Source organism: Stegostoma tigrinum, chromosome 30 (genome assembly GCF_030684315.1).
Source record: "Stegostoma tigrinum isolate sSteTig4 chromosome 30, sSteTig4.hap1, whole genome shotgun sequence".
Lineage (NCBI taxonomy): Eukaryota > Metazoa > Chordata > Chondrichthyes > Orectolobiformes > Stegostomatidae > Stegostoma > Stegostoma tigrinum.
Genome location: NC_081383.1, coordinates 24,664,047 through 24,808,225, shown reverse-complemented (window position 1 = coordinate 24,808,225; position 144,179 = coordinate 24,664,047). Strand labels below are relative to the sequence as shown.

At 40.5% G+C, this 144,179-nt stretch overlaps 2 protein-coding genes across 4 annotated transcripts in view; one reads left to right on the top strand and one right to left on the bottom strand.

Annotated features, from left to right (window-relative positions):
• The window catches only part of adamts10 (ADAM metallopeptidase with thrombospondin type 1 motif, 10), a 171,252-nt gene extending 165,807 nt beyond the window's left edge, over positions 1-5,445 (bottom strand). The window contains exon 1 of the mRNA XM_048559937.1: positions 5,379-5,445. The gene's annotated coding sequence lies outside the window, so the exon portion shown is untranslated. The remainder of the gene's footprint in view (positions 1-5,378) is intronic.
• Positions 5,446-32,599: 27,154 nt separating this feature from the next.
• LOC125465952 (tyrosine-protein kinase ZAP-70) lies at positions 32,600-133,064 on the top strand. Of its 3 annotated transcripts, XM_048559984.2 has the most exons (14): positions 48,387-48,591; positions 77,041-77,087; positions 78,962-79,420; positions 97,917-98,077; positions 102,335-102,473; positions 103,888-103,969; positions 107,555-107,586; positions 108,597-108,657; positions 116,587-116,764; positions 117,190-117,396; positions 120,551-120,743; positions 121,885-122,025; positions 124,513-124,625; positions 132,692-133,064. In XM_048559984.2, exons 3-14 carry the CDS (start codon positions 79,019-79,021, stop codon positions 132,789-132,791), a joined length of 1,809 nt encoding a protein of 602 aa, XP_048415941.1. In that variant the 5' UTR covers positions 48,387-48,591; positions 77,041-77,087; positions 78,962-79,018; the 3' UTR covers positions 132,792-133,064. The 3 variants fall into 3 exon arrangements, with proteins under 3 accessions (XP_048415943.1, XP_048415941.1, XP_048415942.1); XM_048559986.2 differs by lacking the exons at positions 48,387-48,591; positions 77,041-77,087 and adding an exon at positions 32,600-32,682; XM_048559985.2 differs by lacking the exon at positions 77,041-77,087.
• Positions 133,065-144,179: the final 11,115 nt, after the last annotated feature.

The following is a 144,179-nucleotide window of genomic DNA, read 5'->3' as shown; positions in this document are numbered from 1 at the left end:
TTTTATATCTCTGGAGTGTAATGGGAAATGCTGAGAAAGTTAGGAAAATACCTTAAAAATGAAAAAAAACCTAGAATTTGGATGCTGTGGGAAGAAAAACACTAAGTTTTCTCTAAATGGTGACTTCAGAGTATTGCTATTGGATGGCAACTACCTTATTTCTATGCATTTGTTTCTCATTAAGCCCTGAACTCACTGAATTTCGACATCACTTCCAATTCCCCTCACCTTCACTGAGAAACCAGACAGCGCAAATTCTCAGACTTGTGAATCAGAGTGGGTTCTTGGTGGTTGCAGCTTGCTGAGTGCTTGCTCCAACATTCATCAAACTCTGTATTCACTACCATGTCCATGCGTGCTCCATGGACATCACTCTTCCCCACTTTTCATCCATGCAAGGCAGCATGGCCAAATCACCCATCATGCTTCTCTCAGTCATACTCAAATAGTCCTTCAGACATCAATTTGGAGCTCAGGGGCATCTAGGACTTCCATGCTTCTGCCACATCAATCAACACAGGGACAGACACATGTCTGATGCATCTACACACTGCAGCCTATGGTTCTTAGCTTGATTTCTTAGTGTTCACTGGCTTAGTGCTTACTTGGAAGATTGTTGTCTCCCTGGGTTGCAATGTATTTTAAAAGAGCGATAAAAGCAGGTAGCCAGTCACAATGCGTGTGTGGGGTGGAGGGAGGTGGTAAACATGGCACTGTGTTACATCAATATCATGCATACACTGCATGAGCCAGCAGCTTATGCAGCAAACGCACTGCTTGTGATTCAAGCAAATCCTTATTTGTTAAAGTCAAAAGGAAGTAATACTTAGTGGGTCCCAAGTCAACAGCTACTTGTCTGACATTAAGGTAGGTCAGTTGGGGCGTTATGGAGAAATCAGTTTGAGAGCTGGGCCATTTCTTTCCCCACAGTATGTTGCAGGAGGGGACTGGGTATGCTGGAAGTAGATGGAGGAGTAGTTAGTGGTGATTCAAGAGGGGGAGACGTGGTGAGATATCCCCCAAGGAGAGCACACAGCTCAGCAAGGCTAGTCGTTTGGAAGGATGAGGTGGATAGACCCATGGGGTACCATGTGAGAATTGTGGTACAAGCCTGAGTGTTCAGTGGCAGGGTGGCAGTGAGTGGTAACCCTGAGTGTATGAGGGAGCAGAGAGAAAATGGTGGTACTTAGCTATCCTTCCAGGGCACAGAATATCATTAACATTCTTCCTGCTCTGCTGTTTGTTTTAATCAGAGTCACAGCACTGACCTGGACTACTATCTGGGTCAAGGTTGGTTTGGTCTGGGGCATAGACTCTTTTGGTAATTTTCTGGAAAAAGAACTGTCCTCTACACCACCCTGTCCATTAGCACCTGCAGGTACCATCCATAAAGTGAAATTTGCTTTCTGTGCCATGTCCTCAGTGATAAAGGTTGAACGCTACAGTGCGAAGATCAGCCCATGACTTGCAGTGTTTGAAGTCAACTAATGGTTGGGCTTCATACATGGTGACAGCAGTGTGAATGCTGGAAGTTCCAGCAGTGGTGAACAATTCTGTCAGTTAGTCTGCCCACTTTCACAAGGCAGGTGCCAAAGAGTTGAGATGAGCAGAAGATTACAGGGAAATGTTGTTGGGAGCCATGGTGAACTGGGCACCATGAATCTCACTCCATAAAACACTTAGTGAAAATGGGAAAATTCAGCCTATTGGTTCAGAACAACAGAGAAAGAAATGGACTAACAAGGTCTACAAGGAATGACATGGTTCATTGAAAAAAATCCAAATGATAGAAGACCCTCCAGTGAAGAAGTGATCCACTGATCAAAACAAAGCCAAGAATCCACAAGCAAAAGATCCATTCTTCCAACTTTGAGTACATTGCATGCTGGGAAAATTGTGAAATGTCCAGTCCATCTGCATTTGAGAAGTCAGCGTTTTGGGCTGTTAGTAGTGAGGGCGATATACTTATGTGAAATCCTAGAGAAGAGAGGGATGATTTTTTTTCCATTATGGGCCAATTTCATTTTTAGGGGACTTAACTCCTCACACATATCCAGGCCTGGTTCTTGCCACCTTTAAAAATGAGCTGGGAGCACTGGTGAGTAATTATAAGTGGTGGTAGTTAATGTTGGACTCGGTGGAACACACCAGACATTATGTGCAAGCTATTAAAGCATAAGTATTGTATTGATGTAGTGTTTCGTTTTCTGTTCATCACGGAAGGGCAATGGTCAGGGTCATATAGAAGAGTTTAATACCCAGATTTAAGTTGTCACCCTCGTGTGTGAAGTCAAGAATAATGTGTCTACATTGTTGTCTAGCACTGAAAAAGTAGCAATATCCCTGCTATGACCTGCAGTGAAGGGTTTGGATATGCGCAGTACAGGCATAATGGTAGCATTGCTTACAAATGGTTTAGCTGCGAGGATGATAAACAAAAAAAACAAAATTCTGGTTCATTTAATCTGTTTGGAGAATATTTAAGGGAAACTATGAAGGTAAGTTCCTGAAACCCAACAGATTCCCACCACACTAAGATCACAAGGAGCTCAAAAGGATGTCCTCCTACATTGAGCATGTGCCTTGGGCCATTGAGGCTGCTAACTGGAACTCATGTTAACAGTAGCTCGGTTCTAACACGTAGCACTTGTCTTGAGCCTACAATGACTGTACATGGAAAAACAGATCACTGACATATATTTCAAGGTGTGTTAGAGATATAATGCTACCTATTTTTTCAATTAACTCTGTGCGACTACTGTAATTGGGGGTGTATTTTACACCAAGTAAATAAGTAAACAAAACAATAACAGCACACGAGACGCATGTTAAATATATAGATCCTACGGCTAATAACTAAATAAAGCTAATTCACTTAAAATTCATTCATTCTCTATTAGGCAAAGTTGACCCGAGTGTAACACTGTGATGGTTCCTGGAAAACTGGGTGACATTAGCATTAACTTCATAAGCAAAACATTATAGATTGCTGACAAATTGGTACATTTCAGTCATATGGAGCTGGTTCAAGGGACTGAATTATCCACTCCTGCACTTAGTTCTTATGTGTGCTTTTGCAAGACTGAGCCTTAGCCTCATGCACTACTATGTGATCCTGATATGCTAATCTTCTATTTAGCGCTATTCCTGTTGAAAGTCCTCTTCCTTTGCTTTCCCAGGTCATTGCGTCCTTCCACTCCACTTGAAGTTAAGTACAAAGGCCGCTGCACTCATGGCTTCTGCCAAAACAAAATTCCTTCCGGTCACTTATGTTACTGCTGTACTATTGCTGGAAATTGTATTTCCTTGCTGCATTCATTAATTACAACTCTGATGTGGCATTTCTCTATGTTTTAGCTGCTGTTTTCAAAACACTCTGTTTGAAGTCATAATTCTCCATCCAATGGACAATGATCAGTTCTGGCTCTCACTTTTGATTTGCTAATATGCATTAGGACAATTTTGAAGGTGTAGGAAATCCCAGAGCAGCACCAAACCAGGAAAGTAATTCATTAGGTTTTCTTTCCTCCAATTCACGTTATTTTCCTCATGTCTTCTTTCATAAAATTAATAAACTATAGCACATGTTCTCTTAAACTGGATTTAATTACTTCTGGGGAAAGCTAATTACCTTACATTTATACAATATTGGAATTTAGCATAGACATAAAATCAGTTTTTCATCCAAGGACTCTGGCATATAGATCTAACTGATAGAAATTAAGTATTTTACAATTAAGTTTAATCTGTGTGCTATATACATTCTAAAACACACCACTGAAGATTATTTTAAAAACTGCAATTATGAAGTAGGGATCATTCATTGTTGCTAAGTATGCACTTAAAAGACATATCTTTATGGTGGTGATGATGATTTGACCACAAATTAAAAGAGTAATTTAATTTGGCCGAAGCTAATTGAATATCCCTTTTCTTGAGTGGAGTTGTGAATATACTGTAATGTATGTAGCCTTGGCTGCATTCAAAGGCTGACACCTTGAATAACCTTTTGTTATGAGCCTTTTGCCACAGAGTCAGATGCAGAGACCCCCCTAGACATCTCCTTTCCAGAAATGCTGGTAAGTGTTACAGGCAGTCAGAGATGAACTTGCCATTACTTTTGCATCTCGTCTTCATAAAAACAAGATTTAGAAAAACCTAGTCAAGCATATTTCTGAATTATATTTAGAAATCATGTTTATATAACTAAAACAGAAAAAGCAGACACTGAAAAGACCTGAAGAAAAATTATCATAATGGTAAATAACTTGGAACAACACATTTACAGACAAAACTGTGTTAAGTCCCAGCTGGTGGCTGGCAGCCAGCTGTATCTGAAGGTAATGGGGAGCAGATGGAGAAATAATTTGTCTGAAAAGGCAAGTTCCAAGAGGCCTCCTAGAAAATGAAGTGGAAATTGAGAAATTTCTTTTTAGTATTTTTATAAAGATGTGCAATGATTTTTACATTTAATAATTTGCTTTAACATTTACTTTAGGACCTAAACATAATGCTGCAAAACCCAACCAAAAATATTTATTTGTGGAACCAGTACTTTAAAAAATGTATTTTAGCTTTGCAATTTTACATTTATTAGAAACTTACATACACATTTGAAAGTTTTAGATCGAGAAAATATTAAATACCTGAAACATTGCTATTTTATACATTCAGGTACACTTTCAATAGTCACATCAATGTTCTGGTTATTTTCAACATATATTGAAGAATTACCTTCCAGGTCTACATGTCTAGAGTTAAATTGTGTGAATAGCTCATTGGGGATATTTCAGTAGTAGTTTCATGTTATAATATATAAAATTTAAAACAAAACCTCTTCGACCTATTCCCAGACAGGACTATGAAGCGTTTGGCACAAGTCAAACGTGACCCAGACTACCTGGCTTTCTGCCACTGAAGTGCTTGCCGGTTGCCTGAATGCATTTGCAGAATTACAAAAAAAGTGAATACTGGTCTATTTAGTTTTTTTTACTCTTTTTTCAACAGCTAACGAGCTCCGATTGACTTTGAGAATTCATGAAAAGGGCTATTGTAGCACAATGCTGGCCCTAGCCTAGGTACAAACAGCAGGACAGGCAGATGTGCCGCAAACCTCCATTCTTAAAAGGCACCTGAATTCCAACGGTGAAAGTGAAGAGTGTTAATTCTCTATTCATCTGACAGCCTCTCACTTTCATAGAAAGAAAGTAACGAAAGGCGAGTTTGGAAAAAAAATACAATTTAGTTAAGTGTTGACACGCCAACTTTCAGAGAAATAGCAAGTTACCTTTTGCAAACTGCAGTTATGAACTGATACTGTAATATTCTGACATGAATAAATATTAAGAGATTTAATTGGATCGCACGACACACTCCACCTTTCTGGCGTCTCTTGTTTCTTCCAGTCCAAGTATTTGTTTGAAGCTTCTCTTCAGGTTTGTCAAGTTTCAGACGTTTGAACTGCTCTCACCGCTAGCCCACACACTGAAGGTTTAGCAGAGACTCGCTCCCATAGCACACACCAGCTGAAGCAGTGATGGAGGGGTCCGCCTAGTGTGGAAACCGTTCGTTCACATCCTTAATCCCTGACAACTTCTTTAAATCAACCACATTTAACGTCATGACGTCATGAGACCAACACATTAAAAAAAACCTTCACTTTTTATCCCATTTGCAGATGACACATCCACTGGGTAACAGTTTGCGAATTACTTCAATGTCATTCTTAGCCTACACCCTTTCACTGAGGGATACCTGACATGAGCAGGTTTCAGGAAATCTCAGCATGTCCCTTCACAGCCAATGAAGAAAGCGTGGCCGAGGGAACCGACTGCGGGAGCTGTGACCAGGCTCCTTTTGGAGGCTCGGGTTCAAGCCCCACCTGCTCCACCCATTTGGAATGTAATATCTGTGATCAGGTCGATTAGGTGAAAATTGTAGATGTGGCCACCGATATGCACGCATCAGGATTCCCAAACGAGCAACACAGAGCGTGACTTGATAATCCGATTTAGCTACCTTACTTAAGGAACAGTTCACAGCCCACTTTTGCCTCCCCTGGGATTTTGCATATGCATGGAGAGCAACAAATGGAATCGATTAGTAACGCTAATGGAAGCCCGTATTTTCCAGTTTCATGAGGCTATGTCAGGAGTTGCCCGTTGATTATACCTTTGATAAATAATATTCTGAATTAAGAATGAGCATATATTTATGTGTTTATTCATTGTGTCCTGCAGTTCTGCTGTGAACAATTCTTAAAGAACCCCTGATTAATCCGTTATAATAAACATGCTTGCTCAATTAAAATCATTCAATGTTTGCCATTTTAAGTTACAATGTTGACGTCTGTTATTTGTTGTTTTCCTGTAGTGCCTGTAGATGGTGACCTGATAAAACTGCTGATCAATAATTCTGTAATAGCACCACATACTACTGTGTCATCCAAGATAATAAAATGTGAGGCTGGATGAACACAGCAGGCCAAGCAGCATCTCAGGAGCACAAAAGCTGACGTTTCGGGCCTAGACCCTTCACCAGAGAGAGGGATGGGGAGAGGGAACTGGAATAAATAGGGAGAGAGGGGGAGGCGGACCGAAGATGGAGAGTAAAGAAGATAGGTGGAGAGAGTATAGGTGGGGACGTAGGGAGGGGATAGGTCAGTCCAGGGAAGACGGACAGGTCAAGGAGGTGGGATGAGGTTAGTAGGTAGATGGGGGTGCGGCTTGGGGTGGGAGGAAGGGATGGGTGAGAGGAAGAACAGGTTAGGGAGGCAGAGACAGGTTGGACTGGTTTTGGGATGCAGTGGGTGGGGGGGAAGAGCTGGGCTGGTTGTGTGGTGCAGTGGGGGGAGGGGACGAACTGGGCTGGTTTTGGGATGCAGTAGGGGAAGGGGAGATTTTGAAACTGGTGAAGTCCACATTGATACCATATGGCTGCAGGGTTCCCAGGCGGAATATGAGTTGCTGTTCCTGCAACCTTCGGGTGGCATCATTGTGGCAGTTCAGGAGGCCCATGATGGACATGTCATCTAAAGAATGAGAGGGGGAGTGGAAATGGTTTGCGACTGGGAGGTGCAGTTGTTTGTTGCGAACTGAGCGGACGTGTTCTGCAAAGTGGTCCCCAAGCCTCCACTTGGTTTCCCCAATGTAGAGGAAGCCACATCGGGTACAGTGGATGCAGTATACCACATTGGCAGATGTGCAGGTGAACATCTGCTTAATGTGGAATGTCATCTTGGGGCCTGGGATAGGGGTGAGGGAGGAGGTGTGGGGACAAGTGTAGCATTTCCTGCGGTTGCAGGGGAAGGTGCCGGGTGTGGTGTGGTTGGAGGGCAGTGTGGAGTGAACAAGGGAGTCATGGAGAGAGTGGTCTCTCCGGAAAGCAGACAAGGGTGGGGATGGAAAAATGTCTTGGGTGGTGGGGTTGGATTGTAAATGGCGGAAGTGTCGGAGGATGATGCGTTGTATCCGGAGGTTGGTGGGGTGGTGTGTGAGAACGAAGGGGATCCTCTTTGGGCGGTTGTGGCGGGAGCGGGGTGTGAGGGATGTGTTGCGGGAAATACGGGAGACGCGGTCAAGGACGTTCTCGATCACTGTGGGGGGAAAGTTGCGGTCCTTAAAGAAGTTGGACATCTGGGATGTGCGGGAGTGGAATGTCTTATCGTGGGAGTGTGTCATCACCGTTTGATTTACCTATGCTTCCTCTGCCACTGTTCTCAATAACTGAAATTGCTAATCTCCAAAGTATAATGTTGATCAAAATTAGAAATTCTCATCGTTCACTGTAACAAGATTTCAGTGTATAACTTGTGTCATTTAATGCTTTCCTTCAAATCTCAGCCATTCCCAAATAATGGATTTTTTTTGCATCAGAGAAGAATTGAGGAACTTTTTGTAAAAGTTGAGCCTGTACAGTTTGCAGATCTCCCTGTTTGCACAATAAGTTGCTGAGCAGAGAAAAGACGTGAACTGTTTCATTCCAAAAGCATTTCACCCCAAAAAAACAAACTAGGGCTTGGATTTTCAATGGTTTATATTAGTTGAAACTTACCACTCAAATATTAATAACTGCACCTATTCTATTGTGAACTGCCCATTTAGGCTATCTTTGATAGTATTTACAGTTGTTTTGTTAGAATAGAACATTAATAATGACTTGTGTTCTGATCCCATCTGATGTTATTACTTGACAAGTCAGATCCCAGACTGAAATGTGACTAGATGGATCATATGTTGTTAATAGTTAACATGGTGGTCATTCATTGATACACAAGAACAAAATGTTGCAGATTTGATTTCAACAATGAAATGGACATTTATTACACAAATAAAATGAAGATAAAACAGAATAAATGAAACTATTTACATAAGACACAAGTTAAACTATTTTGAACATAGTGAAATACAATATTCTATTTATCCCAACACTATCAATTTATTGCACTCAAATATTAGAGATGATTCCCCATCAGACGCATTGATTTGATGTACTCCTTCCAATTACCAGCATTAAAGCTTGATAGCGACATCCTTGATTATTTATACAACTGAGGTTAGATTTTCCCAGCTCCAAATAACCCTTTCAGGATTCTGACCAAACACTTCTTGTCTGGCCTATCAAACTAAAAACCTTTATACTGAAGAAACATATTTCCTAACTGTTCTGGACTAAATCCTTTCTCCAGTAGAAATTATTTCTTGCAACCAACTTCAATAAGGATTTATGTGATCTGACCAAGAACTTTCAAGGATATGGAAGTTTCCCTTAAGTAAAAGAAGGAAAACAATTCCCAATGCTTCTAAGCAGAACACATGCTGATGGTTTTCCAAATTTACTCTGTTTGATTATAAAACTGTCACAATGCAAGCAATTCTGTGCATCATTTCAGGGACTTCGCCTATCATACTGGTTTTAAACAAATTAAGGTTCAGGAAATAATGACAAGTTAATCATTACACCCCTTATTACACACAGACCAAAACCCACAAGCCACTAGTTCAAAATCAAAAATCTAAAATAAGTTATATTACTAGATATATATTCCACATCACATTACTAGTATTAACGGCTTGATATTCGGTATACAATGAGTTGCATTGCAACCATATTTTACTTAAGTCAATGGACACAACGTCACTCAGTCTCCTTCATATATTTTCTTATTAAAGCATCTGGTAAAACATTTTCTTTTCCAGGTACATAAATGATTTTCCAATTATACAGTTGGAGAATCAAGTTCCTCTGACATAATGATAAGTTGTTGCCTTAAACATTTTCCAAAAAAATCAAAAGATTGTCATCCATATAAATCGCAGTTTCTTCCATGCTGTTGGCTATATATCTGTACCTGACCCAATGTCTCCTTCTCAAATGTTGAATATTCTTGCTGACATATGTTTAATTCCCTTTGAAAAATAACTGACACACCATTCAATGCTCTTCTTGTCAAATAGCTGCCCCCACACACCAATGTCACTGGCATTAACAGCTAAAACTACCATGGCTAAAAACAATGTGGTTGTCAACCTTATTTTCAGGTTTTCAAAGTTACTCTGACGTTCATGCATCCATTCAAATTTTCTGCCTTCCTTCAATTGTCCAATGACAGTGCTAAAGTTCAAGATAAGTTTGCAATAAAGTACACAATGAAAAATTTCACACTTTGTCCTAGGAAAATCCAAAATAGATTTTACCTTCACTTCACTATGTGCTATTTGACATTGTCTCATACAGTAGCCCAAATAAATCACTTTTGCTTTGGCAAATTCAATTTGAACCAGGCCTATAACCAAATTGGCTTTTTGTATATAATCAGACAGCTCACTCAAACGGTATACATGTTCTCCCCAGGTTTGGCTAAAACCTAAAAGAATTATTGGTATATGCTGGTGAATTTTCTGTTGTAAATGGCATGACTTTGCATTAATAGAGTCCACCCAGTCTTAAAACAGTATTTATTTGTCTCTATCAGTGTCATGTATGTCCAATTTGTTCAATGAGGTACTCAAAATCATGGATCGTGTATGAGTCTGCTTTTATTACCATGTTGCCATTGTGATAATTAATACAGAATTTTGAACGCTTGAGTATCATCATGAAAGGAGTGGACCAATTAATGTGATTCAGTGCAATAATGTCATTGTTCATTACGGACATAATCTCTTCCCTCACTTGAGATAATCTGTCTGGATTGAGTCCATAAGGATGTTGTTTTGCAGCCAATACAGCTCCTATATTAATATAATAAACTGCAAAAAAATCCCAGTTTATCCACACAAATAAATTGATGCTTCTGTAATTCCTTCATAAGTCACTTTGATAGTTTTTACAATGATTAAACATGATCCTATGTCATCCTTTAAGCAGTTCCCTATTGTCCAATATGATTGCTGTAGGGTCACAATTTGAATTTTCAGTTTCTGATTCCTCCTCTGATTGTTCTGATATTTCTATTTCACTCTCTACTTTTTTTCACTACTCGTAAGTACACTTTTTGCCTGATCATCATCCCTGTCATCATATTTCTTTAACATGTCAACATTCCATACTCACTGATTCTTTCTCCTGTCTGGAGTACCCACTATAGAATCTAAATCATCGGGATTTCTTTTTATTTGATTAGAGGTGGCAAGCCTTGCTTTAACGGGTTCCCCACAGACAGGTAACAACACTAATTCCTTGTGTCTGGCAAAAAAAATTTTGGACTTTGGCCTATTTATTATCTCTGTTTTTCATGTTTGTTGAGCACCCTACAAATACTTTTTAGCCAGCTCACAGTCAGTCAGTTTCTCTCTGAAGTTTGAAATATTGGCTCAAATCATAATCTTTGAACATTGCATTTAGCAATCTTTCTTTAATTAATTCAATTTAAATTATTCTCTCACCTCTTGGTCAGATTTTGGGTCAAAAGGAATAAAACCAGTGGACTAATCCAGAACATTGAATAAATTCAAGGAGGTAGATGGACTTTTGATGAATAATGGGTTAAAGGTTTATGGGGAGCACAAGTTCCATCTGAGTATTGTAATGAAATTTTACAAGTGTCTCATGAAATTCCAATGGCAGGTCACAGGTATTAGTAAAACAGACTGAAATATTAAAAAAAAAGTTTTATTGGTCAGGATTGGATAAAGATGTGTGTGGTAATGGGGAAACCTAACCCTCAATTAAAACTCTAATTCCAATACCAGCTTTTGAAGAACCATTTAGCAGGAACTTAGTCGACGGTGTAGGACCTTACCTAAAGCCAAGAAAGATAATCAGTATATTTTAATGATTATGGATGTTTTCACAAGATTTCCTGAAGTAGTGAAACTAAAAGCAGTCAGTAAAAATGGAATTCTCTTCTTACTGTCGTTAGGACGTTTTGGCAATAAACTCCAATCACAGTCTTCAAAGTTTGATGCCATTTTTCCAATGCCCCTTGAGACTGAGGGTGATGTACAAAGATGTAAATTGTTTTATCTCTAAACTAGTCATTATTTCTTTGAATGTTTGAAGCTTAAAATTTGAACTATGGTTTATTGCATTTCTGTAGGTAATCCATATTTTGTAAACTAACTTTTCCACTACCATTTTTGCAGTAACTTTTCATAAAGTTTCACTACGTCAGGAAATCTTGTGAAAACATCCATAATCATTAAAATATACTGATTATCTTTCTTGGCTTTAGGTAAGGTCCGACACCATCGACTAAGTTCCTGCTAAGTGGTTCTTCAAAAGCTGGTATTGGAATTAGAGTTTTAATTGAGGGTTAGGTTTCCCCATTACCACACACATCTTTATCCAATCCTGACCAATAAAACATTTTAAAAAATATTTCAGTCTGTTTTACTAATACCTGTGACCTGCCATTGGAATTTCATGAGACACTTGTAAAATTTCATTACAATGCTCCCATAAACCTTTAACCCATTATTCATTAAAAGTCCATCTACCTCCTTGAATTTATTCAATGTTCTGACATACACTGCACTCTGGGGTAGTGAATTACACAGAATTACAACCCTTAGAGAGAAGTAATTTCTCCTCATCTGCTTTAAATCTACCACCTCCTTGCCTTAAACTATGACTTCCCCTTCTAGAAGTTAATATTCTTGAACCTGCCAGACCACTTCCCACAGTAAAATCAATTTCTCCATAGGAATTAGTTTCCCTACTCCAACTATTCCAAGTCATTCCTTCATGCAGCTCTGCATAATGAAACTGGTTTGTAATCTCCATGTACACCTCCAATTAATACTTTCTTTTTAATGAACCCTCTGGAAGATGAATTATATCATCACCTATCTTCAGTGACTGACCTGCTCTAAGGAGTCTCAATATCTTTATTGCGTTACTTTCTAGTTATGAAGTATAAGAGAATACCTGGCTTTTGAGGCAAACTATTCAGAACCTCCAGCAGTCTGATTGTCCTTTTCGATGTTTGAAAATAAAATTCATCATGACTGGCCTGAGCCATCTCTCCCTCCTTAGTACATTCGAAGTAAACATGTTCTAGAACATAGAACATAGAACATAGAACAGTACAGCACAGAACAGGCCCTTCAGCCCACGATGTTGTGCCGACCATTGATCCTCATGTATGCACCCTCAAATTTCTGTGACCATGTGCATGTCCAGCAGTCTCTTAAATGACCCCAATAAGCTTGCTTCCACAACTGCTGCTGGCAACGCATTCCATGCTCTCACAACTCTCTGTGTAAAGAACCCGCCTCTGCCATTCCCTCTATACTTTCCTCCAACCAGCTTAAAACTATGACCCCTCGTGCTAGCCATTTCTGCCCTGGGAAATAGTCTCTGGCTATCAACTCTATCTATGCCTCTCATTATCTTGTATACCTCAATTAGGTCCCCTCTCCTCCTCCTTTTCTCCAATGAAAAGAGACCGAGCTCAGTCAACCTCTCTTCATAAGATAAGCCCTCCAGTCCAGGCAGCGAACTGGTAAACCTCCTCTGAACCCTCTCCAAAGCATCCACATCTTTCCTATAATAGGGTGCCCAGAACTGGACGCAGTATTCCAAGTGCGGTCTAACCAAAGTTTTATAGAGCTGCAACAAGATCTCACGACTCTTAAACTCAATCCCCCTGTTAATGAAAGCCAAAACACCATATGCTTTCTTAACAACCCTGACCACTTGGGTGGCCATTTTAAGGGATCTATGTATCTGCACACCAAGATCCCTCTGTTCCTCCACACTGCCAAGAATCCTATCCTTAATCCTGTACTCAGCTTTCAAATTCGACCTTCCAAATGCATCACCTCACATTTATCCAGGTTGAACTCCATCTGCCACCTCTCAGCCCATCTCTGCATCCTGTCAATGTCCCGCTGCAGCCTACAACAGCCCTCTATACTGTCAACGACCCCTCCGACCTTTGTGTCATCTGCAAACTTGCTGACCCATCCTTCAATCCCCTCAATCCAAGTCATTAATAAAAATTGCAAACAGTAGAGGCCCAAGGACAGAGCCCTGTGGAACCCCACTCACCACTGACTTCCAGGCAGAAAATTTTCCTTCTACTACCACTCGCTGTCTTCTGTTGGCCAGCCAATTCTGTATCCAGGCAACTAAGTTCCCCTGTATCCCATTCCTCCTGACCTTCTGAATGAGCCTTCCATGGGGAACCTTATCAAATGCCTTACTGAAGTCCATATACACCACATCCACAGCTCGACCCTCATCAACTTTTCTAGTCACATCCTCAAAAAACTCGATAAGGTTTGTGAGGCATGACCTACCCCTCACAAAGCCATGTTGACTGTATTTGATCAAGCCATGCACTTCCAGATGGTCATAAATCCTATCCCTCAGAATCCTTTCTAACACCTTGCAGACGACAGACGTGAGACTTACTGGTCTATAACTGCCGGGGATTTCCCTATTTCCTTTCTTGAAGAGAGGAATTACATTTGCCTCTCTCCAGTCCTCAGGTACGACTCCAGTGGAGAGCGAGGATGCAAAGATCTTCGCAAGTGGCGAAGCAATTGCATTTCTCACTTCCCAAAGCAGCCGAGGACAAATCTGGTCCGGGCCTGGTGACTTGTCAATCTTAATGTTTGACAAAATTTTCAGCACATCAGCTTCCTCTATCTCTATCCATTCCAGCATGCACACCTGCTCTTCAAAGGTTTCATTCACTACAAAGTTCGTTTCTTTCGTAAAGACAGAAGCAAAAAACTCATTTAGGGCTTCCCCTACCTCCTCAGGCTCCACACACAAGTTCCCTATGCTATCCCTGATCGGCCCTACTCTTTCTTTGACCATTCTCTTATTCCTCACATAAGTGTAAAATGCCTTTGTGTTTTCCCTGATTCGTTCCGCCAAGCCTTTCTCGTGCCCCCTCCTGGCTCTCCTCAGGCCATTTTTGAGCTCCTTCCTTGCCTGCGTGTAATCCTCTCTAGCTGAACTTGACCCTAGCTTCCTCCACCTTATGTAAGCTACCTTCTTCCTTTTGACGAGAAGCTCCACCGCTCTCGTCATCCAAGGTTCCTTTATCTTACCCCTTCCTGCCTGTCTCAGAGGGACATATTTACTCATCACTCGCAACAACTGTTCCTTAAACAATCTCCACATGTCTATAGTTCCCTTACCATGGAACAATTGCTCCCAGTCCATCCTTCCTAACTCATGTCTAATCGCGTCATAGTTTCCACTTCCCCAATAAAATATCCTCCCATTTTGCCTAATCCTCTCCTTCTCCATAGCTATGTAGAATGTGAGGCAGTTATGGTCACTATCACCAAAATGCTCTCCCACCACAAGATCTGATACCTGCCCCGGCTCATTTCCGAGCACCAAGTCTAGAATGGCCTCTCCCCTCGTCGGCCTGTCAACGTACTGCGTTAGGAAACCCTCCTGAACACACCTTACAAAAACAGCTCCATTCAAATCTTCTGCTCGAAGGACGTTCCAATCAATATTAGGAAAGTTAAAGTCACCCATTACAACAACCCTACTGCGTCCACACTTTTCCAAAATCTGTCGACCTATGCTTTGTTCAATCTCCCTGCTGCTATTGGGGGGCCTGTAGTAAACCCCTAACAAGGTGACAACTCCCTTGCTGTTCCTAATTTCCACCCATACTGACTCAGTAGGCAGATCTTCCTCGACAATGGAAGCTTCTGTAGCTGTGATACCCTCTCTGATTAGTAGTGCTACACCCCCTCCTCTTTTTCCCCCCCTCCCTATTCTTTTTAAATGTTCTAAACCCTGGAACATCCAGCAACCATTCCTGCCCATGAGAAACCCATGTCTCTGTTATGGCCACAACATCATAGCACCAGGTACTGATCCATGCTCTAAGTTCATCACTTTTATTCCTGATACTCCTTGCATTAAACCAAACACACTTTAACCGATCCCTTGGTTCCTTCCCAGGAAAATCCTTCCCACTAGCTGGTCTACCTCTTGCTACTGCCTCACCTGCATCAACTCTCACCTCCTGTATACAGCTCAGGTTCCCACCCCCTTGCCATACTAGTTTAAACCCTCTCGAACTACTCGAGCAAACCTTCCACCCAGGACATTGGTCCCCTTCCAGTTCAGATGCAACCCGTCCTTCTTGTACAGGTCCCACCTTCCCCAGAAGGCATCCCAATTATCTACATATCTGAAGCCCTCCCTCCTACACCAGCTGCATAGCCACGTGTTAAGCTGCGCCCGCTCCCTGTTCCTCGCCTCGCTATCTCGTGGCACTGGTAGTAAACCAGAGAACACTACTCTGTTCATCCTGCTCTGCAGCTTCCATCCTAACTCCCTGAAATTACTTTTTATATCCTCAATCCTATTTCTAGCTATATCATTAGCGCCAATATGTAACACGATTTCTGGCTGTTCGCCCTCTCCTTTTAGAACCTTATACACCCGATTGGAGACGTCCCGGACCCTGGCACCAGGGAGGCAACATACCTTCCAGGAATCCCGATCCTGACCACAAAATCTCCTGTCAATTCCCCTAACTATCGAGTCCCCTACCACGAGTACTTTTCTATTCTGCCCCCTTCCCTTCTTTGCCACAGTGTCAGGCTCAGTGCCAGAGAACTGACTACTTTGTGCTACAGCTAAAGTTTAAATAACTATTTCCTTCGCCGGTGCTCCTTTTTCTGATGATTCTTTAGACATTTCAGCTACTGCAATTGGCCTCCCATTTAATTTCAGCAATTCCTTTGAAATGCCCAGACTTATTACAATGGAAGTATATTTATTTCTTTCTATTGCTTTTTGGTTCTAATCTTTCATTTTTTATCTTGACATTTTTCTACCTGTTCTCAAAAACCAATATCTCTACTTTCCACAGATTTCCTAAATTTCCTGTGAATTTCAATATAACCATTTCTTTGTCTGTAATTGTCTGTATGAGATAGAGTAGGTATCTGCCACATACCTGATGCCCTTCTAGATAAGTTCTCAATTTGGCAGGAATGTGTTTTCAGGATTCTTCCACATACATTCTCATTTTCTTTTTCTAGCTTGAGCGATCTAAAGCACTGATTTCAAAGCATTTCTTTCTGCCTTGCAAATTCCCCAATCATCTGATGAGGTTTCAAACTTCTGGTCCTAAAGTTTAATTGATAGCCTTCAGACACAAACTCTCCAAAACTTGATATTTGCCTTTGACAACTTCATACTCTGAAGTCCAAACACCTTTTAGCCTATTCATCTGCACAACTACCTTATTAATTGAAGTAAAATATCTTTTCACTAAATCCCTAGTAAATTTAGGCACTAAACATAAATTGTTAATCAAATCTATCATTGAAATCAGAATCATCTTCTTAACTATTGCCCCTTCTTCTTTCTTTACTATTTGACCAACTCACATTGTCCAAGTTCTTTCTTTGAAATTAATTTTTAAAAAATCCATCTGCCTCTGTTGGTCTTTTTCTCCCATTCCCTTTCAAATTCTCTTAACTATATGTCCCTTTCCATAACTCCCTCCTTTATTTTTCCGCATTTCCTTCTTTTTTAAATCTCTCCTCACTTGACATCTTTCTTTATTTTTCTTCAAACTCAAGTCTTTTTATTGTCTTTCTCTAAGCCAAGCATTTTATTTTAATGTCTAACTTTATCATAGCCAATTCTAGCTGTGAAACCACAATTTCATGGCTTCCCTTCTTCCAACAATAAACGTTACGTAATCACTTGAGGCATCTAATCTTTTTAATATCCGATTTTTTCTTCTACCTTCAATTCATCAGCTGGTTTTTCCTGGCCATGTTCGAGCCATTGCAAGTTTGTCCAAATGGCAGATGGAGGGAACAATACAGTCTTCCACTGTGAATGCTGTGCTCTCCATTTTTGAGGAAAGTATGAGGAATGGTGGTGAATATTGCAGCTGAGTTCTCAACCAAGGCAACATATTCAATTCCTTAATAATCTGGAATTAAAAAGAATATTAGAATCAATGTCAGTGACCTTGGAGCTACCAGATAGTTGTAAAATATGTGACAGTCTAATATCAATTTAGAAAGGCATTTTGCTGTTCATATTGGCCAATATGTTACTGCCAACTTTTGAAATGTGGTTGACTCTTAACTAGCTTCTGAACTGATCAAACAAGGTAATAATAGAGAGTGTAACTTGCCTTTAAAAGTGTTCACCTTCAAGGACTCATTGTGCTATGTGCATACAACATTGTGCGACACTAGCATGCATCCCCTGCTGGAAACTGAAATTGCAAAACGCATCAGTGAAAATTGCTAGAATGATCTCCCAATATTTGAAGATTGATCCAAAAAATTCACACTGGAGCAAGCAAGAAAATGAGGCATTGCAGATTTCAAAGCTAGCCTTGTAGCAGGTTTATGAAGACAAACCATTTTGAACTGTGACAGAAAACTAAGATTTCCCAATAATGTTGAATTGGGGGTTGTGGATAGCTGGGATAAAAGCAAAAAGGAGATTGCCATCAAATAATTCCAGACATGTAGGATTTTCAATGGTTTTGATTGCACAGAAAGTGATTATTTTTAGAACAAGGTGGCCCATGACATAATGAATCCTGAAGAAGGTAATGTCAATGATTCATGTGATGATGCCATTAGAGAAGCAGATTGAGAGCAATCATTTGGCTCTGTCACGAAACAGAATGTGATTTAGCTAGATTCAGCACCTCATATTCATCATTTTGGAAAGTCAAATCAAAATAGGAGTTTCATGGTGAATGATAAGGTCTTAAGGAGTGTAGTTTTGGAACAGAGGGACCTTGGAATTCAAGTGCAAGGTTCTCTAAAATGGAGTTAAATGTAGACAGGGCAGTGAAGAAAGCTTTTGGCACACTGATCTTCATGGGTCAGGGGATTTAATTCGTAAGTTGGGAAGATATGTTGCAGCTGTACAAGATGTTGATGAGGCTGCACTTGGACTATTGTGTTCAGCTTTGGTTACTTGCTACAGGAAGGATGCTATTAAACTGGAAAGAGCACAGAAGAAATTTACAAGAATTTTGCCAGGACCCAAGGGACTGAGTTATAGGGAGAGTTTGGACAGACTAGGACTTTTTCCCTTCAAGTGCAGGAGACTGAGGGGGGATTTTAAAGAAGTGTATAAATTATGAGAGGCATTGATAGGGTGAATGCACTTTTTCCCAGGGTTGGCAAATTGAGGACTGGAGGGCATCAGTTTAGGGTAAGAGGGGAAAGAATACATGGGAACCTGAGAGACAAAACCTTTTTACACAGAGGGTGGTACACATATGGAATGAGATGCCAGCAGAAGTGGTTGAGGTGGGTACATTAGCCACATTTAAAAGGCATTTGGACAAAACATGGATAGGAAACGCTTAGAAGGATATGGGCTATGTGCAGGGAAATGGGGTTAGAATGGATGAAAACTTTGGTCAGTATGGACCAGTTTGGGCCAAAGGGCCTATTTCAGTACTGTAGAACTCTATGACTATATGTCTATGACTCTATCCAGTACATGCTGCATTGCCGAGCATTATTTTATGCACTGTTACTACTGATTGGGATTATACAAATTTTTAAACATAGACTTTATTTAAGATTAATTTGATAAATTTAATATATTTAGTGTGTATATCATTGCGTCCTTTCATGCAACTTTGTCTGGCAACTTTTGCTGGAACAGTCTCTAATGTTTTTCTGAGATAGCAGGAACTGCAGATGCTGGAGAATCTGAGATAACAAGGTGTAGAGCTGGATGAACACAGCAGGCCCAGCAGCATCAGAGGAGCAGGAAGGCTGATGTTTTGGGCCTAGACCTGATGTGTTCATCCAGCTCTACGCCTTGTTATCTCTAATATTTTCCTCCTTGGATTGAAATTGCGCATAGTTTTGTGCAGAGATGGCTGAGTTGCTTGTCTCATAGTAAGAGCCCAGGGTTCAGTATTTCTGCTAACTCGATATATTCCCTCTTTCTCAGGAGTGTGTGTGTGTGTGTGTGTGTGTGTGTGTGTGTGTGTGTGTGTGTGTGAGGGAGTGTGTGTGTGTGTGTGTGTGCGTGTGTGTGTGTGTGTGTGTGTGTGTGTGTGTGTGTGTGTGTGTGTATGTGTGTGAGAGAGTGTGTGTGTGTGTGTGTGTGTGTGTGTGTGAGAGAGAGTGTGTGTGTGTGTGTGTGTGTGTGTGTGTGTGTGTGTGAGTGAGAGAGTGTGTGTGTGTGTGTGTGTGTGTGTGTGTGTGTGTGTGTGTGTGTGTGTGTGTGTGTGTGTGTGTGTGTGTGATGCTGTTAATTTGTATGGAAGTTGAGATAATTGAGATTTTGGGGATTGAGGGTACAACCATAAAGGTCCATGTCAGGGACAATGGTGTAGCTGGCTTTGTCTTCTTTTTTAACCTCATTGGATGACACTGTTCCAACTTCTCTCATTCACTTTGATGCCCAAAAGCGTTCCCTCCGATTTTTCTTTTGCTGCACTGCACAAGTTGTTTAAGATTGCTGTAAGGCAATTACTTTAACATCTTAAGGGAACGTTGTTTCTATGCAGCCTGTTTGTTTCCTGTGTGATACATGTTGTGTTGCTGCTGGACTGCACACCTGCATAGTTTAGACGGAACACTGTTTCTCACTCACTGACTCACTTATTCATTTCCATTTTATTGCATTGCTGAAGTAAGTGCACAGAGGCTGGTGACAAGCCAGCTTAAAGCAAGGCTGAGGAGACCCTCTGAATTTCCTGTTTGGGTCTGTCAGCCAGGGCTCCTTGATTGGCTCAGGTTAACAGCCCGAATCAAGGATCTCATTGACAGTGTGATCCATCTGCTCTCATTCCAGTCAGTGAAATTGTCTTTCCAAATTCTGCTTTCATTGTTGTTCTAATACAAGGCTTTTTTTTTGTTGCTCACACTGATCCTTTGGACTTGGTGCTTGTTGAGTAACTACAGTGACATTGAACGCTTTTGGTATCCTTGGGAAGTTACTTGATACTATTGATTGAAGCTGCTGGGAGTATCTTGACCAATTTTCTGCCTTTCCACAATGTTGTCATTTAATCACAAGAAGTGACAATAGGAAATATCTTGCAAGAGGGTTGAGTAGGATTCAATCATAAGGGAGTCAGCTGCATCAGGTTGAAAATGTGTTGGCCATATATTGTGTTTGGAATTTTGGTCTGACAGGAGAGGGAAATAGAGATACAATTAACCTTGAGATGCAGATATCATTCGGAATATGACCATCTCTTTCAGCTGGACATTAGGGACAAATAAGGATTTAGGGCTCATTTGAGACTATGAGTCAGATTACAGGGTCCCAGAAGTAGCGAGAAGTATTGGGGGGGTGTGGGGAGGTGGGGTAGTGGGTATACTCAGTCAGGCAAAAGGCAAAAAAATCGGATTCACACCATCGAGACTTAGTTCAGCTATTAAATTTTCCAAGCTGACAGAAGGTTAGCCTCTCACCAACTAATGTTGAGAAGCCTCAGTCAGAAGAAAGGTGAGGCTTGGCAGGGGCATAAGGATCCGGATAGTGAGGGGATATGGTTGTAAATTGAGAACATCAATGATGACATTGAAGAGGTTGCAAAAATAGGTGTAGAATAGAGGGTCACAAGGCAATAAAAGTAATAAAGCTGTGAGGCAGCAATAGAATGGGTTTAAGATTTGGTGGGTGATTGAGGAGGTTGCTAATGTAAACATCTGATGCAACTAGTGCATGCTACTTTTATTTTTAAATAACATGGAATTCTCATTCAATTTCGAAAGGGCATACACCTAAATTGGAAGGGGAGCTCATGTAGATTTTCCAGCTGACTGAAGGGACAGTCCATTAACCTTGAGTCCAGTGGGTTACGGATCATAATCAGCCTCTTTCAATCCCTACATAAGCAGCATAACAGTACACCACATTCCAACAAGCTCTCACGAAGTATTAGAACCAGGAAGTTTGTTATAGCCTGGTTGCCAACTCTTGCTGTCTCAAGTATATGTTGAGAAATATAGCAAAGAAGGCAAATGCAATCAATAAGCTGCCCCACTGGCACAAGTCAACTGAGGTCATGAAGCTCTAACATGCCAGCTGTAGCCTTCTACCACACAAGTGGTGGGAGAGGTCTGGGCATTTTTGGCAGCCCCACCATATCAGAAGGACAAAGTGAGCTTAGAAAGGGAAGTTTGTGAATGTTTATAGGGCAACATAATTTAGAGGGAGCAGATTATTAGAGATCTGGTATTGCATGACAAAATTAATGACCTCCACATGAAGGCAACCCTTGGTAGCAGCAGTCATGATTAAATTTTACCATTACTTTGATGGAGAGAGGAATGGGTCCAAGACTAGTATGTTCAACGTAAATAGGGGCAATTATAAGGACACGAAAGCTGAGATAATTAAAGTAATCTGAGAAGTTAGTTAAGGGATAGGTTAATAGAGAGGCAGTGGCAAACATTTCAGGGGATATTTTAAATAACACTTTTCAAAGAGAAAGAAATATTCCAAGGAGAAAACTTACCACCTGTGGTTAACGAAAATAGTTAAACATAGAGGCCAACTTAAAGATAAGGCAGAATATTTTAAAAAGCTGAATAAATATTAATAGAATCTTGAAAATTAGAGGACAAGAGAAAGCCAGGTGGCAACGTAAAATATAAAGTTTCTGCAGGTATGTATGAAGGAAAACAGTCAACAAAGAGAGTGTTGGTTCAATAAAAGTGAGTCCATTGAATTCATAATGGAAAATAAATAGAAGGCAGTTGAATTGGATAAGTGCTTTGCATGAATCTTCACCGCAGAGGATGCAAGTAACATCCTAGAAATAGGTGTAAATGAGGACCTGGAAGACAGGGAGGAACGGAAGAAAATTGTGAGTACCAAGAAAATATTCCTGAGAAAACTATTGGAACTGTTGGGTGACATGTCTCTGGGTTCTGATTAACTTTATCCTCGGGTCTTTAAAGGGGTAGCTAATGAGATAAGTGATGCCTTGAATTTAATTGCCAAAATTCCCTCGATTCAGGGAAGGCACAAATTATCGGATTAACAAGTAAAATGAAAATAGTTGATGAACTCTTTTATTCCAAGAGGGTGGGAGATGGAAAACAGGAAACTACAGATCAGTTCATTTCAAATCTGTCATAGAGGACACTTGGCATGGTGGCTCAGTGGTTAGCACTGCTGCCTCATAGCACTAGGGACCCAGGTTTGATTTTGCTCTCAGGCAACTGTCTGTGTGGAGTTTGCACATTCTACCCCGTGTCTATGTGGGTTTCCTTCGGGCGCTCCAGTTTCCTCCCACAGTCCAAAGGTATGCTGGCTAGGTGGATTGGCTGTGCTCAATTGCCTGTAGTGTCCAGGGAGGTGTAGATTAGGTAGGTTATAAGGGCACGTGTCTGGGTGGGATGCTCCAAGGGTTGGTGTGGACTTGTTGGGGCAAAGGGCCAGTTTCCACTCTGTGGGGATTCTGTTGTTACACATATTATAGCTGGGCACTTAGAAAAGTTTAAGTTAATCAAGCAGAGTCAACATGGTTTTGTAAAAGAGAAATTATTTTTAAACTATTTATTTAATTTATTTGAGGATGTAATGTGTGGTGTGGCTAGAGGGGAATCAATGGAAGTAGTGGACTTCGATTTCCCCAAGGCATTTGATAAGATGCCACATCAAAGATTCTGGCTGAAAACAAAAATTCATGGTTGTAATGGGTAATACATTAGCACAGATAGAAGATTACTAACCAACAGAAAATAGGCATAATCAATTATTTTCTGGTTGGGAAATGGTATGCCATAGGAATAAGTGCTGGGCCTCAACTTTTTTACAATTTATATAAAATGACTTGGATGAAGGGACTGTTGATATGGGTGCCAAATTTATGGGATAGTAAGTTGTAAATCAGAGAAAAAGAAGGTGCAAGAGGATACAAATAGATTAGGTAAGTTGACAATGATCTGTCAAATGATGTATAATGTGGGAAAGTATGAAACTGTCTACGTTGGCAATAGCAATGAAAGAAAACATATCATCTTAGTGGTGAGAGGGTGCACAGATCTGAAACGCAGAGGTGAGATTTCCTAGCGCATAAATCACAAAAGGTTGCAATAGGGAAGTTAATGTTGATGTTTACTGTGAGGAAAATTGAATACATTGTTCATACCTCCACCAGGGCCATAGTTGAACAGAATGTAGGCCTACTTAAGCTCCAGCTAATTGGAGAATTTTTCCTTCATATAGAGTGAGAGTCTTATGTCCACCACTCTGCCATGATTGTTGTGGGATAATGTTTCATGTCTTGACACAAGAGGACAGATTGATTATGATGCAAATGGCTGGAAGATGTTAGTGATGATACAGGATCAGGATAGGTAGTGACATGTCCCCACTGAGGAAATGCGGAGAGCAGAAAAGGCTAGCTGCTTGGGAATGCGAGGCTGATCAGAGCTGATGAGAGGACATGCTGTGCGCAATAATGAGAGCCATAGCCCATGAGCCTTGGTGAGAGTTGTTTGCAGAGGCAGGAGTCACCGTGAGTGGCGAAACTGTGACTGTAGTAGGGGTGGTGGAGAGAAACTCGTGCCACCCAGCCTTGTTGCATGCCAAAACTCATTGACTTTCTTTCTGCATTGCTAGGCATTGCCTTTCATCCATAGCTGTACACTGGCCCAGGCAGTTACTTCAGTCCAGATTGGTTGAGTCTGGTGGCTTGGCATTGTGTTACAGTGCTTTCCTCTCCACTGTACATTCCACCAGCACCTCCAAATCCCCGCTGTCCCTGGTTCCCAGGCCCCCTTTCTGGACCATGTTGTCGGTTATAATTGTAAGGATCAGTGTCTGGATTGCTGTGTCTGAAATAGTGGGCAGCTGGATGGCCCTGACTGTGATGAGCACCTCCTGTTTTCCTGCCATGTGATCCCGCAAGAAGGGTGTCATTAAGCCTGGATGCATAGTTAATGAATCTCATTCCATAAAACATCAGAACTGAAAATGGGAAAGCTCAACTCCTAACTCTCTCCCTGTGTGTGTGTGTGTGTGTGTGTGTGTGTGTGTGTGTGTGTGTGTGTGTGGACAGGCCAAGCCTAGGACTCATATCAGAGATCACTTTCATTGCCGAATTATCATAGGGAAATCTGAAAACTAGGCTAGGAACTTTCCTGTTAAAAGCTTTCCCAACATAATTGCATGGATGTCATATTAAACTGAAGTATCAAATTCAGTTTAACTCCAGCATCCATTGTATTACAGGTATAATATATTTTATATTTAGGCAGTCCCTGCATTGTGAATGGATTCCATACTTGAGTAAGTTTGCAAGTTGATTTGGACGCAAGTCAGAACACAATGTAGGACAATTCATAAGTGCAGGAAATGTTCATATGTCAGATCTTAAAATTATATTACTGTGAAATATTGCAATAATATGTCTGAGCATTCATAAGTCAGACATTTGTAAATCAGGTACATCCTGCATATCCATTTCAAGATTGAATGTTCAATCACTGGCTTCTCAAGCTGGTCAGTTCATGGAGATTTGCATGTAGCCATTTCCCATCCCTGTTAAAATTGAGCTTAAATTTCTAATGAGCATAAATATCAATAATCATTGTAACCTCAAAAGTCCTCTGTTTGTACCTTCTATGCAGACACCCATTTTATATTGAAGCCTTTCTTAGAGCTCAAAAATGGTTCAGGATAATTTACTTCTAACTTTATGGCTACATTAAACAAAAGGTTGGATTGACTAAATAGCATCAATTTATCATAAATAAGCCTTATTTTATTTTCCCACAGTTGGCACTGGCCCCAATGATATCCACTGTTCCTATTGTTGGTCATATTGAAGTAGTTGCTATTACATGTAAGGGTTTTTATAAAGGTTGTGACAAAGTAGCATAAAGATAATAAAGTGTGAAGCTGGATGAACACAGCAGGCCAAACAGCATCTCAGGAGCATTTGTGCCTGGCCTGCTGTGTTCATCCAGCTTCACACTTTGTTATCTTGGATTCTCCAGCAACTGCAGTTCCCATTATCTCTGAGCATAAAGAGAATAACTTTTTAAAAAACAGATATCTTCCATCTCTTGGCAGCTTTAAGACTTGTAAACTATTTTTTGAAAAGTTTGGAAATAAAATGAGGAGGCTCTCAAATTCTCACAGGATGAAGCGACACACCCTGCTCTCTTTCAACCCCTCTTGATGACCAGGTGCGCACAGCCAAATTTTGTCAACACCACACGCTCAGATTGTGCAGATATGATCACTATGTGTCTCTGAATTCTTTGAGCAAAAAGCTGAGGCTCAGGCTTTTAAGACAGCTTGCAATCTCACAGTCAAAAACTTGTGGATTGAAAGATACAAAATGTAGTCTGATGGGCAAATAATCTCAGTTTTGTGAAGCTTCGAAATCCCTTGTTTACATACTTAATTTGGACAATTCTGTCGCTGGGAAAATATTGTGATGTAAAATATTTAAAATCATTTAGACCAATTAGCAGAAAAATATGCAATGTTTAGAAGAGCATGAAGACATACAAATTGGCTTTTCATTATCCTTTATGACAGATAGAACATGGCACATTTCTTGAAATCACAGTGGAAAAACTTTTGAATGCCATCTGCTGGCAGCAAAAGGAATGGTTACAGTTATGAGCAGGGCACAGTGGCTGGCATTTTCAATGCATTGGAATGTTTATACCTATGACTGTTTATTGAAAGGCATAATTAGGGTGCTGGCTTTGATAAGATGTGGATCATAATAAAACATTTTAGACACTGAAGCTTAGAAAAATGATAGCATTACTCTTATTCATGGCTGCCGAATAGGTAGGTAAGCCTCCAATGAGGCAGATAAGAAATATATGTGAATTCCAAACCATACTGCCTGCCATATTGATGTAGACCAAAAGAAATCCTTTGATTGAGACAACCCTTTGTATACACAAAGTAGGGGTTTAAAGGTGATTTGGAACGATGAACTTTTCGTCTGATACAGCCAGGATTTTCACCAGACTTATACATGAAAACATTAGACCTTACTGTTCCAAGGAATGCAGGTTGCCATTATAAAGATGCATTTGTGAAAAAAATCCCCGAATGCTAATATGGATCAAATGTCAGATAAATACTTTATCAGGTTTCAGGCCTCATGGACTTCACTCCAATAGGCTATCTGACCTGAGCCCTGCACCATTCTTACTGGGAAGGTGAGTTGAGATTGAATCATGTGCAAGAGTACATGAAAATATCAAGTTCATTAGTGTAAGAGGACCTTGAAACTTATTTTCATGCCGTAAATGAAATTTTCGGTTTTGCTACAAACAATTTCAAACAGTTTTCACCTCTTCGTGTTGTCACGCCATCCCTTCAGCCTCACAATGCCTTCTCCCCCAAACCTTCAAAATTACCTCAGAGATAGTAGGAACTGCCGTTATCTTCAAAATTAACTCTGTCCAACTCTGGTCACTTAATACATACGCTTAGACATATCAATCTACATGTTCTGAAATTCCCTCACGTGAATATTTTCCTCCGAGATCCTTTTTAAACCTAATGGCTAAAGCAAATTTTTCTTGCCAATGTTTTTATAATTAAAAGTTAAACACAAAATTAAATCTGCTATATCTGATTCTGCTATTCACTCAACGTTGTAATTAACAAAAGTCGGGCCATTCTGTGATTTCATCTTGCACCCATGTTCTAAACATGAGCAAGATTAAAGTCTCACATTTAAAAAAAAACTGGAACATTAAATTATCATAACAGACTCAGCAGTTAACTGTTTGCTTCAAAAATTGTCTTTTTACACTGTAAGTGCCATTTACTTTGCAGTATTTTTATAAATTTAGCAAGAATAAAATCTACTGGGTTTCCATTTTTGGAGCATCCTCATTAGTGAGGTTTGAATAATTTTAGTTAATTAAAACAGTTCTATGGAAAATGACAAATAATTTCATACTGGATACTAATGATAAGCACCATAGCTTGAATGTAACCGAGGGTGGTTTTACTGTACAGCTCGATGACACGGTCAAAGAAAACAACATAAAGTGATTTAAAATTGTTTACTTCAGTTCATATTCTTATGTAATTTTAAACTTCTTAACTGCTTTATATAAGTAGAAAACTTTAGCATCATAGATGCCAGGAGGTTTAAGGAAATAAAATTTTCGATGTAAGAGTCAAAGTTTATTCACAAATTTAGCTTGCAAAAGAGACTATTTGAATACTTAATGTCCTTGAGCAATGTTCTGTTTGATAACGCTATGCAAGGATTTCTACTTTGACTTATTTTCATACTGAAATTTGATGACACATTAGGAAAATCTTTTGATGAAATTTATATTTTTGGGCTATTGAAGATCATGTTACCCTTTTGAATAATTAAATGTGAGAGAGGGATAAAATCTCAAACTCCTGAAGAATTCTTCAGGAGTCGGAATAAATAATTTCTTGACAAAATGTTTCCTCTTGTACATTAAGTTCCAAATTATTGGGATGAAGATTAATTGTTGACTAGGGTCAATGCAAAAGATGCCAACCAACATTGATTGCCTCATGCTTATAATCATATCACTGGCATTAAAGAAATTTTTACAGGATTTCTATGAATTCAATAATTTTATGTGCTAGATTTGTACAGTTTTTATAAGTTAATGTTTCCAAGCTGACATTTTTCTTTGCGTAATGCTTTAACAGCAAAACAACATGGATATTCTAATTTCATTGTTGCTTGAAGGTAAAATATAAAACACTGTATGGCATAAAACAGTTGTAATTAGAAAATATTAAAAAATCATTTTTTATTCTACATTTGAAAAATCCATTAAAAAGATTGGAACAGAATTCAACTGCACCATTTCCACCCTATTCTACTGATCCTAAAGTTTACTTTCAATAAAGATATCAGCTTGATGCCAAATTCAAATGGAACTTCGACACTTGTCAGACACACGCTTCTGTACAATTTAAAAATTCAATTCCGCTTTGGTATCTTATAAAGGGCATGATAATGAAGTCAGTGAAGTACCAAAGGAATAGAAGTAACAATAAACACACATACTTCTAACCCCTAATCTAATGAGAGTCTCCCCAACACGTTTAGCACTAAACAAATAGCGGACAATAAATGAATTAATGAGAAAAGCTGAAGAAATGTAACCATTATGGCAACTTCAAGCATATAATTACATACAGGCTAATATTTGAAATAAATGAAAATCCAGTCAGAATTTTACTGTTGTCAAGATATTTATATGAAAACATTGCTCTTTTTACAATATTGTTGAAGTTTTCTTTTGTTAATGTTATCAATGCCAACAGTTCATTATTTTTAAATAGCTGTCACGAGAATGTGAGAATTCTGTTCAAATAAATACTATGCGTAAATAATCAACACCATACAATAAAAACTAAGCAAGATTAAATTCCGATGATGTTAATCACTATTTATAATGCTAATCCTGTGCGTATCTTGTCATGTTGTTGCGTATATTTTAACCACATGTTATAACACCATATTAACGCTGTAAGACTGTTAAATTGTGAAACTTTCTAGCCAGACTGCATTAATAAGTAATTATTCATTCAAACTTAAAGAAAATTGGTGAAATGAAATTTCACTTGCGGCTTTGCAGCTCTTGTACGGTAGACAACATTACTTCTCGATTTCCGCTTTGGATGCTTGTAACTCACATCATTTTCAAGATGACATCCACTGATCGCCGTCTTTTTATACATATTTGGACATTTTATTTATGCCACAGTTGCTCTGAAGTTCCGTTTGAATTAAAAAACCACACGTAGCGCATACATTACGATAAAAATGGTGGGATGTGATTTCTGGGTTAGGCAGCCACTTAATGTCAGAAAATCTTACTGTGTAAAGTGTAAACTCTATATTGCCATTTCAGTGATACTGTTTTGCAAAATCAGATCCAAAATCAGTTTCTTTTAACCTATGCAGCCCACCCCACATATACAGCTGTAAGTGCAGCTTTATCAAGTGACATCAAACTTTTTGCACTGTAGTTTCAACATTTTCAACAGCTGGAATAATGAGCTTGGAATCAAGTTAAGAATGTGAAATGTAAAAGTTGTTTCTAGGAGAGTGTGTGGCGGGTGGGTGAAAAGAACATGCTAACTACAAGATTTTCCAGCTATTAAAGCATTTTACTTTACACTATCAACACCCTTTCCCCAACTACACTCCACCACACCCCATTGTTGCATGAATGCAGCACCCTACACACCTCACGTCAGCTCTGTTGAAGAGCGATCTAGACTTGAAACATCAGCTTGCTCTCTCTCTGTGAATGCTGCCTGACCCACTGTGATTCCCAGCACAGCACAGGTTGCAGTATTTGCAGTAATTTGCCCCTAAAGCATTTTATTTGGCAACAGAACATCGGAGTGCACGACGTAGACCATTTTTCTTCTAATACAAATTCATCGGAAAAATCATCTTAACAAACATGATTTTTTTCTAATTATTTTTGTGTTTCATTATTTAAAGTAATGAAATTGAAATCAAAATCAGTGTTGGACTATTCAAAGGAACGTCTTTCAGTGGAAAAATGTGGATTCTGTCATGTCATTAATTCATTTGAGACTGGAATATTTGAAATCCTTTGCAAATTCTAACTTTTTTGATCTTTTTAACTTTGAATTAAAAATGTGGCAGTGCCATTGCCTGTTGTGAGATCTTTAAAAGGATAGCAAATTGTTGGCTGGGTTCTGAAAGAAGTTAAACATTTCCCCGTTACTAATGAGTTATGTTGTTTTAAACGTACCTTCATTTTCCTGTAATGCGCAGTTCGGAATGTTAATCAAATATTTTATCTGTACCAAAAAAAACACCTACTCTATGAAAAACTAAATTTTTCCATTAACTCAGAAACAAAACCATAACAGGAACTATCAGTCATAAATTAATGGTTTCTTATTCATCTTTAAGAAATATATTTTTTTAACAGATTAATATAAACTGAAAATGAGTGCACTCTACTTCATTGAAGGGAATGAAGATTATATTGAGCTGCTACAAAATCCACTCACAATGTAGATTTTCAACTAGGCTTGAACGAAGAAAGTTTTCGGATCTACAGCATTTCTATCACACCTAATTGAGCACATTCAATACTTCTACATCAGCAAAAGTTGTCAAATCCTATGTATGGAGATGCCGGTGTTGGGCTGGAGTGGACAAGGTCAGAAGTCACATGACACCCAGGTTAGAGACAAACAGGTTTATTTGAAATCACAAGCTTTCAGAGTGCTGTCCCTTGGTGAGGTGAAGTTCTGTTGGACAATAACCTGGTGTTGTGTGGCTTCTGAAGTTCAATGTAAATGTTGAAAGACAGAATGAAAATGTTCTTAAATTTTGAAGAATGACCTCAACTGAAAATGTTTAACAATGTTTACTATTCAGCGTGTATTTCAGCAACTGACAGTTTTATATGTCAAAGATTGAATTGGTTATCTTGAATAGAAGCAGGTTTTTTTCCTACAGTAACTTATAAAACAATAGGTTGTCAAATAATAATTGAAGTGAAATTGATTGTGTTTAAACATCTATTCATTTACCATTCTAAAATATTATATAAAATTGCAAAGACACTACATAGCATGGAAAATTATTCATCATTTTCATTGAGAAATATTTAGCCTGAATTTGTCAATAGGTCAATAAAAAATCCTATGCAGCTGTTCATGCTTCAGTGATGAATTTATTTATGCTTGGGATTTATGAATCCTCAGGATACATTTTACTATTTACAGAAAAAGTTAATTGATCGAGATAATCAATGGAAGTTAATGAAAGACTGTTTTGTCTATCCAGCCTGGCAATCACATTGTGATGGCTTATGCACTACACTCTGCAAACATGACTCCCAGAGCCATGCCTTGGCATGGTGGCTCAGTGAAAAGCCCTGCTGCCTCACAGAGCAAGGGACCCGGGTTCTATTCCAGCCTCTGGCAACTGTCTGAGTGGAGTTTGCACATTCTACCCGTATCTGCATGGATTTCCTCTTGGTGCTCTGGTTTCCTTCCACAGCCTAAAGATGTGCAGGTTAGGTGGATTGGACGTACTAAATTGCCCAGAGATGTGCAGGAAATTTAGATTACCTATGGGAAATGCAGAATTACAGGGATAGGATAAGGGTTGGGTCAACTTGGACTTGATGGGCTGTCTGGTCTGCTTCTGTGCTGCAGGGATTCTATGATTTTATGTAACGTCCCGGGAGATTTGAAAATCCTTATAAATACCCAAAAGATTTGGAACAAAGGGCAGGCTATTATATGTCACATGACTTCAGATGATCAAAACTAGTCCATGAGACCATAATGTCGCTAATGACATGATCTGATACTTGCTTTTTGTGCAGAATTATCACACCTCAGCCAGTTCACAACTGAAGGTATTCAGTGAATTATACTTGATCTGCACACGATTCAATTGAAGTTAGGTGATGTTTGGTCTTTGGCTATGGCCGTTATTGATGCCTGAAGTGAGGCTTGGCAGGTCGTCATCTGCGGCTATGCCCAATAGGTCTTTGGTTGCAGTGGGTGTGATGCCTGGAGGAAGACCTCCTGGCCGCAGTTGTGCCTGAAACATGGACTCGTGGCACTGTCATTGTTACTGTACCCAGAACAGGGACTCCTTGGTGCCCAGGGCACCTTGCAGATGCCCTGGAGCTGTGTTTGAAGGCCCCGTTAGTCAGAAGATGAACTTGATTTACACAATTTTTTTTTGTTCTTTTTGTAATTCAAAATGGTGCCGGATTGTGTTGACAAAACACTTTTCACTGTATCTTTCTAGATCTGTGTGACAATAAATAACTCATGGTGTACCTTGGCAAAGCTGTGTGTTCAGACTCCATTTGCGCAAAATGCAGAAAATGAATATATATATGCGCGAGTTTATTTGCTGAATTTTGGATCGTTCTTTTCGAAACATTTCATGTATTTTTAAAGTGATGTTTAAACAATTGCAATTTTTTAAAAAATTGACTGCTGATTGCAGCCTATGAAATTAGATACCAAAACTTCAAACCTGTTATGCACATGTAATGAGGATGTGTTCCAGGGTTCAGCTCATGTGTCACACATGTCAATCGTCTCATAAACAGTGTTGCTGGTGAGTGCCTCACATTTCTGACTGTCTGCAAATTGCAGATGTGGCGTTCTAACTGCATATAATGAATGATATATATATAAAAGTGCCAGTTGGCTAATATGTGTAACTTGCTAGAAACTGATATGGTGAGATTCTAGGCCAAATCAAGAAGGGTAAGTACAAAATGCTTTGAAAGATGCACTTCTTGGGGCTGTTTAATTAGTTCACTCTGGATAACTAAATACTTCATGTTGGTGTTTAATGTCAACCACAGATCAAAGAATCTCCGAAGATTGAAATATTCTGGCTTCTGCAAAAATTATGTTTTCCTCACTCAATTAATTTTTGAAAAAATAGAACATTACGTGTGCAACAAGAATCATAAGAAATGCTCAAGTGTTTGTGGCCAAATTTAAGATCATAGCTGAATAGTTTATCTTTGTAGTTGCACTAAATTTGCAGTATAATTCCAGATTTAGGTCCTGGCCTGATTATGGAGAGGATCAATGAGAGATCCACTTGACATGTCAGGGTCACATCATCAGGTTTGGATGCATCTGAAGTGGAATTACTGCACAATATCAAATTTGGTTGCAAAGTGCTAAAGGGATCCAGTGTAATTCGCGAACTCATATAGGGCCGATTGAAGCAAAAGCAAAATATATATTGTGATCACTGGAATTTTAAGCAAAGAAGTAAACATTCTAGAAATATTTAGCAGATAAGGAAACACCTGTGAAGTGAAAAACAATGTTAATGTTTCAGGTTGATGGCCCTTTTTCAGAGCTCTAAACTATGCGTGGAGAAGAAATATGATGTCCATGCGTATAAACGCTCTCGTAATTCTGATACAAAAGCAAAAATTGCACAGCCTGGAAATCTGAAAAAATAAAAAATTCTGCAAATTCTCAGCAGGACATGACATAACTCTGGGGAGAAATTTAACACTTCAGGCTAATGATTTTTATCCAAAGAAATCAGGAATTTGATATTGCAGACAAACAGAAGAGTCAAGATATTTTGGACGCAGAATACTGACAACATTTTTTAAGAGATTGCCAGTGGTGGATAATTGTTTATCTAATTTCAAATTCAGCTCATAGAATAGTCACAGGAAAATTTTGGTCTGTTGCTGGACTGAGCTGTAAGTTTGGATTTCTATCAAATTGTCTATTTTCAAAAGTTGTGAATCATAAAATTACCTTCAGTCCAAATACCAATTTCTCATAGAACATAGAACGTAGAACATAGAACATAGAACAGTACAGCACAGAACAGGCCCTTCAGCCCACGATGTTGTGCTGACCATTGATCCTCATGTATGCACCTCAAATTTCTGTGACCATATGCATGTCCAGCAGTCTCTTAAATGTCCCCAATGACCTTGCTTCCACAACTGCTGCTGGCAATGCATTCCATGTTCTCACAACTCTCTGTGTAAAGAACCCACCTCTGACATCCCCTCTATACTTTCCTCCAACCAGCTTAAAACTATGACCCCTCGTGTTAGCCATTTCTGCCCTGGGAAATAGTCTCTGGCTATCAACTCTGTCTATGCCTCTCATTATCTTGTATACCTCAATTAGGTCCCCTCTCCTCCTCCTTTTCTCCAAAGAAAAAAGTCCGAGCTCAGTCAACCTCTCTTCATAAGATAAGCCCTCCAGTCCAGGCAGCACCCTGGTAAGCCTCCTCTGAATTTCCGTAAGAATTTTACGTTTCATTAAGAACACCAATCATTCCTCAATATTTCAATGTAGTTAAGAAGGCCCAATGTAGTTAAGAAGGTTTATAAGACAGCCCCTCTATCCCTGGTATCAGCCTTGCAAACTTACGTGGCCTCAAATGGCATTTTATCTTCCTTGGGTAATGGGCCCCATATGAGGGGGGGTCAGAATTGATGGTTACATTGGTAGGTTTAGATATTTTATATTTTCTGAGAAAATGGATAAGAGCACAAGAAACAATGAAAAAGTCAAGTTTATTGGTAATCAGTCAATAACAACTTAACATAACAACTGAAGAATGATTTTACATTAGAATGAGTATCTATCGGTTTAACAAAATTGACTAGTACATGGGCATTGGGGAATAGTTGTCTTCTTGTGAACACTCTAGTGTTCAGTTTAACATTTAGACAAAGACCACTAACTTTGAGCTCTAGGATGCACTTAGTGGAGAATTTTGAAGTAAATCAGATTTTGTAAATTAGAAACAGAAACAGAAATTGCTTATAAAGCTCAGCAGGTCTGGCAGCATCTGTGGAGACAAATCAGAGTTGACTCTTCAGATTGAGTGACCCTTCCCAAACATTAAAACTGGCTGCAATAATACCACAAATATGTAAAGTACTTGGAATCAGAGTGCTTACATTATGAACTTACATCTGCATTTATTTTTGTACTTTTGAGTAAGTGGATGATGATCCAACATATTTTCACTAATATTAAGAAGCAACTAGATGAGGAGAAGAAAACTGAGTCAATTTCAACAGACTGCTGTGTTAGTGAGCTCAATACAAGACCCAGGCACCAATCAAAGTTGCTTGCTGTACTGTTCAGTTATTTTGTCAGTTAATGACTATAGTATAATAGTGTCCTAAAGCATGTGGATAGCAAACATATGACTATGGAAGCATGGGGAGAAATGCTGCAAGGTCAAGGGGACAATAGTGGAGACTTATGGAGCTCAAAGCTAAAATAAAAGCCGCACTGATATATTCAAATATACCAGTAAGAAACTAACCAATAGATAACTCAAAGGGATGCAAAACAGCAAGATTGAAAGCATTTTCAGAGAAAAAATAACAAATGTTTGCAGATTACAGTGAAGAATCCAGATCTTTTGGGGGCTATATATGTAGGTAAAACAATATTTAAGAGGTGATTGAAACAGAAATGATACAGCGGAGAGAAACGAGAAGCAGAGTTATTAATTATTCTTCATTTTACAGCTCTACTTTAATTTACATTCAGCAATATTTTGATACCTCAAAGATACACTATATAAATTAAGGCCATGCTTTTAAATTAAATTTCTTCAAAGCTTTTGCTGCAAAGCCACGTTGGTAATGCTACCTAAATTTGTAACTTATAGCACAGCTGAAATATTGTTGAAATAAATGCAGCAAAGAAATTAAACGGAGGGTGGTTGTCTTAGGACATGATTTGGGATTGTAGCAATGAATTTGCAAAGTGCCTCAGTAACCACTGTGGATGTTATTAATGTTAATGTATGTCAGTCATTTGCTCATGGGGAAGAAACAAATAACAGCAAAATTGAGGGACTGCAAACAACAGAGTACAGGTTGATCAGACACATAGGACATGGATAAACTGTAAAACTAATACAACTTTGTATTTTCCACTCTAAGTCAGGAAATCATAATGTCAAAATATGTTTGTCATGACCATGTCAGATTGTGTTGGATTCGTGTATCAACTGATTAGGTCATATATTACATTAATAATTCTGTTGTAGCTCCCCTTTTAGCTTGAATATTTCAATTTAAAATAAATAGCAGCATTATTTTATTCTTTAAACAAGTTAAAATGTTAATTTATTGCTATTTATTGCTGGAGTTCTTTGAGCAAAGGTGATAGACTTTATAAAAAATTAAAAGTAGCTAAGATTGTTGCAGACCTGTTACATTTTGCAACTTCTGTTTCTGAAGTGAAGGAGTTGAAATTTGAAGTCAGGCTCACATGTGCAATGGCTTTGGAGTCAAAATAGTCAATATTGCTCATACATGTGGACTTAGCAGGACAGTGGTATATTAGAGAAAGAGGGAGAGAGGGATAGAGAGAGGGATTTATTGTCCCTTATTATTCTGCAGTTATGGCACTTGCAAGGTGTCTTGACACATTCAGCAGAACAGTAGTTGATTTAATATATAGAGATAACAAGGTGTAGAGCTGGATGAACACAGCAGGCCAAGCACCATCAGAGCAGCAGGAAAGTTGACGTTGCCGGTCTGGACCCTTCTTCAGAAATGATTTCATATGCCTTCCTTGCTGTGCTCCTTTTGACTGAGAACCTTATCTCTGATAATGTCTCTCAGAATTTTTGCTGGGGCTTCTGCACAAAGAGTTGCTTGCATCTAGTCATAAATACCTCTCTCTATCTCTCTCTCCCTCTCCCTCTCTCTCTAATATCCCACTGTCCTGCTAAGATCAAATTTAAAATGGCTGTTATCCCAAAAATGTAAAGCCATGCTTCCATGTTAGGTATTAGGTCAACCCACAGCTGGGCCATAAATCCATCCTTTGTCTTTCAGTAAAAATAAGTAACTTTATAACTATCTCAACTATTATCTTCTATGGCTCTCATCTGTCTGGTTTAAGAATGAAGTAGGATAAAACTATTCACAGTGAAAGGGAACTGTTGTCAGGGAGTTCATGTTTGCACTTGGACATTTTATTGATGTTTAAAAATTATGTGGCACTTTCTTGAGAAAGATGAAGTCTGTTCTTTATGCCAGCTGAATCAATAGGAGTAGGCAGGTGACATATGGGAAACATTTTGTAAATTTCTGCATACCCATTTTAAAGACAAGATTATTTTCTTTACTGAAATTATAATATTACAATTATACACTGTGACAAAGTAAATTAAATTTTCAATAGGCCATAATAAATGAGAGAGGTATAAGAGTATTGACCTATAGATCATTGAAAACATAATGTATGGCAGCTGAAAAAGTGCCAATGGAATGAAGGACAAAAGTGAAAGAGTTGGGAACTTACAAGGGAATGGAGAGGGTTTCTCAAGGATGGATAGTGAAAAAGGTCAAATTGTAAATGGGTGGTAGTGTGCAGTCTGAAACAGGAAAGTGATGAGATTTTGCTTTATCTGTGATTGAGACTTTATGTACAGAATGGCCACAAAAGAAGAAAGATTAGGAAGTAGATCCTTACTTTTGTATTTGGGTCTAATCTTATTTCTGGGATTATGGTGAATTCCCACTGAACCTATTGTGAGTATATTCCAGAATAACATTCTAATCATATGGCTTAATGGAATAAGACAGGATGTAGTAAAACAAACTTTATGATGGTGTGAAATATATACCAATAAAAAAAAAGTACCAGTTACATAGTGTTTCTAATGTGAAAACATCTCACATCTGTGATGCTAATGGAAAATAGCCAGAAATAAAGAAGAGATTTTGAAGAAGTGAGCAAGAGACTGGTCACCGAGTTGAATTTTGAGAAGGAATTCATAGACTCAGAGAAAGGTGGAGGCAAGGGAAGTTAGAAAGGCAATACCAGAAATTAGGACAGAGACAGCATAAGGTTTAACCATAAATGATAAAATTTAAACGTAATGCATTGACGGGTGGGGAGTCAATCTAGTTCCCTGAGAAGTATTTAGATGTATGCACATTTATGATGCCAAGACATAGACCCCCTTGGGACTGGTGTTGAAAAATAGGATTAGAATGGTTAGGTAGTGGCTTTTGAGTGCCACAGATTTGATGAGCCAAATGCTCTTTTTCTGCACAATAGACCACTATGACTCAATGAGAACCGACCGAAAAGGAGAATTGGACCTAATGTCTGATTGTACATCAGGTGTTGGGACAATCTTTTGTTAACAAATGGTTTAGAGGCCAGTAAGGAGATAGTTGTCATAGCTGACTCTGAAATTGATCATGACCTGAAAGCATTTCCTCAACTGGAGCTTTTGGTGGTGGAAAAGTGTTGAGATATTTTGTGGAGATTAGTAATGACGTTTTTGTAGACAACGTTGAGGAAATGGAAAATATTGTATGACTGAGAAAGTCTGGAGGGGTGAACAATTAGTTAAAAATATAGAGGTGACATCAAATTTGGTGAAAAAGTTATTGGCCACAAGCGTCGATATTTAAACAGTAATTACAGAGAAGGAAAATTATATTGTGCCATTCCAGCTAGCGGAGTGTGCCTGGCCAAGCTGTTGACTTCTGATATGATATCTCAACCTCTATATCAGAGTCATTTCAGTTGTGTTCTTATGACCACAGAACATAATAACTATCCTGGCCATGTTTATCTTGTTTTATCATCCTTAATGAAAATCCATACACTGTCTGATGATAAAAATCAGAAAATACTGGAAACACTCAACTGATTTGGTAGCATCAGTGGAAAGAGTCAATGTTTCAAGTCAAAGAACTATCTTCAGAATTGAATGTAGAAAGAAATGTAATCAGATTTACAGCATAGATATTTTCCAGTCAATCTGTTCAGAGACTGCATACAGTATCTAGACTGTCTGTTTTTTGACTGCATATTCAATCAAGTTGTCATTTGTTGCCTTTCGAATACATCAAAAAGAAAGAGAGACTCATTCACAGGTTAAGGTTAATTTGATCAATGTCAATTTTTTTTAGATTTACTTTTCTGTGGTTAGGGTAATCACAGACGTCAGCACATCATTATCGAATGATGACCCCATGATTTGATTAATCTTGGACTAGGACGCAACTCTTATAATTTTTATTACATACTGCGGATGCTGGAAACTAGGATTAAAAATAGGAAATGCTGGAAATATTCAGTGGGTCTGATATGATCAATGGAAAGAAAAACAGAGTTAACGTTTCATTGATGATCCTCATCACAGACCTGGCATTTTAACTGTCCTTCTCCACAGATGTTGCTTGACATGCTGAGTATTTGCTTTTTATTCCAGTTGTATGTGTTCTATTTTAACACTTCACCAGTTGTTTTTAGGTTTAAATTTTGTTAATTTAACCGTGGACAGTATGATGATATCAGTGATACGAAGAAGCAGCTGAAAGCACTAGACACAGTAAAGACTGTCTGCCCTGAATACATCTCAGTCGTAGCATTGAAGACTTGTGTTCCAGGGCTAGCCATGTTAGTCAAACTGTTCAAGTACATTGACAACATACATCACCTATCATCTCAACCATGTGCAAAATTTTCTAGGTTTGTCCTGTCCACAAAAAGAAGAAATCCAACTTGCTCAATTATTTTACCATGCGTCTTTTCTCAATCTCAAAGTGGTAAAAGGTGCCATTCAATTGTGTTATCTAGCGGTATTTACTCAGCACCAAATATTTGGCTTCATATCTCAATATAGCTTTGAGCTGGAAAAGAAGAGCTGACTTCCAGAGATGAGGTGGCAGTGATTGCCCTTGACATTAAGGCAGTTTTTGAGTGAATGTAACACAAAAGAGTCCTGGAAAAATTGGAGTCAATGGAAATCAGGAGGAAAGCTCTTCACTGGCTAAAATCATACTGAGCACAAAGGGAGATGGTTGTGGTTGTTGGAGGTCAATCCCCTCGGACACAGCATCACTGAGGCATACTTAAGGGTTGTGCCAGAGGCCCAACCATTTTCACTGCTTCATCAATGACCATCCCTCCAACATGAGCTCGGAAGTGAGGATATTTGTTGATGATTGTCGATGATTGCTTAGAGTTCAGTATCATTTACAAATCCTTATGTGTTGAAACAGTCCATTCCTCATGCAGCAAGACTAGGACAAACATCCATCTTGAGCTGCTAAGTGGCAAATAACATTTGCACAACACAAGTGACATGTTTTACAACCAGTTGAGAAAGTATGAAATGGTTCTCCTCTTTATAGTCTCCTTATTTGGCCACCACAAAGATTTTTAATTCTTCTTAGTATATGTCCACATCACACTTCAATTAAAGTGTGTATTAGTCAAAATTAAGGAGTCAATTGCAATCTTCTCTTGAGTTAAAATAAAGAGTTTTGTTACTTACTAACTCTAAAAAAAGTAACATCAAACACACAGAAAAGAATAGAAACATTTTTAAAAAAACAATTGAGAATATGCAGTTTAAAAAGTGCTCAAAGTTAATTTTAACTTAGACAATTAATGCCTTGTATCTTTCACTGGTGAAATTTGCAGATAAAGTATGAGTTCTTGCTAAATGGATCTTTCTTAAATTTGCTTTTCGCTGAGCACTGTTTTTGAGGAGCTGATAGAAGATGCAGGAAGTGACAGAACAAGCCTACAGTTCCGCTTTTACAAATCTAACATTCTTCTTTCTCTACTCTAACCAAAACACATTGACGAGTAAATGGCTTCTCATCTTGATTTTCCAAAATCTATCGACCATTAGAAGCTTCATTCAGGAATGTGATGGAATACCTACCATTTACTTTGATGAATCAAGCTCGAGAAGGACAGATGAAGTTTAAGAACATGTTAGCACCAACTGTGCTAGCCACTTAGACCACACTTAAACCCTCCCATTCTCTTATTACGAGAGAAAACATCCCTTTAGAAGGCAGAAAGAGCCAGGTTGAGTGCTGAAATGTTGAGCGTCCAGCTCCTTGTCCATTTGAAGAGAGAATTCTGGCCTTTACAGGAGAAGACGGGGACTGTTTCTGGAGGCATGCTGAAATTCCCATGTCCCACCAACTGGGTAAGGACCTGTTTTCATTCCTTTGCAACTCTCAAGTTATACCTGCTGCCCATGTCATTTATTGCATGCCACTTTCAACCATTGGCCGTGAAGCCTTCTCTCTTGTGATGTGTAGGTTTTAGCAGATGCGCCATTGCTTCGACAGAGAAACAGCCTAATCTGCCAGAAAGAACCTTCTCAACTTATGAGGAAGAGAGTTCTGAGGCCTCAGAGGATGTATAGGCAAGGATCCCTCCTGCACGCCTTGCCAGCTCAGCTACTGATACCTTACTGGGAGGTGCAGGAGAACATGTTGGTGAGCACCTCACTGCAACAACTCTGAAGCTAACAGAGATAGAAATTCCCCAGGTCTCTGGCACTTGGAGGACTTCTGTAGATCAGACATCTTTTCAGCTCTAGACAGGAAAGAACTTGATGGCATTGGCAGCCAGGGGCTTTGCAAGATGCACAATAGAACATAGAACATTACAGCACAGTACAGTACTGGCCCTTCGGCCCTCGATGTTGTACCGACCTGTCATACCAACCTGAAGCCCATCTAACCTACACTATTCCATGTACATCCATATGCTTGTCCAATGACGACTTAAATGTACTTAAAGTTGGCGAATCTACTACCGTTGCAAGCAAAGCGTTCCTTTCCCTTACTACTCTCTGAGTAAAGAAACTACCTCTGACATCTGTCCTATATCTTTCACCCCTCAATTTAAAGCTATGCCCCCTCGTGCTCGCCGTCACCATCCTAGGAAAAAGGCTCTCCCTATCCACCCTATCTATCTAACCCTCTGATTATTTTATATGTCTCAATTAAGTCACCTCTCAACCTTCTTCTCTCTAACGAAAACAGCCTCAAGTCCCCCAGCCTTTCCTCGTAAGACCTTCCCTCCATACCAGGCAACATCCTAGTAAATCTCCTCTGCACCCTTTCCAAAGCTTCCACATCCTTCTTATAATGCGGTGACCAAAACTGTACGCAATACTCCAAGTGCGGCCACACCAGAGTTTTGTACAGCTGCAGCATAACCTCACGGTTCCAGAACCTGATCCCTCTATTAATAAAAGCTAAAACACTGTATGTCTTCTTAACAGCCCTGTCAACCTGGGTGGCAACTTTCAAGGATCTGTGTAAACGGACACCGAGATCTCTCTGTACAGGAGCTGCAGGCAGGTATGTGGGAGGCAATTGACTCCTATAATTCAGAGGCTAATGGTGTGGTTATATTATGGGGATGTAGTTGCATCAAGCCTGCAATTGTCTGGCTGCCTGTATTTATAGGCTGGTGGCTGATGTGAAAAGCCAGGTCTGGTTGGGTCTGCTGTAAAGGCACATAAACCTATATTCCATCGCTCCAGCCAATGGCCCTCATGAGCAAAGGCATGGCGGCTAGGGAATGGGAAATCTGAGCCCACTCCAGGCGTCCCTTCCACATAAGGAGACAAGGTGGCACCAGGAGGCACTCAGCCTGAGGAGGACGTTCTGTGTCCACGCAGGATACCTCAGAGCAGGTTAAGTCCTGTACCTTCATCCTGCCTGCTCCACTCTGACTCTTGGAGTTTCAAACCAAGGAGACCCCACTTGCATTGGTAAAGAGATGCTCAGTATATCTGGGCCATCTAGACATTGACGCTGCTGGGGTCACCCAACTGAACTTCTAGGGTCACCAGGACCCACAGTAAAGCAGGCTCCCTTTTACCCAGCAACAGAATCTGGGACTGAACTGTTGCAGGTGGGAGGGATAGAAAAAGACAACCTTTTGAGGGTACTTTGGTGGCATGGGTGACTTTCCACAATATCAGTGCTGACATCTCAATAAAGTTTCATAGTTTTCCACTACAGCTCTGTTGGAGCCTCTGTCTTTCTCTGAATGCTAACGTGATACCTAATGTGATGCCCATACAGGATACACATGGGTTGGATGTCTATGTTGAGGGCCTATTGCTGCATCTGAAAGCAAGATGAATAAGGCATATACAGGGCAATGGGTTTTGCTGGCACTATTGCCCCTCTTCAAACTTTCTATGACTTCTGTATTCAAAAGTGTTGATGTTGAATGAGGTCGTCACCAATAGCTTGGCAGCAACTGTGTATCACAAAGGGGGCCAATGCATTAGGGTCACCAGTGATGAGGAAAAGACTGGGACTGTTGCTGTAGGCATGCTGAAATTCCCGTGTCCCACCAACTGGGTAAGGACTTGCTTTCATTCCCACATGTCAAAGAATCCTCAGGCATTCAGACCCTCTTCCCGAGTGTTCATGAATGAGCCCCCACCCCCCCCCACGTCCTCCAGGATGACCCCCTTTCCAAGTATACATTACCATACTCCTGCTTAGAAATTTAGCTAGCCCCCTTCACATCTGTCATCTCCACTCTCCCCCACTCCATAGCCCAATTCCCAAAAATAGGTTCCTGAGTATCCTTCACACAGCAGCTCCTCCCCACTCACCTCAATTTCCTCCTACTTTTACCAGACAGACTTTATCCATTGAGCAGCCAAACCAGAAAACTCCAGCCAATGGTCCCTAAACCCTTCACTGATGCCTGGACATCTTCCCGACTGTATTAGCCCTATTCCCTAGTACTGTCTATGACCCACTCACTGGACAGCTCAAACACAGAAGGAGAACATTCTGAGTGGATGCCTGACCATGGCCTATCATCTGAACTGGTACCAGAGGCTGTTCTTTACTTGCTTTGCTGGGCACCCTCCTGAACTGCTGAATGCTCCACCGACTTGGGTGAAAGCTAGTCTCCTGAGTCTTTGGGACATGGCAGCTTGCTTGATGCACATGCAGTGTGTTTATCTGCTGGCAGATGGTGTGGGTATAAGATTGGCACAGCAAACTGGTCTGCAGCAAAATGTTTTCCCCCTTGACTCAAGACTGCCGAACAGGAAGGCAACCTGCCTGTGGTGTGACTGTGCTAATTGCCTCAGTGAGGCAAGCAGTATAACAAAGAAGCAGTGAGAATGCAAGCAGGCACTCAGTGAGTGAAGAAAGCATCCTTGAGGTGTAACCTGCTCTATTCGATGCGCTGCGTGTTTATCTCTGCACACAAAGTGTCCATGCAGCAGTTTTTCAATGCCAATTGCTGGAGCATGCAGCAATGTGCAGCTCTTAACTTCCAAAGCATCCTGCAAGTGGATTGGGGAGATGCCATCAGTCTCCTGAAGAGCTGGCAGTTATGAAGTGCCAATGTCCTTGGATGAGGGACTCATGTGTTTTGTGCTGAAATTCTGCTACACTGTGACTAACATGGAACCTCCGCAGTAGTGCCTAGCTGTAGTTGCCTGGTATTTGTTCTGAGTCTCATGTTGGAAATTCTTGGCAACTTACTTGCTCACCACGATGGTACAATCTAAGGCCTCAAATTAATGAGGTGAAATTCGCAGTTAATAAGGTTGTAAACAAGCAATAGGCCTATTAATAGGCATCTTACAACAGTCTGGCATGAATCCTGCCTTGGTATCTTAGTTAAATGGCCTAGAGAGTTATTCCTGCCACTGAGATAGGCCTTGCTGGGCTCTTCACCCGATTCTACCCCATGTTTTGCCATAGCCCATGTTGTTCAGGCCCATTTAAGACTTGGTGCTTAGTATCCATTTTGATTTGTTAAGCTGACTTCAACTTCATCTTGTGCTTGGTTCTCCAAATGGTACATTCTGAGACCCCCTCTCTCATTGTGGATCCACCTGGTGATTCCGTCATAGACGATCATGACAGCAAGTCCAAGATTCCACCACGAGTCAGCACTTGGGTAAGTAAGTGGCATTCTACTGTCCATTATGTCCCATTACTCAATATTTGGACATGAAAATGCTTCCATGATGCCCATTCTAACATCTCCAATTGATGCCATTCTCAACAATTCCATAGGTTTTCAATGAATATGGAGCAGACTCAATAAGTAAGGGAAAGACTATCTTGCGATTTGCAATATTTAGTTTTCTGACCAAATCAGCACTCCCATAACTTCATGCCTTATTATTTAGTTTGTATACTTTTCAATCACTGCACTGTGGAAAAAGTTGACAGCTGTGGCATCTCGTTGAGGGTTTCTTGGAGATTGAAACTGGGGGACTTTTGGCACTGAATTTTGTAAAGGCCCTGTCTTTTTATATGTCTGTATTTTCACTTTGTAGACTGAAATGGAAGAAGCACTGTTTTAAAATCCAAGGATGGGTGAGGGATTACTGTACTTTTAAAAAAGTAAGTTACCTGACACTCTGAAGTGCTGTTTACACAGCTGTTGGCTCACGCAGTAGGGTAAGCCTAATTACAGAGACAGGGAGCTGTGTGTAAATGGAGATTTGGCTAGCAACAAGCAGCTGATTAGTGAAATAGTGACTAGTGGTCAATAGCAAAGTTGTCCACGCTTCCAGTTCTATGTGTTTAGCCCACAGATGTCAGAACAGATCGGGGGGTGTGAATGTTTAGGATAGAAGCAATCGGACCTCAAGAACAGAAACAGCTGCATTCCTGCTTTTCAGTAAAAAGTACCTCAAGCCTGAAGATAGACTATTTATTAGTGCAAGCAGTGGCCTTCAATTTAAAAGGTAGAGACCTCAACAAGTGTGAACCAGTCACCCTGTTTCTTCCACAAACAGGTGAAAGTATCTGGGAGGTGGAAGATTGAGAAACACTGCTCTGATCAGCAAAACGATCATCTCAGCAAACCCTGTGGACAGGGCCATTAAACTGCCTTCCTAGTCTTCACCTTCACCCAAAACACTCACGTTCTCATTGTCTCCGTTTGTATGTAGGTATCGAGCAAAAGTTTAGACATGGGTCAGAGATAATGGGAACTGCAGATGCTGGAGAATCCAAGATAACAAAGTGTGTAGCTGGATGAAAACAGCAGGCCAAGCAGCATCTCAGGAGCACAAAAGCTGACGTTTCAGAAACGTTTTTGTTATCTTAGTTTAGATATGGGTTGTAGTTTTAACAAGTAAAGGCTGAAAAGAGAAGGCAGGAAACCATAGACCAGTGAGTCTGAGGTCAGTGGTGGACAAGTTGTTGGAGGGGATTCTGAGAGACAGGATTTACATGCATTTGGAAGTGCAAGGACTGATTAGGAGTAGTCAACATTGCTTTGAGCATGGGAAATTGTGTCTCCCAAACTTGATAGTGTCTTTTCAAGATGAGGCCAAGAAGATAGATGAGGGCAGAATGGTAGTTATTATCTGCATGGACTTTAGTAAAGCCTTTGACAAGATTCCACATTGTAGACCAGTTAGTAAAGTTAGATCACAAGGGATTCAGGGCGCGTTTGCCAATTACATACACAATTGGCTTGACAGTAAGAGGTTGAGAGTGGTAGTGGAAGAGTGTTTTTCAGACTGGATGTCTGTGACCAGCAGTATTCCACAGGGATCAGTACTGAACCCAAATATTCTCATCCAAATCATTTATACAAATGATGCCCAGGGCACCACGAGTTTCACACATCACTTGAATCACCCGGCTACCAACAGCATCTATCAATCACATTCTTACAGAGCAAAGTGTGGCTGAACCACAAGGACAGACTGGAAGGGAAGAAGCGAGCAACTATGTCCAAAACCCTATGGGAATGAGGATAATAATTGACATTATTGAAAAGGACATTGCCACTGACAGGCTTGTACCTATTGAAGATGAGTGTATGCACATATCCATTGATACATTTCCCATTATACTTCTTCATCATCACTTTCTCTCCTCTTCCAACCTCTCCCAACAGAAAAGCTGTTGATGGAGTCAGCACACACCTCTTACTTTCTCCTCTTCCACTACCACTACTCAACACATGGCGATTTTTCTTTCACACATCAAAGGACTGCAACCTTGCCAAGCAATGGAGAAAGGAAAGGATACAGAGGCACTTCCTCACTTGATTCCACATTCGCAGCTTCCATCTCATGTGTTGATACTACACAGAATTTAAAAGCTAGGAGCGGGGCAAGATCTGAATGTGATGTGACAGTGGGTGGAAGTATGCTTCAGTCAGTGCATGGTGAAAGGATAGTGCAGGTGCCAAGTGACAAACGAATAGGATAGTTCTGCTCCAAAGGCTCCAAGTGACTTTGACAGACCAAGCTACAGAAAAAGATTCAAGTATACACATACCCAAAAGCTTGATGCATTAGGTTCCCTGGTGGAAAGCTGGGCCTCAATGATAAGTGTAGCCACCAACTTGGCACAAGATTTTGCACAGAACTTGGAACCCATTCTATCTGAAAAGAAATGACTGGCCATCTTCATCAACACATACATGTCAAATCAACCGCGGTGTGGCATTTAGTGGCCAATATCTCTGCTTCTATTGCACAACAAGTAGCATCCGTGGAGCATCTGGGTGCAGTGGAAGGCCAGCGTACTAAGCAGCTTCCCGACCAACTCGGAACTCTAGAAATCGATTCTTTAATGGATCTGCTCCCTAAAAACCCTCTAGGTTTCTGCAGTAGAATCCTTCTCTTACTTCTTTGCCCTCCTTTAGTAATGCGTTGTGCAAAATATATTGCAAAAATTGGAGAATTGCTAAATCTCAGTGAGAAAAAAGCACTTCCACTAACTTGTATGTGGCTGATGATCCCTTCGAATAGCAAAAGGTTGGGTGTCCAGAGCAGAAACCTGAGCACGGAACTTCAAAATGATGGAATTGACTGACATCATGCCCCACCTCTTCCACATTTGCCTCATAGACACCGACTGAACCAATGCTGAAACCCTCATTGGTATTGTGGCCAACACCACGAGCAACATGAGCACTGAAAATGCAATTTTGTAACCAGGGAGGTGAAGACTACTGATCCCAATTTTATCCCCACACAATTTCACGTATTCTGGCATTTATTGTAGCAAATCAGAATATACAAAAGCTGATTTTACAGCAACAAAACATACTGTGATAGATCATTCAATGCTATAAAAAATAGTCACCAGTAATGCAGATTAAATAGATCTGTCGTGAGAAGATTAAAATAGGACATTTATGGTGTGTTTACTGGTCAACTATAATGTCCTAGATAATAAAATGTGAGGCTGGATGAACACAGCAGGCCCAGCAGCATCTCAGGGGCACAAAAGCTGACGTTGCGGGCCTAGACCCTTCATGTCCAAGATACAGTTATAATGTCAATGCATCCTGAATCCACTAACATTGGAGAAAAGCAGTGAATCTCAACAGGAGGGACCCTCACTCCATTTCACTTCAGGAGTCTGGTTTACATCTATTTTGTAGAAATGGTTCAAGATGAAACCTCAGCACAGGTGCTAAATTTTGAGCATAAATACATTCCCTCTTGAGAAAAGTTAATACCGTCAATAAATATGCAAAGAAACTTGTGTTCTTTTGTCACATTATACAATAAGCATCATATTTAGTACTCTTGATAGTGCTGCAGTAAGGAAGTAGGTCACAGTTCCGAGAAATAGTACTCCTTGAATCTGCCTACAAGTTCCGTCACGTAACCCCTGTGCTGGCATATTAAAAGTTTGATCTTGCTGATTATGTCTGAATAAAGCTACTTTTAGTTGACAAATACCTTTATTTGTCACAGTTGAAGGAATACTTTTTGCAATATTTACTGGTTTTGGAAACATTTTCATTCCTTTGATTAAGAGACAAAGTGAATGATGTACAGAGAAAATACTTGAACTTTATAAATGACGTAGGATCTAAACAGTTCAGGAGGTAAGCTTTATTGTACGTTCATATGCATTTATATGTCCATTACTTCTGATGACTTAAAAATGTATCCTTTCATGTGCTATTTAAAGTCAGCACTATATTATTTGCCTGTAGTGAAATTATGACTTTCAATTATTTCCACAGCAGTAACTTTTGCTAGTTAGTTAATATTATTTCCAAAATACAATATGTGATTATTACAGAGTTAAATAATTTAAGCTTACAATGTATTAAAAGAGCAATAGTACACAGCTAGAAAAATCCTTAATATGAGATTTAATCCCTTCAAATTATTCAATGTTGGGCAAAAATGTAACCTATAAATTAAAACAAGCTTGAATTTACATTTCTAGGTATAGTAAATTGTCACGAGAAAATCATAAAATTCTTTCCATAAAAACCAAATACACATGAAGAGCTTAAAACTTTTGGAATGATTGATTTTGGCATTTTATTCAATAAAAAATTATATTTGTCTTAAGGGCTGATCACATCATTCATGATTTTAAAAAATTGTCTCTCAAATCTATTCGATCAATATACAATGTCTCTCTGCGTTTCACTAATCGTCAGCGTTATTTTTGTTTGCTTGGTTTTATTGCACTGAAATTCTAAAATTTGAGATCACCATTTGTGAAACATTTTGTGAGATCTCATAAGTAATATTGCAAGACTGTATCAGTTAAGTTAATAAGATGAATATTTAAGCAAATGTGAAATGTCATTCACTTTTCTGGAAAATAGACTAGTCACATTAACAATACCATAAAATGACACATGAATAGATGCAATAAACTGAAGAGGAGGTATAACAACAATTATGTTGTTGCAATATATTTTGTTGAAAACATAAATGTAATTACAAGCATCATTTTCTTGGCATCTTTACTCTAAAACAAAGTCCCAAATAGCTTTGCAAACAGCAACAGTCAGTACAGCTTCCAAGTTATAAACTCTTACACCCAGAGATTGTACTTATTGTGTGATGTTCGGCACATGCAAGAATTGTCTTATTAATGCAAAAGTAGCTTGCAACCTAAGAACAAAATAATTAAAAATTACTCAGTATTCATTTACTTACTCTTGAACATGCTGATGACAAAAAGTAGAATGCTTCAGATAGTAAATTAACAAGACACCATTTGAAATCGATGCTGATGTGAATATAACAGTATCCCATTTAAAGCCAATTTTATAAGTCTTACGAATTTGTGTGGACTAGGATTGGTTGTGCAATATGTTTCATGTACATCATTATAATTAACAATACAATATAGGCTTCTGGCTCCACCTCACACTATCCATATCCAAGGTTTACTACAAAGCAACGTAGTAAGATTGTTGGTCCTGAAATTTGATACAGATTGTCTCAAATTCCTCGTGTAACTTTGGTGGGAGTTAAGCTGAGGGCCTGAAGAAACCATGTAAATAGCGGTTTTAACTATGGGCATATTTTTTCTTGATAGTGTGCCAAACGTTGAGAAACTGTGAAATCCCCTGCAGTAATTGATTGAAATTAGTTCTTAGTGGTGAGTTACAATTGTTGACTGCTACATCTTAAACCTGAACTTTTAATGTTATGTACAAGCTTGCACTGCACTTGGAGCATTCAGCCCAAATCTCATTTAATTTGGTACCAATTAGTCTCAACATTTCAAAGGCTGCTACAAAATTTGTCTGAAACGGTTTGTAAATATACTTGATTTTTATCTTTTGGTGCATAAATAGGTATTAGTTGAATATAATCTTTGAAAGTTACCTTCAGAAACCAGAAAGCAGAAGTCCATTTTGCAAATAGTAGGAAAGCATGACAGAAATAATTAATTTAAAACAAAAAACTGTGGATGCTGGAAATCTGAAACCAAAACAGAAATTGCTGCCAGGCCTGCTGTGTTTCTCCCTTAAATATTGAGTTAAATAATTTTAGACCTTAACACTTTCTTTTGTGACCTTTACCTACTCCCTCACCCCAGGCCTTGCCACCACATGGGCTGCTTGCAGCATAGTCAACCCATTTTCGCCTTAGTATGGTCCCCATTATCAGCGTTTCTTTCTCCTGAGCATATTATTATGCATCCCTTTGTCTCCCTAACTGTTGTTCTCTCTTTCTCGCTCTCTCTCACTGGGTTAATGGACTCAACGATTAACTGCTTTCACTTCATAGGTGCTACCAGTCCTGCAGAGTTTCTCTAGCAATTTCAGTTTTTGTTATGGGAATAACTAATTTGCAAGATGTACCATCTTTTACTCCTTCAGAATAACTCAAAGTCATTCGTAATCAATGACCTAATTTTAAAATACAGGCACTTTTTATTTGTGGATGAACTTGGCAGCCACTTCGAGCTGCACTTATCGCAAATGAAGTAAATAGCCATTTAGCTGTTTTCTGGGCATTGATGGAGGGATAAACGTTACTCTGGACTCTATTTGATTTGTTAATTGAACAGTATCATGAGTTTTTCTTGACTTCACCTTGAACAGTAGACTAGCTTGGCCTAATGTCCATCCAAAATGTCATACTCTCAGGAAGCTAAGTCTCCCTCAGTCATGCAATGAAGTATTAGCTTAGATTATGGATGCAATTTTAAATTCTGGAAGTGAAAGGATTTGAGAGAGCTAAAATTTTGCCTCATGCACTTAAATGCTATCATGATGCAATTTATACTTTTATTATTAATGAAACTAGATTTAATTTTGCATAGATTTCAGTCATTTTTTGAAATCTTCATATTGTATCTTGTGTGGTAATCAAGTTCTATGATTAAATTGTACCTCTTTCAGAAAGTCTTACAAATCTGTTGGATCGCCATGCACTGTCACACAGTCAATATATTTTAGTTAAGCGAGGGAAATGAAATAAACAATGTCGATATGAGTGCTAGGAGTGAACAATATGTCGCTAATCTACTCGCTTTACACACTGGATGGGGTAGGTTTTGAAATGGGCACACTTTTAGATCAAGAATCTTGTGCAGCACATGCCCAGAGACCTGAGGATTGCAGAAGATTGGTTCTCATATTACCATGGGCTGCTGGCATATATTTCGCCTCCAGGATGGGGATTGCATTATCATAAAAATTAACTTGGCACAATGAATTGGGCAGGCAACCACCATCATATAATTTATCCTTACCACACTTCTGGAAGTTAATGATTGACACAAATTACAAGAATGCATGTTTAGAAGGGGCTTGAGTCACCTTCCACCATGTTCTTACTCCAATTCCCACACACCAGGCCTTGTTATCACATGGTCTGCAATTACACACAACCCATTGTTAGCCACTACTAGACCCCAGTAGTATCTATTCAGTCTCCTGGGCTGATCGCTATCCAGTCCTTTGTCCAACTATTTTTCTCTCTCTTCAGGTTTTATCTCGACCTAACATTAACTCCTTACCCCTTCCCCCCCACCTATATTCTGCATTAAAAACAACATTTTCCTTGAGGAAGGGTCACTGTACTCAAAATGTTAACTCTTATTTCTCTCCAAAGATGCTGCCGGACCTGCTGAATGTTTCTAGCAAATTCTGCTTCTGTTTAGAAACACTGTTGATGCAGGGGAGCACTTGTGTTCCTTGTAGCTTCTCAGTGAGGTTCGTGCGCAGAAAGTAAATATTTCTTTCCTCTAGTTAGCACTGACCCAGCCACGGAACTAAGAGTGAAGTAGGCCAAAAGATGTTTGCTCCAGGAACAAATTTTACGCAAGCTTCCTTTATCTCCTTTGCAACTCTTTAATAGTTAGTAGTGTCTAAAATCTGTCTTATGTATTTCTGGATTTCTGTGGGCTAAAAGCCTGTCCATCAATACCGTGCTCTCCAGCTAATTGTTACCTTGTCAGGCACTAGAATGATGATGATACAATAGCAAGATAGAATGCAGAAGCTATAATTCACTGAAAAACAAATGTTGACTTTCAATGACATCATTGCCCAGAAGTAAAAATCATTTGCAAATGGCAGATTCTGTTCTTGCAGGCCTTTCTGTTTCAAAACGGAGCTACAGTGCACCCAGTGTGTTCACGTTCAAAGTATATCTGCTTTCCCCCAGAAATAGCAAGTTTCATAGGTTAAATGCAGTTGCCTCAGATTGTTGCAGACGCAGTCACAGGGGAAGCGATAGCCTAGCGGTATTATCAGCGCACTATTAATCCAGAAACCCAGCTACCATTCGAGCAGATGGTGGAATTTGAATTGAATAAATATCAGGAATTACACATCTAATGATGACCTTGCATCCATTGTTGATTGCCAGGAAACTGCCATCCTTACCTCATCTGGCCTACACCTGTCTCCTTACCCACAGCAATGTGCTTGACTCTTAACTGCCCTCTGGGCAATTGGGGATGGGCAAGAAATGCTGCCTAGCCAGCGACACCTTCATCCCGTGAATGAATAAAGAATAAATAAAGACAATGCCTAGGTTCGATAGTAAACATATCAGGAAGGTAATGAAAATAGAAGAGGGAGATTAGGGGAAGACAAAAAGCAAAACCAAAAAGAAATCCAGAAAAATAGTATGAGGAAGCCATAATGGCCAGAAAACAGAAGAAGGGAAAGGAAAAAAAGACCAGGAATGATTCAGTAGAAATATACTGAAGGAGATAGAACGTAACTTTATTGAAACAGCTATAACTTGTATTTGATGCAAGCCACCATTTAGAGATCAGCATTAAACAAGATAAATAGCAAAATAATTTTAAAACCAGATAAATATTAGATATCAGAGGAGAAAGCTGTTGAATTATGCTTCAGTTGCTGAACTAATATTACTTCACAAAGGATAAGAGTATGAATTTTCTAGACAAAGGAAAAGTAACACGAATAATGACAGCTTGTGGTTATGTTTTCTCTATATTTCTAAGACAAAGATTGGAGCATTACCCATCCTTGCAGGTGAGAGTCATGTTACGTTTCGTTATGTCATGTAAAACCTCAACACTCTGGAGGCCTGAACTCAAAATTAGAAATAGGAGGGACTTAGTTAGTTTGGCAGTGTCTGTGTGGAGGGAGAGAGAGAGAGATAGAGAGAGATAGAGATAGAGAGAGACAGACAGACAGACAGACAGACAGACAGACAGACAGACAGAATTCTTCTGCTGATGATTCATATTTGACTCAAACAGTTAACTCTGTTTCTCTGTCTGAAGATGTTCCAGATCTTCAGAGTATTTTCAACACTTTCTGCAATGTCTGATCTGTGAATATGCAAAATGTTTGATTCGAACATTATTATTGCATCTTCATGGAATACTGCCTCAGAGTAAATCCAGAAGAAACTGAATCTGCTCAATGAAGCTACTTTTAATCATAGGCAAATTCATGGCAAGCAACATTGACAGTGCTAACAAGTGGTACTTACTTATTATTAACTGCTTCACCAGTGTTCAAATCATTCTGCAAGGGCTATTCAGTCTGAATCTCATTACAACCTTTATCCAAACAGTGATAATAGAACTGAATTCTAGAAGGGAGGGGAGTGCCTGATCTGCACTTCGTGGCAGCCTTTGACTATGTGTGATATCATGGAGGTCTAGCAAAACTCATGTCAATAGGAATGAGCAAAGCTCTCCATGACTCTATACTAGTTATAACGGAAGGTGATTCTGACTATTAGAGGCTAATCAAGTCGACAGTGGAACATTGCTACAAGAGTTCTCGAGGGGAGTTTTCTAGGTCCAACCATCTTCAGCTACTTGTTCAATGATGGTCCCTCTAATTTTAAGATGAGAAGCAGGGATGATCACTGAAGATAGCATCACGTTCAGTACCGTTCACAATGCCTCAAGTGTTGTAGGAGTTTACACCCACTTGGAGCATGAGCAGGACAACATTTAAGCTTTGACTGCTAAGTGACAAATAACATTCATGCCACACAAGTAAAAACCACCATCTCCAAAAAGAGAGAAGCTAACCATGAGTTCTTGATGTTTAATAACATACTACTGCTGAACTTACATCACCCCTCCCACGATCAATCTTTTGGCATTATCATTGATCCATATCCATATCCATGCTGTAACTACAACAGCAGGTCAGAGGCTGGAGGTCTGTGGTGACAAACATATCTCCTGACTCCTCAAAACTGCTCCACCACCTACAAGGCACAAGTCAAGAGTGTGATGGAATACTTTGTAGTTACCCAATGAATGCATTTCCAACATCATTCAAGATGTTCAACACCATTTACAATAAAGCATCCCAACCCTTAAACATTCAATTCTTTCATCACCAGCCATATAGTGGAATCTCTAAGATGTACTGTAGCAACTGTACTGCTTTGACAGCACATTCCACACCCATGAGCTCTGCCACCTAGAAATCCAGGGCAGTAGATACCTCAGAAACTGTAAATTTCCGTCCAGGAAACACGTCATCCTGACTTGGAACAATGTTGCTGTTCTTTTCCTGTCACTTAATGAAAATTCATTCGATTTCATAATGGGCAGCAAACTTCAATTTTTCTAAGTATGGTTCAAAGGCTTTTTAGACAATACCTAGGGATCATGGGTGACATGGTGTTTCTGTGGTTACCACTGATGCCCTACAGCTCCAGGGTTCGATTTCACCCTCGGGCGACTGTCTACGTGGAGTTTGCACTTACTAACCGTGTCCACGTGGAATTCCTCCAGGTGCTCTGCTTTTCTCCCACAGTCCAAACCTGTGCAGGATTGGCCATGCAGGGTTATAGGGCAGAGGCTTAGTTTTGCGTGGGATGCTCTTCAGAGTGTTGGTGTGGATTTGATGGGCTGAATGACCTGCAGCCACACTACAGGGATTCTATGACTGATTCTATGAAGGATACTTACAGCATGCCCAAGCAAGTACTCAATCCACTGAAAACTACTTTTCTGACAGCCCTCTGCGCAACTCTCAAATAAATTTGAACATTTAAGTGAAGACACATCGATTCGGGTTATTCTCAGTTCAACAGTGAAGTCAAAATGTGGAAATAAAGCATTTAATATTGCACATGATGCAGATTGACACTTCAGTAAGAGTCTTCCCAGCTCCCAATCAATGTGCACATTGATGAGAAAGTTGGGAGAGTGACATGTGAGAAGTTTCTGGCTGTCATGAGCAAGAAGTCACATTCTTCCACCACCAAGTGTTGAATGGTGATACAAAGTTCTCATTGATGAGTGACAAGAGGGTATTTTCATGTATTTATGTGTATGTTATTGTAACATTGATATCCATTTTCCCATTCTCCCAACCATCACACAGAAATGTAGCAGCATCTACTTCCAAAAGTTGAAGCAATTACCTGGTGACTCCAGTTCACCACAAGCTCCTCTGGAACTCCTTCTCAGGAAACACTCCATGGGTAACATCTGCACACCAACACTGCACCCCACCATCCCGCAGATCCTCCAGTTCCCCATTGGCAAAGTGGAATGAAAATTGTCTTCCTCAAGGCCCTCCGCTTCTTCCTGTCCCGCAGGCCCGACTAGTCCCCCTCCACCGACACCCTCATCTGGCTAGCCGAACTCGTCCTCACCCTCAACAACTTCTCTTTCAATTCCTCCCACTTCCTACAGACTAAGGGGGTGGCCATGGGCACCCGCATGGGCCACAGCTATGCCTGTCTCTTTGTAGGTTACGTGGAACAGTCCCACTTCTGCACCTACATAGGCCCCAAACTCCACCTCTTCCTCCGTTACATTGATGACTGTATCGGCGCCGCCTCTTGCTCCCCAGAGGAGCTTGAACAGTTCATCCACTTCACCAACACCTTCCACCCCAACCTTCAGTTTACCTGTGCCATCTCCAGCACATCCCTCACCTTCCTGGACCTCTCAGTCTCCATCTCAGGCAACCAGCTTGTAACTGATGTCCATTTCAAGCCCACCAACTCCCACAGGTACCTAGAATACACCTACTCCCACCCACCTCCTGCAAAAATTCCATCCCCTATTCCCAATTCCTCCTCCTCCGCCGCATCTGCTCCCACGATGAGGCATTCCACTCCCGCACATTCCAGATGTTCAAGTTCTTCAAGGACCGCAACCTTCCCCCCACAGTGGTCGAGAGCACCCTTGACTGCGTCTCCCACATTTCCCGCAACACATCCCTCATACCCCGCTCCTGCCACAACCGCCCCCAGAGGATCCCCCTCATTCTCACACACCACCCCACCAACCTCCAGATGCAACGCATCATCCTCCGACACTTGCGCCATCTACAATCCGACCCCACCACCCAAGACATTTTTCCATCCCCACCCTTGTCTGCTTTCCGGAGAGACCACTCTCTCTGTGACTCCCTTGTTCACTCCACACACCCCTCCAACCCCACCACACCTGGCATCTTCCCCAGCAACCGCAGGAAATGCTACAATTGCCCCCACACCTCCTCCCTCGCCCCTATCCCAGGCCCCAAGATGACTTTCCATATTAAACAGAGGTTAACCTGCACATCTGCCAATGTGGTATACTGCATCCGGTGTACCCGATGTGGCTTCCTCTACATTGGGGAAACCAAGCGGAGGTTTGGGGACCGCTTTGCAGAACACCTCTGCTCGGTTCACAGTAAACAACTGCACTTCCCAGTCGCAAACCATTTCCACTCCCCCTCCCATTCTTTAGATGACATGTCCATCATGGGCCTCCTGCAGTGCCACAATGATGCCACCTGAAGGTTGCAGGAACAGCAACTCATATTCCGCTTGGGAACCCTGCAGCCCAATGGTATCAATGTGGACTTCACCAGCTTCAAAATCTCCCCTTCCCCCACCGCATCCCAAATCCAGCCCAGTTCGTCCCCTCCCCCTACTGCACCACACAACCAGCCCAGCTCTTCCCCTCCACCCACTGCATCCCAAAACCAGTCCAGCCTGTCTCTGCCTCCCTAACCTGTTCTTCCTCTCACCCATCCCTTCCTCCCACCCCAAGCCGCACCTCCATCTCCTACCTACTAACCTCATCCCACCTCCTTGACCTGTCCGTCTTCCCTGGACTGACCTATCCCCTCCCTACCTCCCCACCTATACGGTCCTTTCCACCTATCTTCTTTTCTCTCCATCTTCGGTCCGCCTCCCCCTCTCTCCCTATTTATTCCAGAACCCTCACCCCATCCCCCTCTCTGATGAAGGGCCTATGCCCGAAATGTCAGCTTTTGTGCTCCTGAGATGCTGCTTGGCATGCTGTGTTCATCCAGCCTCATATTTTATTATCTTGGATTCTCCAGCATCTGCAGTTCCCATTATCACTGAAAATTGTCTTCTGTTTGACCTATCCTAGTCAAATAAAACAGATTGTTCAAGATAGCTGCAGGTTGCCACGCTTGACTGGGTGCATGGTAATGAGGCGGCTTTGGGAAGATAGCGTGATAAAGTTCTCAGATGAAGTGCCTACATTTTACCTCCTCAGAAATATATTGTTCATAGGAGTTTAAATTCTTAAACAAAAAACTTAACAGCTTTCATTTCTATAGACATTTGAGACTGTTTTCTTATTTTTTCCAGCCGTAGAATCATAGAATCCCTTCTGTGTGGAAGATTATGCCAGAAAATTATACATTTTAACTCATATTGTTGTGCTTTTTAGTTTCACAGGGCTAACTATACTTCTTGCCATGCTTTACAAAGCTTTCACTTTAAACAGGTGCTATGCCCTATACTAACGTTGTTACAGTTGGGGAAAAATATTTTCCATTCAGCAACATCCTCCTCGTGACCACAGCATTTCAAAAGTAGGTATCTGTAAACCATAGGCACAAATCTCGTGACATTTTCCTTCGATTGTACAATTTTACATCACTTATTCAGCAGATTCCGGTATTTGCGTTTCTAGTTTAACCCACTAAATTGTACATTATTGCATGAAAATATATTCCTTAGAACTCCAGTCGTACCCACGTCATACTTATGTTTCTCATGTCACTGCATTTCTAAAACCATTCAAAATTAATATCTTTGAAGGATAATTGGCTTTAACAAGCCACATTAAAAGTTCAGGACAGATTTCCTCCACTCATCTTCGCTTTTTGATCTCTTAGTATTTCTCCGAATGTCAGCAAGCGGACTTTCATAAAGCAAGCCTGATGGTGATTTTAACTTATTTTTGTCTCTCCCTGGGTAATGGTGCAATCAAGTCACCCCTCTTTTGTAAAAGAACTGAATTTTGAATTGGAAAGTTCCACTCAACATTATGTGAGAATGTTATAATTGTGTGGGTGCATAAAATATGAAGCTTGTGTGAGGCAATTGAGATAGTCTCAGATTTCAAACATGTCACCCGAAGCTGATCTCAGTAATATTAAATGTCACTTCAGGTGTCCTTAAAGATAACCCAACTGCAATTCATTTACATAATTCCGCTCATAATACTGCACAATTACTTGTTGATACAGCAAATGATGTTTCTGGGTTACATTAACATTGGGGACAAGATGGGCAGGGCCTGAATATTCCAGTGGCAATCCATAAGCAGATCTCCCACCTGACTGCAGTCATTTTTGTGGAGGTGGGTTTATGTCTGTCAGGTCCACCCAAACCCCCAGGGATGATGCTAATTAGAGTTGCTAAAAATCTAGCTAAGCAGGCTAAAAAATCCCATTTGACATCTCAATCCACCAGGAACTAGGCACTCAGTGAAGACACGCTGAGAGTCAAGAGATTTAGTAATTTTCTTTGTTAAAAGCAAAATATTGTGGGGGCAGAAATCTGGAATAAAAACACAAAAGTGCAGGAGAAACACAGTGTGTCTGGGAGCATTTGTGGAGATAGAAACAGAGTTAACATTTCAAGTCTGATATAACTCTCTTTCAGGTTTATTAACTCTGTTTCTCTCTCCAGAGACACTGCCATTACTCTGCTGAGTTTCTCCAGCAACTTTTGTTTTTACTTTTTATAGTAGTTATTTCTATTTTGTATCTGGGTTTGGCTCGTGACAACGCTGTCTCTGTAAGAGGTTATTTTGACCTGCTGCTATTATTTGAAGAGAGGCTGTAAGACAGAGGTGCTGAGCTGCCTCTAAGAAAGTAAACAATTCCTGAGGCCTTGCTGTTTTTTTTAAAAAGTTAGAATAATGGAATTGGCCGGTACACATTTATCCGGCTTTTCAGTCTTTTTCAACACGGTGTGGAGCTGGAGGAACACAACAGGTTCTGAAGGAGAGTCCTGACCCAAAATATCAACTTTCTACTCCTCTGATGCTGCCTGGCCTGCTGTGTCCCTCCAGCTCCACACTGTGTTATCTTCGACTCCAGCATCTGCAATTCTTGCTATCTCTCTATTTCTAGTATTTTCTTTAGTTTTTAGAACTAGTTTTAAGCAGAGGCCTTTGGTATCTGAAAGGATTGGAAACTTCTGTGAATGCCTCTTAGCTGCTACTTTCTCAAAATTTCTCTTAATATTTTTTCCATCTGGACTGGAGGACTGCATTTGAGAATTTGTATCTGAATTTGCCCTTTTGCCAAAGGGTACGTTTATGGGATGTTACGATAGTGGAACAGTTAGTTAATTAGTAATAGTTATGGTGTTTATTTAGTAATAGGTACTCTACCTCTTATTTGGTTGAATGTTCCAATAGTTAAATTATTCTAAATTCCTCTTTTTTTGTTTGTTTCTGAACTATAGTGTTTATGTTATATGTATTTTGCTAAATGCTAAGTAATTTGACTGTTTGCATTGTATCTGGGAAAATAACCTTTTACACTTATCTGTAAAATAAGAAAATTTCAGGGTCTAACTTAACTTCTTAAAATATTTTGATGGGGTCTGGTCTGATTTATGATGGGCTGCAGCCAAAACATTACACTAAACCCACCTTCCACTTTTACCCATTGTGCAGTAGGTTGGTGCCTGTTTCTGTTTTCACTTCAATGTTATAAAAGATTGTTAAGCGGGTGCCTCTTCACAATGTTGAAGTACCCTTTCTGTGACTTATCCTCCATGGCAGCCTGGTGCTGTTCTAGCAGAGAAGCCTATGGCTACTTCTGCAAAAACAAGAATGCACCCTGATACTACCATTTCAACAGAGAACCTGTTGTGATGTGAAGTGATGGGCGTGCCTTGGCGAAACTTCCAAAGAGTAAATCTCTCCCTCGAGGTGTGCTCGGTGCTGGAAATAGTCCCAACTCCACTTCCTGTCCAAAATGAGGAAACGCATCCCTGATTGTTCCAATTGTAAGGTTTTACAATCCCTGTTGGCTTTATTACTAGACACGTCAGACCCTAGACTGGAACATGGCTTGAGATATCATATTATGCTTTGTCGCTGAAGATTTTGCTCTAACAATATGACATAAGTAAAATAACTCCATAGAGGCTGCTATCCTGTCCCCAAGTCAGCCTTAATTTACACATGTAGAGCCCTTGACACTAATCCAGTTCCCTCAGAGCCAGCTGTCAGAATGAACAGGATGTCTGACACTCCTGTTCTTGTCTGTCTGCCAGGGCTCCCTGATTGGACCAGATTAACAGCCCCAATCAGTGAACTCATATTCTATGATGTCCATCTGGCTGACCTTGTTACAATCACCAGAAGAATTTTATTATAAAAGAAATAAAGAATAGAAATTTAAAAAAAGAATAAGTCAAACTATACGCCCTTGGCATGAATTCAAAGATTTTTAAACACAGCAGAAATATAATTCCTATTTAGCCCAAAACACTCCTTTATAAATTGAAAGAAAACAAAACATATTTTATATAGCACCCAAAACATGACTCTGCTACAGTACCCGAAACATCAATATAGTACTCATACTGGAGTTCCTGATTCTAACCTCAGTAGGTTTAAGTTCCTTGTTACTTCAATTTTTAGATTCAAATTGCAGATAACCTCTTCCTGGAGCTACCATACACTGGAGCTTTAATGTGACCAGCTTTAAGTAGCCTCTCCAGGATTTTGTCCTACGATTAATGGTCTGGGACTAGCACTTCCTCTTCACTCTAAGGTAACCTAATTCACTATATACCCTTCCCTTCTTAGCAGCATTTTCAAGGACTTCGCTGGATTGCCCCATTCAAAGTCAAAAATGAAACTGCAAGTCTCGCTCTCTGTCTCAACTATGGCTGTTTCCCTTAAGTATGACAGAAACCCCTCCCAGCTTTCTAAGCGGGAGCTTGTTTGTCTTGTTCAGCTGTAAAAGTCTATCAGTCTACACAAGAAACTACTAATTCTAAAGATAGACCTCAAAGGTGCTTTGGAAATTAATCACCCTAATTAAATAGTAACTTGACACATAGAAAACGCACTAATAGTTAGCTCAAAAGCCAGAAACCCAACTTACAATAAACAATATTAAAATGACTATAAATTTTACAGTTTATATCATAAATACATTGATTAACAATTACCTTGAAAGCAGGCAAACAGGGCAATCTACAATAAGTTTAGTTAATCATACAAAAGATATAGCTGAGCATCCACATTTTTCCCAGCAGAACTTGTACTACATAACTCATGCTATATTAATAGACATGGCTAGGACATTCTAGTGTTTCTGTGTTGTCAGTGAAATTGAATCATAATTACCATACACTAATCTGGTGCATTAACTTTGAAGTTCATGAATACAAGTTGTTGTTATATTATTAATATCCGTGATCTGGTACAGTAACATTCACCCATTAAAACTCACCCAGTTGTGCAATGTTGCCAGGTTTGGAGTACAATATTGTTAGGGTTACCCCCTGATTTATCCAGTGGCTCATGAAAGACATTACTCCCAAGAAGCAGAAATAAACAGCGTGTGAATCTACAATCAGACAGACACTTTAATTGAACATAGAAGAGCATGAAAAGTAAAAGAAACAACACAATGGAAATCACAATAAAGCAACATTGATAGTGTTTGACTCAGGGTCATCATGCAACTCCATTTTAAAGTGTAATTCTACAACATGCAGCAATTGGAAAATTATACATAGGCTGATCTTTTTCATGAAGCTGGTGTGATATATTTGAGCAGCAGACATATCAGAAAGGATCAGTCATATCCCAAGAGTGGTGGCAATGGTTGATCAATAGGAAATTTGCATGTGACAATGTTTTTGTATCAAAAAGCTGTCCATCAGTTATATGCAAATATTATTGGAAGAAATAACTTAATGCAGCTCCTGTACCATTGTTACACCAAATCTTTCCAGGAATTTTACAGGTATAGCTCCTACCATGCTACTTGCTGTATCTGCAAGCGATAGTGTTTGAATATCTAAGATAAGAGCATAGGAGTTGTAGTAATTTCAATTTCAATCATTTTAATAATCTGTGGAGGTCAAGGCTAGTACTCTGGAGCATGCATTCAAATCCCACTGTACTGGTGGAATTTAAATTCAACTAAAATACCAAGTGGCAATTGTGGACACCTGGGCTGTAAAATTTGATTTGCATTTCTCATGGTATGACTGGTGTTAATTTGGTATCAATATGCCTTCCATGCTGCCATACACCAAAGTGTCAGGAAGACATATCACTAGCCCTTGTGCTTCATCTGTTATCCAAGTCCCTGGTACACTCTCTCCCCAGCCCCGTCCTTTATAGCCCAGAATTAAAGTTGAAATGTTTTACATGGATTTCGCAAGCATTCTTGGCTTTTAAAATCAAAGCCTCTTTGTAAAGTCCATCAGAATCTCAGGTTTCATTATGATACCCATTAAAACCACTGCTATGTTAGACAATTACAAACAACTTGGTGGTTCATATTGTGCAACCATTTCCTCTCCTTTGAACCTGGGTATTCACAATATCTGGACAGCAACACCCAAAACATTTTTGCTTTGTTAACAGAAATATCAACTTTAATCCTGACCTCTGTTTCTAAGCTTATCCAATACATCACGTTTCTATTTGAGCAAAGATAACCAATTTTGCAGCCCTCCAAAAATCAGTCAGACTTCTTTTGAGCCCTTCATTCAGCAAGGAACCCAGCCTTACATTTGCCTTGGCACAACAATAAACATGAATTTGAGAAAAAGCGAAAGTTTGCGAAATCATAACTCACCAGCTCAGCAAGAGAAAACAAAAATCAATGTTAAAGCAATAGATTGATAAGGAGACTATGACGAGATGGAGAGGGAGGCATGGAGGTGAAGGGAGAAAGTGAAAGATAGAAAATAACTCAGTACCCTGTCCTGATTTCGCCCCAGTCCCTTTGATCCTTAAGATGTATATCCATTTCTTTCTTGAAAACATTCAATGTTTTGACCTCACAGAAGTGGCAGAGAATTTCACAGGTTTATCACTTTCTGGCTGAAAATGTTTCTCCTCATCTTGGTCTAGCTGATCTACCCCTTATTCTTAGACTGTGGCCTCTGGATCCCTGGTTCACCACTCCCTGGTCATGGGAACAACCTTCCTGCATCCATCCAGTCTATTCCTGTTAGAATTTTAAAGGTTTCTGCAACAGCAGCAACACCCCCGCCCCCCACCAATTCTTCTGAAGTCCAGTGTATATAGTCCTAAGCAATGCAGTCTTTCTTCATGTCAACCCAAGAATCAATCTGGGGAACATTTATTGCACAACCTCCATAGCTTGAATATCCTTCTTCAAATAAAACTGTATGCAATATTCTGGGCATGGTCTCGCCAAGGTCCTGTATAATTGCGGCAAGATATTCTAGCTGCTGCATTTAAATTCACTCGCTATGAAGGCCAACATACCTTTTGCCTTCTTCATTGCCTGCTGCACCTAGATGTTTACTTTCAGTCACTGGTGGAAAAGGACACCCAGATCTCATTGCATCTGCCTCTTTCCCAATTTATTGCTATTCATTATCTGCCTTCCTGTTTTTGCTAGCAGTGAGGATAACCTCACTCTTATCCACATTATACTGCATTTGCCATACATTTTCCTACTCACTCAACTTATCCAAACCACACTGAAGTATCTTTGTATTCTCCTCACAGTTCACCCTCTCAAACAGCTTTTTGTTGTCTGCAAACTTGGAGGTATTACATTTCAATTTTTTGTTTAAATCATTAATACATATTATGAATAACTGGGATCCAAGCTCTGATCCTATCTTACCTGCATGAGTCACTGGCTGACATTTGGAAAATAACTCTTTAGTCATTTTCTGAAGAAGGGTCCTGACCTGAAACGTCAGCTTTCCTGCTCCTGAGATGCTGCCTGGCCTGCTGTGTTCCCCCAGCTCCACACTGTTATCTCTGATTCCAGCATCTGCAGTTCCTACTATCTCTTTAGTCTTTGTTTCCTTTCTGTCAGTCCATTCTCTATCATATTAGTAGACAACCTCTAATCACATACACTTTCATTTTACACGCTAATTGCTTTTGTGGGACATTGTTGAAAGCCTTCTGAAAATCTAAGTAAATCACACTCACCGGTTTCCCCTTTCCAACTCAATAAGTTCCAGTTTGTTTGTCATACACAGTTTCCCTTTCATACATCTATACTGATTCTGCCTGATCCTGCCACTGTTTTCCAAATGCTAAAGCTGAAGCTGTGAAAGAGAGTAGTATTATAAAGATAGGAGAAGGCAATTGATACATTCCCAATTCTGGATAGGCTATTTGCAATCACCTTATTGAACAATGGCACCACTGGATAAAACCATAACTCTCCATTCAGAAATATAAATGCTCCTTCCCTCCCCTCTGTCTCAGACCATCACAATGTCTTTATTTTAGCATTGTAACCAAGAAGACAATCTCAAAATAACAATGTTAAGCCAAATTTACAAGCAATATTCAATAAGCCATGGGAAAGTCATCTAATTACTCTTGTTTAATTGCTTAGCGCTTGGCTTAAGGTGGTGTCCTGGGTTAGAGCTGTCATGAAGAATTATCCAGTGAGTGCAGCAGAGTTTTTACACTATCAGCTAGAGAGGTTGCAACTAGGTTTGCAAGATGTCCACAAGCAATTCTGGGCTGAGATGGCCTGCCTTTGAAAAGAGACACCCATTGAGTTTGCAGAGAAGCTATCATGGTTGGTTCTTGTATGGATTACTAGTTTTGAAGGTGTTAATATTCATGTTATATTGGCTCCACATGTTCTATTAAAGTCGCAGTTACTGCACGGTGAAGACAAGGGCTCGTATCCAAGCTTTCAGATGGAGCAAATGAATTTGTAATTTCCTAAGGTCCTTGTAATTAAACGTGACCAAATGTAGTTTTACTTATTGATAACAATGCCCATTCTGTGGATATTCAATGGTTGAGTATCCTCTACTGCTAATTATTAGAGAGGCCCAAGGCAAAGTAAGTACAAAGAATGATTAGTGGCAGTGAACAACCTTACCATATTCTGACAGAGGTGACAAATAACACCATATGCTAACAATGTTCATCTGGGAAATATCACAGTTGTAGGACGAATGTGATTATCCAGAAGCAGGGTTGTGCTCCAAAGAGTCACTAGCTTCTCCTGCATGCTGCTTCAGCAATCCAAGCCATCTGTGGGAAGGCAGGTTACTGCACTGCTGAGAAAACCTGAACGTTTCTTTCATTAGTGGTATCTAAAACTATGATGGCAACAATCTGAGTCTGCACAGCAATGCATTGGCCTTACACAAGAAACTGACATTGCATGATCTCCACCTCTGCTCCAGAGTTCAGGCATTAGGTGGCTTCTGTTTGTGCTGCAATAGAGTCATTGTCAACTGGAAATTGTGTCTTAGTTCAAGTATTCCACGGAATTGGCTGACCATTCAACAGAAGAAAGAATGCAGACGTGTCTCCACTTCTTGACAGTACCAATATCCCTTCTGAAAGGCCTCATAGTACACAATATGACAAACATTTTATTATGCATGCTCATCAGCTATCTTCTGTAGTTACTCTATCAGACTTCACCTCAGAGCTCCATAGCAGATCTTTTATGCAACCCCATTCTCTGGGTAGCTGGCAACTTCACGACCCTTGACCCCTAGCCTCATTAAGGTCCCTACCAGTCGAAAGCCCTGCTTAATACTGCCCATGTTTGAGCTGATGGATATGACTTTTGGTTGTGGAGTTCCCTACGAATCAGAACTGGGACCATTGCTTTTCCTGATATACATTTTGGGTCCACGTCTTGGTGAGCACTCCACAGTTTCAAAATATGTGGATGATATGGGAATGTGAAGTATTGTAAACAATGAACAGGACAGTATAGAACTTCAAGAACACAGAGAAGTTGGTGGTGTGAGTGTATAGCTGGCAGATGAAGTTCAATCTGAGGAAAAGTGACGTGATGTCTTCATGTCTTCTCCATGAAGCACATGGAGAAACAGTATAAAATAAATTGCGTAACTGAAAAGGCACTATAGAAACCTGAGTATACATAGAGATAAGTCATGTGCATTAAAAGATGTAATCTGAAAGAGCAGTTAATAAAGTATTCATATTCCTTGGCTTTATTAATACAAACAATCAATTGTACAAGAACAAGGAGGTTATGTTGAACTCATCTTAGGCATTCATTCAGCCCAAGTTGGTGCATTGCATCCAGTTTTTCATACTGCTCCTCAGGAAGGATGGGTTTGCATTCAAAGGAATGCAGAACAGGTTTATGGAAATGGTTCCAGGGGTTCAGTCGTTAAGATTAATTGGAGAAATTGGGACTGTTTTTCTTGAAGACAAAGCTGCGAGGAGATCTGACTGAAGCATTTGAAATCCTGAGAGGTCTGAACAGAGTAAAAAAGGTGAATGTTTTTCCCCCTGGGAAAGGATTGAGAATGAGATGCACAGATTTAAAGTAAGTAATGAAAGGAAGCAGAAGTGATACAAGTATTCATACCGTAAGTGGTTAGACTCATGAATGCATTTCCTGTGTAATGAAAGCAGATTCAATTGAGATGTTCAAAAGTGGATTAGATGAAGAAGAAAGTGCAAGTGTTCTGGGGAGAAAGTTGGAGAATGCATGAGGTGCAGTGCTCATTTGGAGAGATGACGCAGACACCATGAATCAAAACACCACCCTCTGTGCTATTATAACTTTGTTATTCTGTGAAAATTCTTGTGTTGAAACTGAAAATTCCAGATTGGAAGACTGTGCAGAAAATGAAGATGAGAGTCTAATTTAGTTTGTCTTTTGGAAAGAAAGAGCTTCCAGTTTTTCAACCCCTTGCCATCTAACCATATCAAGTATAGGCCAAACATTTTCTCAGCTGCCCTTTCTAGGACTAAGGTTGCAGTGGTGCATGGAAAGTTCACAACTGATGTTAGGAAGAATATTGGCTCATCGAAAGTGATCAAAACTTCCTGCATTGACTGCTGAAATTGTGCTTCCTTCTACTGGTTGCAAGTTGTCCTGTCACTAGACTTAGTTGATTCCTTCTTATTCTATTGCGTCAAAGCAGCTCCCTTCCTCATATCTCCAACATTTCATCCATTAAAAGCTTGAACATGGTTCATGAAATGCATATGAGTAATGAGAGGACCACTGTGAGTTCATTTTCATTAAGCCTCACCACATTTTTTAGCTTTTTAAAAAAATCTTCCACACACACACATCAATCATATTCCTTAGTGGTTATTAAACTTGCTTGTGAAGGACGTTAAGACATTGTTTAATTTTGAAGATGTCATATACATTAAAGTTATTTTTAGGTACTAAATTCTGTTGCCATTTACTATTTGAAGACTGCTGTAAAATCTTATAGTGGACAAGGAAGTATGAAAAGAGATTGAGGAATATAGCGAGATGTTGATATTAATCCTTGAAAAAAGAAGATATTTGTTGGGCACATTTCTATATTTATATATTTTTATGAAGTACTATATGAAACTCGTTAAGTATTTAAATATGTGTTTTGCACTTGTTAATAGTTTGCTAAACTCAGCATATATAAAGAAAAAAGAAATGTAATGACCTTCTACTGTTCTTTTATCAGAAGGGCTTATAGAAGTGAGGCAGGCTGTTGATCTAGTTATATTTTGTTGATTCCTTGACAGCTCCAAAATTTATTTCACTGTACCAACCTTTTCTTAGGGCCCTGAATCTTCGAACATGTTACATTTCCCCAAGATGCAATTTAAATCGGGGTCTTTCTGTTCTCCACCTTTGAATTCACACTCACATTCCTTACCACCTTTTTTAGTTGGTGAGCTGCATTTGAGATAGATAGGACCCCAAATGCAATTATAATGAGTGGCGTGTGAGCCATAAATTCACTGCCACATTCTCTGGGTGCCTGCTTTGCTAAAATACCTCTAGAAATCCCTATGTTTCATGCTTGCCCCATTAAAACCTTTATAAACCGTTCTTTATGGCAATACTTTCTGTCACCATCCAAATCTATGCCTGGTGCAGTGTCCATATTCCTGTACAATGTTCCCATTCATGAAGCATCTTGTATTTTTAGTGCAAAATGATCCTATACAAAGGCAAGTTATTAAAGCCATGAATATAGTTCATATACTATACCAAAATGAATATTTTGCCATTGTATTAATATCTTTAACTATGGTGCTTTAACTTTAAAACTTACATTTAATTAGACGAAGCTAAGCTTTTAAATATAGAAACCGTACAGTCTGGAAGCAGGTCATTTAGTCCATTGAGTCCACACCAACCCCTTGAAGAGCATCCCATTGAGACTCATCCCCTATCCTATTTCTTTAACCCTGCAATTTCTGAGGATAAACCACCTAGCTTACAAATCTCTGGGCCCTATGTGCACTATAACATGGCCAATTCACCTAACCTATATACCTTTGGACTGTGGGAGAAAACCAGAGCACCTGGAGGAAACTCACACAGACATGGGCAGAATGTACAAACTTCATACAGACAGCCACCTGAGGCTAGAACTGGACCCAGTCCCTGGTGTTGTGAGGCAGCACTACTAACCACTGATCCACCATGCACACAATCAGATTGATAATCAAGCTATTGGCAACAAAAATTCACTGCTCACCTTCTTCTCATAGCTGATAAAATAATTTTCAGAGATGGACAATTTATTATCTGTTCGTTTGTTGCTTTTCAGACGTTGAGCATAGTCCAGAAAAAGCTCAGTGTCAATAGTAATTTCAAGGAGCAACCTTTACAAAAACATACAAGTGAAATCTCAAAGTAGCTCTGGTTGTTTGAATAGGAATTAGCACATTGTCATTTCATGAATGGAATGAAGTTTTAATGTTGCTTTTTGGGGAACGTGCCTTTTGTTCCTAAGTGTTGAGAAACATAGAAGCAAATGCAATTTAAAAATCTGATTTTCATTCATTTGTGGAATTTTCTGGCTGGTCAGCATTGATTACTAGTGCTTAATTGCTCTTGTGAAGGTGCTGGGAAGCTGCCTTCTTGAACTGCTGCTGTCCATAGGTAGATCCACTATGCCACTAGGTAGTGAGTTCCAAGATTTTCACCCAGTCACAGTAAAGGAATGGAGATATATTTCCAAGCCAGGATGGTGAATGGCTTGGAGCAGACGTTATAGTTGGTGGTGTTCCCATGTTTCTACCACCCCTGCATGCAGTGATTAGAATGAGGTCAGCCAAGGGCCTACGCAACAGGCTGTTGAAAATGATTTTCTTGCCTATGTTTCCGACTGGCTACTCAGTACTCTGTAGGCAAAACCTTTCTTCACGATACCTTGGATTGATAAAGACGCAATACAAAAAATTGCAACCATGCCAATTTTGTTTTCACTAAAGCGTCATTTATGGGAAGTACACAGAAAATATTGGATATCAATTCTTCAGTGCCTGGGCTGGAGGTGATAAACAGCCAGATTTACCCCTGGGGAGGGAGGAATATGAAGCATCCCAGTCTCTACAAGAAAACATGAGAGGTACTTGCTCTGATTCAAGTAGAGAAAAACAACAGTCCTTAGCAATTTAACTGTAAAAGGAACCATTTAACTTCCAGGCAAGATAATCGGTTACCTCTCAGATTGATTATTTTAATCTAGTAAAGGTTTGGAGCCTTTCAGAAAGACTCAGAAGGACTCAGACATTTTGAGAGAGAGAGATAGTAGGAACTGCTAATGCTGGAGAATCTGAGATAACACGGTGTGAAGCTGGATGAACACAGCAGGCCAAGCAGCATCAGAAGAAGGGTCCCGACCCAAAACGTCAAGCTTTCCTGTTCCTCTGATGCTGCTTGACCTGCTGTGTTCATCCAGCTTCACACTGTGTTATCTCAGACACTCTGAACTGTTCTGTGTTTCATTTGTGCTTTTTAATCCCTGGAGATTAGAATTCCCTGGAAAGCCTTGGAACTTTCCTGACAAATCTACTTAATATAAGGGATAGACTTAATATTAATCTGTCTCCTTTGGAATTTTAAGGGTCCACGTGGACACCCAGAAAGAGAAAGTCCTTCATTTTAGCCTTAGGAATTTCACACTGCTTAGAACAATCTAGGGTACGACTAAGTGTAAGCAAAATGAAAATATTAGTAAATGTTGGAACTTCTCCGACTTTGTTGAAATCCATTTTTGAAGAATCTAACCTGATTCACGGGGGCATATTAGTTGACCACAATGATTCTGCCAAAGAAATCCATGAACTGTAATGTAATATCCTTGGTATCTCGTTATGAATGGAACAAATTTATATCCTGATATTCTGGTGTTAATTGTCCTTAATTAAATATATAATAACATGTTATTATGTTTTCAAATGGTGCCAGATATAGCTCTTATGGTTCCAGGAACCAAAGGCCATTGTTTGAAAGTGGAAACAAGGTATTGAGTTGGATGATAAGCCATCACTACGTTGAATGGCAGAGCAGGCTCAGAGGGCTGAATGGCCTACTCATGTTCTTATCTTCTATGTTTCTCTGTTTCTAGATCCAAAATGTGCACAATTTTAATAAGAATGACCTGGGTAGCAGTACCTAACTCAAGTTAAGTTCAATAACATTCTGGTCAATATATTAGAGATGTGGTGAAACTAAATTAAGGCAATATAGCTCTGAATTAATAGGTTGAGCTCAACAAAAATAAACTCAAGTGCATTTTGTAGTGGGGCATGATATTTCAGACAAACAACCTGTCTTTTGGCAAGCTGCAGGAAACCAAAATACAGGAAATAGCAAGAGGCTTCCCCGTCTCATACACATGTGGTTGATCTAACATGATGTGTGATATGCAGGTGCAACACTTGTTACTGGGTTTTAACAGAAACATTCCATTTGTAAGCAAATGTTCACATTTCTTCATAGAACACTGAAGGAACTTAGTTTGAAGAAAAATGTTGCTGGTCTAATATTTGTTAAGAAAATTAGAGCTCTCAATTCAATTCCCCTTGTAATCATACACAAAGATTGCAAAATGTGAATAACTTATACAAAGCACAGACTTCATGTAGCCTGCTAATCATGATGATAGTGGTGCACAGCCAAAGTGGTAATACTGTTTAATGGTTACATGCCTCAACTAGAGGCTAGCACTAATTAAAACTCGTGAGCACTTTATTATATGTACGATGAATTCTCACTTCTGGAGGAGATGGAAGTGTTGGGATTATGCAGAAAGAAGGTTAAAGAATGGCTCCAGAGTACAGAGAATGCACTCTGATGTTCTTCGTGCAGCACTGCAAAATTCTTATGGGAATGAGGATCTCTTGCAGTTGCTGGGAAGCTGATGAAAGCAAGCAGCCTTTGTAGTCAGTGGGAAGTTAATGTCAGCAGGTAACCCTCATAATCAACGAGAAGGTGGCCATCATAACCAATGGGAAGGTAATGAGAGCAGATAGCCCTCATAGTCAATGGGAAAGTAATGAAAGCAGATAGCCTTCATTGTCAATGCTGTCTAACTGTGAGGACCCATGAGGCTCAATGGTTTCCCGTGACAAGTCAAAGTCTGTAATTACATTTTAAATTCCTCAGTAACTCTAACGTATAAATCACCATTAAAGCTCGATTCTGTCAGCTGCCAACAAGCTCTAACTAACACCATTCATCTCACATATGGACACGTTGCGCTATCGCAAACCTTTTACTCATATCTCACAGCTTGCACACTCTGCCAGCTATAAACTGTGGCAGGCACATCATCCAACTACAATGCAGCACACTCATTGCCAAGCATTCGCCCTCATGTTGGACATGGATGTCCATAATTAAAAGCAACAAAATCTAACCAACAAGGCCAGGATGGCTGCATGCGCTCATCAGATGGCTACAACTAAGGCCAAGGCTCATGGCAGGGCTGAAACTATTGGGAATGGTGGCATATTCCCAACTACCCCACTTTCTGGCTGCTCAAAAGTCAGGCCATCTATCCTCAGATCTGTCCAGTGGCATGCTGTAAGATTATCAGCAGTCTCCTGCATTGAAAGTCAACAATCAAACTAAAGCCACAGAAGTAGGCCAGCGAGGAAACAGCTACTAAGGGAAGGTACCTGGGAAATTAGTTAAGTTTTGTAAGTATTGGGAGAAAGGAATTGATTAATTTTCTAACCCCGTTCCTCACTGGTCACAACACTATTTGAATTTAAAAAGGGAGGTCATATTGCCAATTATATATCTGAATGATTCAGGCAGTGTATCAGAAACTAATTGGCCAGATTCCTTTGGTTAGAAAATAAACAGCTTGAGTAATATTGACAATATCACGTTTTATAAATAGCTTTTCATCTTGAACTCAACATGAATATTTTTAAAAAATACCAAAGTTAAAGGAAAACAACATTTATACTGCTTGAAACGAAAGAGCTTTTGGCAAGTGGTGGAGGAGTTGCCATAAAGAATGCACTAGTTAATGATGAATGACAGTTATCTGTCAAGCATTGTTTATACCTTAAGCCAGAGCTGACTGGACCATGTCAAACAACACTGGGTGCTGCTTTCCACTGACCAAACTGCTCACTATTGCAGCACCTTCTTGGAATGCATAGTCTTGGCTTCGCTGCTTCACTAAACTGTTTCAATTGAAATTTATCTCCCTATCTTCTCCACTCTTTCCTCCAACAACAGATCCGAGGATCTCATGGATTTCTTTTTTTTACTAAGATTAAGACCATCCATTCATATTTCTGCTGCATCCCTCCTTTCCTTGAACCCGTCTGGTTCCTACCTGCCTGGGCTCTTAATAGCTATCTCCCTTTACTTTTGCCTTATCTCCACTCATACCCTCCTCTTCCTCTTTCAACTCCATCACATCATAGATCCCTAAGGACTTGTTACAGTCCAATTTCTGATGCATAGCTCATCCAAATCTGTTTTACTCTTTACTTGACGATTCCAATTTTCTCCTGGCTGACATCCAATTATTTCACCCTGCATAAACTTGAACTCATCTAAAACTCTGCTGCTTGTATCCTAACTCACACAAATTCCTGTTTATCCATACTTTTTGGGCTCACCAACATGGATTGGCTTCCAATCCAAAAACACACACATTTTAATATCTTGATAGTTGTTTTCAAATCTATCCACATTGTCACTCTCTCCTTATCTGTATAGATGCCTCCAGCCCTGGGACCTTTTGAGATCTCCCTGTTCTTCTCATCCTGGCATCTTGCTGATCCCCAACTAAAACTACTCCATCTTTTGCAGCTGTGCCCATTGGCTCTGGAATTCGCAAGTTTAAAGAGATATGGCATGACTTCTCTTTCTTCTTCTAAAGCACTTCTTAAAACTTAATCCCTTGTCAAAGCTTTTCGTCATTGTTTCCATATGTCCTGAGCTCAGTGCTGCTGTAAGCAAGTAACAAAAAACAGAAGATGCTGGAAAAGCTCAGCATGTCTGACAGCGTCTGTGAAGGAATAATCAGGGTTAGCAAACATAGGGTTCTGAGGAAGAGTCACTGAAACATTAACTCTGATTCCTCTTCACAGGTGCTTCCAAACCTGCTGAGCTTTTACAGCAGCTTCTGTTTTTCTTTCTGATTTATAGCACCCACAGTTCTTTAGGTTTATACTTGAAACAGAAGCCTGTTTTTGTATTTTCATCCGAGTTCATTGTCTCAAAATTTGATAAATGCTGACCCAAGAACAGAAATTGTTTGAGGAACTCAGCAGGTTCAGACAAAGCAGAGGTAACATTCCGAGTCCAGTGACTGTCAGTTCTGACTTCTTCAGAACTGATTGCAGTTAGGAAAAGATTGGTAGATATGCTGAAGGCAGGGTTGGGGGCGGTAGAGGAGTGAGTGGATAAATGGAAGTGGGATCCTGATAGAGAAAATTACAGTTTGATAGGCAAAGGGATGGATGACAGTATACCAGAAGAAAGAAGAGATCATAATAGAGACCTTTGGTGAAAAAATGTTGACTGTGCTGAAAGCAGCCCATGTTATGACAGGGCCTGTGGTCTGGAGATGAGTGAAAAACATGGAAGAAGGTGCTTCAGCCCTAGGATTATTGAAATTGACATTGAATCCTGAAGCCTGCAGGGTCCTCAAGAGGAAAGTGAGATGCTGTTCTTTCAGCTTGCACTGAGCTTTGTTGAAGCAATGCAACAGACCTGATACAGATTGTTGGCCAGGGAACTTAATGGTGTGTTGAAGTGCGAGGCAACCAGAAGCTTAGGGTCATTTTTATGAATAGAACAAATTTTCCATAAAGTGATCACTCAGTCTGCATTTTGACATCCCAATTTAGAGACGACACATTGTGAGCAGTAAATACAGTAGAGTAGATTGAGTGGTGTGGAGGGTGTGTCTACAGCCTTGAATAATGAGAAGGTAAGTGGGCAAGGGTTGTACCTTCTGTGATTGCATGGGAAGGTGCCGTGAGGCTATAGGGAGATTATGGCAGTGTAGAACGAGTACAGCAAGGTGCCCCAGAGGGAACAGGCCCTGTAGAATGCTGACAAGGGAGGAAAGGGAATATGTGTCTGGTGGTGGCAGAAATAAGAACATAAGAGCATAAGAACTAGGAGCAGGAATAGGCCATCCAGCCCCTCAAGCCCACCCCACCATTCAATAAAATCATGGCTGATCTTTTTTAAGACTCAGCTCCACTTACCCGCCTGCTACCAAGAGGCACGATCTTATTGGAGATCCTCTCCACATTGAGCCAGCAGTTTGCGGTGTCGATGGTAGCTATCAAGGGGAGGTGCCATGGCACCTTCGTTGACACATGCCTTCACATTTCTAAATTCAAGAGTTAACAAGCCAACTTTAAGTAAACTGTACTCACGATGTAAAGTTTTGAGCCCTTGTACAACGTTGGTAAATCAATGTGAATCAAAGACCTTTTTATCTTTTCTGGGATTTTGTTGCTCTCAATTTAGTGCATGTAATATGTAAAATAAGACTTGACAGGATTTCTGCAGTGAACTGAAAACTTCCTGACCTTTGAATTCAAAGTCTGTTGAAATAAAGGCTGTCATTTCATCAATCAGTTTGATTACCCACACCTGATCACCAGCTTTTAATGATTTGTATACATAGGCATCTAAATTCCTTAACTTCTTCCACAGCTTCTAATTTCCTACAATTACAAACATAACATAATTGGTTATTCTCAAATCCAAAGTGGGTGAGTTCACATTTCTTCACATTGAACTCCAACAGTCATAGTGCTGTCCATTCATTTAGCCTATGTCCTTTTGTCCCAATCCACACAGTTTGCTGTTCCTTTTCAATGATTGTGATAAGCATATGAGGATATATCACTCTCTATTTTATTGTCTAAGCTTCTCAGCATCTAAGTATTGCCATATTGGCTGAGGTTACTGTGAAGGACTCTCCTCAACCTCTCCCCTCACCTGACATGTGGCACCCCTCAGGTTAAACCAACACTGGTTGTCTCTCTCTAACAAGAGAGCAGCCCTGTGTTCTGATAAGACAATGGCAATTTTACCTTTTCATCTAAGTCATTGCTGAGGTCTTGGTACAGACTTCTCAGGGGCACCAATTATCACAACCCGTCTATTACCTGAACAGTTCTTTTCTCTTTCCTGCTGACACATGTGGTCAGGAAACCTCCATCTGTACACACTTCCATGTGTGAAATGAAGAACCTTTTGATCTGGAACTACATTATTTAAAATGTATGCTTGTCCCAGTGAATGTTGCAAGATTACTGAAATCACCAGCAGTCGGGGACACTGTTGCACGTGGCAACATCATATGTACTTACCACGGTAGTATGTACATTCTCTACATCTTTTCCCAAAGGTAAAAGTATTCTATTTTTCCATATCTATCCTTTTCACTGATTATAAGACAGATTGATGATAGCCATTGACCCAGACCACTATTCAAATCATCTCAATCCTCTAAACTAAAAACATGGAGCTAAACATTTAGTGCAATTTCGAGAACAAATATAAGGTACGGAAAATAATTACTTCTAAAAATCATCTGCGATAGAGATAGTGAAGAGAAAACAGCATTTGTAAGAAGGGAAGACCATTAGAAATTAAAACAGAAAATGCTGCAAGTATTTAACGAGTCAGGCATCTTCTGTGAACAGAGTAATGGAGAAAAGTTCAGTTCTGATGAAAAGTCATTGAAAGCTGCCAGGCCCGCTAAATATTTTCATCATTTTCCGTGTTTTTATTCAGATTTCCAGATTAAAGAACAGAAGTTGTAATGACTGTTTGTAATGTGTATTTTGGAAATAGTTAAGATAACATTTTTCTGTCTCCTTCCTGCCCTAGTTGGTACAGAGCAATATCGTCCGGAGAGAACTATTATCAAAGCAAAAGTGAGTTACTTTGGTGCTATAAAGGCTAGTCAACAGCAATGTAAATTGTACATGTGAATGTAAATTCATTCAAACATAAACTTACAACTGTAGCGTCAATACAAAGAGGTTTACTTTGTAACAGAATGACAGCAGTTTTGGAGGTCTATTAGTTCATTTAGCTGGATGGTTAGTTTATGATGCAATTTGACATCAACAGTACACTTCCATTCCTGTTCACTAAGAAGGTCCCACATTCTCAACTTTGCCCCTTGCCTGCGTTGTAGTGACCCACATGTTAATTTGTCACCAGGTGTATTTCTCCAATGAGACAGCAGACAGTAGCAGCTTCCCCTTTCACTGTAGTCTAAGTGCAATCTAAATCCCATGTATCCTAGATTCTGGCCTATCCCCGAATGTTAGGGACACTTAAATATTTCAGCTACACACTGACACAATTTGGATTGCAGCTCAACTTTCATCTTACCTGGAGAAGTGGAAAATAGAGTTAAGAGACTGACCTAGGAGAATGCTTTTAGTTCAGTTTCAATGTGATGGCCTGAAGGTTTCAGAGTGAATGAGCAGTCTATGTGCATGGCAATGCATTCAGTCATGCTGTAATAACTCTTTCTCTGAATGGTAGAACTGACAGAGTGAAATGTCCTTATTGTCAAGTTGGGTCAAGGCCTTACTGTGTTACTTTCCCATTGCTTCCCAAAAGAGATGTAGGATATTGGTAATGTCACAGGGCTAATAATCCGCAGCCTCAGGTTCATGCTGTGGTAATATGGGTTCAAATCTCACACATGGAAGCAGGTGGCATTTAAATTCAATAAGTAAAATTTGGAACTAAAATGTTAGATTAATAATGATTATCGTGAGTCTGCCATCAATTCTTCTTAAAAAAAATCCATGGGGTTCACTGATATCCTTCTAGGAAGGAAATCTACTGCTCTCACCTGGCCTACATGTGACTGCAGGTCCATTGAAATGTGGTTAATTATCTGCTTTTCCCAGCAATTTCAAGGAGCAATTAGGAATAAACTGTAACAATGATTGACTTTACCAGTGATGCCCTACATTGCATAACAGGGAAAGAAAGAAGATCTGCCTGTTATATTTCAGCCTTCAGGATTTGGCGGAGGGGTCTACAATGGCTCAATAATAAAGCGTGGAGTTCCCACAGAGCATAGACTATTGGAGAACCAGACAAAACTTATCTAAAAGAATGCAAACTTTTTACAGGCATTTAGCAGCTGCCTTCTTCCCTCTGTCTTAGCTCCAATTCATCTTCCTACGGCTAACACAGTCCAAATTCAAGCTTGGTCTAGTGCAGTTGAATTTGGAAATTGGATGTTAGAGCTTGTCCCCAGCTCAGATTGGAGCATCTGGGTAAAGCAGATAGCAAGGTACAGAGGTTCTGAAAAAAATTGACATATTTTTCAGGCCCTCCATTGATGTTTGGGGCTGGAGATGTTACTGTCAATGACCTTCAGGTGGAGTTGGATTTCTGTACTTGATTCTGCACACCCCTGAGAAGTGATGGGCCAAGACTGATAGCCTGAGCCGAGTAACACAGGCAGATTGCAGCCTTGTAAAGTGCTGCCTACTTCAGCAACACTCGGGCTAACATTAGTCAAAAAAGATTCAGGCAGGGAGGGTGAGGCTGCAAAGAGGGAACGGTTTTGTGATTATATTAAAATGATGGCAGTCAATGGCCACTTGCAAAAGTTTTGGTGTCCACTTTTGCTTTTTAATTACCTGAAAATCATTCACATTTATCCATTGTTTATAATGTCATTGTGTGATCAGACGCCCAAAAGCTATGTCTCACATACTGAAATGTGTTCTGCTGAACTTTTCCTCGGTATATTGATCCCATTATTTTATTTCAGGTATAAGAGGTCCAGAGACAAAGAAGTGCCGAACTAAAGTGAGAACACCTTGTGACCATGCGTGACGTTGCTTACAACCTGCCATTTTTTTATGGCAGCATATCCCGTTCTGAAGCTGATGAATATCTAAAGTTGGGAGGGATGTCTAATGGTCTCTTCCTGTTGCGTCTATGCCTGCGAAACCTTGGAGGTTATGTTCTTTCAGTTGTCTATGAGATGAAAGTCTACCATTACTCAATTGAACGTCAGCTAAATGGAACTTATGCCATTGCTGGTGGTAAATCTCACTGTGGGCCTGAAGAGCTCTGTGCATATTATGCTCGAGATGCTGATGGACTTTGCTGTGTACTTCTGAAACCCTGCCTTCGACCAACTGGTGTTGACCCCAAGCCTGGAGTTTTTGACAGCATTAGAGAACACATGCTACGAGAGTATGCTCGCCAGACTTGGAACCTTGAGGTAATTACTAAAGTAAAATTTATAGATCCAGGCATAGTTTAATCCAGACAATCCAGCTTCTATTAGCTTTGAACTGTTCTAACTTTCAGCATATGATATGGATTAAGAATGACCAATGGAAGGAATATAGAATAAAATGAATAAGTTAATAACTCAGAAAGTATGCAGGTGAAATGAAAGCCATAAATTGAAAATCCACAAATTATACAAAATAACAATCAGACTCTGCTGGTAAACTACATTTAAAACTGACCCGGAAGCCAGTCAGGAAAATATTCACAGCATTGATGAACTTTCAAAGCGCCTGATACAAAAAGGGCACATGGTCTCCCCTAGGATTGGGAGGTTGGTTCAACATTTGTCTATTTACGTAACAACCAGTAACTGTCTGAGGGTGAGAAGCAAACACAGAAGTGTGCAATTTGAAATTTAAAAAGTAGAATTTAAAAAGTAAATGGTGGATCAGTTTTAAGACCCAATTTTAATAGTGTGTAAACATGCCAAGGAAGGAGGTGAATAAGTAATAAATTCACCCAGCTGCACAGTAGGATAACTATATTTTTTATTTATTCATGGGATGTGGACAACACTGCTGGGCCAGCATTTATTACCCATTCGTAGTTGCTCTTGGGAAGTGGAGGTGATTGCCTCCTTCAACCATAGTGTTCCATATCCCATCTGGTTTTCACTTCTCCTCCAAGCACCATGAAAGAACATTGGACTCTCCCATGCTCTTGTTTTCCTACACCTACGGCCGCAATTTGCAATATCCCCTTCTCTTTAAACTGCAAGCAAATATGAACCCTCACCTTCTACTTTCTCATTCCACTTTTATGGCAGCTAGTGACCATCTCTTGGTACCCCACAATCTTCTGCCATGCCATTTCTTGTTCCCATCTGATTTTCACTTGGAGAAATGGGAACAAGAAATGGCATGGCAGAAGGTTGTGGCTGGGGCACCAAGAGATGGTCACTAACCGTCATACCAGTGGATTGAGAAAGTAGAAGGTGAGGGTTCACATTTGCTTGCAATTTAAAGAGAAGGGGATGTTGCAAATTGTGGCCATAGGTGTGGGAAAACAAGAGCATGGGAGAGCCCAATATTTTCTCATGGTGCTTGCAGGAGAATACCTGCTGCTCAACGCTATTACAACATTTAAAAGACATCTGGATGGGTGCATGAGTAGGAAGGTTTTAGAGGGACATGGGCCAAATGCTGGCAAATGGGAATAGATAAATTTAGGATACCTGGCCGGCATGGAGGAGTTGGGCTGAAGGGTCTGATTCCGTGCTGTACAGCTCTATGACTCTATGACTGTAAGAAGGAAACCATTTACAAAAAGAAACTAATGACCTCAGTCCTCTATTGGGCTTGCTGCTGAATAGTACAAGATCAACATGTCTGCACTTGTTTTATATATCACTAAGTGTCTTGTCTCCATGGACAAAGGCTCATTAGCCAAAACTTAGCTGTAAAGATGATGAATGATGCAAAGTTTAAATAGGTATAGCACTATTATCATGCTCCAATTTTTGAAGCCCTGCATGCCCTTTATCTCTGACATTTATTAAAAGTAGACCTTTAACAATTATTGTACGCTATTAAAATTTAGTAGTCAAACTTCAAAGCCATTAACCCTAGGTTGTTTTACTTTTAATCATTTTCATTTTCTAAGTCTGTGTGGAGAACAATGTGAAGTACCACAAATGCATTTTTTCACTGCTGAATGTTTATTTGTAAATGCGGTGCGCAGTGTTGCATATTGCTAAATGTTCATGCGTTACTGCAACCACTGCAAACATGTACCATGTCTGGCTGATGTGGTACCCTGAAAAGTTGTACATTAGGGTGAAGAAAGAAGACAATTCTTTATGGGAGAGGGGACGGGAGTCTGAGAGTCTTTTCAACCATCATTGCAATAAAATGCAACTGTCTCACCCTACTGAAACTGGTTGGTTTACAAGATTTGTTGCAAAGAGAGAAAGAAGCAGTATGTTACTGTGAAGTAAAAATGAAAGACTTGCACTTATGTGGCAATTTTTCATGATCACTGGAGGCCTCAAAGCCCTTTACAGCCAAAAAGTTACCTTCAGCAAATGCCCACATACAGCAATATGATAATCATCACAAAATCTGTTTCTTACACTATTGAATAAGTGAAAAATACTGACTTTGTTAGAGACGACAATTTACCTGCTCTCCTTCAAATTAGTGTCACAGGATTCTTTACATCCGCTCAAGAAACCAGACTGACCACATTTTTATGTCACATCTAAAAGACAATACCTCTAAATGAACATTTAGCTTTTGTGCTCCTGAGATGCTGCTTGGCCTGCTGTGTTCATCCAGCCTCACATTTTATTAGCTTTTGTGCTCCTGAGATGCTGCTTGGCCTGCTGTGTTCATCCAGCCTCACATTTTATTAGCTTTTGTGCTCCTGAGATGCTGCTTGGCCTGCTGTGTTCATCCAGCCTCACATTTTATTAGCTTTTGTGCTCCTGAGATGCTGCTTGGCCTGCTGTGTTCATCCAGCCTCACATTTTATTAGCTTTTGTGCTCCTGAGATGCTGCTTGGCCTGCTGTGTTCATCCAGCCTCACATTTTATTATCTTGGAGTCTCCAGCATCTGCAGTTCCCATTACCTCTAAACAGTGCAGATCTACCTCAGTGCTGCACTGTAATCCCACCTAGATGCTTGCTCACGCCCTAGGAGTGGGACTTGACCCCAGAATACTGTGATTCCAAGATAAGATTGCTACCAACAGAGCCATAAAGGAGGCACAACACGAAGCAAGGCTTTAAACAGTACTGAAAACTTGTGGTCCAGAACTTCCCATACCCCTAGCCAAATTATTCGAGTACAGTTTACAACACTGCCTTCTAGCCAACAATGTGGAAAATAACTCAGGTATATCCTAGATATAAAAAGCAGGACAAATCCAGCTCACTCAATTACTGCCCCATTAGTCTATTTGTGATTATCAGTAAAGTGATGCACAGTGTCATCAGCAGTTCTATCAAGCAGCACCTGCTCATCATTAACCTGCTCAGTGACACTGAGTTTGCGTTTCGCTAGCACCACTCACTCAGTTCCTGACTTCATTACAAACTTGGTTCGATCACAGACAGAACAGCTAAATTCCGGAGGTGAGGTGAGAGTGACAGTTCTTGACATTAAGGCCACATTTGATCGATTGTGGCATCAAGGAGCCCAAGCAAATCTTGAATCTATGGGCATCAAGGAGCCCAAGCAAATCTTGAATCTATGGGCATTTCAGGGCAAACTCTCCACTGATTGGAGTCATTCCTGGCACAGAGGGAGATGGTCAAGTTTGGTGGAGGTTAATCATCCCAGCTCCACGACATCTCTGCAGGAGTTCCTCAGGGTGGTGTCTTGGGCCCAACCATCTTCAGCTGCTTCATCAATGACGTTCCTTCTATCATAAGGTCAGAAGTGAGGATGTTCACCGATGATTGCACAATGTTCAACACCATTTGTGACTCCTCAGCCACTGAAGACTTCATGTCTAGATGTAGCAAGATATTGGACAATACTCAGGCCTGGGTTGACAAATAGAAGGTGACATTTATGCTACACTAAAGCTAGACAATGAACTTTGCCAATAAGAAACAATTTAACCACTGCCCTTTGACATGTAATTGCGTTAACATCACTGAATTCCCCCACCAACAATATCCATAGGTTTACCACGAGCAGAAACTGGGCTAGACATATAAACGCACTGGCTACAAAAGCCAGCATACTTCTCATCAACTCAACTCCTCATTACCCAAAGCTTGTTCCCCATCTTCAAAGGTACATGTGAAGAGTATCTTGGAATACTTCCCATTTGTGTGGATGGGTACTGCTCGAAAAACACTCAAGAAGCGCCCAGGACGCCACTTGATTGGCAGCATGTCCATAGACATTCAGTGCTTTCACCAGCAACACTCAGTAGCAATAGTATGTATATCTACAAAATATTTATTGACCTAGCCACCAATGACCACATCCCAAGAGTGAAGAAAAATAAAATGCCTGTAATCGTAGAAGCTTAGGCCTTTTTGTAAAGCCAGAAACAGAAGTCCAATAAAATGTCTCACGATACAGTTCTGGTACAGGGAAATATACTTACCTGATCAGAATTTCACATTTCAAAGCAAATTTTAACTTGCCAAAGTAAGACTTTTGTAATCTGAATCTGAATTAAAATACACATTCTAATGGGACATTGTGAAAAATTAGCATAAATCTGCATCTGACGTTCATTTCCTTTCTATTTCTACAGGTTAAAATGCATAGATTCAAATAACAGAAGAAATAAGTTCAAATGAATGTTATAATTTCATGTAAATACATTGGCTATATTACGCTAATAAAAATTATTCTTGGCGAACTAACGAACATATCTAGTGACTTAACAAAACAAATATTGTGATCCGGAAAATAAGTACCAGCCAAGTTCCCTTACAAAAAGTGCACAACTCAAATGTTGTCTTTTATTTCTCACCAACATGATACATGTCAAGCATTCATCATTCTAATTCCATAATTCCAGGAACTGCTGGTTTTAATTATTGTGAACCAAAGACACAGGCCATTTGAGCCTATTTCATTTTAATGCTTGACATCATCTTCAAGTGCTAGATTAGAGTGAGGTGTTCCATGTGGTGAATAATGCTACAGTAAACATTGATACAGCTATAGCACTGTTGGCTGACTGTATGGGGGTCAGTTTAGCTGGATAATTGGTTTGCAAAGTAGTGTGACACTAACGGCACGGGTTCAATTCACACACTGGCTGGAGTTACTAAAAAGGACTCTCCTTCTCACCCTCTCCCTGAGATGTGGTAGCCCTCAGGTTAAATCACCAACAGTTATCTCTCTCCAATGAGAGAGCAGCTCTATGGCCTGGTAAGACTGTGGTGACTTGAGTGTTAATTAAAATATCTGAATTCAATTCCTCCATGCTGGCAGCAGTAAAATGTTTTCTGTTGTGTACAATTTACAATTGAAACTGAGGCAGAGAGAGATCTTTTCAGTTCATGGCTGTCATTTTTAATGTGATAAATGGGTGGGCAGCAACTGCAAACATCAGCAATTGCAATGTTATCCAAAGCTGATCTGAATAATACAATGTTCTCTTCCATAGAGATGGTGAGTGGGGAAGATGATTGGTTAAGATGGACCTGGAGGAATACTTGACTGTTTCTTGCTGCTTCGATTATTACGTAGTGGGTGAAAAGGGCCGCTGGGGACTTTCTCAACTTTCCAACAATTAAGATCCCTATGTGGCAATTATCAACCACTTTAGGGTCTCACCCAACCACTGCCTGCAGCTCTGAGGAAGGGTCACAGGGCCTGAAACATTAACTCTAATTTCTCTCCACAGAATGCTGCCAGACCTGCTGACTGATCCCAGCAATTTTTGTTCATTTCTGATTCCCAGCATCCTCAATTCTTTCGGTTTTGATTGCCTGCCTTCCTGGTGGGTAAGAAATGCAGCTGGTTTGGCACACTGCCTGCCTGGTTCATGGGAAATACATGTACTCGTGCCAATCTGAGGCAAATCAGGGGCAGGAAAGAGGGGCAAGGCAGTGGTTTTTAACATCTGCATTCCCCACCCTTTTCTCCGAACCCCTGATTCCCTCTCCCTGGAACTCCAACCGCATGAGAAGCGAAAGAAAAAGCTATACTTTCTTGCTGTTGGGCTCCTTGAAGATGAAGCCTCTGATGAGACCGGACTTCATTACAAAGAGTTGCAATTGCTGGGAGACCCTGTTAACTCCGAACAAAGGGGTGGGAGATCAATGTGATGTGGTTTCTCAATGGCAGAAGACAATGATTCAGTTGTCAGTGAACATGCCATTCCCCACACTTAGACTACAAATCAGAGAACATCATCTTAGGCATCTTTAGGCAATAAAGAACAAGCCTTTATTGGTGTGAACCAGCATCATCTTCTGGATCATTCACATTATCAGCTGCCAGGCCTTTTTATTGTTTCATAAGAATTCAACTTGAAATTGAATTGTTTACACATTGCTGCAATAAAAAAGAAATTAATTCAATTTAATAAGCAGGTCATTATTCCAAATTGAAATATTGTTTACAGAAGCACTTAATCACTTTACATTATGTGCAGATAAATTTGCAAACTCTCCCTGTGGATAGAAGCACTTCATCAACTAATTTAACTGCTGAGATCCACCATGAAGATCATTTCACTTGAGGACAGGATCCTGTGATTATTTTGTATTGGTGCGCCCCCTGGAGAGTCAGTTTTGCAAGAATTCAGATGTAAATAGGATGAGATCATTGTGACGGAAATGAAGCTGACATTTTGAATCTTAGTTTTGTGATGGTTGCCTTAAGAGATGTGTTGCTGTTTTTCCAAGTCTTGAGGAGGCAGCCAAGCCACACTGAAAGAGGAGGTGGGGGGCTGGGGAAGGTAGGTGGACTGGTGATTAGTGAGTGCAGGTAGGCTGGGGTGGCGATTTGGTGGTCTCAACCACATCTCTTGCATTTCCCACACTTCTGCCCTCACATCCCCTCCCCACAATGAAAACAAAGACAGAATCCAGCTTGTCTTCACATATCACCCAGCTAACCTTCATATCCAATGTGTCATTGTCCACCATTTCTGCCACCTGCAATCTGACCCCACAACCAAGGATATATTCCACCCCCACACATCCCTGTCAGCCTTTCATAGGGACCACTCCCTCCGCGACTCCTTCGTCCGCTCCAAACTCCCCACTAGCCCCACAACCCGGCACATTTCCCTGCAACCGCAAGAGGTGTTAAACCTGCCCCTACACCTGCCCTCTCACCTCCATTTAAGGCACAAAACAAACCTTCCACATTAGACAAAGGTTCACCTGCACATCTGTCAGTGTGGCTGACTGCATCCGCTGCCCCCAATGTGGCCACCTATATGTTGGTGAGACCAAGCAGAGGCTCGGAGATCGCTTTGCAGAGAACCTGAGCTCCCTTTGCAACAAATGACAACACTTTCTGGACGTGAACCATTTTAACTGGCCCTCCCACCCCCTGGGAGGGATGGACATGTCCATCCGGGCCTTCTCCAGTGTCACAATGACACCATCTGGAAAATAAAGGAACAGCACCTCATATTCCGCCTTGGGATCCTAACAACCCAATGGCCTAAACATGGATTTCACCAGTTTTAAAATCTCATTCCCTTCCACATCCCATGACCAACTTTCCCTTTCATCCCAACCTACTGGACCTGACACAAGATAAAAAAGTGTGGAGCTGGACGAACACAGCAGGCCAAGCAGCATCTCAGGAGCACAAAAGCTGACGTTTCGGGCCTAGACCCTTCATCAGAGAGGCTGATGAAGGGTCTAGGCCCGAAACATCAGCTTTTGTGCTCCTGAGATGCTGCTTGGCCTGCTGTGTTCGTCCAGCTCCACACTTTGTTATCTTAGACCGGACACAACCTGTCCATCTTCGCTCCCACCTATCTGCTCCTCTCACCTTACTGACCAATCCCTACCACTGCCTATCTGCACTCATCTATCACCATCCCACCTACCTTTCCCAGCCCCAGCCCTCCTCTCTATTTATTTCTGAGCTCCCTTCTCCCTGCCCCATTTCTGAAGAAGGGTCCCAATCCGAAACGTCAACTTTCCTGCTCTGCTGATGCTGCCTGGCCTGCTGTGTTCCTCCAATCTTTCTACATCTACTTTTTCAATCCCCTCTAGTTCGACTCCCTTTCATTCTTCTAAACTCCAGAGAGTATAGGCCTAAACTCCTCGCTGTCTCTTCATAAGACAAACTTCACCTCTGGAACCAATCTCATGAACATCACCTGAATCGCTAGAACGCAACTACATCCTCCTCCATCTAAATACAACTGCTGCCAACTTTTAAACTATTCCATGTGGGAGTGAGTCCATAAACCCAACACTCTGCATCAAATAAAGTTTCTCTTGAATTTCTTAGTGTACAGCTTGTATTCAGAGGGCTTCAGTTCTGGTCTTCCTTTCAGGTGGAAACCGTTTTCCATATCTATCAGACATTTTCATAATCTGAACTCAATGTGGTTTTTTTTAAAGTCCAGAGAGAAGACCATTGATTTGTTTAGTCCTTCTTAATACATATAATCCCTTCATTATGGTATCATTCTTAGAAATTAAATCTTTCACTTTTAATCCCCTTGCATGAATTCTCATTGATCTTCATTGCCAATTTTATGCCTATTTTGCACTTTTATTTTCAGGCATAAATAGCTGCATCTCCAATTTCAGTATTTCACCTCTAACTTCAAATATGTTAGGTGAATAGTTGACTGCAGTGAGAACCTGGTTGAGCGAGTAGTTAAGGGTATTTGTCCACTATCCAAGCATAAAAGTGATCAGTTCAGTCAACCATTGAGAAAGAATGTTGTTAGCCATCTGGGGATGTTTGCACACCATACAGATGCATAGGTTCCTGCCTTCTGTGGTCATTGATCACTCATTCACGCAGATTTGAGTACAGGAGCAGGAATGTCTTGCTGCAGTTGTACAGGGTATTGATGAGACAACATTTGGAGTATTGTGTGCAGTTTTGATCTCATGATTTGAGGAATGATGTTCTGTGTGTGGAGCAAGTGCAATCAAGTTTTACCAGGCTGGTCCCAGGGATGGCAGGACTGATGTGTGACGAGAGAACGATTCAGTTAAGACACATTCGCTAGAGTTTAGAAAAAAGAAACATAGTTATAACCAACATATTGAATGTTTTCAATGAGGAGTAAGATATAGTTCTTTGGGCTAAAGGCGTTAAAGGGCATGGGGAGATAATGGGAACCCTAGCTCCTTTTTCTATGTTTTTATTCAGATAAAAGCTAGCAAGATCTCTAATTGCAGTTCTGGCATTGTTTCTTTGAGATGGCAGGAATTCTTCATGGTGACAATTCAAAAACACAACATTCCCTAATGCTCCATGTCAGGAATGTTTCTGATCTCTGCACTGTTTCTTACCAACATTCTGAAGATTAATAACTCTCTGGTGACACTAAATCCCAGCCGGCTGTTCAAGAAGTGTGATTTAGACCCCAATGCTTTCAGTGATCCCTTCACAATAGAACTTACAACTTCCCATTACCTTCTGAAGTAATGAAAAGTTTAAATACACTCTCCAAAATCTGAGCTGCAGCCTCAAACTGACCTTTCCTGTGCCTCACCGCATAAATCTGCTCCTGCACACTCAATACACACAGACCACCGTTATGGGTCTACATAATAGGTCTCCTGTATCCTCCAAGAACAACCCGGCAATAGGTGAAAAGGTAATAATAATCTATCTGTTCTTTCCTATTCATGATCTTCAGGCCGTTTAGCATTGTTTCTGCAGGTGCTTGAAATGAAAATCCAGGCAGAACAGTGTGGAGAATGGAAAGATTTTCCTTTCCCCTTGCAGAATTCATTTTTATGATCTTGGTTGAGATTAGTGAGCCTTTTATTGGAATCTGAAAACCGAGGTATCTATGAACAGAATAAAACTTTGATATTCACTGTAACAAGAGAGAGGTGATAGATTACCATAATCCTCCATACAATGGGACATGTAGCACTCAGATAAGAAGGATTGCCTCTACATAGATCCCATTCTTTTCATGTATTTCTCATTGTTGGAAAAACATAGACAGAAACATATTCTGAGGCACTTAGGAAATGTTACTTTAATAAGATGAACAGGCAAAGAGAATCTCCTTTGGTTGTGAGGTCAGTAGTAATGCTTTATAACTTTGAAATTGGCAGCATGGTGGCTCTGTGGTTAGCACTGCTGCCTCACAGTGCCAGGGATCCAGGTTTGATTCTAGCCTGCTTCCTGGTTCCACACTATAGGGATTCTGTGACCAAGGCACTAAGTAAGGTTAGGAGAATTTTTTTGTTCAAAGCATGGAGCATTTAGTCTCATGGACTATACAAGGCACAAACCATTGTAAATTGGGTATATGTTTAAAGCACAGGAGGCTACAGAGTTATGGTGAGAGTGTGGGGTGGTGGATTAGTCTTGGAACGCTGTAGGAATCAATGGTTAGAGATACGATGAGCTGGGCTATAAATTTCTCTGACTTTCGTCAGTCTACCTCGGTGACCTTCAACTTCTACCAGAAGAGGGAGCCATTGTCTACTTTGAGAATCCACAGCAAAAATTTTCAACATTCTGTATTGACCCCGTTAGAATTGTCACACCAGTAGGAATGGTGCTTCTGGTAAGATAAAAAGAAAACTCCAGCATTCACATTGAGCTACAGTTCTAATAAAAAAAAAGTAGCTGTAAATTTATATCCAATAATTTCACTGTTTAATGTTGAGCACGCAGGAAAAGCTGGAAGATAAATTCAATAGTGCTTGTTTCACACTGTCATTCTTGTCTTAATTTATTCAAATTGTTTTGTTTCAAAATATTGGACAAACTATTCAGAGGTCCCTAATATCTGTAATGATGACTTGAAATGGTGATGACAGAATCAGAGAAATTTTAAGCTCTGTGGAAGAGGCCTGTGTCAAGTTATCCTGTGCATGCTGATTATTTCCAATTGTGTACAAAATACAGTAACAATTAGAATCATAGAGTTATACAGCATGGAAACAGACCCTTTGGTTCAAATTGTCCACATTAACCAGGTATCTGAAATCGACCTAGTCCCATTGCCACATTTGGCCCATATCCCTCTTAAACTTTCCCATTCACGTACCTATCCAGATGTCTTTTAAATTTTGTAACTGTACCCACCTCCACCACCTTCTCTTGAAGTTCATTAGAAGCTATAAATAAAAATGTTCTAGCAGGGTATTTAAAGAAAATCAAGACAATCAGGCAGAGTCAATATGATTCGATGAAAGAGAAATCACAATTGTTTGGAGTTCCCTAAGTCCCATGGCTATTTTAGTCAAACTGATTTAAATGTGCTACAACACACTTTTGAGGCAGGAGGGGCTTGAATCTAGGCCTCCTGGTTCAAAGGTAGGGCATTATCACTGTGCCACAACAGTCCCCTTGAAGTCACATACCTTGAGGTCTGCATTATTAGTTGTATCTGTCCATGTTCTGGGTGATAATTCACTGCCTAAACTTACAAAACATGTCCAAGTCAGGGTATGTCATTCCCATTTCAGTGATAGGAGGCCTCACAATTTTGAGTCCCCATCTTTATTTAAACCTGTGCTGCGGGGCATGATTATGCTCCTAGTGCAGCTTGCTGAATTGAAGACTCGAGGTCGCTGATGAGGGAAGTTGGGCAGACATAACCATATTGTTAACAGCAGACAAAGACAATCAAAATCAACACCAGCTTACTTATTTTGTCAGTGCTGTCAGGGATTTTCCACACAGTTGGTCAGAAAAGAAAGTGAGAGACAACAGGTTTGCAATAGTTAAAAGCACTAGAGCTAAGTTGTGGGCTGTAAACTGGAAACTTCCCTGTTGTTTATCCTGTAATGTGTTTGAGATACAGCAGAACAGATTTCACAATGGCAGAGTTTCTGCTGCCATATGATTTAAAGAAATAGCAGTCATTAGTCTTCTGTAAAAACAAAATTCGGGACAATTTAATCAGAATCGTTTAATTATATTCAGATGAATGGACTTTTACATATCAATGTGCTCAGTAAACCCTTTTCCAGGTTGTAAACATGAGGTTATTTTGTAGTCAGAGAGAGATTTTCTGTGTAGGTCTGAATTGTGTTTTTGAATTTTCACCTCTAGTTTCACCATGTGATCTATCTCGTCATTGTTACAGACCCCAATTCCATCAACATGGTCATTTACCCAAACTAGTCGCTGTTCAGAAATAATACTCACTGTTGTGAAGTATTTGGAACTGATTCCAAAGCAGATTGAACCCAATTTGGGAAGTATCTGCAGATATTTTGCTGCATAGTGGGATGACAGAGGGACAGCGGGGGAAAAAGAGAGCACAGTGTCCCTGTTCATATTACTCTTGCAGGTTGGATTGGGCACAGGAGGCGATGCAGCATAGATTCACCTGTAGAATCATAGAGCTTCAAGTTAAATCACAGGCAGGATTGAAAACAAAATACTGCCACTTCTGGAAATTTGAAGTAAACACTTAAAATGCTCAGCTGACCCAGGCAACATCTTTGATAAATAGTTAATTTCTGTTCTGGTAAAACTTCATCAACCTGAAGCATTAACCTATCTCTCTCTCCCTACAGAAGGTATCAAAACTGCTGGATATTTTCAGCATTTTTTTAAATCTTAAATTATGACAAGTTACATAAACACTGCTTGCATTGAGAGGAATACAGGGTTGTTTAATAGGGGTGTTTGAAATGACAAAGGGAGAATCCTGAACAAAAGGACATAATCTTAACATTAGTGCTCGAGCATTTTCACACAAATGGCGGTGGAACTATGAGACTATCCCCTTCAATAGGCTGAGGGCACTGGGTGAATTACAACTTTTAAGACAGAAATTGATATATTTCTATTACAATGAGATGTGATCTCTTACTATTCAGTTTGTAGAGGAAACTCTGCCCCTCTATTCATCAGTGTGGAAGCAGGCCATTTGGCCCGTCGAGTCCACATTTCTCCACTGAAAAGCATCCCCGACCCACACCCCTGTCCTATCCCTGCAATCCTGCATTTCCCATGGCTAATCCACCCAATCAACACATCTTTAGACTGCGGGAGGAAGCCGGAGCACCCAGAGGAAACTGATGCAGACACAGGGAGAATGTGAAAACTCCATGTGCACAGACACCCGAGGGTGGAATTGAACTGTGGTCCCTGGTGTGCGAGGCAGTAGTGGTTAATTCTAGTAACCGTGAGCTCAGTTAACTTACTTTCCTGATCATCCAGAATTGTGTGACAACTGCAGCACATCAGCCTTCCTATGTTCAAAGACTTTGTGTGCAAAGTCCTGCAATGAATATGCCTTATCCTCATTGCTGCACACCCAAACACACATTCCCTTTTCATTGCTCTGAGTCCCAACTTCAACCTCAATCTGACACTGTGATTTTGCCTTTGGGTTGCAGACAAACATCTATCCAGAGAACTGGGATTTGCACTTGCAGCACAGACACAGCAGTATTTATGCCTCAACTATTTCCGAAATGGAATTCAGTTTTGTCGAAAGTAAATCGGAAAGGGGAGAAATCCCTGGCCTTCATTCCACCTGTAGCTCGCTCAGGTATAGACAATGATATAAGGAAACAGGGCATTTACAATCTCCCAGTCACATCCCACAGTGCAGCTAATCATGCCTGTCATGAATATCTTGTTTAAGCATAGAATTTGCAAAGCTTAAAGACAGACTCAGGAATTCCTCTAATTTCACTGATCCCCAAAAATGAGAAAGCCAACAAAACCTTAAAATTGAATTTTGGCTCAATATATGAAATTAAGGAGCACTTTTAATGTTAAATTTATCTTTGATTTCTTTTGATGCTGGTACCTGGAGAGATGTGTTTGTAATTTAAATTTGAAATGCATGATTATTTTGACGAGGAGATGTTTACTGGCTAGTAGAGGATCCTTCATCCCTAATCAATCAGATTTTTAGCACCAAGTGTCCCCAGCTGTTCCATTAGTGAGTTACAATGATGCCACCAGATGGCCAGATTCAACCTTGTTATGTTGAGTCTCGATCAGATTTGGAAAGTTCCACGAGGAAATAGGCTGGGTGCTTGTAGGTGACCCAGATACAAACATTCCTGGCAGTGCCAGGGACCTGGTTTTGATTCAACCCTGAGGTGTCTGTCTGTGGAGTTTGCACATTCTACCTGTGTCTGCATGAGTGTGTTTTGGGTGCTGTAGTTTCTTCACACAGTCCAAAAATGCACAGATTAGGTGGATTGGCCATGCTAAATTGCTCCATAGTGTTCAGGGATGTGCAGGCTGGGTGCATACAGCATAGAAAATGCAGGGTTATTGGGATCGGGTAGGGGGGATTGGTCTGGTGGCTCTTCTGGGGGTGGGGTAACAAAATGTGGAGCTGGAAGAACACAGCAGGTCAAGCAGCATCTTAGGAGCACAAAAGCTGACATTTTGGTCCTAGACCCTTCATCAGACCCTCCAGCATTATCTCCAGCCTCACCTCAAACCCGATCCCCATCTCCTACCTACTGACCTCATCCCGCCCCTTGATCTGTCCGTCCTCCCCGGACTGACCTATCCCCTCCCTACCTCCCCACCTACACTCACCTCTCCAGGCTCCATCCCCACCTCTTTAACTTGTCTGTCTCCTCTCCACCTATCTTCTCCTCTATTCATCTTTGATCCGCCTCCCCCCCCCCACTATTTATTTCAGAACCCTCTACCCCTCCCCATTTTCTGATGAAGGGTCTAGGCCCAAAACATCAGCTGTTGTGCTCCTGAGATGCTGCTTGGCCTGCTGTGTTCATCCAGCTCTACACTTTGTTATTTCGGATTCTCCAGCATCTGCAGTCCCCATTATCTTCTGGGGTGGGGGTGTGTGGTCAGTATGAACTTGACAGACCCAATGGCCTGTTTCCAGACTGTAGGGATTCTAAGATCCCTAAATTTTAGAATCAAACACATGGGGCCATATATTGGGTCAGGGTTTTGTTTGACCAACAGTTGGCAGGTTCTGGGGTTTGCTGCCAGCAGATGTCCAAAGTTTGCCTGCCATTTACATGCTCTCCTATTTACCCTGCCCAATGGGCACTGACAGAAACAATAATGACCTAATTACTAGGCTTGTGTCTCATGGACTTTCAGTCCACACATGTTCTGCACTGAGCTTATTTTTGGCTTTATGGAAATCAATACATCACAACCAAATCAGACATTTTCCAGTATTTTACACTACTCGGTAACCCTCAAAAACCTCATCTTTTTTTTGTTCAAGATGTTGGTTTTTCAGCATTTTAATAAAGGAAGTGAAGCTAATCTTTTTTTCTTTAACCCCCAAGTGTTTTCATTGTATGTTTTCTTATTTCACCCTGCGTTAGCCAAAATCATAATATCACTCCCAATTTTAAGTGAGGGGCAAGTTTTATTGGGAAATATTTCTACATCATGCACAATGAATGATTTAAAATAAAACTCCTGGCCTCATTTACAAGTCATTAACCAACAGCTACCTTATTTGCGCTCAGAAGTCAATAAGAAGAGGTGCAAATTCCCATGCGTGACCCCAGAAATAAATTCATAAAAATAAATAGATTAGCATTTTAGTGGGGGTGTGGTGGGGGGGAGCTTCTGTTCCCATTCTCTCTCCTGTATGGCTCTGTGACTGCATAAGGTGGGTGAGTTTCTGTCTGGGTGGTAGGTATGAAAGACTGAATCCATGAGCATATCTGGAGCTACTAGAGGGTTTGCATGGACCTTTAGTGTACGTCACCAGGGTTTCCTCAAAATTAGTCTACAGCTGAGACTTGCACAATATTGCGCAGCAATGATTCTTAGAGCTCCAGAAACAAGAAACTGATGGGTCCTCCGCACCCTTCAAGAAGAGACCCCAGCAGCCAAACATTTAGCTGTCGGGGGTGCCTGAGAAAGCAAGACTCAAGTTTGGTTAATGTGCCAAACTCCACTGAGAGCTACATCCACACACAACACCCCTCACCATTGCAGCATAAAGCAGACCCACACAGACAACAGAGATAATAAGAACGGCAGATGCTGGAGAATCCAAGATAACAAGGCATAGAGCTGGATGAACACAGAAGGCCAAGCAGCATCTTAGGAGCAGGAAAGCTGACGTTTCGGGCCTAGACCTGAAACATCAGTTTCTTGCTCCTAAGATGCTTCTTGGCCTGCTGTATTCACACAGTCAACAATTCATCTCCCTCACTCCTTGTCTTCAAATTCTTGTCCTCCCATGATTCACAAGATGAAAATCTATTTTGCGTGTTGCCAGGCAAAAAGTACATAAGAGGTGGCAATAAAATAAATTATACTGTGGAGAGCCCTGAATCAGAAATGAGACTATGTAACGTTGCTAAAAGCCTAATGTTCTTGTGTAACTAAAACACAGCACACACTCGCCACCCCACACACACACACACACACGCAACACACACACACACACACACACACACACACACACACACACACACACACACACACACACACACTCTCTCTCTCTCTTCCATTCCCCCCCCCCCCCCACACACACACACACTCTCTCTCCCCCCCTCACTCTCACAAACACACACACGTGAATCTATGGGGTGAGCTTGTACTTGCACATACATTCTATTTTGTTCAAAAAGCATACAGTCAGTATGATGGTTTATAAATTCCTACTTTAGATATAAAACCAGTCTGACTCCAAACTAAAACACAAGCAGATTCTAAACAAGGCTTTGTCTCACACCTAACAAGCATTGTCTGATCTAAATGTCATCTCTTCCTTACACTGATAAAACCTTTAGTTTTCTCCGGGCAGTGACCTTAAAGGAATTTGGGGATTTACATACACATTTTAATTAATTGAAACCTTCTAACTGATTAAAGATTTAACAGCATCTTAGGTTCATTTAGTACACCCTCATCAGTGGTGGGACCTGATGAACTTTTACTTCTAACTTGTGTCTGATACTACCTTTCTCACTAACACTTGAGGAAGGAACGAAGCTCCAAAAGCCTGTATTTTCAAATAAACCTTTTGGACTATAACCTGATATTGTGTGTTTTCTGACATTGCCCACTCCAGCCCATCACCAGCACCTCCACATCTTGTGTAACTAGAAATCCTTTTGTGTCTCCTTACGTAATACTGCCCATGAGTTTTCACCAACATGAGGGGCAGCCTGCTCAGACCTGAAGTCTGACTGCCCACGAGGTCATGGCCAGCTGATGGCTTTTGGGATTGGGAGGCAGGAAAGACTTCCCTGTTTGCACTTGTGCAGCAGTAGCTATCAGGACAGGGGGAAACATTTATGACTGTTTGCGGGAGTTATGAAGAAGTCAAGGTGCTTTGAGCATTTTCCAGTTCTGTGCCCTCATTCTTCATTTTCAGTGGCTCGCTTGCAATTCCCTCATGAAGTAAGAACTGGAGATCACTCTGCTACCTGCCAAACAGGCTCTGAAGTATTTAGGCTTTTTTTTGTCAGTTAAGTGGCATTTTAATCATGCGAGGCGCAGCTGAGGACAGTCAGATACTTAATGCACTGCTTCATCCACTGCTGCATGCTGCTCACAAGTCTTTGTATGGAAGTAGACTTCATTGTGAGGGACTGAGACATCTTGGCATTGGTAGACGATACAGACACCTCCATTCACCCTCCAATCATACACTCTGAAAGATCAATAGAACTGCATACACTTTCTACTGCTGCTCCAGAATACCAGTTTCATCAACATCCTTAAAAGCTCACCATGCACCCCAGCTAAGCAGAGCTTGGAGGGTCAAGTATCTACTGCAGGAACTGAAACAGATTGCTGTATCTGACTCCAAACCTGTGCTTCGTCATTTCTTAAACTGGATTGTATATACACTGAATACAAGCTCCTTGCACCTTGCATACTAAATTTCACAGGCAAGCTGCCTCCACTTGGCCAGATCTCTCCAATTTAATTTTGTAGACAACAACCCAAGGTGGACTTCCATCCATCCCTGGGAAGACCTTTCCTCTCACGGAATTCCAGACCAAACAGATCTTGGAGGCTCTGCACAATGGCAGCACCAAGCAGGAGGGATGGCCATTGGTTGCACTGCTGGTAAATCTAGGAGGGGACAGTCAGTGATGAAACTAGACATTCAGTCCAAACTGTCATACCAGCCAGGCCGATGAGAATTACTGATGGAGAGGAGGAGCATTCTGGAACAGAAAAGGGCAAAGGATGGATGTGTGAAAGCAAATTGGTGTCAGTGGACCCACGGTTGACATAGGTAACCCCAGAGGGAAGCCTATTCAAATGGAGAAATGCTGAGATGAAGCCCTTAATCAAGGAATTAATTGCCAACTTTCAGGCCTTAACTGAGCCAAGGGTGGACCGTCCACCCATCACCTCCACTACCTACTATCCATGAAATCATAGAGGGACTGATGGATGGACTGGTGTTGGGCACTCAACCAAAGGTATGCGCTTGTGGTGTCCGACTCACCAAATCACTGCCTGCCTCAGGAGCTCCTTTGAGTTTCATGTGATTGAGCAGATGGAGGATGTACAAAAATGCTGAGACGGTGCTGAGTGATCTCCTGAGAGCAGTTATCGTCCTCCATTAATATCATCTCCTGAATGCTATCTGTAGGAATTGTAGCAGATGAAGCAAATGATTTGCAGCTGGACAAGTCGATTCAAATCAGGACTCTTTAAATATCATACAGGCTGTATAATATCATTTTCTCATCAGCTAGCTGGGAGGCCATCATCTCCGTTCTGTCAAGTCCAGGCATGCCAAAACCTACACTTCTCCTGCACCTCTTCCCAAAGGGTGAAACCCACACTTCTCCATTGATTGGCAGTCTAAAGTGCTTGCTATTTATGTGGGATTAAATTTTAATGGAGTTTTATTCTGTTGTCCTTTTCAGGGTGAGGCACTGGAACAAGCAATTATCAGTCAAGCTCCACAGTTGCAGAAGCTGATTGCAAGCACTGCACATGAGAAAATAGCATGGTATCATGGACCCATTAGTCGTGGAGATGCAGAGCGTCGACTCTACTCTGGTGCACAGCCAGACGGGAAATTTCTGTAAGTTTTGCCTTTCCTTCTTATATTTTCAAAACATTCTTAAACAATAGGATTAAACATGTTTTGGGTTAGATTCTGAGGGATCAGTGCTGTGACACAGTTGCTGCAGCGCAGGGTCTGCCTACACAACTTCATTTGTAAAAACAGGACAGTTCCATCAAAACTGCATGATCCATACAATTGGCAGGCTGCTTACAATAGTGGTTATGAAGCCTGGACACAACAGATGGAATTGTATTGTCCCAATGTACCAAAGTCCATTGTATTACTATCATGTGATGGATATTGGAACAGCAGCAAAAGTCCTAAGATGACGAAATGGAGGAAAGCCATGTGAGCCAAACAAGCAGCACAACCAGCATGTATTCTAAGCCTCTGACACCATCCCCACAGTTATCAGTGTCTGACTTTAAACTCCTTTCACAAGCCATTCGGCCAGTGTGTGTATGAGTTTTCTCTTCTCCTAAAAGAAGTATTCAGGTCACTCCGAGTGCATGACCACTATGTTCAAATGTGGTTTCCAATGAAAAACGGATGCTTAAAGACACTTCTAATGTACCACACACCACAGATGCATGCATCTGCGATGCAAAATATTTGGGCCAGTATTTCCAATCCTTGTTAGGTCAAATAACAAATTGACGAGGAAGCCAGGAGGGAACTTAATGACATTTATTTTAAAGAATGGGGAAGATTACAGAGGAAGATTGCAGTAAATATTCCAACGTTCTTCCTCATTTGCTGAACTTCCACAAATAAAAATATGTCTAAGTCCAAAAATTTCCACTAAAGTTGTTGGCTTCAGTTTGCTCTGGTGGAACAACACAGAATCAGCAGAAGTGATACACCAAGAGAAGCTTTGAAATGGTATACAGTTACAAAGAGCACTTGAAACCAACAAGGAATGGGAACAAAGGAAGTCTCCTAAATGAGTAGGGCATGCAACTGGAAAAAAAGGGAAAGATATTTACATAGGTTTTTGCAGAGTGTGCATAAACAAAACTGGAAACATAAAAAGAGGGGAGAACTTCTAAAGGGGCAACAACAAAAAAAATAAGCAATTGACCCTTAACTATAAAAAGAAAGATTGCAAGCTGACGATCTGAAAGAAACAAACAAAAATCATTCTCGATTGCTTAAAAGACAAAATTCAAGCATTTAAAACTAAAATATGGAGAATGTATTTGAGACAATGGGTGATCTATCATCCAGGTATTAAAGGATCCTGCCTAGATTGTTGCAAATCTGTTTATACTTTTGCATAGTTTAAAGAAGAATGTATTATGCACATCATTTAGGTGCTAATTTCTGATAGTTTGCCTCCTAGGAATGTTGAGTGAAGTTTGAGAATAAACAGAAGGGACTCTGATCAGAATGTTTGCAACATCTTAGGTTACAGAAATTTCTTGGAGTATGACAATGGTTCCAATGTAGCAGTCCACTCAAAATATGAATCCGTCATAAACCAGGTGTCGATAACTAGATCAAATCCAAGCTCCACAGTCCTGTCACACCCAGTCATGAATGGTAGTGGACAATTTTATCAACTCACTGGAGGAGGAGGAGGATCCACAAATACCCCCATCCTCAATGATGGAAGAGCTCAGCACATCAGTGCAAAAGATAAGGCTGAAACATTCACTGCAACCTTCAGCCAGAAGTGCTGAGTGGATGATCCATCTTGTCCTCCCCCAGGGTTCCCCAGTGTTACAGATACCAGACTTCAGCCAATTTGATTTACTCCACGTGATATCAAGAAACGGTTGGAGACAGTGGATACTGCAAAGACTACGGGCCCCGATAACATTCTGGCAATAGCACTGAAGAGTTGGGCTCCTGAACTTGCTGCTCACCTAGCCAAGCTGTTCCAGTACAGTTACAACACATGCACCTAGTCAACAATGTGGAAAATTGCCCAAATATATTCTGTACACAAAAACCAGGACAAATCCTACCCGGTCAATTACCGCCCCATCAGTCTCCTCTCAATCATCAGTAAAGTGATGGAAGATGTCACATAACCTGCTCAGTGATGCCCAGTTTGAGTTCCGCCAGGGCCACTCAGCTCCTGGCCTTATTACAACCTTGGTTCAAAAGTAGACAAAAGAGCTGAATTCCAGAGATGAGGTGAGAGTGACAGCCCTTGACATCAAGGCTGCATTCAACTGACTGTAGCATCAAGGAGCCCTAGCAAAACTGAACTCAATCGGTATCGGGGGAAAATTCAATGGTTATCAGCTGGTTAGAGTCATACCTGACACATAAGAATATAGCCCTGATTGTTGGAGGTCAGACATTTCAGCTCCAGATGTCTTTACTGGAGTTGCTCAGGGTTGTGTCCTAGGTCCAACCATCTTCAGCTGCTTCATCAATAATCTTCCCATCATCATAATGTCAGAATTGGGGATGTTTGCCAATGATTGTATAATGTTCAGCAACATTTGTGACTCCTGAGACACTGAAGCAGTCGATGTCTGGATGCAATGTGATCCAGTCAATACCCAGGCTTGGGCTGACACGTGGCGAGTAACATTTGTGCCACACAAATGCCAGGCTATGACCATCATCAATAAGAGACAATCTAACCACCATCCCCTGACATTTAGCGGTGTTAATGCCACTAAATCCCCCACTATGAACATCGTGGAGGTTACCATTGACCAGAAACTCAACTGGACTCACCACATAAACACAGTGGCTACAACAGCAAAGTCAGAAGTCACATAACAGCAGGTTGTAGCCCAACAGGTTTATGTGAAGTGAACATTTCACCTGAAGAAGGAGCAGCGCTCCAAAAGCTTGCGATTTCCAATAAACTTGTTGGACTCTAACCTCGTGTCATGTGACTTATGACTTTGTCCATCCCAGTCCAACACTTACAGATCATGGCTACAAGAGCAAGCCACAAACTAGGAATACTACAGCAAGTAACTCACCTCTTGATTCCCCAAAGACTGTCCATCCTCTACAAGGTACAGGCCAGGATTGTGATGGAATACTCCCTATTTGCTTGAAGAATGCAGCTTCAACAACACGCAAGAAGCTTGACATTATCCAGGACAAAGCAGCCCACTTGATTGACAGCACATCTACAAACATCAACTCCCTCCACCAGCGATGCTTAGTAGCAGCAGTGTGTACTACCTACAAGATGCACTGCAGAAATTCACCAAAGATCCTCAGACAGCACTTCGAAAGTCACAACTACTTCCATCCAGAAGGACAAGGCAGCAGATATATGGAAACACCACCATCTTCAAGTTCCCCACCAAGCCACTCACCATCCTGACTTGGAAATATATCACCGTTTGCTAACTGTCGCTGGGTCAAGATCTTGGAATTCCTTCCCTAATGGCATTGTGGATCAACCCATGGCAAGAGGGCTACAGTGGTTCGAGAAGACAGCTCACCACCACCTTTGCAAGTGCAAACAGGGGATGGACAAGAAATGAAGGCACAGACAGTGATGCCCACATCCCACAAATGAATAAAAAAAGACTAGCCTTACGTGATTTCTAGAATTCATAAAATGAGATAAAATTAATATTCTTACGGACAAGTAGAGGCCGGAAGAGGAAACCCAACAAGAATTTATAAAAGGAAATCCAAATCTGACAATCTGAACAGAGATCTTCAGGCATTAATAAAGTTAACTAATAAATTAAATACATTGGAAATGCATGCTTAGATTTTCAGAAGGTATTAATGAGGTTATACGCACCAGGCTTGTTCATAAAATAAACGTGCATGGTACTGAAAGAAACAGCTCCATCTCCAAAATATAAGTCTGATGCTTCAGACTGTGTTGAAGACAAGGGGAAGTTAAGGGCTGGCACAATACTGGGGCCTCATCATTTCTGCCAGGAACAGGGCGAGACAGAATTATTTTCAACCTGCGGTCAACGATAAGTTGATCATTCAGAGATTCAAATTCCTCCACTTCTAAAATATGTTTGTTTCTTGAATGAGATAATGTAAAGCAAAATCTGTGTTCAGTCAATTACACTTGGGAAATTCCGATGTTGCAGACAGGTCTGGCACTTCATTTCGCTCCTGATCAGTAGCTTGTGTAAGAAAGTGACATTATTCAGAAGATGAAGCATGAATTCAGGCTCTTTAAGATTCTCGTACCATGAAACCTTTGGTCTTATTTTCCTGTCAATGGGCAATCAGTTTACCTTAGCCTTTCTTAACTGATATTAAGCATTTTAAAATAGCTGTTTAATTAATTTCTAACACTTCCTTCTTACGTTCCAGGGTGAGGCAGCGCAAAGAAGCTGGTGGATATGCTCTTTCTGTGCTATATGGAAAGTCAGCCTACCATTACATAATAGAGTTAGACAAATCTGGAAAGTTTGCCATTCCTGATGGATCAAAGTTTGATACTCTTTGGCAGGTACATAATAATTGCTCTGAATTCATAGGGTATGGAATTCCCTTACATGGTGCTGCGTTTGTAAGGTCTCCTGCATGGCACTGTCTTGTCCCTGGCATGTACCAGGAAATCTTATGTTAGCATAATCTTGATGCTACACTGCCCAAGTAGTAAATGCATTGTTAGGGTACGTAAGACGAGACAATACAATCATAGATTACTCTCAAACAACAAATACCCTGCAGCAAGGTAAGCCCTGACACTGATGTGATTTAACATTACAGGCACCTAACTTCCAGAGAAAATGATTTTCTGGAAATTCTACAATTGCAAAATGCCTAAGATGTTTTTGGTGGAGTTGTGATGAGTTCTTGGACTTGTCAGAGAGTGTTGCTACATTAACGAGGTAGAGAAGTAATTGTCCTGTGCTTGCAAAAACTTCAACACATATAGCAGTAACAGTGGCAGCACCTCTGAATCAGCAGCACGTTTGAGCAAAGGTTGCAGAAAGGGCATAATGCCCTCTGCCAACCTCGCACCAGACTTCTTCACACTCCTTAACAGTGACATGATGCTGTTTGGCAGACCAGCACCCTGCACGTCCATCCACTGTATGCCACCTCCATTATCTGAGCTCACATTTGCAGACCTCCTCGGTGTCCTGGCTCCATTTGCCCATGCCTTGGCTGGAGATTGTCATGCTTGGTGATGTGTTGAGCCAAAACCTATGCCCTCTTCCCATATCTATCTCTAAGCTGGTGACTCCAGTGTTAAGTCCAGTGGAGGCACCTCTTCATCAGTGCTGTGTTATTCTCTATCTCTCTTCTGGGCTACTGTGACCTGGCAGGAGGGTGGAAGGGAATACTGGGGGGCAAGAAGGGGGTGACATATCAAATCATGAGCAGTGACTTGAACCTGGAGCTTCTGGTTAAGAGGTTGGATCACTACTCACTGCACAGTCACAGTCTTAAACTTGGTGAAATCATTCCCTGTATTCACTGTCATTTTCATAGAGGGTTTCATTTAAAGTGAAATATTATACAGCCAGATGAAACATTTTGAAAACATATGAGACCTACATTACTTAAAATACAGAAATAGTATTCATGGTATTAGAACTATTTCAGACTAATTTAAAAGACAAGTTCTGTCGCTCTAGATCTTCCTATTAAAGTTTTTCTTTCCTTTGGTTTTATTGTTTACTGCCTAATGTTATTTCTATGGTTCCCCAGTTCTCATCCTCTTGACTTGTGGAAACAGCCTGCTTCCTTCTGTCTTGATCTATCCTTTCCTGCTCTAATGGTCAGGAAGCATCAGATTAAATTTGTCACATAGTGGCTGAACTTGGAGCTGCAGTTTTCAATCAACTGAAAAGTTGATTTGGTTGTATGTTCTTGTTCAATGTCACCAAGTGATGTGTTGTTTTGTTTTAAAGCTGGTTGAGTACTTAAAGATCAAGTCTGATGGGGTGATACACGTACTACGCGAAGCCTGCAATAATCCTAGCCAACCTGCTGGTAAGTCAAGCTGTAGTATACTCATGCTGACCAAGCAGCTTCAGTTCACCTTGTTTAATTAATAGTATTCCTAGTAAATAAACAAGGTACTGGGGATGCAGAAGCATCAGAAATGAATACAATATCTACTTTTGTTTTGAGCCACAGAGAAAAAGAAAGGCCTTGCTCTTTGCTGAGTTAACCAGTTCGAACTGGATCTGAGCTGCTGGAGGACTTAAAAAAGACATAAAAGTGGATAAATCTCTAGGGCCTGATCAAGCATATTGTGGGAAGCTAAAGAAGAAATTGTGAGGCAGCTACCAGAAATATTTGTATCATCTACAGCCATGGGTGAGGTGTCAGGTGACTGGAGGGTGGCTAACCTTGTGCCTTTATTTAGGCAACACTGCAAGGAGAATCCTGGGGACTATAGACCAGTGAGTCTGACGTCAATGGAGGGTAAATCATTGGAAGTGATTCTGAGAGATAGGATTTACATGCATTTGGAAAGGCAAGGATTGATTAGGGATAACCAGTATCGCTTTGAGTGCAGGGAAATCATGTCTCACAAACTTGACTGAGTTTTTTGAGGGATCTAACCAAGACAGATGAGGGCAGAGTGCTAGATATTATCTACATGGATGTTCGTAAAGAGTTTGACGAGGTTCCACATGGTACACTGGTTAGTAAAGTTAGATCACATGGGATTATTCAGGGAGAGCTTGCCAATTGCATACAAAATTGGCTTGACGGTAGGATGATCTATCTCAATCAGTTCCAGAATTTCAATGATAAGAGGAAGAAAATATATGTGATGGAAGGAGAGGATAATATTACAATCCCATTTGGAGGAGAATGGCCTGCAGATTATACAATCCCTGACTATTTGAAATATTTTCATTTTTGAAGAAATGGAGACCTATACAAACATCTTACGCTTTAAAGCTGATTATTGTAAAATATTAAGGTTGTTTATCTTTTCTAGTTTTTGCATTTAAGTGGGGTAATGAAATCTTAAGGTCCTGGCTGTTCTTCGGCTGTTTAAAACAATGGTAGGATATGTGGGGAGTGGTGAATGAATATGAGGGTCGCCACATTCCTATAGTTTATTGAAAAACTGCTGCTGTGGTTGGTTTTGACTTTGCCACCTGGGTGGTACTGTGGCAGGACAGATTGACCATCTGTCATAAAACTTGTCAATTTTGCTTCTACAAGGGGAGGCAATTGCCTAGTGGTAATATTGCTGGACTGTTAATCTAGAGACCCAGGTAATGTTCTGGGAAGTCAGGTTCGAATCCTGCCATGGCAGCTGGTGGGATTTGAATTCAACAAATACCTGGGATTAAGAATCTCATGATGGCCATGAATCAATTGCCGGGGGAAACCCATCTGGTTCACTAATGTCCTTGAGGGAAGGAAACTGCCATCCTTACCTGGTCTGGCCTACATGTGACTCCAGACCCACAGCAATGTGGTTGACTCTGAACCACTCCCTGGGCAATAAATGCTCTCTGGCCAGCAATGCCCTCATCCTGAGAATGAATAAAGGGGAAAAATGTGTTTAGGGGAAAAATGGTAATGATCAACAGTAAGTTCAATGTACAAACTGTCCAGACAATGTTAAAAATGAACAAACATGGTAAAGGGTTCATAATCTGTGGATGTTATGTGGCTCTCATACTGATCTACAAGACTGGACATTTTTTTATCAATACAGGAAGATGTTCTGTCAGATAGTTCAATGAAATGTATTCTTCAAAAGTGTAACTGTAACCCTTTCTGATCTTGCAAGGCCATTAGACATCTTCCAATGTTGATAACTTCCAATGCGTATAGGGCAATTGAGCTGACACAAGCTGCCCTGAACATATCCCCCAGGAGCCCACATTCTCCCATCTTCTCACCCAAACAAAATCTCCCTCCACAAGAGGGAGCACTTCGTGCAAAGTGTAAAGACAGCAACTCCTCTGTACATAACTGCAGGAAAATATTGTCTCTGTGCATTAGAAAATACAGTGCGGATACCTAACTCTTCAAGCTTCTGCAGTAATTTAAATCTTGCAGCATTATTATCAACTATTCAGCCATTTTTCACATCAAATGGTGCAGTCCCAATGAGAACCGTTCACCAGAGGTTCACCAAAATATTCCTTTGTGGCTAAATCGGTTAGTTCAGTTGGCTAGGTGGCTGGTTTGTCTCACAGAGTGGTGATGGAATATCGGTTCGGTTCCCACTCTGGTTCGGGCTACCATCAAGGTCCTGCCCTCTCAATTTCTCTGTTACCTGACGTATGGTAATTCTCATGTTAAACAACCACCAGGCATCTCTCTCTGATGAGAGAGCAGCAAGCAGGACTACAGCAACTTCACTTTTACCTTAATTCCTGGAAGCAAAGTTTTCACACGATGGGCAAAACGTCTTGCTTCAACATGAGATTGACAACTCCCTTTGTGCAATCAAAAATGTGAAATAAATACCAATGAAGTTACAACATATAGCATTTGTGAGTCACTTCAGGGCATAATGAGGCATTTAGTAATGCTATTTCAATACAACAGGCAACTTTCCTATTGATGTGGTCCGTGAAAGTGCATGAAATGCCATCAGACTTATATCTTTCCTTGGCCTTCAGTGAGAAATACTGCCCTGATGTCAATCCTGCCATCCCCCAATTGCCCGAAAAGAAACACTGAAGCTGGGTTTGTGAAGAGGAAACCACATTCCAGCAATCTGTGACAAACTGTTAGAAATCTAAAGGTTGCACTATCCCATTCCCTTCCTCTCCATTTGTCACCAAATTCCTTTCCTTTCTTTGTCGACTGTGGTTCTGAGATGTGTAAATGCATACAGCAATGCATGAAAGTTGCAAAGCCAAATGGCTGATAAATCCACTGCACAGGTCCAGATTTTGATTTTTTTTTGGAATACAGGCTTTACATTGAAAATTGATCCTCCACTTAGTGCAGAGAAATATCGAATTTCCAATTAATCAGTCTAGGCTGTTCACTCAAACAAGCAGATATGCCTGGTCTCATGTATTACGTTGTCAAATTTCCTACAGAGGATTTACTCAGTTCTAATCTTCCTTAACTACACATATTTTCCTTGAGTTACCACCTCTGTAGTAGGATAGAGATTACTTAGGTTATGAAATAACTTGCTTTTCTTCGATATAAATGCCTGGAAGTCAGGTAATGTCTTTCTGTGGCAGATATTTACAATAGCTATATGAAGTACATCTACTTTCATTATGTTAGGAAGCTGCATGCAGGACAGTGGATGATATGTAATGGGGCTTCCATGTTGTTTCAGAATAGATTGACATTAAAGAGAAATGTTATAACTCCTTGGTGACTTCCCATACCTGTATGAACTCTGGTAACATTCACTGTGAACTGATGAGTTGTGAATGAAATTTAGCCAACTGAGGAGCTGTAGCTTTTGAAGAGGAAGGGAGAGGTGAGAAAAGGAAGAAAAAGGACTTTTGTCCAACTGGATTTTAAAATATGACAAGTTCGCAAAGACAAGTTTGAAGAAACATAACAACATAAAAATGTTAATGAAGATGCCAAATTTATTGATGTTAATTCACTTTTAACTTACAGAACCAGTGAGACCACCTACACTTCCCCCAAATGTAAGTATTTTTTCAATGCAATGGTTAAATGTTAAAACTCTGTGTTTTGAAATCACACAACTGAACAGAGCCAATGAATCATTGTACTGTTGACTTTCCGAAAATAATCTTCATTTCATGTCAATTCCCAATTTTTAAACATACATTCAGTAATGATCAACCTCTTTTCATAAATTTTATTATGAATCTTGTTTCAACCATTGTTCCTAATGGAGAAATCTATGACATGCAACTTTCCCTTCATTATGTTGATGATGATCTTGTGTTTATTACTGTTATTTTCTAATGCTGATTAAAGTAAATAGGTTTTTCTCAGTTTGACTTACTGCTCCAATTCTGAGCAGGCTGCATTTTGTTCTTGCCAGTAGACTTCTTTTTTTAAAGGATTCCAGACTGGAGTTTGCTTTAGTCGGATTGCGAAGTGTCCCCTGAGATGTTGGAACTGTGTAGGAGGGGCAAGGAACTGAATATCGCCCTTATCAATCATTTCAAACCATTGTTAATGGCAATGTGGAGACTGCACCAGGAATTGCTAGTCACAATGTTTAATGCTAGATCTAATCAGGGACAGAAAATGAAATTAAAGGAGAAAGCAAAATATTGAATTAAAGGGGAAATTCTTCATTTAACAAAAAAAATAAACTTTCTACAGTATTCAAAATCTGAAGGAAATAAAATCTAGATTTGTAAAAATGAATCTTCAGTGTGAATGATGTTGATTAGCATTAAATCTTATTTGCCTAGAATGAACACATCCTATCTAAATTATCACAAATTTAATAGATTCAGAGTATTATTTATCTTCAGCCTCTTGTTTAACTTTCCAGCAATTACTGTGCTTCATTCCTCAGAAAGGAATAGGATAAAAATGGATAAGACAGCCTTAGCATTACAGCTGTACTTGAGACCACAAACTAACTGTGAATAGGGTGGTAGGAGGTCATCTAGCCCTTCATAAATAATGTTGATCACTTTACTTAAACTTGATAATATTTGTCCTTCATTTTCAGCGACAAAGTGCAATCAGCCTTGCCTGTAACCCTGATGGATACACACCAGAACCAATTGGAGGTGAGTTTGGAGTAGCTCTGCATTAAGTTGGTTGTAACTGAGATTATGAATATAAATGGCAGTTAACAAGGTTGTCAGATGTTTGACTGCTGGTGCCCTTTGTGGGCACACCTAGAAAATTAGTAATTAGCGAATGCAGCATTAGGAGTCAGTCTTGCACTTTTTTGGCAAAGTATCAGTTTTGTCGAGTTTCCTGGATGTTTTCTCTCTGCAAGGCCGAGCAAGTTCTCTCATCGTAATCAAACTAGCTTAATTAACTCCCTATCCCACCTCACAGCACCATTCACATCTGATTCTAGCCCCATTCTACCACCTATTGTTCCTGGATCACAGCTGGGAAATGCCACAAATGACCAGCTTCCCGGCTGCCATCTTTATCTTTAACACCTGGACAACTACTGCCAGTTCGGAGCTGGTCTGAAAAACTGCTGACATTTGTCCCAGACTCTAGAGAGAGGAAAATTTGTGCCTCGCTTTGGAGAGAAGGACCTGTCGGTCCTCTTGGATGTGCTGATATGGAGGTGGGATACTCTGATACTCCAAGACCAATAGGCACAACATGAGATCTTGCCAGCCTGGGCTGAGGTTGCTGTTGAGATCAGTGCTATCTTGGATATCTGGAGGAATGCATTGCATTGTTGGAATAAAGTCCCTCTCCACTCCTCTAACATAGGTGCCAACATTTCCTCATAGATATATCACACTCACTCTATCTCTGCAACTGCACCCACCTCCTACCAAGGCTCATTTTCCATCACTCTCACTACTACCTGCAATATCTTCACTCAGTCTCTTTCACCAACCCCAGACCCCAACAACACTAACCCTGCATATCCTCAGCACTATTTACTCACTTCTTTAACAGGAACAGCTGGATACGCACTTCGTATACCTTAATACTTATCTGCATCTCATTTCAGGATGAAAATAGCTCAAAATCTTTTGGAGTCAAGGCAAACCACTAAGACCTTTAGAAATAATAGAAATAATAGACTGTTCATCCCTCGACCCTGTTCTAGCATTCAACAGGATCATGGGTGATCATGGTTCCTACTGTCCACTTTCCGGCCCTTTCCCCATCCCATAAATATATACAAGAATTCTGCCCCCACAGCTCTTTGTGACAAAGAGTTCAAAAGATTTAATACTCTCTGAGAGAAGAAATACCCTGTCCTCTCAGTATTAAATTGTGGTCTCTTAATTCTGAGACTATACCCTCTGGTGCAAGATTTTCCCATGAGGAGAAACACCCCGTCAACATTTACCCTGTCAAATCCCTTAAGAATCCTATTTTTCTCACTGTGATCACCTCTTATTCTTCTAAATTCCAATGAGTACAGTTCCAACACGTGGTCTTCGCTCATAGCACAATCCCTCCATACCAGGGATTATCCTTGTGAACCTTCTCCGAACTGCATCCAATGAAATGATATCTTTCTTTAAGTAAGGGAGTTAATACGGTGGCACAGTGGCTCAGTAGCTAGCACTGCTGCCTCATAGTGCCAGAGCTGTGGGTTCACTTCCAGCCTTGGATCACAGTGTAGAGTTTTCACATTCTCCCCGTGTCTGCATAGGTTTCCACTGGGTATTTCAGTTTCCACCTGCAGTTCAGAGGTGTGCAGGCTAGGTGGATTAGCCTGGGAACATGGGAAATATAGGGTAGGGACTTGGGCTTGAGTGGAATGCTTTTTGGATGGTTAGTGCAGACTCAAGAAGCTTGCTTCCACACTGTAGGGATTCAATGAAAACTGCTCTCAGCACAGTTGCAGGAAGACTTCCCTACTCTTATACTCCAACCGTCTTGAAACAAGGGCCAACGTTCTATTAGCCCTCCTGATAAACTACTGCATCTTTGAGCTAACTTTCTGTGTTTCATGCACAAGTACCCCCAGTCGCTTTGTGTCAGTCTTTCCCCATTTGTTCTTGTTCTCCCTTCTAAATGAACAATTTCACATTTTTTCATATTATATTTCATTTACTAACTTGTTGCCCACTTACTTAACCTATCAATATGATGGTGGGCTGCCTTACATTTGGCCTCTCCTCCGTTACAACGACAGGATCCTGAGTCTGACTGCCCCCAAGTGGCTGACTGACTATGTCTTGTGTCAGAGGTTACCCTTGACTTAATGTGCCAAGACCCCCTGATTGGAGGCTATCTCCCATGACTCAGTGCATTCACTTGACTTCATTAGTCAGTGCATTCAGTTCAGGAGTTGGGATGTCATGTTACAGCTGTACAGGACATTGGTGAGGCCACTTTTGGAATACTGTATTCAATTCTGGTCTCCCTTCTACAGGAAAGATGTTGTTAAACTCAAAAGGGTTCAGAAAAGATCGACAAGGATGTTGCCAGGGTTGGAAGGCTTGAACTATAGGGAGGGGCTGAGTAGGCTGAGGCGTTTTTCCAGGAACGCCGGAAGCTGAGGGATGATCTTATAGAGGTTTATAAAATCATGAGGGGCATGGATCGTGTGAATAGCCAAGATCTCTTTCCCAGAGTAAGGGAGATAAGAACTAGAGGACATAGGTTTAAGGTGAGAGGTGAAAAGATTTAGAAGGGCATGAGGGGCAAATTTTTCACGTAGAGGGTGGCGCATGTGTGGAATGAGCTGCCAGAGGAAGAGATGGAAGCAGGTACAATTACAACATATAAAACTCATCTGGATGGGTATACGAATAATAAAGGTTTCAAGAGATATGGGCCAAATGCTGTGAAATGGTACTAGATTATTGTAGAATATCTAGTCAGCACAGACGAGTTGGATTTAAGGATCTATTTCCATGCTGTATAAACCTATGGCTCCATGATTTAATTGAGGATTGCTGATAACAATGACACGCTTCTGGGTTTGTGTCTGTACTACATAGCAGTACAGCAATACAGTCGACCTGGCATCTCTGGCTGAGAAGTAAGATACAAAAAAGCAAGGTAAGGCAGGGCTGCTGGGAGCTCAGAGTGAGAGTGCACTATGGGAGTGAGAGAAAAACTTGCAGATACAGTGTGGTCCAGTCCATGAACTGGGTGTTTATCCCGAAGTACGCAGCGTCCTTGCTGCAGCATTACAATATTAATTTCCATTGCACTCTGAGGTGCAGCATTGAAGAAGAGAAGCACAATGTAAATGGATCAGTGGTGTGCCATAAGGGCTCTTAGAAGATGGCACATGTTGGATGCCAGTGTCTGTGGAAGTGGGGTGTGGGTAGCTCATGCCCATTGAGCATGTCCTGAGTTACTATTGCACAGTGAGCAACATAGAGGTTCCTCACATCCAGCAGTGAACTGTAGTCACCAGCTACTAGGTTGGACTTCCATGTCGATAAATTCTGCTGTCTAGATTACGCATGGTGAGTGATAAGATAGAAAGCTGCATATTAGTGACATGAGATCTGCAGTTAATAAAGCTACCAACCAGCAATAATCTGCCTTAACAGGCAAGTCACCACTGCTGAGTGAGAATCACGCCTTAACACCCACACCTTTGTTAAAACATGCAGGGGGTTGTTCTCAATATTATGATAAGCCTTGCTGGATTCCTGGTGCAATTCTGTCACGCTCCTTGTGCTCTCCCATTTTGGTCAGATCCCTAAATGATTCTACGCTAGCTTTACAGCCTTGGTATTAGAAATTCACCCAGTCACACAAAGTTTTCCGTGTTTTCTGGAAAATGATTTACGCACCTGTGCACGTTCATACAGAATTAATTAGAATCTTCATAGTATCCCTACAATGTGGAAACAGGTGATTGGGCCCATCAAGTCCACGCCGATCCTACAAAGAGCATCCTACCTGGCACACCCCATCCCTGTATTTCCCATGGCTAATCCACCTGGGCTACACAGCTCTGGACATTACAGAACAATTTAGCATGTCCAATTCACCTAACCTGCTCATCTTTGGACTGTGGGAGGAATCGGAAATACCTAGAAGAAGCCCACAAAGACACAGCGAGAATGTGCAAACTCCACACAGAGAGTCACCTGAGCGTGTATCAAATGCAGTTCCCTGGAACTGTGAGGCAGTAGTGCTAGCCATTGAGCCACTGTGCTGCACCAACTGTTAACCATAATGTATGTTTAAACAATTAAAGATGAAATAATGCTGCAAAGTACTGATATGTTTTATCATTCTTTTTAGAAAATATCTTTTATTTTTGCCAATTATCTCCATTTCTTTCATCTCGTAGCTGCATTGCTTTTACCTACCTTAAGGGATTGCTCATGGTTTCCACAAGCCTTGTAGTCCTTCTCCAAATTGCCATCACATCCTTGAGTTGAAATACGTCATCAACTTATTTAACCCATATTAGTAAGCTGGTTAGTAGTTTTAAAGATTACAAGAATTGTTTTAGATATTTAAAAAGTAAGAGAGAGGCAAGAGTGGATATTGGTGTACTGAAAAATGAAGATGGGAAAGTAATTGTGAGGAACAAAGAAATGACAGTGGAACTAAACAGATCCTTTACATCAGTTTCCACAGTGCTAAACACCAGAAGCATACCAGAACTTCAAGAGAGTGTAGTGCTCATCATGAAGGAGGAGGTACAAGGGAAACTGAAAGGTCTGAGCTGGATAAGCCACCCAGACTATATGGAACACACCCCAGAGTTCTGAAAGAGACAGCTGAGGAGATTATAAAGGCAATGGTAATGATCTTTCAGGAACCACTGGAGTCAGGGAAGGTGCCAGAGGACTGGAAAATCGCCAATGTAACTGTCTGTTTAAGAAGAGAGGGAGGCAGAAATTAGGAAATTATAGGCTGCTTTACTTTACCTTAGTCATTAGTAAGATTTTAGAGTCCATTATTAGGGGTAAGGCTGTGGAGTACTATAAATGCGTGGTTAAATTGGCTGAGTCAGCACAGCTTCATCCAGGGAGGTCATGCCTAGCCAATCTGTTAGAATTCTTTGAGGAGGTAATGCACAAGTTAGACAAAGCAGAGCCAGTGGATGTGATCTATTTGGATTTCCAGAAGGCATTTGATGAGGAGCAGCACAGGAGGCTGTTCGATAAGACAAGAACCTATTAAGGCAAGGTACTGACGTGGATAGAGGATTGGCTGACTGGCAGAGACAGAGAATAGGGATAAGGGAGTCTTTTTTTCAGTATGGAAGCTGGCGAGTAGGGAATCTATTGGGTTCATGTATTCACATAATATAGCAATGATCTGGGCAAAGGGCATTGTTGCTAAATTTTCAGTTGTCACAAAGATAGGTGAAGGGACAGGGAGTGTTGAGGAAGTAGGAGGCTGCAGAAGGACTTGGACAGGCTAGGAGAATGGGCAAAGAAGTGGTAGATGGAATACAATGTGGGAAAGTGTGAGGTTACACACTTTGATAGGAAGAATAGAGGTGTAGACTATTTTCTAAATGAGGAAAGATTTTGGAAATCTGAAGCACAGAGGTAAACTAAGGATTCTCTTCAGATTAACGGGCAGGTTCAGTTGACAGTTGGGCAGGCAAATGCAATGTTAACGTTCAATTCAAGGGGCAAAATACAAGAGCAGAGATGTAATGCTAAGGCTGATTAAGGTTCTGGTCAGACTGTATTTGGAATAAGATGAGCAGTTTTGGGACCCATAGCTAAGGAAGCATGTGTTGGCACTGGAGGGGGTCTGGAGGAGGTTCACACGAATGATCCTGTGGATGAAGGGCTTGTCATGTGAGAAGTGGATGTGGACTCTGGGTCTGTACTCAATGGAGTTTAGAAGATTGAAGGGGAGATCTGACTGTAACTTACAGAATATTTAGTGGCCTGGGTAGAGTGGATGTGGAGAAGCTGTTTCCAGTAGTTGGAAAGACTAGGACCTCACTGTATTGCCACAGAGTGAAGGGATCTTTAGAACTGTGATCACAAGGAATTTCTTCAGCCAGAGGGCGGTGAATCTGTGGAACTCATTGTCAGAGAAGGCTGTAGAGGCCAAGTCATTCAGTGTGTTAAGACAGACATAATTAGTTCTTGATTTGTAAGAGGTACAATGGTTATGGGAAGAAGGTGGAAGAAGGGGTTTGAGAAACATATTAGCCATGTTTGAATGGTGGAGCAAACTCGATAAGCTGAATAGCCTACTTCTGCTCCTATGTCTTATGGCCTTAACTGAGCCTAATTTTACTCACCTAATACTTATCACCCTTCTGGCTCCATCATGTGTCATTCTTTGAAACTCCAATGAGTGTAGACCCAACCTACTTATCTTTCTTTCATGAGACTTACATTTCATTCTGGGAATCAGTCTAGCCAATTTTCTGTAGTCTCTCTTCATTTAAATAACATTCTGCTTTTCTATTCTTCTTGCCAAATAGGATAAATCCATATTTTCCCACATTATATTCTATCTGTCACAATTTGGCTCACACACTTAATCTATCCAAATCCCTTTGCAGATGTTTCATATGCTCCTTAAAACTTGCTTTCTAACCCATCTTTATATCATCAGAAAACGTGGTTGCAAAATATTCAAACCCTCAAATCCAAGTCATAATAAACATAATAAATAGTTAAGGCCCAAACCCGAACATTGTGGCACCTTACTTGTTATGGTTTGTCAGACTGAAAATTGTCCATTTATTGTGACTTTCTAATTCCTGTTAGCTGTCCAATCCTTTATTCATGATGATATATCACAGAAACATCCATGAATTGTTATTTTCTGCAGTAAACGTAGAATGCCTACAGTGTGGAAACAAAGCCTTTGGCCCAACAAGCCTACACCACCCCTCAGAGTATCTCACCTAGATCCAACCCTCATAACCCACTCTTCCCTGAACAGTTTGGGCAATTTCCCATAGCCAATCCAGCTAGCCTGCACACCTTTGTGTTGTGGGCGGAAACCCATACAGACAGTTGCCCAAGGGTGTAATTGAACGCAGGTTCCAGTTGCTGTGAAGCAACAGTGCTAACCACTGAGCCACCATGCTGCCCTATACTGTTATGTCGCATCATAACAAATGCCTGTTGGAAATCTAAATACATCATATCTACATGTACTCCTTTATCAACTGTTTTCATTGCATCCTCAAAAAACTCTAATGAGGGCAGCATATTGGCTCAGTGGTTAGCTGCCTCACAGTGCCAGAGGTCCATCTTCAATTCCACCCTTGGGCAACTGTCTGTGTGGAGTTTGAACATTGTCTTCATGTCTGTGTGGGTTTCCTCCCAAAGGCCAAAGATGTGCAGGCTGGGTGGGTTGGCCAACCTAAGTTGCCCCATAGTGTCTAGGGATGTGTAGGTTAAGTGTGTTAGTCATGGGAAATGCAGGGTTACGGGGAAAGGGGAGGCGGATGGGTTTGGATGGGATGTTCTTTGGAGGATTGGTGTGGCCTTGTTTGGTTGAGTGGCCTGTTTCCACCCTGTAACGATTCTAAGAACTTCAATCTATCATTTGTCAAATACAATTTCCTGTGCTCAACCATATTGTCTTTGTCCTGATTGTATTATGATTTTCTAAATGCACTGCTACTACTTCCTTAAAACATTCTTGTTTACTTCTCAATGACAGATGACAGGCTAACTGGCATATAGTTTCCTCCTTTCTTTTAGAAAAGTACAACATTTGTGGTTTTACAATTCTGTGGGACTTTCCCTAAAATCTAGGGAATTTCGGAAGATTGCAAGCAATGCATCTCCTATTTCTGTAGCTGGAAAAAGAAAAATGTTTAACCCTTTGACTTTTTTGCATTATCAGGGAGCTTGAGGAGCTTTTGTTCCCCATTATTTCTTTTATTGCAGTCACTTTACTAGAGTTGACCTGTCAACAGTCAACACTCATATCTTGATTTATTTTGATCATTTGATGCTTGATATTTTTGCATTTGTCCTGATGAATATTACATGAAAATCTTAAGCAACATGTCTCTCTTTTCAACAATATTCATGTTTTGTACGATCACATTACCATTCAAGTATTTAATCATTCCAAAAACTTTACAGGTACAGGACGACGCATTCTTCCTATGGATGCAGAATCATATGTAAGCCCCTACAGTGACCCTGAAGAGTTAAAAGACAAGACATTGTACCTGAAACGAGAATGTTTACTAATAGATGAAGTGGAGCTAGGATCTGGCAACTTTGGCTGTGTGAAGAAAGGAGTGTATAGGATGAGAAAGTAAGTAATTTAAATATTGAATTTACACATAAAAGCCTTGTGCAGTCGCTTGAGGATTCAGTTATTAAACTTAACAGTGTTGCCATTCACAGCCTCTGTTGTGGCCTTCAGGACAGATGGTGTAGCCTGCTGAAAACTAAATACTAAATAAATAGCATAGAAGCAGATCAAAGTAAATATGATGTAAATTAGGAGAAGAGAAACATTAAAGAAAATGAATGTGAATTGGACAGTGGACAATTCAGTGGACTAGGGGAAAATAAAACAGTAAAACTTATGAGAAAGACAAACTGTGATTGTCAATCTATTTGAAAGAAAGAAAACAGAAGTGATTAACTAGGACAATAAAAGATTTACAATTTTACGCACATGTATTTTCCTTGAGCTAGTTCAATTCCTATTTACTGTATTTATCATTTGTCCAGGAAGCAGATCGATGTCGCTATTAAAGTACTGAAAAATGATAACGAGAAATCATTAAAGGAAGAATTAATGAAAGAGGCAGAATTTATGCAGAAACTGGACAACCCTTACATTGTGCGAATGATTGGAGTGTGCCAAGCAGAAAATCTGATGTTGGTGATGGAGATGGCTTCGGGAGGTCCCCTCAACAAATTTCTGTCTTCCAAAAAGTGAGCATTTGAACAAATAGTACATTCGTGTTTTTAAGTACACAGATTTCTCACTGAGACACAAAACTTAAGGAAAGAGAGCTCACTCAAAGCTGGCAAAAGTTAAAAACCTTCTTCAAGATAAACCATGCAGTTGGAGTTTAATAGGAACAAATAAGCTGCCACAGTTTGCCCACACAGGACACAGTTAGTGTTTTGCCAGACAAGTAAATTTATTGTTGAGGTGGATACTTGTCACTTTGAGTTGATACTGTGGTGACTTGATTGCAGATACCTACAGTCATTGAGTCATTAAGTCATTGAGTCATACAGCACAGAAACAGACCCTTCAGATCAACTTGTTCATGCTAACTAGGTTTCCTAAACTGAACTAGTCCCATTTGTCTGTGTTTGGCCCATATCCCTCTCAACTCTTCCTATTCATATACCTGTTCAAATGTCTTTGAAATGTAATTATACCCATCTCTACCACTTCCTCTGGAAGCTCGTTCCAACTATGCACTACCCTTTGTGTAAAAAGGTTGCATCTTGGGTCCCTTTTAAATTTTTTGCCCTCTGAGCTTAAACCTCTAGTTTTGGATTCCCCTACCCCGAGGAAAATTCCTGGGCTATTCACCTTATCCAAACCCCGCATGATTTTATAAACTCTGTAAGGTCACCCCTCAGCCTCCTGTGCCCCAGAAAGTGATGTTCCAGCAAATTCAGCCTCTCTTTATGACTCAAACCTTCTAGTCTCGGTAACATCCTTTTGCATCTTTTTAGAACCCTCTCCAGTTTAGTAACAATGTTCCTATAATAACATCCTTCCTGTAGCAGGGCGACCAGAATTGTACACTGTGCACCGTACCTCTGTAGATTGCTTTAGTCACCTGTTCAGAAGTGTTGTGACAAACCTTTGGGACTTGAAACTGTGCCTTCTGGCTCAGATAGGAATACTGCTACGATGCCACAAGAGCCCCACATGCAGTCATTTGTTTGTTTAAGTTAGCTGCATAGCTTGGTAAAAACATCAATGACGTAGCGCATGGCAGAGTTTCCAAGTGAGCCATTAATTCAGTCTGGATTAGGTCTCCTGATGCAGAGAAGAGACCATCGTGAGGCCCAAAATGATACATTGGAAGAACTTTAGTTTCAGTAATGTTTTGTCGTAAATACATCGTGTTTGAAAATTCAGAACTTCCATGGGTTTCAAAAAAAAGTAGCCATTTATAATCAGTCTCAATCATGTCCTCAACATGAGAATTATTAGGCCAATATCCTCTAGTGTCAACAAATGATCAGATATTTTGGAAGGGCCCTTTTCATAGAAATGAGCGTTTCTGAGTAGCATTAGTTTCTTAAGTCAAATTTCAAAGTATGTTTGTCACTGGCTAGTTAATCAACTTTCAATTCGTGTTGTAAAACTTACAAATGAGTCAGTTTCAGTGGTTTTACTGAAAATTAAACCACAAATGATCTGTACAGCTGGCTTGCCCTTTTGTTTAATCAGTTTAATGCATCTAATCTTTGAGACACTGTCAACCTGCTTGTCTACCCTTGAGTTTCTCAAGCCAGATCAAATTTTTTTTTGGTCTGCCAATCTTTTATTGGTGCTTCTGCTTTATTGATTTTCAAATATATTGCAACATCTCCATATTGTTTTTATCAGGTTTCTGTAGTAATGTTGCAATTTAAAATATAAATTTATGATGTTAACACAGAGTGGAGCTGGAGGAACACAGCAGGCCAGGCAACATCAGAGGAGTATGAAAGCTGAAATTTCGGGTCAGGACCCTTCTTCAGAAATGGGGGAGAGGAGGGGGGTTCTGAAATAAATAGAGAGGGGGGCATGCGGTGATAGCAGGTAGATAGTGGAGCAGACAGGTGGGAGAGAAGACGGACATGTCAAGGAGGTGGGGGCAAAGCTAGTAATGGTGACTGTAGGTAGGAGGTGCGGGGGGGGATTGGTTAGTAAGGTGAGAGGAGCGGTTAGGTGGGAAAGGAGATGGGCAGGTCAAGGAGGTGGGGACAAAGCTAGTAATGGTGACTGTAGGTAGGAGGTGCGGGGGGGATTGGTTAGTAAGGTGAGAGGAGCGGTTAGGTGGGAAAGGAGATGGACAGGTCAAGGAGGCGGGGATGAGGGAGGGGCTGGTTTTGGGATGAGGTCGGTCGTGGGGAGATTTTGGAACTAGTAAAGTCCACATTGAGACCATTGGGCCGTAGGGTCCCAAGATGGAATATGAGGTGCTGCACCTCTAGTTTCCAGGTGGCATTGTTGTGACACTGGAGGAGGCCCAGGATGGACAAGTTGTCCAGGGAATGGGAGGGGCAGTTGAAGTGATTTGCGACTGGGAGGTGCAATCGTTTGTCATTAACCGAGCGTAGGTGCTCTCCAAACCAGTCTCCAAGCCTCCACGTGGTCTCTCCGATGTAGAGAAGGCCACATCGGAACAGCGGATACAGTACATTAGTGGATTAGTGGATGTGCACGTGAACATTTGTCTGATGTGGAAGGGTTTTTTTTGGGGCCTGGGATGGTGGAGACGGGGGAGGTGTACAGGCAGGTATAGCACCTCCTGTGGTTGCGGGAAAAGTTGCCAGGGCTGGTGGGGCTACTGGGGAGTGTGGAGCTGATGAAGGAGTCTTGGAGAGAATGGTCCCTCCGGAAGGCAGAAAAGGGTGGGGAGGGGTCCGTCCTTGGCCTCCCAAAACCAGCCCTTTGATGCTGCCTGGCCTGCCGTGTTCCTCCAGCTCCACATTGTTTTATCTCAGATCCAGCATCAGCAGTTCTTACTATTTCTGAATTTATAATGTTAGCCTGGTCTATCATGGGCTACATAATGAATACACACGTATCAACATTGTTTGTAGCTTAGAAACCCAGAGAAGTTGAAATAATTGTCAGAGTAAATTCTGCTATGGAAGGTTATTTTATAATAAAGGATTCTTTTAATATTCCTGCAAATGTTCCATACAGAAGCCTAAATGTTTTTTTCTTGATTTTACAATGAATATGTTGTTTCTAGTCTGTTCTCTATATCTTATAACTTGTAAAATAGAGTTAAGAAATAAATATTGTTTAATCTAAGATAACTTTCAAATACCTGCTATTGGCAGAAAACATGTCTAGCAGATTATTTGAAAAGAAGCCTTCCCTAATCTATTTTCTCACCAGAGATCAGGTCAACATAGAAAATGTTGTTGAATTACTCCATCAAGTGTCTATCGGAATGAAGTATCTGGAAGAAAATCATTTTGTGCACAGGGATCTTGCTGCCAGAAATGTCCTGCTTGTCAATCAACATTATGCCAAGATTAGTGATTTTGGATTGTCCAAAGCAATAGGTGCTGATGACAGCTACTACAAGGTAAACCTCATGTTAATCCAGTTAAAGTAGTCACTGAGTATCTGGAGCTGAATAACTAGATGTTATTTTGTGGAGTATTATTTGGCAAATTTCACCAGGTGCAATGCAGAGGTCCCTTCATTCTTGTCAGTGTGTATTCAGAAAATATTATGGACTCAAACGTATGAATATTCACAAAAATAAAATGGCTAATCCTGTGGCTATTATATCCTGTTGGCTGAGGATAAACTGATCTAATTGTCCAAATGTCACAGAGTCTTTTCAAAATGTCCAGTTAGCTTAAGATAAAGGTCGTTAAGAGTACGAAAGAGACTTTCTAACAATATTCTCTATTCCTGTCTCAGAACGTTTCATGTGTTTAGATAGCATAGATCCTTGGACACCAGTTGTTTAAATGTTAGCTTGATGATATGTTCATTTGTTAATACGGTACTGAGCATAGATCCACACAAACTGGGATCATTGAGATGTAATAAAAGTGAGAACTTGGCCAATTTGCAGGGTCTAATATGACAAGCAACTTGCATGTAGAAGAAGAACAGATATTGACCCTTTATAGGGCCCCAGATCGCACTTCGCCACTATCTAACCCTAAAGCTGCAGCATCAGCGCTGGCCACTGCATGTTGTAGCACTGCTGAGGCTGTTCTCCTTCCGGTTGTCTGCAGTTCCCTCCTGATTCTAGTCTTGACCCTTATGAAAAGTCAACCAGTCAGGTAAAATTCAACCCTTTCTTTTTCAGCTTGATGGCCATTTATCAGATTTTTGTCCTGTTATCCCTATTATGTTCTTCAAAGATGCTACTGGACATACTGAGTGAATTGTTTTTGTTACACTTTTCCAGAATCTGTGGCATTTTGCTTGTGGATGAGAGGGAAACAGGTGGGGAATTTTAGTGTGAACTCTGTATTATTTATTGAGCAGGAAAGTGGGGCAAAAGAAGGTTCAGATGGTGAGTCAATAGTCAATATTGCGAGCAATTTCACCCCCTTGTTCAGCATCATGTCACTCCATTTAAAACTGGCACATTTCTATCCCATGTATCTCAGTAGCACACAACATTCTGAAATCATACTGTCTCTCAAAGGAATCACTTGAGAAATAACTTTTCAGTGAGACTTTTTACTTTTGCTTGGTCTTAGGCTCGAACTGCTGGGAAATGGCCAGTCAAGTGGTATGCACCAGAGTGTATAAATTTCCGAAAATTTTCAAGCAAGGCTGATGTTTGGAGCTTTGGTATTACTATGTGGGAAGCATTGACATATGGACAAAAACCGTATAAGGTAAACATTGTTTGTGTGTTCATGTGGGTAAACGTGAATATAGCCACTTCACCTCAGGTCATGTTCGGGGCAGTTAAATGCTTTAGCCATAGAACAACTTTTCAAGATTAGTACAACTTGCTCAAACACAATCATGTTTATCTAAATGTCTGACTAGAAAGTAATTATCTAAATTTAATTCTCAGTCGAAGAAAATCTATATAGATCGCAGAGCATCGCTCTTTGTGCACATTATCAGATCATTTCCAGCACTTCCGGGTGACTGTGACTACTTATGTACAAATTTTTGTTAAATTTATCGTTAGTTGTTGCATTTTTTAAAGAAAATGTTCATTTAGCTTTCTTTCTGTTGCCACCCATTCCACAACCACACACCCCTACTTTTTATCTTTTAGTTCCATTAATTAGTGTATATTATTTGTCTATCTGGTGATAACTCTTCCTGGAACTCATGTCATATAGCGTGCTCTTTTATCCTATGGGCCTTTTTGTTATTTAGAGGAACCATCAGGATTCTTACTTCATATAAAATTGAGAATTATAAGGCTGAGAAAACATCATCAAACTCATCAATTCTCATGCTATCCATTAGATGCAGGGTACAATCACACATGTCACTTCCACCAGTCATATGGAGACAGAACAATATAGAATAAAATGAAACAGAGGCCAATTTCAGAAAATAAAACTACTGTGAAATTTCCTCTATCTCCTTAAGACAACCTCCAGGTGACAATGTTAGTTGCTGCATTTCAAAGCATTGTATCCCTTATTCCCATTCAAAATCCTCCAGGATTGGAAAAGACCATTTCTATCCATCAAATGATCTTGTAATGGCCTTCCTCCTCCTTTCTCTTTGTCTATTTTCAGGCAGAAAAGCTAAGTTGAATAGGAACATGAGTAGACCATTCAAGCCTGTTACACCTCCTATATCATTTAGTACAATCATGGCTGACCCAACACGTCAATATCTTTTACCCACACTATTTCTATACCCCTTTAAAGCATTGATAAAGTTTTATCAACTTCTACTTTAAAAATACTCAAAGTCTTTAGCGTCTACAACTCCCTGGGGTAGAGAGTTTCAAAGATTCATCACTGAGTAAAAATATTTCTCCACATTGTGATCCTAATTATTTTTAAATTATGTTCCCAGTTCTAGGTTCCCAAACAGGGAAAACATGTTCCCTGCATCTGCTGTGACAGTCCTTTAAAAGCTTTGTAAGTTTCTATTGGACCACCTTGTCAAAGCTTTAGAGAATAGATGCCCATTTTATCCAATCTTTCTTTATTAGTCTGTCATGCCATCCCAAATCTGGTGTACCTTTGTTGCACCCCCTCTTTGGCAGTTGTATGTTTCCTGAGATAAGGAAACCAAAACTGCACACAGTCTTTCAGGTGTGGCCTAATCAATGTCCTACACCTTTGAAGAAAGACTCCACTACTCCTGAAAACAAATCCTCTCACAATAAAAGCTAACATTCTGTTAGACTTCCTAATTACTTGCTGCATACTTGTGTTAGCCTTCAGTGTCTTATCGACAGGGACAACTAAATCCCTTGACACACCTACACTTTCTAACCACTCACCTTTTAAGGAATACTGTACAAATCTGTTCTTCTCAGGGCAACAACAAACAAATTACTTTTCATGATTTCTGACGAAGGGTCTCAGCCCGAAACATCAGCTTTCCTGCTCCTCTGATGCTGGCTGACCTGCTGTGTTTTACACCTTATTATCTATACATTTCATGAGGGAATGCTTCCGGGCATGTACATTTTTTCATCCATATTTCATGCTCGCAATGTGAGCATTGTTGACACTGACTCAATGTAAAAATCTCATATTGTCAACTTTTTCTAGGTCAGCCATTTTGTTTCTGATCTGCTGCTGGTTCGCCAGGTTCAGCGGGTTACATTCACTCTGGCTGCCATCCCCTGTAAGGCTTGCCTTGCAAGTCTTTTTGTGTAGGTTGCCCTGCTGTTCATGCAGGGTAGCTCCTCTCCCTACTTTTTTTATGGAGTGCACCATAATACATTATCAAATCAGATGTGTATGAGTGAGAAAGCATTACTTTGGGCTACTCTTCACTGCAGCCCCTCTGCTCCCCCATTGTTATAGAATGGGTAAATTAAGCTAACCAATTAATGGCTGCTGCAGAAGTCCAAATATTCCTGAACTATTTCAGGTGGACGGAGGCTCACATGAACTATGTAATATAGACTTAGAATAGAATAGAATTGCAATTACATAGTGCCTAACATGAATATTGGCCATCTCAAGGGACACTAAAGCCAATGAAGTAGTTTTGAAGTGAAGTCACTTTTGTGACATCTGATCAAAAATGTTGGGGAGATTAAATGAACAAGGAAGCCCATCATTGAGAAACACCTGGAATGTACTGTAAATAAATGGGTTAAATAAATACATCAATCTTCAACCTTTTAAGTCATCTCTGCACACAATAAAGATGAATTTTTTTTGCAGAAAATGAAAGGCCCAGAAGTTGTTAGTTTTATTGAACAAGGGGGTCGATTGGACCGTCCTCCTGAGTGCCCAGATGAAATGCACCAACTGATGCAAAAGTGTTGGACTTACAAGTAAGTTTGAATAAGTTTCTAGATTTTCATCTCCAGGTTAATAAGTAAATGGTAATTGATTGAACCTCTCAGAACTGGTGTTTAGTCTTCAATCAACAGCACAATTTGGATAGAGTAGTATTAAATGAGTTACATTTTATGAGAGAAAAAATCTGGTACATATTTTTTTTCATTAATGCAATATGGGTATCACTGACTTCATGTAAAATTCTTATATTATCAACTTTCTCAGTTGGCCATTCTGTTTCTGATGTGATGCAGGTTCTTGTGTAGGCAAGACTTTCTGCATTTACCTTTTTGTGAATACTAGCTTGATGTTCCATGCAACGCAGCTCCTTCCCTGTCTTTCTTACGTGCTGTAGCAGTCTAGGCGCAATGGTTACTCCAAATCCTCTTTACAGCAGATCATGCAAAATACAACATGAGCTGTTTATTAACTCAACATTGCTCTTTGTGTATTTCGCAGAAGTGTTAAACTATAACAGAACATAATCTTGATTTCACTGGCCAGAGGTATCAGCAATAAATCTCTTTAGTGATAAGTGTGTGATACAGAAGTTGCAAATTGCACAACAAAGCTATCACCTTCTGCTCATCTACAGATGGAATCAACGCTGCACTTCTCATTGTAATAAAAGTATTCAGGGATTCCAATTTCTTACTAAATTAAGCAGAATTTGGAGCCTGAAGAACAATTCTGTTGGGAGACAATTGAGGCAGTGTCATGAAACACAATATTATCTCTTAGACTTTGAACTCGTCCATAACCATGGAAAGGCTAGACAGAAAAGGCTATTCTTTCAACCTTATATAAGTTGCTATTTCATCTTGATCCTACTCAGGTCTTGACCTAGCTTTTTCAAAACAACATTTACTTTCCTACAAAAGTAATTATGTCTATGCACACATGCAGGTTACAGTTACACATTTTTCATCTTTCACATCCAAATGAGGTGTTAGTAAACGTGTGACAATGGAGTAGGTTGGTGTGGAATGTGCCTTATCTCTAATATGTGGCTAAATGCATATGTACATTCAAGAATCACATGACAGCACTGCTCTTGGCTATATGCGTCTCTTGATAATTATTTTTAGAGGTGATTTTGTGGTAGCAAAAATGCTAAACTTGTAATATTTTAAGAATTCTTTACAAAATAGTTTTCAATTAAGTATGTTAAATTCTTTGTCAAACCTTATAATGTGCAATAATTTGTTCAATTATCGAATATTCTTCTATTTGTTTGGATACAGTACAAAATAACAGTCAATGCGGAAATTAGTTTCTCAATAAATCTATTGCACTTGGCACAATCATCTATACTAGCTCAAACCGGAAATTACACAGTCTTTAGTAACTGGACTAACTTAACTGCTTTGACTATTCATACCAATCAAAGACCTAAGTGAAATGTAAGTTGAAAATCCAAAGTATATTTCTTTAAAATACCCAGATGTTAGGATACCATTGATAAATGTGTTCTGTTTTTCTTGAGTTGTTAACAATCAATGGCTTAATTCCATTCATTCCAAATCATTGATATATTCCACATAAACATTTTCATCATATGTTTTCTGGTCACATTTTAGAATCTTGCAGGAATGGTAGATAGGAATGATCTCAGTCATGTCTCATGAAAGTAGAGAGGATTTGACTTACCATATATGAGCATGTGGTTTAAAATAATACCAATAACACGAGTTAAACTCTCATTCAAGTTGGGGTAGACTTTGAACTTGCTTCCTTGCCTTATCCATTCAGTGAGAGGAAATGGCAAACCACCACAGACAAAACAATTGAGAAAGCAGCTCAGCATAAACACTAGCAGATAACAGCCGAGAGTCTTTCTTCAGGCAGAGAATTATAAAGATTCACCATTCGGTGGCCAAGTGCTTCCATTTATGGTGATGGAAAATAATAAAGCATGAGCTACCCTGGAATAATTTTACACAAATATGGCATCATTGGTGAGCTACAACAAGAGGTCCACAACCTGTTATGTTTGGCTACGAATGGAAAGAGAGATGATGTAGGTTGGCCTAGCTGCTGAGATGTGTCCTACCTCTTGGAGCTCATTGATAGTTTAATGCTAAGGGGCAGAATTCATTGTGAAATTGTGAAGGGATGAATATTTAGAGATTGTGTTGCTCAGTGAAATCTGGAAAGCTTGAAAGTGAAATATGTTTTTGATATAGAGTACTGGCCACACTTCTATGAAATAAGGCCTAAACAGATTCTTTGTTCAAACCAACTGCATTAAGATTATTAAATCAGGATGACTTAGGCAATTTGATTGAAAATTGTTTTTTTTACATTTGTATTTATATTTGACAATCTTTCTCTTTTCAGTAATTTTATGTAAATTATCACACTCAACTTCTCTCTACATTATGGCTATTTCCTGTTACAATTAAACATGAAGCAAACAAACTGTGAGGATGAAATTCTGAAAATGCTTGAACAAAAACATCTTGCATTTACATATTGCTTTTCACAACCATTGGCCACCTCAAAACATTTAACAGCCAATTAAATATTTTTGAGGAAATGCAATGCTGAAGAATGCAGATTAGTTAGAGAACACAAGAAACTATGCTTTATGAAAGACCACAGTCATTTGGACCCATCTTCACTGTTGTTGCTTCATCACAAAGTAGAATCATAGAATAGAATCCCTACAGTGTGGAAGCAGGCCATTTGAATCATTGAGTCCACACTAACCCTCCAAAGAGCATCCCGTCCAAGCACATCCAGTCCCAATCCCCTACCCTATGTCTGTAACCCTGCATTTCCTGTGGATAATCCACCCAACCGCATATCGCTGGACAGTATGAAAAATTTTGCATTGGCCAATCCATCTAACCTGCACACCTATGAACTGTGGGATGAAAATGGAGCAGCTGGAGGAAACCCATGCAGAATGGAAAGAATGTGCAAACTCCACACAGACAGTCACCCAAAGCCATCTTCTACAAGTTAACTTGAATGCTCAATGTCTAGGTTGCAGTCAAAATGCTTTCATTCCTACACTATTCAAAAGCTAATGATGAATACGTGGTGGTTTGCTGACAAATGATGCTAACCTTTAAATCATGGCTTCTATCTTTTCAAAGAACATGTGAATCTAAAAAGGGTAGGGCTTTTCTTCCTTGTGGAAGAATGGCAGTGCTGGAGCCTTCTATACACCCTTCCAACCGAGTCATATTCTCCTGGTCAGAGATAGCTAACCACATAAAGGTAATATTTCTGGTTGAGAATTTGAAAGAAACACAAAGAAATGATCCATGTAGTTGTCCTGAATCTCCTAGCATGCGGGAGCTTCAGAGCAACATGTTATATCTAGTCATTCGGCTTGTTAAAATTACACTTTTTGCATGTCCACAGTGCTATTTTTGGGCACCGCAACATTTGTTTTCTGCTGCTTTGCCACAATAAGAGGCTATTTATGAGGGGGAAATTGTGTGCTGTGGTTTGAGAAGATTCTTCCTGAAATGCTACAGTTTGTGCCATGCAAGCAAGACCCAATAGCAATATGTAAAATGAATACATTCGGCCTCATTTTTCTTCTGCTGCCAGAACTAGGGAATAAACATTAACCAATTTCATAAGAAATTATTTTTATTAGCATTATCTGCAACAGGCATATTGAAAATAAACAGAGACTACAAGGATGTTTTGGAAGGATATCACCTGAAGTGCAATTTTTTAACAACTGGGACCCACATTAGATGGGGCAATTTGTATTTAACAGCAACCACTGTTCAAAATGGATAGAATATTTCAATAAAGCTTTCGGAGAAATCTGAGTTTGACAATGAAAATATTCTTTAAAAAACATTTGTGCATCCTTAAGTCTACAGACAATGCCAGGCTTTAAATCTGAGGCTGATGGGCTGTATACAAGGTCGAAAGAAGCTATAGGCATCCTGTGTTCACAAAGATTGACGTTTAATTTTTCTTCTGGCAGTTAAAGTCGTGGTTGATGTAAACAACAAATAACTGATCAAATTCCAGAATGACTAATGCTTTGCCTGTTGAAGTTGTAAAGACGGATGGTCAAGAGAGCTTTTTGTTTTAGGAGTTGGCATTTATGGAACAGAACTTTTGTCTCTCTAGAGGCAAATTCTTGTTCAGAAAAAAATTATTGTTCAGTTCAGGTGCGTGATTGTTACTGAGATAAGGAGGAAGTCCTTCTCAGAGAGGGTGGTAAATCTTTGGCATTTTCTAGCCTGGAGAGCTGTGGAAGCTTGGATATTGAGGTTATTCATTCACAGATGGACAGACTTCAAGATAGATAAACGTATAAATTGGGAGCAGAATTGGCCATTTAGGAATGAAATAGGATGGATCACTGGCACTAACCTAGGCACAGGATATGATAACAGATCAACTCCACACAAAAAATGTTCAATGATCACTGCTTCTACCACCTTCTGAAGCAGAAAGTTCTAAATTGAACGAGACATTGAGAGAAGAAAATCCCTCAACTTGTTCCTGAAAAGGCAGCTCCCAAAACCTGGATTAACCCACAACATTTCCACATCCATCTTGTCAAGACCATGCAGTATCTTATAGACTTCATTCAAATAACCCCTTTCTCTTCCAAACTCCAGAGGAAGCAAACCCAGTCTGTCCAATCCTTCCTCATAAGACAACGCTTTCATTCAGATATAAATCTAGTAAACCTCCTTTGAACTGCCTCCAATACATTTGCATCCTTAAGTAAGCAGACCAAAACTGTAAATAGTGTTCAAGATGGTAAAACTATCCAGAGATATTGGGGCAGTGTGGGAAAATGACTTTGAGTTGAATAGTTTGTCATGATCTTGTTGAATACTGGAGCAGGCTTTCAGGAATGAATATCATAGCTGCTATTTCCTTTGTTTCCTCATCTCCTTGGGAAGGTTTTACCTCAGCTGTCAATTCAGGAAATATGTTTATACGATCGCCCCCATTGTGGCTTGTAATTGCTGAGTTGTGTCCTGCAGAGCTCTGTTCTTGGGCCTCTGCTCTTTGTAGTTTTTATAAATGACTTGGATGAGGAGGTTGAGGGGTGGGTTAGTATGTTTGCTGATGACACAAAGGTTGGAGGTGCTGTTGATAGTATCGAGGGCTATTGCAGGCTTCAGCGAGACAATGACAGTATGCAGAGCTGGGCTGAGAAATGGCAGATGGAGTTCAGCCTGGACAAATGTGAAGTGATGCATTTTGGAAGGTCAAAGTTAAATGCTGAATATAGAATTAAAGGCAGGATTCTCAGCAGTATGGAGGAACAGCGGGATCTTGGTGTTCAAGTGCATAGCTCCCTCAAAGTTGCCACCCAAGTGGATAAGGTTGTTAAGAAAGCATATGGTGTTTTGGCTTTCGTTAACAGGGGGATTGAGTTTAAGAGCCGCGAGGTTATGCTGCAGCTGTACAAAACCCTGGTGAGACCACACTTGGAATATTGTGTCCAGTTCTGGTCGCCCTATGATAGGAAAAATGTGGAGGCTTTGGAGAAGGTGCAAAGGAGGTTTACCAGGATGCTGCCTGGACTGGAGGGCTTGTCTTACGAGGAGAGGTTGACTGAGCTGGAACTTTTCTCTCTGGAGAGAAGGAGGAAGAGAGGTGACCTGATCGAGGTGTACAAGGTAATGAGAGGCATGGATAGAGTCGATAGCCAGAGATTTTTCCCCAGGGCAGGATTGACTGCCACGAGGGGTCATAGTTTTAAGGTGTTAGGAGGAAGGTATAGAGGAGACGTCAGAGGGAGGTTCTTCACCCAGAGAGTTGTGAGCACATGGAATAGTTTACCAGTGGTAGTCGTGGAAGCGGAGTCATTAGTGACATTTAAGTGACTGCTGGACATGCACATGGACAGCAGTGAATTGAGGGGAATGTAGGTTAGGTTATTTTATTTTTGAATTAGGATTATTCCACGGCACAACATCGTGGGCCGAAGGCCCTGTACTGTGCTGTACTTTTCTATGTTCTATGTTCTAAAACAGACTAGGACATAAGTTATGTTTTATAACTTGATGTGCTGCACCTTGCAGGCAACAAGAGAAGATACATTGTCATAATCTTTGCGACTTCCTGACTCAGGCTTTACTCAAAATGGTAGTCTAGCACACTGAGGCAAGATAGCAGAACCCATTGAAGTGTAGGCAACCCTTTCAGGGCAGTTTACACTTCACAAGAAATGCTCAGGCCAAGCTGAACTGGTTATTCCACAGGGGCCTCCCTGATCTTGGAATTGCTATGCATTACATTTTTCTTATTCATTCATGACATTTGGACGTTGTTGACTGAGTTAATATTTATTGTCCATTCCTAATTGCCCCTTGAGAAAGTGGAGGAGAAATGCCTTATTGAACTGCTGCAATTCATTTGCCTTTGGGGATGCTATTACAGAGAGAGTTCGAGGGTTTCGACCCAGCAGTACTGAGGGAAAAGTGATATATTTCGGAGTGAGGGTAATGAGAGGTTTGGAGGGGAACTTGTATGTTGCGGTTTTCCAATGTATTGTTGCCCTTGTCCTTATGGACAGTGATGTTTGCCTGTTTGGAACCTTGGGGAATTTTTGCAGTGCATCCTGTAGATGGTAAATACTGCTGCTACTGAGGATTGGTAGGAGAAGGAGTGGGTGTTTGTGGATGTGATGCCAATAAAGTGGGATGCTTGTTTTGAATGGTGTCAAGCTTTTTGAGTGTTGTAGGAGCTGCACTCATCCAGGCAAGTGAAAGCATTCTATCACAATTCTGGCTTCAGCTTGTTCTTTGTTGACAAATTTTGGGGACTCAGAAGTTGAGTTGCTTGCTACAGAAGTCCTAGCCTCCAACCAGCTCTCGTGGCTATTGTATTTATATGGCTGGTCTGGCATAGTTCTGGTCAATGGTAACCCCCCAGGATATTAATTGTGTGGGATTCAGTGTTGATAATTCCAATGAATGTCAAGGGGAAATGATTAGATTCTTAATGGATGTGGCTATTGCTTGACACTTTTGTGGAGTAAATGTTGCTTGCAACTTGTCAGTCAAGAACTAGATATTGTCCAAATCTTGATGCATTTGAATACAGATTACTTCAGTATCTGAGGAGTCATGAATGGTGCTGAACTTTGTGAAATTATGAGCAAACTCCCCACTTCTGACCTTATGAAGAAGGAAAGTCATTGAAGCAGCTGAAGATAGTGGGGTCTAGGATACTACCCTGAGGAACTCCTTCAGAAATGTTCTGGAGCTAAGGTGACTGACATCCAACAACCACAATCACCTTCCTTTGCAGTAGACTATTAGCCAGTGAATAAATATTTATGTGACTAGTAGATTCCTCTGTGTACCTTCTTGAATAACAAGACCCCTCCATCCCTACCCTGTCACCCCACCTCTGAATCTCCAAGTCAACAGGTAATAGATTGAGAACCACAACATGTTGGCCCAATGGCTTTCTGCTACTGCCTCTTCCACCTGATGTGTACCATGAATTAGTCAGTGGCTGAATGAAAGAATGAGTGAGTAAGGGTGATGAGATTTCAGGATCATTTTGTCACATAGCTTGCACAAAATGAAAAACTGCCCCAAGGTAAGTGAGTTTTGCATAATTGCTTAAAATACAACCTATATCATTTGAGTTCCCAACTAGGCCTTGTAATATTCTTTATAGATGCTACAAAAGATGTGGAAAAAGTACAAGCTTTTTGCTTGATGGAGGTTGGCTTCATGTTTTCTCCTATGGGGTGGCACTGTGGTTAGCACTGCTGCCTCACAGCACCAGGAACACAGGTTCAATTCCACCTTCAGGTGACTGTCTATGTGGAGTTTGCACATTCTCCCTGTAGTGTTCAGGGATGTGGAGCTTAGGTGGGCTATAGGGGGATGAGTCAGCATGAAATTCTTGGGCTGAAGGACCTGTTTCCACACTGTAAGGATTTTATGCTTCTGTAGCTAATCAGGAGTCAGTATATCTTTTTTAAGGATGTGAAATTTCTATCCCCTTATTGATTCTCAGCTTATTGAAGTGCATATCAGAATATTGTTTGGTAAATGTGAAAGCAACTATTTATGTTGCACTATGTTTGGTTTTACAGATGTGAAGATCGACCTGGGTTTGAAGAAGTTGAGAGCACAATGCGTAATTACTACTATCAGATAACACAGAAGGTATCAGAAGATGACAAAACTCAATAAAATAAGCAGGACTATATAGTATTAAATAAGCATTGACATTCCCGACATGTTGCTGTTTCTATTATCCCTGAGAGTTCTGGTTGGCAGTAGCTACGAAAGCTTCAAGTAACTATGAACCTGGAGTTTCAGCATTTTTTTTGTTAATCATTTGATATAACTTTAAACAAATTGTTTTGCTTTTTAAATAGTTGATCTACTTTTACCCTTTTTGAAACTGAGATGATGAGCATTTGCTAACATGATGCTTTTGAAGTTCGCATTATTTAGGATGTTTGCCTGGTTGTTCCAAAGCAATGCTGCAAAATATAACAATTTAACAAGTTACAATTATGATGTGTTGGACTGACAAACTTATTTGACAATGTTGCATTATATTAAATTTGAAATCGTACAAATTTATGATAGACAAGATCAAAACTTATAATTTGCCCTGTTACAGAATAGTATACATAGTTTTTGATGATGAAATGTTCCTAACTTCCAAGAACAATATTTTCGCTCATAATTAAAAAAAGTGTTAAAGTCATTGAAAAGAAAATGGTGAATTTGAGCCATAATAAGAGTGTCCTTTCCAATAATTCTTGTCAGAAAGAGTAATGATATACTTTTGGCAATTTCACATCTTGGGAAGGAAATCCGTGAATAGCAAAGACAAGCAGATTGTTATCAACAGGTGAAATGCCAACACCAAAATACTGGCTTCAACCAGTAAACTGCCAACTAGGCCAGATTATTACACACTCTGTCCACTTTGTAGAAGGAAGGAAAGTTTCCAGGGTTTCTTCTTCAACTTGTACTTCAATAGCCCTTCTCCTCAGCTGCTAACTGCAAAATGCTGCTGGTAGAGGCCAAGTTGTTTTCCTGTGTTATGACCAAGACAGGAAGAATGCACTATTTCTAGTTCTACAAGTCCACAAACCTCAACATAAATTTGTTTAAACCAGATCCCGATATGGCCAGTCGTGTTCTTTCTCAATTGGAGAAAATATCTCTGTATTAAAACAATCCAACAACCAGTATCTTGCATAGATCAATCAGGTGACATTATATTTTTGATTAATTTTGAAATAAAACATGTTCCACAAATATGCAGGCTTATTTAACACGCAGCTTGTAATATGACAATACAAAAGCTTACCTCTCTAACAAACTCAGAACGTACACAGAAGTACACAAAGAGTTGGCAAACAGAAATGAAAAGCAGAAATAGGAAGCTTGTTGAACTTATTCCACTTTTTGAATCATAGATTCCCCACAGTATGGAAACAGGCCCTTACGCCCAACAAGTCCACGCTGACCGTCAGAGCAGCACACCCAGACCCACCTAATCTGCGCATCCCTGAACACTAGGGACAATTTAGCACAGCCAATCCACCTAGCCTGGATTGTGGGAGGAAACCAGAGCACCTGGAGGAAACCTACACAGACATGGGGAGATTGTGCAAACTCCACATAACCTGCCATCTGAGGGTGGAATCGAACCTGGGTCACTGAGCCACCATGCTGTCCCTTTTGATATGACTATAGTTGATCAAAAACATTGATGACTTTTAATCTCCGTAGGCTCACTTTAAAATGAAACACTCTCCAATTTATCTTCGTTCTTGTAGGTGAAGGATACATTTTGAAATGTTCACATAGCTGTCAATCTGACATTCTGGCGCAAATGATAGATGTCACTGAACATGTGTTTGTCAAAGACGGCCTTTATAGACACAGTCATTCAGGAATTATCAACAAATCTTTCACTGACTTTGCAAGTGAAAGCAGCTGGGCCAGGGCTCCAGGTACCACAATGGATCCACGCTAAGGATGTGTTTCCAGAATAAAAAGACCACTGAGCTGTGATTTTTTTTCTTTAAGCATGCCTTTCTCTAACTATTGTGAACAATACCGAAAGCAGAAATTGGAACCTGACAGCAAACCCAGGCAGCTGGTCTCCAGTAAACAAGCTGTTTGCATAAAATGTTTGGCTACCAGCAAATGCCTTATCAAAAAGAATAAGACATTTCTTTATCACTGATTTTCTTTTAAAATCCAGATATCCAAAGTCCTTTAAACTTGAATATTTGTAAATATAAATGTTTATAACACTTCGGTCAGCCGACAACTTCAGCCAGAATTCAAGAGGCAAAACAACCTGGGAATCTACAAAGGAAATAAATAATTGTCAAATCTTTAATGAAGTCTATTGATTGATCCTTCCTTCAGGTATACCTCTAGAAGTATCATGTGTTATGACTATGACACAAATCCTGCTAAGGCTTCTAAACTACCAGTTATAATTGGCCAGCAGCTCTTGGGGATAGACAGGGTGGTCATTCTGGTGGCAACAAATTTATTGCCCACTACTGATCAAACAGACCTATGTCCATTGACTGCTGAAATGGAATCCCCATACTTTAGCCAATGTTGGGCCCATCAGTGAAATATCTACTACCAGGACTAAATTAATATTGACATCTCTTTTATTCACAATACCACCTGTGTATGTAATTTGTTAGATCATGGACTTTGACATAGAGCTGTCTGGAAGAAGAAGCTGAAAACAGAACAAGGCACTGCAGTTCATCATAAAAACAAAATTGTAGTGATGACAGTAAAGTTTAGGTACAATTCACAATAGCATGTGTGGAACACCTAATGCAGATATTTCAAGACTGCACTATGGGAAATAGCACTGATCACTCAAGAGGCCATTCTTTAATAAAAGTATAGTTGCTAGCTGAATAGCAGGAGTTGTAAATCAATCTAATTTCCTGGTTTCTTTGTACCACGTTACAGCCACAGGCCTGTTGTGCCCCTCAATTTTCCATAGAATTTGTTATGGAACCTAAGAAATATGGTACAACTACATGAGCTGCTATGGTTTAAGAAAAAGGCTCACCACCAATTTCTAAAGGCCAATTAAGGACAGGCAATAAATTCTGGCCAAGCTAGTATTGCACATGCCCCACGAATGAATGTTAAAAAAAAAGCCTAAATTGCATTCATCCAGACTCCTTGAACAAGTAATGAATATCCATTGTGAACATTCCTTATGCTTTGAACACATTCTCTAAATATGTCAAAACTGCAAGGTGATAACAGTGAGCACATACTCCTTGTTTGTTACGAGCTTTTTCAATTGGACTAACAGCCAGAGATTCAGCAATGTTCTTCTAATCACAATCCACCCAATATTTGTCTTCCTTAGAAAATGTTGTGGTGAGTCACATAATGGAAGTATTGGTGCTCATGTCTGAACAATGGACACTACCATGTATGTCATTGGCATTAAAAGTTCACAGAACCTCCAGTCTACTCCTGCTGAAAATCAGACAAGATCACAACAGAATCAAGTAAACATAATCATGAGTAGGAGCTGCTGGATCTTAGCCTACATTAAGGGATAGGGCATGTCAATTTCAGGCTTATTTATTTCAGGCTTCAGGGCTTCATGAAGATAGAATCTTGAGAGTCTCAAGAATTGACATACAGCCTACCCCAAAGACTACTAGGCAGGATGGGAGAGAGTGGTGAAGGTACATATTCAAGCGACAGACATTATCCCAAGATCCAACAGGAGTCGCAGCCACATTGGTGCATGTGCCCAAAACTCAAACAGCATTATAGGGACCAGGTCAGCTCTGGAGGCTAGCATGACAAGGGATGAGAGGTGCATTGATTTCTTAAATAGCAGAAATGGACGTAACTGAGCAGGAGAAATCAAGATCAGAGAATCAGCCTGGAGTTCCCAAAAATTTCTATTGAATACAAAGGAAGGACTATGCGATCCATTAGCCTTGGAGCTGAAATTAAAACACAAAAGATGGGCACCAAGAATTTCCATTCCTATGACAAGCCATTTTGTGTCCTTTTCATCAGTGCATGAACCCAAAAGCAACAATGAGAAAATTAGTAATGACTACTGTTTGGTGGGATTCATCAAGAGATATGTTGATGAGGACATTGCAAAATATGCCTCCTTGTCTGTATGTACAGTAGTGCTAAGGGATTTTCTAAATTCTCCTGAGCATGGATCTGGAGATCTAATTTAATGCCTCATCTGAAAGCTCAACATTGCAGCACATTCCTAGTGGTACATTGAAATGTCAGCCTGCATGAAGACCGAGAATGGGGCTTAACCCAATGTCCCTTTTAATCCGAAGTGAGTGAGCTAAGCTGACAGCAAATACTGTAATACAGAAGCAAATAAGGTAAAGAACAGGAACAAAAACAAAGTTCTGGAAAAGCTCATCAAGTCTGGCAGCATCTGTGGAGGAAGAAAGCAGAGTTAACATTTTGGGACCAGTGACCCTTCCTCAGAACTCAGAACATAGTTCTGAGGAAGGGTCACTAGACCCGAAACGTTAGCTCTGTTTTTTCCTTCACAAGTGCTACCAGACTTGATGAGCTTTTCCAGAACTTTGTTTTTGTTCCTGATTTACAGCATTCACAGTTCTTTTGGTCTTTTTTAAGTTAAGGAACAGCTTTTATTAGCACCTTTCACATCCTTAGGAAGTTTCAATGCCATTCCCACCCAGTACAATTAGTATTGCTGTTTGGGTAAACCTGGGAACCAACTTACATGCAGCAAGGTTCCACAAATAGCAAGTGAACAACTGAAGAAGTAACTGGGTCGGTCTTCACAAAGACCTTAATGGGACAGTAACTGAATTTTTAAAGGCACACACAGACAGAATTCCAAGCAAGTTTCTGAAAAGAGAATGAATTTTATTGTACTTAACCTATTCTAAACAAGAGATTGCAGATCTTTGCAATGCTGACATAACCAAAGTAAAACTTAGCTCATAAAAGCCAAACAAACTGCAGATGCTGTAACTCAGGAACGAAAACAGAAGTTGCTGGAAAACCTCAGCAGGTCTGGCAGCACCTGTGAAGAAAAAATCAGAGTTAACGTTTCAGATCTGGTGACCTGCAGAAAGGTCACCGGACCCAAAACGTTAACTCTGATTTTTTCCTCACAGGTGCTGCCAGACCTGCTGAGATTTTCCAGAAACTTCTGTTTTTGTTTGAAACCAAAGTAAGGTTGATGGTGGGTTTTTAGGCTTAAGGATCCTTCATTCAAATGTACTCCATGTCTGGCCAAATAATGTAGATCAAGAAAGGAAAAAATCTAGCATATTCCCCTCTTTGCAACTCACTTGCCACCAGTACATATCCCTAATCTCGGGCTTGTGTTAATTATAATGAGGTCAGCCAGTTAGTAATATAATAAATTCCTTGGGTGGAGCTGTTAATCTAGTCCAATCAGGGAGCTCTGGCTGACAGAGAAAATTTGAATGGATCCCTATCCTTCCCTTCACTTTTTTTATAGACAATAGGTGCTGGAGTAGGCCATTCGGCGCTTCGAGCCAGCACCACCATTCATTATGATCATGGCTGAGCATCCACAATCAGTATCCTGTTCCTGCCTTATCCCCACAACCCTTGATTCCACTATCTTTAAGAGCTCTATCCATCTCTTTCTTGAAAGTATCCAGAGAGTCAGCCTTCACTGCCTTCTGTGGCAGAGCATTCCATATATCCACCACTCTCTGGGTGAAGAGGTTTTTCCTCAACTCTGTTCTAAATGGCCTACCCCTTATTTTTAAACCGTGTCCTCTGGTTCTGGACTCACCCATCAGCGGAAACATGCCTCCTGCCTCCAGAGTGTCCAATCCCTTGAGCATTGCTTGTTCTGAGCTTTGCTTATTACTGGTTCCCTGACCAACTGGCCATTTTTCCTGGTGATGGAAATGTCTAATAAAGTTATATTTCACTTTGTGTTTTTATTGACTCCTGCACTTACACACATAGCGTGGTTGCTTTGGGGAAAATAAGCACTACTGGTGTACGGCAGTAGTATAGGGGCATATATTCAAAAAATGGTTAAGTGTATCCCTCCCCTCCCCTTAACGTTTTCCTTCATGTGAGTATTGTCCCTGCCTGGGCTCTGCTAGTCACAGGACACATGGGTGTTTTTCCTGGTGGTGAAATATTAATAAAGTTATCTACACAACTGGTGTTTTCACTGTGTCTTGCACCTACACACACTCAATACAGGTTTGGGCAAAATAAGCACTATTATTGAATGGCAGTAGTGCAGAGGTTTGAACATTTAAATAAAAGTAAAGGTTGAGCGTCAGGGGCACTGACACTTTGGCGCCTGACTCCGTATGAGGCAATGTTATAATCAAGGGCGGTTTATATGGAAATAAAGCGTGATGGGCTACCAGCCTGTGTAGGGTTATGTATCAGGATCCTGTGACAATTTTGGGCCTTGTGTGAATGCTACATTGGCAATAGCCAGGGGTACTGCCATTCAATGAAGTTGCCAATCTCTGATTGGGTGACAGCTCTCAGTGCATGGTTTCTTTGCCATCCCACTTTAACTACCTGGGTGCTGATTCTGGGGAATGTCTACCACTGACAAGTTAAGTGCCTGAGTGCCACATAATTCAATAGTCCTTTCTTAAAAGAGGTGATACAGACCTATTAGTATCATTTTGGTTAATGGGTGAGCCATGAGTTGGCTACATGTATCCTTCCAGGTTTGTAGTTTGCAAGTTTGGAAGGTTCATTTTAATTTTCATTCACTCGATGTGGACATCACTGGCTTAGCCAACATTTATTGTTCATTTCTAAATGCCCTTAGGAAAGTACTGGTGCAGTCCACAGGAGTAAGATATTACCAGTCATGGTGTTAGAGAGGGAGCTCCCCCAGGATTTTGACCCAGTGGCAGTGAAGGAATAGCAAAGTAATCTCAAGTCATGATGGCGTGGGTTGGAAGGGAAACTTACAAATTTTGGTGTGGCCATGCATCTGCTACCTTTGTCCTTCTAGATAGTAGATGTCATGGATTTGAAAAGTGCTGCCTAAAGAGATTTGAAGAGTTGTCACATTGCATCTTGTAGATGGTACACACTGCTGCTATTATGCATATACAGTGGAGGCATTGAATGTTGAAGGTGTTAGATAGGTGCCAAGCAAATGAGCTACGTTGTCACGGATGGTGTCAAGCTTCTTGAATGTACCAAACTGTACGCCATCCTGACTTGGAACAATATCTCTGCTACTTAACCATCACCTGAAACTGCCTTCCTAACAGTGCTATGGATATATCTGTGCTAGATGGACTGCAGCGGTTCATGAAGGCAGCTCACCAAATATCACCTTCTCAAGGTTTCAGTAGACATGAACAACACTATTAACCGCAAATCTTGAACAAGCAAAGATCCTGTTCTCCTTCAATACTTGCTGAAAATGTCCCCCATAATCAATCAATCATCTCTCCTAGTGTAGGCCTCTTTACCTGAGTGTCTAGTTTTTTTTTGCTTTCTTTGATAGAAAGGGCTGGATGTTTGACCTCTGTAAGGAATAGAAATAGAGGAACATGGTTTTAAAACAGAAAGGGAAGCATGCTATTAATACACAAAGCAAATGCACATTGAGGTTTATCCAACATGACTGAATATAAAAAAGAAAAGTGAGTGAGAACATACATTTAGAAGGAACCATAAGGTAGAGAAACTTCGAAAAGTAGAGAATTAGATAGATTAAAGTTCAACAAACAGAAGCCAAGATCCCTCTTTCTTTGTTCAAAATAATTTTGTTTGAAAAATGCAGTCTATTTCATTGAAGTGAGCCATCTTACTAGCTTCAAGTGAATTATGAGCATCAAATGAATTATTTAAATAGCAGATTGATGCCACGTAAATGCTTCTGCTGAAATAACACAATGTCGTGCTTTTAATACTCAAACAGTCGTTTGAATAAAAAGAAGTGACATGCTAAAATACACCAAAATTTTCAAAAAAACTTATCAAACAAGTCAAAAAGAAACTGGAAATGCACAATATATGCCTAGCACAAAAGAAGTCAGTCTTATAGCTTACTGCACTCACCCTTTTTCCTCTCAACATTCAGCAGAGACAAGATATCTCAGCAACTTATAGGTTTTACAATAACCTACAATAAAATAATTGGAGCCCCATCAATAGCAATCACCTTTTAGAAGCAGAAAAGTGAGCCCTGAGTGGCTTCTCTCCCACTGCAACCTAAGTTATGACCTTAGATGTGAAGGTTTGGCTTGCAGCCAGGGATGTCTAATACATTCCTTAGTCATACAAAGAACAACATGAGTCACTTATTTACAACAAAGACTCCGACATTAGATTTTTAATAGAAAGACAGACTGTATTTCAAGATGTTTGAAAATACTATAGAAAACTGTAATCTCGAGCTAGCTTTTTATTGAAGTTTGGAAAAAAGACTCACACTGGAGTCAAAACATGGACTCTGCCAGGGATTTCTGACACTGCCTGGTCTTTTTGAAGGGCAGCTGGGGATTTTCATTGGGTAGGAGGCAAAAATTCAGTTTCTCACCAGTGAGTTAATGTTTTGCTATTAAATTCTCAGATCCTTTCAAATGGTAGGCTTACCTGTTTGTATTAATTGGCATTTCATGAATACTAATTCACATCTCCAATGTATTGGAATTACATTCATGGGCACAATCGTGTTAGCCAGAATATGGGAAACATATACGTTCACCAACCTAACTACATGGGTTGGTGTTGACAGGGAGGTGGTGGCCTAGCTGTGTTGCTACACTGTTAATCCTGAGACCTAGATAATGTTCTGGGGACCTGGGTTCAAATCTTGCCATGGCAGATGGTGGAATTTGAATTTAATAAATATCTGGAATTAAAAATCTAATGATGACCATGAATCCATTGCCAATTGTTGGAAAAACCCAGCTTGTTCTCTAATGCACTTTCGGGAAGGAAACTGCTGGTCTGGCCTACATGTGACTCCAGGCCCATAACAATGTGATTGACTGTGAACTACCCCCTGGATGGGCAAGAAATGCTGCCTAGCCAGTGGTAGCCTCATCCTTAATGAATAAAGGAAAATAAATGTAATGAGTGGGTTGATATCTTGAAAAAAGCAAATAACTGGAGATGTCCTTCAAACTAACTGAAGTTTGAAGGGCATCTCCAGTTATTTGCCTCTTTCATAAGTAAGCAACTTCTTTGTGAAAATGCTTAAAATGTTAGAATTTTGTTTCTCTATGTTGATCGGTACATGAGAAGATGTAGCCAAATGCAGATCAGCTTGTAATTGCTAAATGCTTATAGTGTTAGTGGTGAGGCCTGACTAGGCCTAAAAGCCTGCGCAAGTCAGAGAGCCAAACTGTCTAATGCCAGCAAATCTGATCCTGACAGAAATATGTGGCTTTACTCAAAATGGATTGAATTGAAAAGACATCTTCTGTGACTGTGACCTTTACCTGCATAAGTCTTTGGAGAAAACTTTTGGAGATGTACATTTTCCTGGTTATGATGAAAGGTCAGTGAGCTTGTTGGTGCTGGGCTGCTGAGCGCTATGACTCCTTTTATGTGTTAAGTGTGAACCGTGGCAGGTGTGAGGGAGGCAATATCAATTTGGTGCCAGTGCTGCTACATTGGCAGCTGCAACAAAGTGACAGACTTTGATTGCACGTGAGGCATCAGGAATTCCCTGACACAAAACTAGGTTAATAGTGCTCCTCAGTGGCAACCTGAAGTGGTAAACAGTGGCATACATCTTGGCAGACCACTGGAGATCATTTGTCCTCTTGAGCCATCCATTGGCACCAATGCCCACAACTCCCTCTGTCCAGGCTGCCTACATGAGTTGAGATGGCCTACTGCTGGCATCCATAGGGAAGAGAACTTCTCTCCTGGACAACCTTCAAGAGAACATCCAGAGAGGCGTTACTGAAGTGTAGTGCCACTTTTTTGTTTTATTTGGTTAGGGGGAGGTGGTGTACAGGAGGTGGTGATGAGCCGAAGTTGGAGTGATGTTCCTGGGCTGCAGAGATTCAGGTAATATACGGGTGTCAGGAGGTTAAAACGTGCAAGATCCTGGCAGAGAGGCAGAACTCCCTGTCAATGCAACCCAAAAGTTTGGCATTTTACCCCCAGTTCAATATGTACTGATCTGAGACGAACATGTAGGTAAATGTGACCCACTCTTAAACAGAAATTCCTTGGATTTTTACATCTGCTTCCACATTTTGTCCCAGTGAAAATGAAAATTCAGATACTGCCTCTTTCTTTAAGTCTCTGCAGCACTTCCTATTCACTTTTATTTCTTTACTGGAGCACTTGAGATTTATTTTCTTGTAAAGTCAAATCATGTCAGCAGCACTCTTACATGTGGCATGTATTAGTAATTACTTTGGTTAATGAGGACACCAACATCAAAAAATCTTCAATTACACCTCATGGAATAAATTTGTTGCGACCCTATTACAGGCCTGGAGAAGGTGATTACCCCACAATGTGCTCAAATACTGTGATGCCCAATGTCAAACACAAGATGGGCATTGTGCCTCAGTAGAATTAATTGGCCGATCTATTGGCATCTGCCACATCACTGCAGAAAGCTCACAGATTTGAAGGAAATAATTTCAAGACTCTTGCCTTGGCAGTAGTTGCCCAAAAACTAACAAATGGCTGACATGGGTGTAACAGGTGTGTCTGGGGATGACAGAGTGGGGAGCTTTTGCCTCCCAATTAGGATAGAATGAAACAAAAGCAGAAATAGCTAAGAAACTCACCAGGTTTGGCAACATCTGTGGAGTGAAAGCAGAGTTAATGTACAGTGACCCAAAACATTGACTCTGACTCTGCTTTCACTCCACAGATGCTGCCAGACCTGATGAGTTTCTTCAGCTATTTGTTTTTTTTCGTTTCAGATTCTCAGCATCCACAATTCTTTGGTTTTTTTTGTTTAAGGTACAATGAAGTGGGGAGAGCACTTCTTACTGCCTACATTGCAACAGTTTTGAAAAAACAGCTTTTCCTAAACGGAGCAGGCCTGCTCAGTTTTCCACAATACCAAACCCAATAAAAAGCACTTAAAAACAGCAGTAAGTGTATAAACTGAATGTAACAATGTCCAATTTCTAGCACTGTTAAAATTTCTCTGTACAGCAACCAGAATAATTCAATCTTAAGGGTAATTTCACTTTTCGTTGACACAGTAGCCTCATCATCATGACCGCAAGTAACAACAGCTCTTTAAGTTGGTAAGAACAGCTGCAGCATTTAACTTTCAAATGTTTTGCAAAATGACCCAAATCAAATTGGCTTCAGCTTACCCAATTTTTTAGGAAAGAGGCACAACTAAGAGCAGAGAGCAAAATCATAGCAATTTGAGCAAAGGTTCAACAAAGTTTAACTTAACTGGCTCAAAATAATTTTGGAAGCTGTATGTTCCAGATTGCCTTTCCCACTCGATTCCCAGCTAAACTGTTCTGGTGATATGGATTGGGTCGGGAAGGTAAGTTAAGGCTCTTGGGGCTTCTGCATCACATGGCTCCCTCCTCACTCTGGGTAAGCAGTTGTCTGCAG

Excerpts from the sequence above, each read along its gene's own strand:
- LOC125465952 (XM_048559986.2), top strand. The coding sequence starts at position 79,019 with ATGCGTGACGTTGCTTACAACCTGCCATTTTTTTATGGCAGCATATCC. Across the intron at positions 79,421-97,916 it reads GCCAGACTTGGAACCTTGAG|GGTGAGGCACTGGAACAAGC; the intron begins GTAATTACTAAA and ends TGTCCTTTTCAG. Across the intron at positions 124,626-132,691 it reads CAAAAGTGTTGGACTTACAA|ATGTGAAGATCGACCTGGGT; the intron begins GTAAGTTTGAAT and ends TTGGTTTTACAG.